This window comes from Rattus norvegicus, chromosome 10 (assembly GCF_021556685.1).
Source record: "Rattus norvegicus strain SHRSP/BbbUtx chromosome 10, alternate assembly SHRSP_T2T, whole genome shotgun sequence".
Classification (NCBI taxonomy): domain Eukaryota; kingdom Metazoa; phylum Chordata; class Mammalia; order Rodentia; family Muridae; genus Rattus; species Rattus norvegicus.
Genome location: NC_141543.1, coordinates 94,082,353 through 94,204,248, shown reverse-complemented (window position 1 = coordinate 94,204,248; position 121,896 = coordinate 94,082,353). Strand labels below are relative to the sequence as shown.

The following is a 121,896-nucleotide window of genomic DNA, read 5'->3' as shown; positions in this document are numbered from 1 at the left end:
TCCTAATCATTCCTGACTCTAGCCCCTTCCCAGTTTCCCAGCCTCAGTCTCCAGCTCCCTCTGTGGTACCCACCAGTCTCATAGGCCCCGCCCCTCTCTGCCCCTCCCGCCTCCAGGCTTCCGCCGCCCAATTAGGCGCCTGTCCCGCCCGCAGCCCCACCCCTCGCCCTCTCGGAGCCCCGCGGAGCGGGTGGGCGGGGACCAACGGAGGAGTGGCCCCAGCCAGGGAAGGCGGGAGGAGCTAGGCGCAAGGCGGGAGGCGGCGGCGGCCGCTGCGTTCAGTCGGGCAGCGCAGCGGGAGGGAAGCACGAGGCCGGAGCCGGCTGCTGGGCTCCGCAGCGCAAGCAGCGCAGCGCGGCGCCCGGGCCCCGGCCCCATGCCCGCAGCCCCGCCGGACCGCCCTTGAGCGCGGGCGTCGCGCCTGCGCCCCTTACCCGCCGGCATCATTGCCCCGACGGCGCGGCCGGGTGGCCCGGCTCTCCCCAGGCTCCGCGCCGGCCGGAAGACGCTGCTAGCAGCCGCCGCAGGCGTGGTGATGCTGCTCGTGCTGGTGGTGCTCATCCCGGTGCTGGTGAGCTCCGGCGGCCCGGATGGCCACTATGAGATGCTGGGCACCTGCCGCATGGTGTGCGACCCTTATCCCGCGCGGGGCCCCGGCGCCGGCGCGCGGTCCGACGGCGGCGACGCTCTGAGCGAGCAGAGCGGTGCGCCCCCGCCCTCCACGCTGGTGCAGGGCCCCCAGGGGAAGCCGGGCCGCACCGGCAAGCCAGGCCCCCCCGGGCCTCCAGGAGACCGGGGACCTCCAGGTCCTGTGGGTCCGCCCGGGGAGAAGGGTGAACCAGGCAAGCCTGGCCCTCCTGGCCTGCCGGGTTCGGGAGGCAGCGGCGCCATCAGCACGGCCACCTATACCACGGTGCCACGCGTGGCCTTCTACGCCGGCCTCAAGAACCCTCATGAGGGTTACGAGGTGCTCAAGTTTGACGACGTGGTCACCAACCTAGGCAACAACTACGATGCGGCCAGCGGCAAGTTTACATGCAACATTCCTGGCACCTACTTTTTCACCTACCACGTCCTCATGCGCGGCGGCGACGGCACCAGTATGTGGGCAGATCTCTGCAAGAACGGCCAGGTGGGCCATGAGGGGGCATGGGGCTGACCTGGGGGCAGGGCACCCAGGGAGCCCCAGGAGAATGCGTATTGGATCAGAGTCGACAGGCACACCGGGCAGGCGTAGGTGGAGACCCTAAAGCGGCCCCCTTAACTATCACGTGAAGAATGGTTGTAATTAGCAGGCACCCCTGAGTCTTCAGCCCTTGGGCTTGAGCTCTAAGGGAAAGGCTACAGGGCACCCGCGGAGTGGAAATGCGTAAAGATAAATCCAACTAGTCAGATCACAGGGCTCTAGGGCGCGCTGACTGGTCCTTAGGGGTTTGGCCCTTGGGAGGCTGATTCAGGCTGATTTCTCTTGAGAGCTAAGATTCAAGCTGACGCCGACTGGCTTTAAGGGAACAGCGAGGATGCTCTAGGGCAGGGATAAGGAGAGTCAGTCTCCGCGCCGGAGGGCGCTAAGACGAGTGGCTGTGCGCGCTGGAGAAGGAGGGCTGCAGGAACTGTTTTGCGCACAAAGGCAGAGGGAGTTCGGCGCCCAATAGCCTTAGCTGCAGTACATCCCTGGCCCTAGAGCAGGGACCTAACACCCTTTGCAAACCCCCTGGAATGCGCTACCTTTCCTCAGAGTATCAGAGCTATCCTGCGCCTCCGGGGAAAAGTTTCCTCCAGAGGCGGGGCGGAGTGATGGAAACTCCCCTCCTTAGAGTCTCCAGGTACAGCTCCTCCAGTATCCCAGAAGATAGGGAGCTGGAATGCAAGTGTCTGGGACACGGATGCACAGCGTTGTCCTTGGAACCACCCACCCCGGGTTCCCAGCTCCCAGCGTTCTCACCTCTGGGTTACGTGGGCCCCACCCCGGGGGCGTGGTCAGATTGAACCCCCTACAATTGAGACTCCAGATCTTCTCGGAGCCCCTCCCACTGCAGCACTACCCAGCAAAGTTTGGGGATAGGAGAATAGACAGAAAATCTATCAGTGTGGAAGTCTGTCCTCTTTTTTTTCTTCTGCCTGCTCCTCCCAGTACCCACTACAGTGTCAGCCTCTTCTTTCTCTGTCTTTTGACCGTTTCTTACCGGAATCTGCCATTCATCTCTGTCTCTCTTCTCCGGGTCCACACCCTGCCCCCCTTCTCTTTTGCTGTGTCTCTCTCCCATTTGTGTCTATCAGGCTTCTGGTGTCTCTCCTCTTTGTCCTTGGTTCCTGACCAAATGGGAAGGCTCCAGCATCTCGCAAAGGCTCATGCAGACAGCCCCACAAGTCCCCTTATTAATCACCAATAAGGCATGCAGCAATGTCACCTTCATTGATGGACTGTCTTCCTTCTGCAAAGAAAGTTTGAGCTAGCCCAAAGTGAAGGCTTGCTGGGGTTGAGAGTAGTCACTAGGCCCTTAGGCTTTGCCCCATGACAGCAGGATCACGGCAGGACCCCAGCAGAAGGGCTGTGAGGTGGCTCCCACAGCAGGCACGTGTAACAGTGCTGCTTGCTTTAATCCCTTGGAGGTGAAACATTCCCCCAATTTCTCCCTCCCCCAACCCCCCACCAGCAGTGCTAGGGTGCTGTCAGACTGGAGAACTCCACAGGCTACCAGAGGCTTACTGGATGGGTATTTCAAAGACTTAGCACATTAACAGGCATTCAAGATGCCCCCCCCCCCTTGCAGGACAAGAACAACAACAAAATAACCAAGAATAACAATGGAGTCTGCAGTCTTTTGTGACTTCTTCCAGATTGTCCAAGAGGCTGGCTGGATCACACCAATGAAGCCACACGCTAGCTTTGCCCTCCACGGGGAACAAGGTTTGAAGCTTGTTTGACACCAAGGAGTTAGCCCATTCACACTCTAGGACTCTATGGCTTCTGTATTGTGCAAGCAGTAGTGGCCGTATATGAACACACTCAATATGGCACTGCATTAAAGGTGGGCTGGGGATGCGCCCGGCAAGTCCTGTCTCCAAATGTCATCTGAGAGTGATACGGTGCCAGGTCCGTCTTACCCTAGCTCAGGACCGTCTTACCCTAGCTCAGGACCACTTGGCAGAAAGGAAGGGCTGTGGACTCTGTTCACCTGCTTAGGAGACACCACTGAGGAGGAAGGAGGAGGTCACGTGTAAGGGAAGACTGGCTCAGAGATATGAGGACACTTAACTAGGCAGAGGAAAAAATGGCTGGGTTGCAGAGTGCGTGGTGGCAGAGGAGAGAAGCTTCTACTTTTTTATGCCCTCAGGATCAGGGGCCACCATGGGTTTTTTGAGTTCCTACTTTCCTGCTTGCGAAGAGGTTTCCAGCCTGTGCTTTGGTCCTTGTCTGGGCAAGATGAGTAGAGAACAGGAAATGTCAACCCCATGCCCAGTGCCTAAAGACCCTTGTGTATAACCCATGCATATCCACAGGGAGAGCTTTGAGTCACCACCCCCAATCTGATGGCTCCTGGTACTAGTACTTAGGAGGAGAAGCCTGGAGAAAGGGTTCTAGGTTCTGGGCAGCTGAGTGGCCCACATGTCTATGGTTGAGACAGGTCAGGGTGGGCACAAATTGATAAACATGGCTGCAGGCAGAGGCTATATGAGGACATGCCAGTCAGTGGTCAGTATGCTTTTTGTCCAAGGAGGGGGGTATGGGGAGGTGAGTACTACATACGGGTTAGGGCTTGTAGGATGAAGGGTGATAGATATATAAATTGAGGACTGTGCTGTTAAAAAAAAGACCTACTGAGGGACAGGCATGGTGGCACTGAGGGACAGGTGTGGTTCGTACATGCCTTTAATCCCAGCACTCAGCAGGCAGAGGCAGGACAACCTCGGTGAGTTCAAGGCCAGCCTGGTCTATAAAATGGGTTCCAGGACAGCCAGGACTGTTACACAGAGAAACCCACCAAGGATTAGCTTCTCATCTAGAGGGTGGAAAGAGACCCACCTGTCCTCACTAGATTCTGGGACCATTCTCAGCACAGAGCCTAGTACCTGACACAGAAGACACCAAGTAAACCTATGAGCCCTGCAGTCCTCTATGAACCAGGCTGGCAACTTCTGGGAGCCATACCTGCATGCCCAAGACCCCAGGCTGGACTGGGGACAGGAGCACTTTCCCAACTAGACCCTGGCAGCTCGGTTCCCCTGGTCAAACCATTGCCTCAGTTTCCCCTCTTGGCAGTCCCTCCTGACACAAGGCACAGGGCTGCTTTCTGGCTTCCATGGCAACCTCGATTCCCCCATCCTCCTTAGGACTCCCAAGAGGATCTAGATGCAACTGCTTCAGATCCTGGATTGGGGATCGGGACCCCCGGGGTTCCATTTCATGATCCCCTACTGTCTAAGGATGGAAGGGCATAAATTCTTGCGGCTTCTATGGGTAATTAGGATAATTACAGCAACAATCATGGTGATGAATAAACAATGAGCATAAACATAATAGTTCTGATGCCTATCACATGACCAGGAGATCCCTGTTGACTGATGACAGTGTCCTGATGGATTTGGCTGTTAAAGTGCACACTGTTTTAATGAGTTAAGGCTAAATTAATCTGGGCAATAAAAATAATTGTTATTAGTGCTAATTTATTAGCAAAGATAATGAAGTGCACGTGTAATAATAAATACTACCAGAATTGGAGCCCAGGGAACAATACAGAAGTTGGCTGCCTGCTTTCAGCTCCTCTCCGCTAGTTTAAAGCCCTATCAAGGCTTTTTTTTTCCCCTTTATCATCTTAAGGCTTTCGGTTAGGTGGGACTTTGTATCCAATTTTCTAGACAAACTGAGGGTTTAGTTAAGCAGAGTCTCTCTTCCTCATTTCCTCCCACCTTGTTTATTTATTTATTTTCGGAGACTGGGGGTTTCTCTGTGTAGCTTTGGCTGACATATGACTATACTCACTCCGTAGACCAGGCTGGCCCAGAACTCACAAGGATCCACCTGCCCCCTCTCCCTCCCAAGCGCCGGGATTAAAGGTGTACGTCTCTACTGCCGGGCCCACCTTTAAAATGTTATTACATATGTTTGGTATTACGTATATTGTGAGGAGGCATCATAACATTTCTTGGTGTAGAGATTGAAAGACAACTTGCAGGAGTCGGTTCTGTCCTACTATGTGGGTGCCTGGAGACTGAACTCAGGTCGCGAGTACGCCTTTTACCCGCAGAGATACCTAGCTCACCAACTTCTCCTCCTGCCTTTTTAAAGACTTTTCCCCCCCCCCCCCCGGTTATAATCTACGTGGTTCCAGCCCAGGGTGGGAAGAGGTTAAGGAGAGGGACCAGGCTGGAAGGACATTGGCTACTGGGAGGGCTGCATTCAAATGTGTTGGGCCCTCTTTGGTGTAGCTGTGCTGCTGAGTCAGCTGTTTAGCGTGGCTGAGCCACGGTTCCTCTCCCTTCTTTCCCTCCTCACCAGCTGTGACTTGGGTTCAGCCTAGACATTAGTCTTCTGTTAGAGGGCTACAGGAGCTGCCTTCAGAGAAACAGTGGGATAGAGGGGAACTGTGCAAAAGCCGGCCTGAGATTCCCTAGCCTTCCCACTGCCAGGCACAATCCAGAGATGTTTTTTTCTCCCCCCTCTACCCCCTTTTAATTTTTAAAAATGTATTTTATGTGTATGGGTGTTCTGCCTGCACCTATGTCTGTGCATAACATGTGTGCCTGGTGCCTTACAGAGGCCAGAAGAGAGCTATGACTCCTTGGAGCTGGAGTTTCAGACAGTTGTGAGCTGTCATGTAGAAGCTGGGAATTGAAACCTGGGTCCTCTGGAAGAATAGCCAGTGGTCTTAACCATTGAGCCAACTCTCCAGTCCCCCTTCTCCTGTTCCTTATCCTTTGACTCAGGGAGACCCTAGGTCCTAAAGCTTAGTTCTCTTGTTGCCTCAGAAATGTCCACAGATAATTCAACTACCAACACCCCCAACTACCCTGATGTCTTAAAACTAGTCAGAGTCTGGGTTGGGGATTTAGCTCAGCGGTAGAGCACTTGCCTAGCGAGCGCAAGGCCCTGGGTTCGGTCCCCAGCTCCGGGAAAAAAAACAAAAAACAAAAAACAAAAACAAAAACAAACAAACCAAAAAAAACTAGTTAGAGTCGCCAAAAGTCAACGAAACCTTCAAATCCCAATGCTAGTACTTCCCTCCATCTGTTTCTTCCTGTCCCCATCTGCCCTTCAAGATAAGGACCACAGAAGACAGAAGGCCCCAGTTCCTTCCCTCCCGTCTTGTTCCTCTCTGCTCTCCTGTGATGAGACATAAAGGGCTAGAAGCCCTTTGACCAGGGCAATAGGCCTGGGAATATAGCTCTGACTCCGAGGCCTGGGGCATGAGGTCAGTCTAAATCTAGGAGGGAAAGCATTACCAGGCCTTAAGTCTCAGTGCTCCAGTGAGAGAGACTCTGGAACGAGTTTTGAAAACCCAAAGACCCTGGTTCTGGGATAGCTTCTTCCTAGCAGTCTGGTATTGCTTCAGTTGCTACCTATGTGGCCAAGCTGTATCCTTTGCCCATCCGTGGATCTGAGAGCAGGTGGGTGTGCCAGACATGGTAACATCATCTCTGTTAAAGCAGGAAAGAGGGAATGGTAAGGAGAGAGGGAAGATCTGGCTCTCTGGTAATACAATGTAGCTCTCTCTGCAAGGAAGGACTTCCAAGCTGGGCCACCAGGAAGGCACCGAGGTAGGCAGATGGTAAAAGCTACAGGAGTTACAGAGTAACTTTCCATCTGGACTTCAAATTCCAGATGTGCCCTGCCCTAGAATCTAGGGCTCCTGTATGTCCGCTCCCAAAAATGCTATTCATGATTAGAAGAGGGTAGGGTGGGATGGCAGGGAAAAGCAAGCCAAGGTCCTGGATGGCTAGAAGGCTGGGTGTTAGGGCCTCCACATCCTCACCATGTGGCTGCCTCACCTCCTTCCCCTCTCACACTGCCCCACTCCCCATCCCTATCCCCACCTCCACCCGAAACCCCGCCCCCACCCGCAACCCTACCCCCTTAGGTGCGGGCCAGTGCCATTGCCCAGGATGCTGACCAGAACTACGACTATGCCAGCAACAGCGTGATCCTGCATCTGGACGCAGGTGATGAGGTCTTCATCAAGCTGGATGGAGGGAAAGCGCACGGGGGCAACAGCAACAAATACAGCACTTTCTCTGGCTTCATCATCTACTCGGATTGAGCCCCTGCACCCCTTTCCATCCGTGGCTCTTCATCCCTGAGCTCCCCTCTCGGGAGAGGCAAACAAGAACCCATTCCCTACTCATTTTCAAATTGCCTGGCCCAGGCTGCCGATCCTCCCAGGCTGAATCGCCCCCCAGCCCGCGTCCAACCACCCTGTCTTTCCTCCGCGGAACACAGAGCTCCCCTCTTCCCGCACGCAGTTCCGGCCCGGGTGACAGGTTGCCTTCCTGGTCCCAGCCTGCACTGTATATGTGTACAATAGGACTGTTTACTGCCCACCCACTCCTGCCAGCCAGCCCCAGACTGGGGGGCGGGGAGTTGGCGCGGTTGCTTCCTGCAGGGTGATCCTGCCTTGGGGAGGGGTGGATTAGGGGTTGGATAGCTTCCGAGCGCCCACAAAACCCTGGAACAGCTGCACCCGGTCTGACCAAAGCTATAATAAAAACATTTCCACCCCGTGGGGATTTCAGTCTGTGCCCTGGGGAAGTCTGTAGGAGGCGCCCTGGTCCTTGTCCTCTAGACTGGCAAAAGTTTCTGGAGGAAACCAGATGCAGGAGTCTTACCTGCTCCAGGAGGGAAAGGGCCAAAAGGTCTAATGTTCACCACCGCCCAAGTGGGAAGCAATTCAGTTGCGTTCTACGTGCTGGTTAAGTGCCATTTTTGAATCGCCAACATCGTGAACAAGGTATGGGTAACTTTAACCGGAAGCCTATGTTCCTGCTACGGAGTGCTAAGCAAGCCACTCTTGGGCTGGTGAAAAGCTACAGAAAAGACCAAGCTTTGCACTAAAAGCTGGTTGACCTTGGTCCAGTCACTACTTCCTTGCCTTTTTTTTTTTCTCCCCATCAGTAAAATGTGGGGAAGCAGACCCATTTCACTGGATGGAAGATTAAGGACGTACAGTGTGCATGCTCGAAGTACATTGCTGTTTCTGTTTGTGCATCACTTTAAAGTTTGCAGGATGCTTGCAGGTACTCTCTCACACAAGCTGGAGTTAGGTGGGTGGGGTTAAGCGACAGGGTAACTAAGTTCTGTGGTTGTACTTGAGTCCAAGCCACACTGCCTCTCTTTGGCCTGCCACTGCCTCTACCAACCTCTTCGGACTGGGAGGCTGTAACACGCAAGTAGGGCATTTCTTTTTTCTTTTCTTTTCTTTTTTCTTTTTTTTCGGAGCTGGGGACCGAACCCAGGACCTTGCACCTGCTAGGCAAGCGCTCTACCACTGAGCTAAATCCCCAACCCCAAGTAGGGCATCTCTAAACAATTACAGCTGATATTTAGAAAACACCCACTGTGTGTCAGACATGGTGTAGGCACCTTATAAAAACGTCCTCATGGATATGTGTGATGTGCAAAATAGGTTCACGGGAAGTGCTCCCATGCCCAGATGCTGTCTTGTCTATTTTAATGATATATTTATTTTGAGATGGAGTCTTGGTCACCATCTTGCCCAGGTTGGTCTTGAACTCTTGAGCTCAAGTGGTCTTGTCTCACCTCCTCAGTTGGGATATATAGGTGTACTGTATTAGACCTGGCTATTTTATTCACTTTTAGATAAAAAGAAACTGAATCCCAGAGAGGCTAGGACCACGGGGCTAGGAACAGACAAATGTCAGTATTTGAGATAAGGACAGTGCTCCTATCCAGCACTCCATATTCATAAGGAACTGACAAGTTTAAAGCAGAGCGGAGGCTGGCACTGGGGCAGCTCCACCTCTCTCCTTCCACCTCAGCCCTACAGAGGCCTGATCCATTAGTAAGCATCTGCTGTGGGCCACAGCCACAGGCTGGGGCTTCTGGAGAACTCAGAGGCTCTACATTGAGGAAAGGTCCCATCTGGCTCCCCAGTCTGGCTCAGCTGGGGAGACAGGAAGGAGGGGGAGCCACTCTCCTGGCCAGGCCCCATGTATGGACCCTTGTCAGTGCTGGCAGATTTGAATGGCCCTTTTTATCTTTCCTTCTCTCCCCTAGTTTCCCCCACTGCCAGCTGTGGCCATTTAATAAAATTAGTTTAATGCTTGTTCCTTCCCTGTGGGAGCTGGAGATTGAAATCTGCGGGTCCCCACAAACCCAATAAAACCCCTGGCAGGTCTGGATGGAACTAGAGTCCCCGTGGGAAGTGTGATTAGATTAGAAGGCACTCCTCCTGTCCCCCAGTGATGTCCACAGCTGCCTCTGATTCTTTAATAAGCACATTGACTCAGAATTACCCAAGAGCCATAGTTGGGGGGTTTCTGCCCTAACCGAGAGGCCATAGAGACTGGCCCTGGACCTCTGTTACAACCAACAGCATGCTAATCATGTCTACAGGGAGCGCCTGGCTATCTGGCTGATTTGCTTTCCTTTCTAGTGACTTGATAATCCTCATGTCATTTTGAGAGATGGGACTGGCATCTCCATTCTTGCAGATGAGGACTCACAGAAGCAAGCTCATGACCTGCCTGTGGTCCTAAAGGCAGGACGTTTGTGGTCGACTGGGCCGAAGCCAGGGAGTTTTCCAGGGAGTTTTTCTACCTTTGCGAAGCTCCAGGGATGCCCCGCAGTGCCAGCTGCTTGACACTTAGGCAACATCCCAGCCACAAAGGAGTCTACTAAGGTGTCTTTCCCAGCAAACAGTGGCTCCCTAAGGACAGAAATCTGCTTTTTCCCCTCTGACAAGAAACAGTCAATGGGACCGAGAGTTATATCTCCACCATTCTGCCTGGGAAGTTTTCTGATGGCAAAGCTTGTGTCTCCTGCATCAGACCAAGGGGATCTCAAAGTCTGTATTTTCTTTTCAAACTGTCCTCTAGCTCCTTGATAGAGAGCTACGTGTGTGCCTCAAACAGTAATCTGGTTCCTCAATGTCGTAGTTCAGTGGGCAAGCACAAGTTTTACTTTTCTGTCCGGGGAGGCCTTTCTGAGATGAGGAGACAGTTTCTGCTGGCGAGCTGGGGTATCGTTGACAAGATTGTCTCCTCTGCAGCCGGGGAGCTCCCTAAGAGCGGAGGGAGGGCGTGTCTCCGCCCTCAGCCTCCTCAGTTGGGGGCTTTTCAGGCTCAGGGCTATCCTAGGGGTGGGGCTGGGTGGGAAGTGGGAGAAGACTGGGCAAGCAGAACATGAGTCCACTCTAGGGAATGGAAGCAAGGTTGCCGCCCCTTTAGAAAGATGTATGGTTACTTAAGGAAGAAGACCCTGTCAGGGCAGGAGTAATGGCGGGGCTATCCCTGGAGTTCACTCACACAGGAGTGGCAGGTCATCTAGAATCCAGGCAACCACCAGCCATAGGTGCTAGTGTCACCCTGATTTCTGAGGTTATTGGGTCCAGAGGGGGCAGTGGGGCCCACTGCTGGGGGCTGCCCTAATTGGATGACTTTGCAGGAAGGCCAGGCAGGTGCACTCAGCTCTCTGCTTCAGCTTCCTACAAACACATCTGCCATGTCGAGGTCTAGGGGTTAATTGGCTCCTGCCTCACTCCTGGTAACCAATATTTCATTTACTGCTCGGAGGGGGAGCTGCCCAGACAATCAATCCTGGACGAGCATCCAGGAGGTGGGGAGCTGGGCAGGCATGGGAGGAGTTTGAGGAGGAGGCAGGAGCTACAGACCTTCCCTGGGTCTCCAGAGACCAACTCCTCAAAGCAACTCTGACCCTGGTTGGAGTTCTATGGACTATGATGACAGCCCCAGGACCCTCAAAGCTGAGGGTGAATTCCAGGGGTCCAGAGGGTCCCCCACCCCCCTGCAGCCAGCCATGCTGTTTCCTCTGCCCTGGTGCCCTCTGCATTTCCTGACCGAGAGGCCCCGCCCCGCCCCCAGATGAAGGTTAGATGCTGTTAATAAGGCTTTTTTTCACACGCGACGATGGTATCTATGAAAAACAGAATTGGAGGTGTGAGTTCCTAGCTCCCAGGTAACAAACCTTAAAATTCTACAAGTGAGGTGATAATAGAGTGGAAGTGAAAAGTCTGTACACATGCGGGACAGGAAGGGACTGTAAGGGTTACTGAGAAATATCACGTAGTGGCCGAAAGAGGAAGGCGACCAGAGGACTCTCCCACCGCAGGCAGTTTCCATAGACCACCCAGTTGTCTTACCTGCTGAAACAGAGAATCAGAACCACAGAATGGGTGACTTCCGTATCACAGCTGGAAAAACAAAAACCCAAATAAAGGTTGCCCCAGGGCAGAGCTAGAACCAGAGGTAGCAGTACCTAGTGGATCAACAGGGAGTGGAGACCAAAGACCTGAGTTCAAGTCCTGCCTGTGTTAGATGTTCTAGGAAAAGACAGTTTATTTCTCGGACCCTTTGTTACCTCATCTACAAGGTGGGGGTGGATAAAACAAAATCTACGTGAAGGGTTGTTATGAGGAAGTAAATGAGACTTGTTTTGCAAATTATGAAAAAATGTTTATGTTGTAATCCAGTTCTCCTGAGCCAGGTGACTATCGGTTTGACAGTGCCTGGGATTGGTATGTTGGCCCCTATAAGATGATACCTGGGTTGTTTTCTGGCCTGGTAATGACCAAGTGGTATGGAACTCTACGGGCAGGATCTGGTATGGGGATCCAGGAGTTAGAGCTAAGTATGTAGAATGCTGTCTCTATTCTGGGCTCTCCCGCCCTTCTGCTCTGTGGCTTACACCTTGGGGTGAGTACAGGGATACCCAGAGGTCTCCATCTGTTCTTGTCTAGATTTCCTCTGCTCACTTCAGTGAATGGTGCCAACAGGCAAGGCTACCTACAGGCAAGGCTCAGTGCCAAGAACCCACTAGAACATTGGTTCTCAACCTGTGGGTCAAGACCCCTTGGGGGATGTCCAAGACCATTGGGAAACACAGATATATGCATTACAATCTGTAACACTGTAACACGGACAAATTACTGTTATAAAGAAGCAATGATGGTTTTATGGTTGGGGAGGTCACCACAGCATGAGGAACTATATTAAAGGCTCAGAGCATAAGGAAGGTTGAGAACCATTGCTCTAGAGATTCAAGATACCTATGGTGACCATATAAATACCTATGGCATGGTGACATCTGAGGGCAACCAAATCCAACTGTGAGCAGGGAGGGGTTCCTCTGAGACAATTATAATATGTAGGGCTTGCTTTGCTCTTGGTTTTTGTAGTTTCTTTTTTTGTCTTGTTTTGTGGTTTTTTTGTTTTGTTTTGTTTTTTGTTTTTTACAAGTATATTGGTCTCTAAAATCTGAGCCTTGTACCCAGAGTTGCTGCTGTAGCTGAAATTTTGGTGCTAAAGTGCTTCTTCCCTCCCGGTCTGAGCAGCAATTCTCCCCCTAAAGTATTCAGCACGCCTCCTGTAATGCCTCCTTCCAGCTGGTGAAGGGCAAATCCAAAGGCATCTCCCCAGGTCCCCAAGGTAGAAGTCCCTTAGGTCCCCTAGCAAGAAGTCCATCCAGACAGGAAAACTGCCAAGGGCATGAGATCTAAAGGCTCTCGGTGACTGACTGACCAGACCTAGAGGTGGGTCTTCTAGGGTCCTTGGCCACAGCAGCTGAGCAACACCTGCTTGCTCTTCAAAGCCCAGATCCATTGCCTGCTCTTCTGTGAAGCCCGCCAGTAGCCACCCATCTCCAGGGTCAGCCTCGGGATCTTCCAAGAGGACAGCGTCTCCTTTACGGCAGGACACTGTGCCTGACACATAAAAACCCTTGTGACACCGGATGGTAGTAGGCCATGCCTTTCAACCCAGCAGAGGAAGGGGGTAGGCGGATCTCTGCAAGTTCAAGGCCAGCTTGGTTTACAGAGTTCCAGGATAGTCAGGGCTACACAGAGAGCCCAGTCTTGAAAGACCCAAAGCAAACCAAACCAAACCAAAAACCATTCTGCCACAATGGTAGCTATTTTAAACATCTCTCACTCTCCTTAAACTCTCGTCTCACCCACCCACCCTGGATGGTCAGATGGGCACTGAGAAGCACTACCTAGGTGTCCTTCAGGCTGAAGGACCTGTTCCCTTGACTGCTGGGCGTGCTGCCAACGGACTGCATTCAGCTGCCTGAAAAATCCTTGTCCTGGGGGATTTACCTCTGCCAGTGCCAGCGAGAGTGCCTCGCTCCTTCACTTGACTCGGAGTTTAAGGACTCGGCTCCCTGCCCAGACTTCCTGTCCCTATAAAGGGTCTCCCTAAAGTATCATCCTAGCTTCAGAGATCTCAGCACACTTTCTCCCGTGGCCCAATCCTTCACGATTTTCTTCTACAGGTGTTAATTCCAAAAGCATATCTAAAATCAATCAATTGATCAATCAATCAATCAATCAAAACTTTTGACACACTGATCTGCTTCCCAGAACCTATTCTGCAGAGTACCCAACCTGTAACTCTTGTCCCTGATCTTTTTTTAAATACTTTTTTTTTTTTTGAGACAGTCTCATCATCAACTTGGAACTCCCTCTATAGACCAGGCTGGCAGAGATCCACCTGCCTCTGCCTCCCAAGTGCCTGGATTAAAGTTACACGCCAGCACACCTGGCTCCTACTTTGTTTTTTGAAACATTGTTGCTCACTGGGTTCTGGGGATTTCTCCTTAGGCTAGGATGACTGGCCAGTGAACTTCAGGGATGCACAGGTCTCTGTTCTCCAGGGATATGAGCGTGGTCCACCTTTTTGTTATTTTGTCTTTTTTTTCCCCCTGGAGCTGAGGACCCAACACAGGGCCTTATGCTTAGCAAGGCAAGTGCTCTACCACTGAGCTAAATCCCCAACCCCACGTTCCACTTTTTTCTCGGGTGATGGGGATAGAACTCAGGGACTTCTGCTTGCATGGCAAGCACTTTACTGACTGAGCCATCTCTGTGGCCCTAATAATTTTGGGTTTTGTCATCAATCTTCAACTGCTCCTCCTTCCTTAGAGCCTTCCCATCAGCATTTAAATCTTCCTTATACATAAAAGGCCTCCTTTGACTCTGCCACCTCCTCTGTTTTCCATGAGAATTAAATGTCCTCAAAGAACGGTTACTACTTTCCTATGTCCTACCCTGATCTAGGGGTGCCACTCCCCTGAAGCTAAGTCAAGGTCTAAGAACACCTCAATGACGAAGCAAATGTACTCTTTAGTCCTCATCCTGCTTGGAAGAGGGAACGTAAGGGTTCTTCGGAAAGTCGATTGCTGGTGTTTTGCTGGGGCAAACACGTGAAGAAACGCTTCATTAAAGTGGACACAGGTGTGAAAGGCTAAGGCCGACTCACGAAGGGATGTTTCACTGAAGCAGACACAGGAGAGAGGGACGTTCTGCTAAAACAAACACATGAAAGGACACGTGATGAAGGACTCTTTGCTAACAGCACGCACATATTGGTCTGCCTTACACTGTGTGGTTGAGCCGTATTTGTGGGGACTCTGTAGACTCTGGTTGATGGGATGCACATGCTGAGGCAAGACACATAGAGGACATGTGATGTTCTGGAGGGTATAAACAGGACTCCACAGGACTCCATGGGGTGATGGGGATAGAGCTTGGCTTGCTGGTACAGCTAGCTGTGCAGCGCTTGTGAGTCTCACATCTTCTATGGTTGTGTCTCTGCTGTTGTTTACCCAACTCTACCGAACTGGACTGTTGGTATATCCATGAAATGTTTGCGAGTAAATCAAGCTGCTGCTGCTGACCTGTGAACTGAACTGCCAGTTTCCAGATAACACAGATGGCAGTTGCTCCAAAGAACCTTTCTAAATAGGTCCACTTCCCCTGTATTTTTTTTTTTTTTATTTTCCCACTACCTCTGGTAGGTGGTGGACTACAAGGGAGGTAAAAGTGTTTAAGAAACATCATTAAAAATAATATTGAAGAGCTGGAGAGATGGCTCAGCGGTTAAGAGCACTGACTGCTCTTCCAGAGGTCCTGAGTTCAAATCCCAGCAACCACTCGGTGGCTCACAACCATCTGTAATGGAATTCATTGCCCTCTTCTGGTGTGTCTGAAGACAGCTACAGTGTACTTGTATATAATAAATAAATACATCTTTGGAAAATAATATTTAAAAAATAGAGTTTCACTGCTTGGCTTCTGTACTAGATTAGACATCAAGATTAGAATGATGTCTTTTTTTTTCTTTAGCATCCTTCCATTTTATTAAAAGCAAAGGCCAATTAGTCCTCAGACTCTGAACCATCTTCATCTTAACTAATCTGGAAATAACGAAGTTTCTACGTCTCCTTGTCAGATGTGACCACACGAAGCCAATCAGGGAGATTATTCTTCTTAAGGTATTTCTTGGGAAGATATTTCAAATACCTTTTTGAGAACTGTTTCTCAGAAACAACTGTGGTTTTATTCTTCAGGCGTTCAGTGTGAACAACATTCCCAAGATTTCCAGTTTTTCCATTGACTTTAACCTTCTCCCATAGAAATTGTTCAAAATTCCCAGAATCAAAAATTCCATCCTCTACTGGATTAGTAAGGTCCAAATGAAACCTCCAGGTTGACTTCTTGGGCTTCTTGTCTTTCTGCGGCGCCATGTTGAGCAGCCAAGAGTGATGTCTTAAAACAAGGCCTGATGGGTCAGGCCTGTAGCCCAGCTACTTGTCAGGCTAAGACAAGAAGATTTTGAGTTAGGGCAACCAAGGGGATAGAGTGAATTTAAGGGCAGCTTGAGCAATTTAGTGAAACAAATTTAAAATGGAGCGCTAGGGCTACAGCTCAATGGTAGAGCTCTTGCCTGGTATGCGTGAGACTCTGGGCTTAATTCTCAGTATCACTGAAATGAATGAGTATCAGAATGATGGCCTTGATTCAACCCTTTTTAAATTAATATATATATTTATATATATTATATATAATATAATGTGAAAGCCAGGAGAGGGTCACAAACCATAGTGAGTGGCCATATGGGTACTGGAAATTGAACCTGGGTCCTCTCAAAGATCGTGCAGTATCTCTACAGCCCTCAAAACTAGCCCCCCAGAATATTTGAAGCACTTACTACCAGACCTTAGTACGAAGATGTTCAAATTAAATGGACAAGGGATGTAGCTCCATTGTACAGCATCTGCCTGACAGCAGCTAGAATTAAAAAAAAAGGGGGGGGGGCTGGAGAGAGATGGCTCAGTGGTTAAGACTGCTCTTCCAGAGGTCATGAGTTCAATTCCCAGCAACCACATGGTGGCTCACAACCACCTGTAATGAGATCTGGTGCCCTCTTCTGGCCTGCAGTCACATATGCAGGCAGAATGCTGTACATAAAATAAATAAATAAATCTAAAAAAAATAAAAAATAAAAAATAAAAGGCCCGATGTGCTTCTCATCTGAATCACCTAATTGGCTATTTCAGCAGTCACAGAGTTAATGCCTGGACACTCCAAAGATGTGGACCACGCCAGCTATGAAGCACTTCTTGCCTGCACAGAAGGAAGACAGAAGCTAAAACTGCACACAACCCTCAGGTTAAGATCTGTCCTGAGGATATTTTGTTCTACATTTATTTACTCCCTATACATTATTCCACACGTTTATTTACGCACACACCACAGAAGTCTTGGCTTTATATTTTTTCAAAACCTACTTTAAGAAAGGGTTCTTAAACGCGTTAACCTCCCTTGTAGCCCACCACCCACCAGAGGTAGTGGAAAGAACAGTTAGGAGGTCATGGGGGAAGTGGGCCTGCTTAGAAATGGTTCTTTGGGGGCTGGGGATTTAGCTCAGTGGTAGAGCGCTTGCCTAGGAAGCGCAAGGCCCTGGGTTCGGTCCCCAGCTCCGGAAAAAAAGAACCAAAAAAAAAAAAAAAAAAAAAAAGAAAAAAGAAATGGTTCTTTGGAGCGACTCCAGTCTTTGTTGTCAGGATATCAGCAGCTCAGTCTACTTGCAAATCACCAAACACCAATCCGCACTTTCAGTTCAGTCTTCTCGGCTGACACCACTGGGCACAGATCAGGAGCTGCGGCTCGATCCAGAATAAACCACAAAGTTCCACCAAATCGGTGTGAGTCCGTGGAGGTGGCAAGAAGCCGCAGGAATGTCACAAGAAGGCCATTAGTGAGTTACTCTCTATGAAGTCATGACATTCCTCTCCCTGGCCCTCATAGACTTGTATAAACACATGGGGCCATAACTAGCCATAGAATAATGCTAAAACATTTAGTCCAACTTCAAAAGTCCCCATAGTCTTGTTCCAATGTCCAGGTTCTACACATGGTCTTCTGGGCTCCTCCAAAGGGCTGGCGTCACTTCTCCAGCTCTGCCCTCTGTAGCACTCTAGGCTCAGGTTGACCCACTCCATTGCTGCTGCTGTTCTTGGTGATCATCCCATGGTTCTGGCATCTCCAATACACTGGTGTCCTCCATTGCAACTAGGCTTCACCAATAGCCTCTCATAGGCTCTCTTCCTGGTGCCAAGGCTCAACTGCTTTACATGACCCCTTCAGTCCTGGGCCATCAACTGCAACTGAGGCTACACCTTTACTAATGTCCTTCCATGGCCTCTCACAGTGCCAAGCCTCAGCTGCTCTCCATGACCCCTTCATACCTTCAAAACCAGTACCACCCGAATGACAAATACAGCTGCAACACAAGGTACAACCTTGGCAATGTCTAGAACACAGCTTCTTTATGTTCCAGAAAACACTTCCCAGAATTCACCTCAGTGATGCTGGTCTCTTCTTAGTCACTACTAATTCCTTAGCTCCAGCTGACCAGCATCAATTGTCCCAGTCGTCTCCTCCTCCTCTTGACTCTAAAGCCAGAGCCAAAAGGCTGAAGCTGCAAAATTCTGCTGCTTGCTGGGGCTGGAAAATTGCCCCCTTGCTCTGTTATATTATCACCAGCTTTCTGTTTTCAATGAGCTTATTCTCTACCTAGGCTTGATTGTTCTGGAACTTGCTCTGTAGACTGACTTTGAACTCAGAGATCTGCATACCTGTCCCCTAAGCACTGGAATTTAAGGTGTGGTCCACCATGCCTGGATTTACATGTTTGGACTGTTTGGAACTTGCTCTGTACCAGGGTGGCCTAGAACTCAGAAATCTGTTTGCCTTTGTCCCTCCTGGACTTGTACTACTGTGCCTGGAACTGAATTTAGCTGGGTAGAATTTTGCCCCAAGTTCACCACTCCCTTAATTCAATTTAATATCCTTGAACATAGGACTCAGCTCCATTTCACTTCCCGGTGCCCCTTTAATACCATTTATTTTATATTTTTCCTTTCTAAGCTGGGTATGCTTGTTCAAAACGTTCTTCATGAGACTTCTCTTCATGAGAAGGCAACAAAGTCTCTACTGGGTTTTTTGAGACTTCCTTTGTCAATGTAATTAATATGTCTCTTTACCTTAGCCTCACATAGACTCTTCAGACAAGGGGGAAAAGTAGCCACATTCTTCACCAAAATACCGCAAAAACAGTCTCTAGGCCACATACTGAAATTCTTCTAAATTGAACCCTCTTGGGCCAGTTCTGCAGGTTCAAATCATTCTCAGTAACAAAGTCTTGTATGTTCCTACTAGGATAGCCCATTAAGCCCAACTTTAAGTGTTCCACTGATGTCCAAATCCAAAGTCCCAAAACCACATTCTTACGAACAAAAGTATGGTCAGATCTATCACAATACTGCACCGCAGTCTCTGGTACCAACTGTACTGCTGTGAACAGACACCATGACCAAGGCAAGTCTTCTAAAAGGACATTTCATTGGGGCTGGCTTACAGGTTCAGAGGTTCAGTCCATTATCATCAAGGTGGGAACATGGCAGCATCCAGGCAGGCATGGTGCAGGAGGAGCTGAGCATTCTACATCTCCATCTGAAGGCTGCTAGGAGAATACTGACTCCCAGGCAGCTAGGATGAAGGTCTTAAAGTCCAGGCCTACAGTGACACACCTACTCCAAGGCCACACCTCCAAATAGTTTCACTCCCTGGGCCAACTATATTCTAACCACTACACCCAGTATGATGTTGCTGTAGCCTGTATCATCTTACATTATTGTTAGTTATTCTCTCCCCGCCCCCTTTTCCAGGGACTCACCCTATAGTTCTAGCTGGCCTAGTATTTACTATGTACATGAAGCTGGCTTTGAACCTGTAACATTCTCCTCTCCTTCTGCATTAGCATGTATCACAATCCCCACCTACGATAAATATCTAATTTTTTTTCTATAGACTGTGAGCTCTGTGTATCACATATCACTGTAACCTCTGAACCTGTCGTAACAATTGTTAAATGAATCTGAGAACACCTAGTGCCATTTCATTGAATGTCTACAGGATGTGTCATTCACATTATATCTTTTTTAAAATGTTTACTTATGGGTATTTAGCTGAGTGGCCTTGGGTTCGGTCCTCAGCCTTGGGTGGGGGGAGTGTTAGGGAGCCAAAAAAAAAAAGGGGGGGGAACCAGACTTGGTACTTGTTCTCTTAATGACCTTGAAGGCCCTAAACCCAAACCATTATCTGGAACCTCTGCTGAAATACAAATCATGTAAGAGAGGAGGGCACGCTTAACCAGGAAGCTATCATTAAACAACTGTTTCCTTTTGGAGACAGAGAAGGCAAGAATATTCAGTGTTCCTGTTGCTTTGTACTAACCCCAACTTCATGTAATTTTGTTGTTTTGTCCTCACTAAACTAAGTGCGGTGAATAAAGAATTTGAGTCAAGTATTAAATGACTCTACTAGCTTGTTCACAGTTGTGGTGGAGGAAATTTTACCACCCTTACATGCCCCAGACCTGTTCACAGTGCCACCGTGAGATCAGTTTACTGAAAATAGAGATCAAGTAAAGGTCTCATGTAGCTCTGGCTGGCCAGGAACTTTCTACGTGGAGGCTGGCGGGCTTCGGACTCACATAGATTCGCCAACCTTTGCCTTCTGCGTGATGTGATTAAAGCATGAGCCACTCTGAAGAAGAGAGTGCCTATTTGGGCCACAAAAGCAGGTTTAAAATTCTGTCGAATGTGTGGTCGCTGTAACCGATGCTGAACTCAGCCCACAAACCATAGAGACTGGGCGGGGCGCTTCGTTTCACCACTATTTACTGGTTTCTGGCGGCAATTCTCAAGTCTAGTTTGATTTCGCCAAAGAAACCCCCAACAAGCAAGAGAACTAGTGCGCAAGCGCACCTCAGGCCAGCTTTGTTACTTAGGAAACAGCCAATCAGCGAGCTCGGCGATGACCAATGGGAAGCGCGGATGGGTGGACCGGCTAGTTTGAACGCGCCGCGCCGGAAGAAGGTTGGTTCGGTGGGATCGAGTGTCGGGACGCACTCTCTTGAGTCTGAGGGCTCCCCTGTCGGAGGCGGAGGGACGCGTAAGCGACCCGCAACACCAGCGGCGGGAACCGACGAAAGGTAAGCTTTGATCCACGGTGGGGCGACCCCGCGGGCTCGGTGCGGAGCCGTCTTATGCGCCGGCCCGCCGCAATCGGCTGGAGCCTGAATCAGCACTTGTTTGGGCAGGTCAGGGACCAGTAGGAGGGCACTTCCTTTACACCGAGCATGTAGCCGATCTTGATCCCTGCGTCCCACGGTCCGGGGCCCACATTGGATCCTCTCATGTATACTAGGCCCTTTGAAAGGTGCACTCCACTCCGCAGCAGCTACCCCTCCTCGCGTGGGAGGTGGAATTGGGTCTTTCTACAGGTCAGACCTGGAGAGCTGGGACGCCCGCCCGGCTTGAGAGAATGGGAAAGCCAGGCTCCTCTCCACTCCTGTCAGAGCTGATTGCGCGGCTGTGTGTGTACGGAGGGAGGCATCTTGATTACTGGGGCTCTCAGAAACACTCGCGTGCTTGAAAGAAAATCAGGCCTCTGTTAGTACCAGGATGATCGATTCTTTAAGCTTTGGACATTTGAGCTTCTGTCGTGACACGTCCTAATTTGTGCCAAAGAACTTAAAATAATGGGTTGTGTTGGTTTCGTTGGTTCTGTGCATCATAGGGAAATGCTGTATCATATAACTTTTCTCGCTATGTCTAATATTTGTTGAGCACTTAAAAAACCCACTCGCACTCAAGCTTAATAAAAACCTGATGAGACAGATAATAAAAATATTACAATTTGCGCAATTGGGAAACGGAGGCAGAGTATAGTCAAGCTTGACCCGGGAGAACATATATAATTTTACTTTTGTGAATGAGCATTTCGTTGTTAATAGCATCCAGGGCAATGTCTCTATCCTATTTCTTCCCTGCCTATTTCATTATGGAACTACACCCCAAGCCAGTCAGGATTTTGAGACGTCTCAGTCTCCATTACTTTGTTTTTATGTTATCTATCTAGCTCCATTTGTACTTTTTTTTTTTTCTTTGCAAGTTCTAAAGCTCAAACCCAAGACCCTGAACACTCTACCAAGGATACATTCCCAGCCCAATCCTTTTTTAAAAAAAGCCTAAAAGTATCATATTATGAGAGACATTTGTAAAGCTTCTATCTAGTGACACATCCACTGTAATTATCATAATATTGTATAAACTATGTTCTCTATCCACAAGCACTTAAGTTGTAAATACAAGCCAGGCATGGTAAGACACTTCTATAATCCCAGCACCTGAGAGGCAGAGAAAGATCTCTGAGTTTAAAGCCAGTCAGAGTGAGACAGTTTCGAAATAACCCACCTCCCCACAAATACAAATGAAAAAATTAAATTCACATTTGGAAATTAAAAAAAATACACTGAATTCAGTTAAATAGAACTTCATAATTATAATTAAGACAGAGCTGGCATGGAGCTGGGCATGTGAGCTAGTGGCTAATGCTTCCCTGATGTGCACTGAGGACTGAGTTTAGTTCTTAGCACCCCCAACACAGCCCCCCCCCCCAAAAAGGGAAGCTCTAGAAATTTTAAGTTGATCTAAGGCCAACAAGGTGATTAAATTAACTTAAAATTTACCTTCACACAAATGAAAACAAACAAACAAAAAAATCCACTGAATTCATTTACAGGTCATTTAGAAAAACAAACCTTTTACTCCATCTTAAGAGTCTAGATTTTGGGGTTGGGGATTTAGCTCAGTGGTAGAGCGCTTGCCTAGGAAGCGCAAGGCCCTGGGTTCGATCCCCAGCTCCGAAAAAAAAAAGAGTCTAGATTTTACTTTGAATATGATTGAAATTACAAGTCTACCCTTTTCACAGGTGTACTTGTAAAAACTTCAAATAAAACCTCAGGAACCAGAATCTAGCGTGTTCAAGGTCCTAAGTTCAATCCTCTGCACTGCCAATGTTCAGTCAGGGTAACCAGGGAATGGAGACAGATACCAGAAACCAACAAAGCATGAAATAACAGAGAGCCTCCCTGTGAACCAGTAAAGAGGCAAGACTGCTCACTGTTGTGCTGTCAGCCAATATTGTATTGGGATCCCTAGCCAGAATGATAAGACAAGAAAAAACAAATCACAGTTTATAAGACAGGGAATAAGCAAAGCAGGCATGGCGGTGGCGTGTGTGTACGGTCCCAGCACTTGGGAGGCAGAGCCACCAGGATCTCAAGGCCAACCTGAGCTGTATATCTAGAAAAGAAAATGGAAAATGGAAAGAAAGGAATGGACAGAACTGTTAGAGCCTAGCATTAGGACATCTGCAACACCCAGCCTGGATAGAAAAAGCATAGCCTGTGGATGATATTCTATTTCAAAAACAAGGAGGGACCAGTTATGGTAACACTCTTCTATGGACACCAAGGTGAGGGACACACAAAACCCAGAAGCTGGGCAAAAACCTACTAAATTGACCTACGGGCAGAACTAGTGTCAGGATGGAGTAGTGTCTCAGTGTGAGCTTAGCTTCTAGCCTTGCTTACCATCAGTTTGATGGGTTACCTTTGTTCCACAACCGTGCAACAATTCTTCCAGAATGGGATTGTTGGGAAAGCTAAAAGAAGCTGTTTGTAAAGCATTCAACATAGAGTGCTGACCATGTGGATGGATACACTCAGTGAAGCACTCTGTAAATGTTAGCTATGATATTTATTTTTAGGCTTTTGGGCTAAGTCTCTGTTCTTCTCTGGCCCATATTCATTCATAGGACAAGTATTAGTCAGCATCTGCTGCATGCTGGAAAAGGCCCCCAAATGCTAGGGGTGAGTGTGTAAGACAAGACACAAGTGTATGAGGGATGATTAAAATCAGTGAAGGGGCTTTAAGCTGCCCCTGTAGCGGTACTGTGGGAGAACTCCTTCCTTCCCCTCTGTCTCAGCTCTCACTGTCTGCAGGGGGATCCCCACAAGTCCTCAGCAATTCTCCCTGCAGGGCCTTCAGAGGTTGATCTACCAGGGTGGGCAAAAGAAACCACCCCTAAAACATCTGGATCTTGGCTTCTTGGCCCTAGCTCACAGCCCAGTAGCCTCTGGGTTTTAACGAGCTGCCCAGGGTTAGAAATAGGACTTGAGTGTGGCTGCCTGCGAACCCTGAAGATCTTATTAAAGAATCATCTCCCTTGTACTTTGGGCTGAAATGCTCTTTCCAAGGGAGGATCAAAGCAAACTTGACAAACGCTCTCTCATTAATCTCCCCATCCCCCTGGGGTGGGAGCAGATTGGTAGCTGCTCTCACTGGCTCTCAAAGTGATATGACATTGATGGGCTTGTGTGGCTCAGGGAGAGACCTCCCCACTAGTCAGATGCAGAACACAGACCAGGATCCAGGCATTACTGGGGCACCCATACCGAGTTACCTTACATTCTGCACCTGATGCCCTCAGCACTGTCTTGGGAAGAAAGAGAACATCTCATTAGGCAAACAGACTGGCCTCTCTGGCCCTCGGGAGGCGGGAGAGGAGAGCTGTAAAGGTTATGCGTACTCCTTGCCAGTGCCCTTTTTAATTTCCTGCTTAGAATGTTAGGCTGCTCTGTGGCTCCTCCACAGCCAGAACTCTCTCCTCAGCCTCAGGGACTGCTGGGGGAGCAGCCAGTGTAGACCTAAGCATGCTCTGCCTTTATGTTCCCACAGAGAAGCAGGTCTCCAGGGAGTGTGAAGAGAAAAGGGAACTCTTGAGTGTTGAAAATGAGGTAGAGTCAAAACATATAATCCAGTCCCATAAAAGGGATTATAATAGTCATTATTTAAACAAAGGGACTATTAAAGTCATGTGACCATCAGAGCATAATATATAATAATATCATTATCAGACAGAACAGAAGGCTCTGCGGTCAGACTGCCTGGGTTGGAACTGGCGCTCCATCACTCACTAGTATTGGAACCTTGGGCAAGTTGCTTAACCCTCTTTGTCTCAATTTTCTCACTGAAAAATGAGTGTGATAATACTAACCATCTTGTGGGGTTGCGGTGGAGATAAGGGGTGATAATGTGTGTGAGCTGCCTTGAACAGACCTTGATAGAATGAGCACCTCGCTAATGTGTTCATTATGACAATCTGATTGCTGGGATGAAAACTGAATTAGACACACATAAAAGGATTAGTGTTGGTTCGTATCTTTCCTTGTTTGGTGCTGGGAAGAAGTTAAGGAGTTCATGAAAGAACAAGAGTTTCAAATGGACTCACTTCTGCCTCGTTCCCTATGAATCCCCAAGAGGTTGGCCAGACTATTCAGCAGAAAGCTCACTTTCCTTTGCTTCATTATACTTCATTATGACTGATCAGCAGATATAACCTTTATTGGGAAAGCATTCATCTGTTTATATCCCTCAGGAACAGCTCCTATTCCTTCCCCCATGTTAATATGGCCCAAGAGCTGGCCTAAACTGACTCCTGCACACATTCCAAAAACTCTGCCCCTACATTTGGTAGCTTGCTCAAAGGAGAAATAGACAGACACAGAGATATGAAGGAATACCAAATGACTACAGGCTGGAAGCCCCTGGAATTATTACTAGATTAACACTGGGAAATCTGTTGTATTACCCTGTGTATCAACAGATTCAGGGAGAGACACAGTGTAACCATTTCACCAAGTACCCATTCCTACATCCCTACCGGGCAGTGGGAACTAGGCAACTAAATACAGACGAGCTGAAAATAGAAAGCAACTGTCGTCGTTTGCAAACTATATTATCATTTAATTGAAAGGCCTAAGAGAATCAATGGCAGTCTATTAGAACTAATAAGAACATTTGGCATTCTGGGCAGATCTGGTTATGCATCCAGATATTCAAAGCTTTCCTGTCTATATTCTGTCAAGATATGGTTTTGAAAATGCAATTTTAAAAGGTGTCTATTCACAGTATAACAGGGACTGTGTAATAACTAGTAATAAACCTAATCAAGAATGTGCGATACTCATGAGAGGGAAATTATGAAATTTTACTGAAGATTATAAAGTTGTAAATGCGTGGAAAGAGACAGCAGGTCCTAGGTGGGAAGCTTCTGTATCATAAAGACACGAAATCTTCTCATATTAACCTATAAATTAAAAATAATCCAAATTAAAATCTTAGTAGGATTTTCTTCATGGAGCATTACCAGAGAATTCTAAACTCATATACAAGGCAAGATGTCCGAGAATAACCAAGAGAAAGCACAAGGAGACACGTTACAGAGGACCGACGACAGGGGTGTGTGCGCCAGGAAAGCAGCAATTGCGGACCGAAGCCCACAAATAAACTCATGACTCTAAAAAATTTTTTTTCCATTTGAAATAGGTGGGAAAGAAGTTGTCTTCAATAAATGGTCTTGAGATAATTGCTTGCTGGTTGGAAAGAACAAATTTAAAAACTTCACTGTTGGGCTGGAGAGATGGCTCAGTGGTTAAGAGCACTGACTGTTCTTCCAGAGGTCCTGAGTTCAAATCCCAGCAACCACATGGTGGCTCACAACCATCTGTAATGAGATCTGATGCCCTCTTCTGGTCTGTCTGAAGACAGCTACAGTGTACTTATATATAATAAATAAATAAATCTTTAAAAACTTCACTGTTCACAATTTGATCTCCATAAAGAACAGATCTAACCTGCCTCTGCCTCCCCAGTCCAGCACCGCCCCCCCCCCAAAAAAAAAACCAATCATCTTAACCATAGAAGTCATAAAAATACTTGGTCATGGTGGTACACACCTGTAATTCCTGCATGTGGGAAGTAAAGGCTGAAGATCAGGGTTCGGGACCATCCTGAGCATACTGAGTTCAGGGCCAGCATGTGTGACAGGATATTCTCAAAAAAACCCAAAAAGCCATAAAAGGAAAGAATAGACATAGAACAGACATATTTGACCATTGAAATGTAAGCCAGAGTGGCAGGTCATTCCTGTAATCAATCCCAGCACTTGGGAAGTAGGCAGGCAGGAAGATCAAGAGTTCAAGGCTAGCCTTAGCTGTATAGTTTAAAAACAAAAAACAAACAAACAAAAAAAACCTATCTCAAAAAATATATCATAGAGCGCTTACCTAGGAAGCGCAAGGCCCTGGGTCCGGTCCCCAGCTCCGAAAAAAAAAAGAACCAAAAAAAAAAAAAATATATATATATCATAAAATAAAAATCACTACATAAAGGGAAAAAAGCCACCTGAAAATTGCAAACTACAATCCTCTGTCCTTACTGTGTCTAGTGGCATGCAGTTGGGAGCTAGAGGCAAGAGGAGCAGTAGTAGTTCAAGATCACTGCTACTTAGTAAGTTTGTAGCTAGCCTGAGCTACTTGAGACCCTGTCTCAAACAAAAGAAAAACAAAAATGTTGCAAGTTTTACTAAATTAAGGCAGGTTTTACCCCCATGGTTACTTTCATACCAGTAATAGCCAGTAATGTGCCCCAGGAAGAGAAGACACATAAGCATTATCAGAAGGTGCTGAAAGCTCTATAGCTTTCTAATAACAACTGTATTTGAAATAATAGATGGGCTGGAGAGATGGCCTAGTAATGAATGGCTTAGTAATATAGTAACAGTAATTCTGGGGCTAAGGGATGGATCAGCAATTGAAAACATTTACTGTTTTCTCAGGGGACCAGAATTTGATACCCAACGCCAACCTAGGGGGACTTGCACCTATCATCTAATGCCCTCTTCTGGCCTCACATACAGTATCCACATGCGTACATACACATAATATTTGAGAGTGTAATTACATAATACCAGGAATATAAAATGAGGACTATAACCACACTTTTGCCTGAAATGCTTGTTTAGGAGATTTTGATTTTTTTGAGACTAGGTCTAGCTAGGTAGCCTTGGCTACACTGGAACTCATACAAATCCTCCTCTGCCTTCCAAGTGCTAGGATTAAAGCTGTCACCATCCCACCCAGCCTAAAAGAGTCAATATGTATGTAAATTTGGTGTAATTTCAGCTGTAGTAATATCAGGATTATTTTTGAGGGGAAAAGGACAGTTTTTTCTTATGTATTTAGATATGTATTTAGCGGCCCAGGGGGAATCAAACCCAAGGCCTCAATTATGCTAGTATAAGTGTTCCATTAAGCTACTCTCCAACTTCCAATTTATTCTCTCTCTTTTTTTAAAAAAAGATTTATTTATTTATTATATATAAGTACACTATAGCTGTCTTCAGACACACCAGAAGAGGGGATCGGATCTCATTACAGATGGTTGTGAGCCACCATGTGGTTGCTGGGAATTGAACTCAGGACCTCTGGAAGAGCAGTCAGGGCTCTTAACCACTGAGCCATCTCTCCAGCCCAATGTTTACCTTTTTTTTTAAAGATTTATTTTTTTATTTTATGGATATGAGATATGAGTACACAGTTGCTGTCCTCAGACACTCCCAAAGAGGGCATCGGGTCCCATTACAGATGGTTGTGAGCCATCGTGTGGTTGCTGGGAATTGAACTCAGGACCTGTAGGAAAAGCAGTCAGTGCTCTTAACCACTGAGCCATCTCTCCAGCCCTTATTTCTCTTTTATTTCCCTCTTGGTACTACCATAGAAGCCCGAGCTTCATACAAACTTGGCTTCAACATTGTTACTTACCTGGGCCAGGACCCAACCCTGTAGCCCAGGCAGGTCCTGAACTCATGGCCTTCCTGCTCATCCTTTTCTGTATCTGGGATTATATTTTTTCATACCCAGGGTGTTGCCAATAGCATTTCTTAAAAAAATCAAACAGCACAGCAATTGCCTGGGAATAACTAACAAAGTTATGAAAAAAATCCAGTGAAGGAGTCTTGCTACTAGATCTAAAGTGTGTTTTAACAATAGGAAAAGTATGGTAGGAGTGTGAGTATAGGCACATTGTTTATTACAGTTTATTCCTCATAAGCGGCCCATGCCACACAGCATGTGTTGGGTCAGACAAAAACTTGCAGGAGTCCTGGGGATTGAACTTATGCCATTAGGCTTGGCAGCAAGCACCTTTACCTGCTGAGCCATCTCACTGGCCCTATAACCAAATGGCTTAGTGGAAAATATAGGAAGTCCAGTAAAAGACCTTTGGAAACAAAGCCATTCGAATTTGACAGAAATGTTATTTCAAGTATGTAGTATGTATTAAGATATGTATTAATAATTGATTCTGCTACTGATGTCTTGTTTTCTGGAGGACAAAGTAGAGTGGACATCGGCTACTAGGAAAGTGGGGGGGAAGGCCCTTCAATACTGAAGCATACTCTTGAGTTGGTGTGGTCTTCTCGTCTCTGCACAGGTGTTGCCATGGTGATGGCTGTGGAAGACAGCGTGGTTCGGGTGGTCGTGCGGGTGAGGCCTCCCACCCCTAAGGAACTAGAGAGTCAGCGTCGGCCTGTGATTCAGGTGGTAGATGAGCGGATGCTGGTGTTTGACCCCGAGGAGTGTGATGGGGGATTTCCTGGCCTAAAATGGAGTGGCTCCCTCAGTGGCCCCAAGAAGAAGGGCAAAGACCTGACATTTGTCTTTGACCGGGTCTTCAGTGAGGTGGCCACTCAACAGGATGTGTTCCAGCACACTACACACAACATCCTTGACAGCTTTCTCCAGGGTTACAACTGCTCAGGTGAGAACTGCCTGCTGGGTAGTTTCTGGCATGCCTCTCAGTTTCTTTCCGAGAAAAGGGTTCCATTTATCTTCTGATCTCTCTACTTTTGGGGGTGGGCTCCATTCATTCACTTGACCACACAAGGCATTCCACTGGGTCCTTAGTCTACAGTAGCCAGTTAGTTAGTGGAACTCTTGATGCTTACAACACTCTAGAGAGAAGAAACACTGATCATAAAATCGCGTGCGTGCGTGCGTGCGTGCGTGCGTGCGTGCGTGCGTGCGTGCGTGTGTGTGTGTATGGGTGTGTGAGTGTGTTGTGCAAGAACTGTGGACCTCCATCAGAAGACAGCCACAGCATAGAGAAGGAAGTGATAGTTCTCAACTCCAGTGTAGATACTGCTGACCACCAATCCATAGGCTAAACTTGAGCGCTGAGGGGTACAAAGGCCGAAACCTTGAGACTGTGGTCATAGGCAGCAGGGGAAAGGGACTTGGGAAGGTCGAGCTTGGTGGAAATGTGCTGGGACAGCGCTAGTCAGGGAAGATTGGGCCCTGCTGCCACCCTGTTCTGCGTTCTGTCCTCTATAGTGTTTGCCTATGGAGCCACTGGGGCTGGGAAGACACACACCATGCTGGGAAGGGAGGGAGACCCTGGCATCATGTACCTGACCACCATGGAACTGTACCGGCGTCTTGAAGCCTGCCAGGAAGAAAAGCAGTTCGAGGTGCTCATCAGTTACCTGGAGGTAAGGCTGCTTCGTTCTCAGAATACCTGACGGGGGTAGGGGGGGTGGGGCAGAGGCTTCTGGGAACACAGGTGTAGCCCAGTGAGAGACCATGTGAAAAAGAAACCTGTCCTTCCTGCTCTTGTCATCTGACGTTGCCTGCACAGTACCACTCCAGGGTTGATGGCTCAACGTCAGTTCTACTGAGTCTGGCCCTCCTCACCCCAGTGTGCCTGCTCTCTGTGTTGCTATCCCAGGGAGGATGATCTTCCTCAGGTCTCTTCCTCTTGTCCTTTTTCCTAAGGTGTATAACGAGCAGATCTATGACCTCCTGGAGCCCAAAGGACCCCTCACCATCCGAGAGGACCCTGATAAGGGCGTTGTGGTATCGGGACTTTCTTTCCACCAGGTATTCACTGGGCCCCAGGTGTAGCCATCCACTCCATTGGTCCTCTGGGGTTCTCTCAAATGTAGCTTGGGAATCTCCTGGATACTGTGGAGGTGATTGGGGGTGGGGGTGGCAGTAATGGTGGTAGAGTGTGACAGGCTCTGAAGAGCAGCCTTCCTGCCAGGAGAAAAGCCCTGGTGGTAAGACATAACCCTCCCTGGGTATCTTTTCTGTAGCCAGCCTCAGCCCAACAGCTACTCGAGATGCTGACCAGAGGCAACTGCAGCCGCACACAGCACCCCACAGATGCCAACGCCACATCTTCCCGGTCTCACGCCATTTTCCAGGTGAGCAGCATCATGTGCTCAGCCTAAAGCTCAGGGCTCGGATGTCTACACCCCTCACTCCCACCCTCTGCTCCCCAGATCTTTGTGAAGCAGCAGGACCGGGTTCCAGGACTGACCCAGGCCCTTCGAGTAGCCAAGATGAGCTTGATTGACCTGGCTGGCTCAGAGCGGGCATCTAGCACCCATGCCAAAGGAGAGCGTCTGCGGGAGGGTGCCAACATCAACCGCTCTCTGTTAGCACTCATTAATGTCCTCAATGCCCTGGCTGATGCGAAGGTACTACAGAGCCTGCCCAGCACCCCGAGTGGTCCTTCCCTCCAGGACAGGGCAGTCTAACCCAGCTATGCACTTACTGCCACCAGGGCCGCAAGTCTCATGTACCCTACCGAGACAGCAAACTGACCCGTCTGCTCAAGGACTCCATCGGGGGCAACTGCCGCACTGTGATGATTGCAGCGGTCAGCCCTTCCAGCCTGACCTATGAGGATACTTACAACACCCTCAAATACGCTGACCGGGCCAAGGAGATCAGACTCACGGTGAGTGCCAGTGGGGAGGCAGCCCCCGACCTCACAGGAGGTGGGGAAAGTGCCCTGTACTCAGAATGTCTTTGTCAGTGTTAGTCTGTCCTGAGGAACACTGCAGCTAGACTGAGGTAGGATGGCCCACACTTGGTACAGGCAACAAGGCCCTATGTTCAAAAAGTGGCATAAGTGCCCATATACACTGACTCCTCCAAAGGCAGAGGGATTCGGGTCTCCCCTGCCTGTCTCTGCAGTGAACTCCACTTACCTGGAGCTGCTCCAGAGCAGCCCTCTGCCTGGCTAGAGTGTTAGGGTCAGAGAGAGGGCTCAGACCGCCCACAGTCCTCTGGTATGTTCCCCGGGTGATCACATCGCTGACTTGGGAGGGGGAGTGGGCTTCCCTATCCCCATCATGGGGATGGCCATTATTTGTTTGAATAAACAAATCTCCTCTGTCCCCATCTCAGCTGAAGAGCAACGTGATCAGCCTGGACCATCACATCAGTCAGTATGCCACCATCTGCCAGCAGCTCCAGGCTGAGGTGAGGCATGCTCTGGGAACCAGACCTGGGGCAGGGAGCAAGACACAGAAGTTTGGAGTCCTACTGGGGTTCTGTACCCACCCCTGGCCTCTGTGGTCACCTGGGGTTCTGTAGACTGGGTACTGTTGTTTTAGGTGGCTGCTCTGAGAGAGAAGCTCCAGACATATGAGGCTGGAGCCCAGGCCCTGCAACAGCGTTCTCCACAGCCCCCCAAGTTGAGCATACCACAAAAGTGAGTTTGGCTGTCCCTTCCTGCCCCACCCTTCAAGTCACCTACAGAAGGAATGAGCCCTATTCTTTTTTTGCCACTTGGTGAGCTAGGAATATTTGCCTATGGTTTCAAGACCTAAAACAAAGGGTTCCTCACCAGGACCCAGCAACTAAAAGTTACCTAGATGGGCAACTACCATCCCAGCCCAAGTAGACGAATGAACGTCTCCTCATCAGGAGAAGGTCGGCAAAGGGGTTGGGTCTCATTATCTTAAACCACTAAGTCCGCCAGCTCCCACTCCCGGTGCCTACACATTTGTCACTCGCGTGTGGCAAATGGGCTCTGCCACCCAGATACCAAAAAAATCTGCCTCTCCTTGTTCACCACCCCCCTTAAACCTCTCAAAATTCATTTCTTCCTTAGCCTTTCTAGCTCCCCGTTACAGCCTGGGCACTCCAGCCAGTCCTGCGCCCCAGAGTTCCATGCAAAGTATGACGCTCCTCAAGAGGAGAGCCTGGGAACAGACTCCCAGGGACAGGGAACTGTGGAAGAAAATGCCCCAGAGCAGGAGCAGCCTCCCCAGGACAAACAGGTAGGACTCACTCGGGGTGGGGAGTGGGCCTTAAAAAGACTTGGGGGTTGGGGATTTAGCTCAGTGGTAGAGCGCTTGCCTAGCAAGCGCAAGGCCCTGGGTTCGGTCCCCAGCTCTGAAAAAAAGAAAAAAAAAAAAAAAGACTTGGGCTGATGGGACATCAAGGAGGCAATTCCTCCATGCATGCCTTGAGTCTGTCAGATTCTTAGGTGCCTGAAAGTGGCTGGGAGAAAGGAGGGAAGGGTTTTTGAACGTTTGTTTGATTGTTTATTTGTGCGTGTCAGTGCTGTAGTGCATATTTATAACTCAGGATAATTTGTGAGAGCTGGGCCTTTCCTTCTGCCATGTGGGTCCCAGGGATTGAAACCAGGTCTTTGGGCTTAGTAGCAAGCTCTTGGTCTTCTGAGTCATGTCAGCATCCTAGGGGAAGGATTTTAGGAGATCATCCTAGCTACTCCATTACTGCCTCTTCCTCCTCCTCCTTTAGTTTCCAACCCAGATGCCAGAGCCGAACCTGCCAGGGTCTCCTTGTCCAACTGTGCAGGCAAAGCAAGGCATGAACCAACACTCACCACAGAGACTGGATGCAGAGCACTCTAAACAGTAAGTGTCTTTGTCCAGGTCAGCCTCCTGGGGTGACAGCTGATGCTTAGACTGTCATGAAAGTTCTGGTGCTTAGCTGACAGTCAAGTCTTCTTTTCTTTTCTCTTCTTTTCTTTTCTCCTCTCCTCTCCTCTCCTCTCCTCTCCTCTCCTCTCCTCTCCTCTCCTCTCCTCTCCTCTCCTCTTCTCTTCTCTTCTTTTCTTTTCTTCTGATTTTTGGAGACAGGGTTTCTCTGTGTAGCCCTGGCTGTCCTGGAACTTGCTCTGTAGACCAGGCTGCTCTCAAACTCAGAGATTCTCCTGCCTCTGTCTCTGGAGTGCTGGGATTAAAAGCGTGCACCACTGCCTGCTTTAACTCCTTTTGTCACCTTTACCCCATGCTGTTTTCTAGCAATCAGACAGCAAGAAAAGCAAACAGTACCACCCCCACCTCCATCCCCACCTTACCCCACAAACCTTACCAACCCCCAGACAGACAGCAAGCACTAAGCTAGAAGGCAGGCTGCTGGGGCTGGCAGCTGGCTTCCCAGTCTCTGCCCTCAGCCAGGAGGAGCCTGGCCCTACATGGAAGAGGGGTAACCGTGAGTCTGCTTTTCCTGTGCATCCGTAACAACAGATTGTAGCTACTTTTTCCCAGGAGTAAATAAAAGCCTCCACCCCAAGCCAAAGAAGGAAAGATTTGGACCATTTCTTCTGGGTCACACAGAAGGTTTTCTCTAGTTTTCCCATGGCCTCAGTGCACAAATCCCTGGCCACTTAGCATTGCTGCTGCCAGCCCCACTCTCCCCTCCCCAACATGGTTCACACTAGGCAGTGTATTTAAAGCTTCTGGACAGAAGGGCCTGCTTAATTTTATTTCTTGTCGGGGAGTGTCTGTTCCCGACTCAGCAAAAATGCTGCGGCCTGAATAATCAAAGGCTCATTATCTGTCTCGTGCTGCCAGCTCCCCGGACCCTGAGGAACCAGGGATACATGGGTGGGATGTCCCGTTGGCCTCCCAACCACTGGCTCCCATGGATGACTCTGTGTCCCCCATTATAAAGAGAGAGGCTACTCAGTCACCATTCTGGCTTTGCCTGTGGCTTTGTGGCCTCTGACAAGTTACTTCCTTCTAGGCTGTGATTTGAAAATCACAACTCTTATGCCCTCTAAGTTCTTAGAGATGGAATACTAATAAAATATGACACAGGGTCTCAAGAATCAATTGTTGCAGGCTGTCTTGGTGCCCTTTGCATCTGGAAAAGCTCTGACCAGATAAAGTAAATTTCTCTTTGACTTGATTAGAACTTGGACCACCAGGGCATTGAATAGATTTGAGAATTTTTTCCAATTCAGTGGTTTTTCAAGACTTATTTTAGTTGTAAAATCTTTCTTTTTTTTTTTTTTTTTTTTGTCTTGTTTGTTTGTTTGGTCTGGTTTTGTTGTTTTGAGACAACAGTATCTCTACACAGCCCTGTCTGTCCTGGAACTCACTATGTAGACTCCGCTGACCTCAACGCACAGGTCCACCTGCCTCTGTCTCCCATGCTGGGATTAAAGGTGTCACAAGAAATCTTATGCTGAGGTCTAATACACAGACAGACAAAACAGTTGTTCTATCTTATGTGTGCTGGAAACCTGATTTGAAAGCTCATGTCCACAAAGGGAGCTGTACCCTTTATCCAGGGCACAGTGAAGACAGTCAGACCCCAGTCATCTGATATCTAGGCTGGTGTATTTCTCCCGATGCCCACTCTTTCTAAAGAGCTCAAATCTTCCTCATAAACAGTGGCTCAAAAAGAGACAGAGTTTTTGCTGTGTCCTCCTTAATTAATGTCCTGCCTGCTTTCACAAAGGCCTTGAGGCTGCTTTTCCAAATGAGTTTGTGTTTCTTGAGCACACACTGACCGAGGGCAGTGCAGGGTCCAGAGAATCCAGACAGGTGGTTACCTGAGGATAAGTCATTTGCCGTGAATAATCCTTACCAAGGTAATTGTGTTTATTCTTTTATCACAGGCATGCCTTAGAGGGAGGAAATTTTCTTTATGAGAATCTAAATTTACAGTATCGATAATCACATACCCGTGGTGCATGTGAAATGTGTGTTGGTTTTCACACTCTTTTTCAGGATCCCTGCCATTTGCTGGAAAACACATCTCCAAGTGCATTTTTAAGGGTCTTCTCAAAGCCACAGTCAACATAGCCTATCTTACTTAACCTCCCCATATTCCAACAAAGTAGAAATAATTTTACAGGAATGATAGTTTAGTGCGATGGGCATTCTTTAAATATCCTGCAGGTATAGTAAGTCACCTCGGCCAGATATGATGGCACACACCTTTAGTCCTAGAACTCAGAAGGCTAGACAGGCAATCTCTGAGTTCTAGACCAACCAGAGTTATGTGGGGAACCCCTGTCTCGACCAACAATAAAGCCAGATGTGGTGCACACCTGTAATCCCAGCACTCAGGAAACAGAAGCAGGTGGATCTCTGAGTTCAAGACCAGCCTGGTCTATGGAGTGTGTTCCAGGACAGCCAGAGCTACACAGAGAAACCCTGTCTTAAAGAACCAATGAATTAATATAAACACTTAGTTACTATTTCCAGCAGCCCTCTGAGGTGACTGTGCTTGTTAGCACCTGTTTTAAAGTTTAGCAGACTGAGTTAGCCAGTGAGTCAAGATCTTGCCGCTCAGACACGTTAAGCTGGGATTTGAGCAGGCCTGACTGGATCTGGGTTCTTAAATGTTATCTTACCTCAGGGTAAATGAACTTCAGTCACAGCACTGAGCTAGGACTGAGGCGCACATCTGTGACTCTAGCATTAGGAGGTAGAGACCAGAGGGTAGATCTGGAGTTCAATGACATCCTGAGCTGTATAGCATGTTCAAGGCCAGTCTAGGTCACGTGAGACCTAAAGACTACAGCATTATAAAGTGGCAGAGCTGAGGAGGAATTCAGACCTCCCAAGACCAAGGTCACTTGGCACCCTTTCCCTATTTCCCAGGTTACTGTCTTTGTTGTGGGGCATGCACAATAGGTGTAGGGGTGTTGGCCTTCATTAAGGCTATGCCAGAGCAGGACCCATGCATAGCCAGGAGGAGGGGGAAGCAAGTGATCTAGTCTGGGGCAAGGCAGGAGGGAGCTAGCGGAAGAACCCCAGTGCCCTCAGTCACATCTAGAGTGATGGGACAGTGTACAACACAGACTGTCTGGTTACCCTTGGTCTAAGTGAGTTAACGTGTAAACTCTCTATCCTCTGTTCCAGGTTGGCCCTCCGGGTGCTACGCCTAGCCCAGCGACAGTACTCCCTGCTGCAGGCAGCCAATCTCCTGACTCCTGACATGATCTCAGAGTTTGAGACCCTGCAGCAGCTGGTGCTTGAGGAGAGCATGGAGCACGGGGCTGAGAGCCCCAGGTCTCCTGGTCTGGCCAGGGGGATCCCGCTAGCTCAGGAGCTGTGTTCAGAGTCTAGTGAGTGTCCCCTGTCACTCAGCCTCAGACCTGCCTGTAGTCAGGGTATGGACTGGGACCTCACATGCTGGCTTATGCTGTGGTGGGAGGCAGGAGCCTAACTAAGGTCATGATTTTCTATGCACAAACAGGCCCAAGAGAACCAAGGTGTTAAGGGCTCTTTGTGCCTCTGCTGTCTGCTCCTGTATTCTCTGCTATATCCCCCTCTTTCTCTCTGGCCAGCCCCAGTTTCATCCCAGCATTTTCCTTTTCTCTGTTCAGAGTCTTCACGGTACTGTGGTCCAGTGACCCGGACCATGGCAAAGCAACTGAGTGGCCTCACACACACTCTGGGGATCCCACTGGCACCTGACTGCACCTCAGATAAGACGTCCCAAAAGCCTACCAAGGAGAAGAAAAGGAAACTGAACCTCGAAGAGCCAGGCAGCCTACCAGCCCCCAGTGTGGAGATGAAGCGCCAACGCCAGTCCTTCCTCCCCTGCCTAAGGAGGGGCTCCCTGCCTAAGATCCAGCCATCCTCTGAGCCCAGAACTCCCAAAGGAGAGAGGGCCTCTTCTCCCTCCCCCTCCTCCCGAGTCTGCCCAGCCACAGTCATTAAAAGCCGGGTACCCCTGGGCCCTTCTGCCTTACAGAACTGTTCCACTCCTCTGACCCTACCCACTCGTGACCTCAATACCACCTTTAATGTCTCTGAGGAATCCCCCTCCAAACCCAGCTTCCCCGAACCTATTGACTGGGAGAAAGTTTCCCCGGAGCTGAACGGCACAGACCAGCCGTTCCTCCCCAGGTGAGTCTCCAGGCAGCTCCCACATCTGCTGGAGGTGGAAGGTAGTCTGATTCTTGGAGCAGAGACATTTGCCATCTGTCTCCTCTTGGGTCACTCGTCAGCCTTGGACCCAGACCCAGGAAGGAGAGTATGCACTTGTAAGGCAGCATGTGCCTGTGCCTTATCCCTCCAACTCTGAGCTGGTTTGTGGTATGCTTGTGAGCGGCTAATGGGGCCTCCACTTAGGAAGGTCATCAGGGAATCCAGAATTGAGAGCCCAGCCTCTATTCTTATGCTCTGTTTTGGTTCCATGACCTATTCTGAGTTTGTATTCCATAGACAAATACCTATTTTGTCTACTTGTACTCCAGATTTTTCTCTATCCCAGCCTCTAGAGTAGGAAATAGCATAGCGGCACACACCTTTGATCCCAGCACTAGGGAGGCAAAAGCAGTCAGATCTCTGTGAGTTCCAGGCCAGCCTGGTCTACATAATGAGTTCCAGGACAGCCAGAGCTACAGAGCAAGACCCTGTCTCAAAAAGCCCAAAGTGGACAGGCAGGACACCAGGGAAGGAAAACTTTATTTAGTATTTTCTAGTGCAAAGACAGCTGTTAGCTCTGCCCTCTTAACTACACGATGGAGAAGGGAACAGCTGTCTGTTCAGGACTAACAAGTGGCAGGGTGACCTGGACGTGTAAGGCAGAGGCCATCGGGTTGTCTCCCCACAGCCCCATACCTTCCATGCCCCTGAGTCGGCTCTCAGTAACAAGCTCAGAGCCGGGCAGGTGGAAGGGTGAAATTGCTTGAACTGCAGCTCCCGGGATGCACAAGGAACTGACATCTGGATGTTCTCCCAGAACAGGGCTGTCACTCACCTGTCAGCCTGGGCTAAGAGAGGCAGGGAGAGAGCCCACCTCTTAGCAGAAAGAAGCCTCAGGTCATTTGGTTCAACCTTCCTGTCTGCAAGCTCAAGGCAGCTGGAGAGAGGAGACTGGTGGGTGGCATTTCTGGTTCCCTCCTGACCTGTCTCTCCCGCCACTACAGTGCACCTGTCTTCATATTCACCACGAAAGGCCGCAAGCCTTCTCTTCCTACAACCACTGCCAGCAAGAAGAGGCGCACTGTGAGGTGAGTTGGCAGTGGGAAGAAAGCTCTAGAGCAGGGGGCACCAACTGAGTACAGGTCCCCACCGGTTTTCACCTTAGAGAAAGCAGCCAAGAAATTGCAAACAGGGCCAGCATTTAGTTCTCCGGCTAGAATTTCTCTGGTCTTTATCACAGGATTTTCCCAGAGATGATGTGGGCCTTAGCCCCCTATCCACGAGAGAGTCATTGTTTGTTGGTTAACCACTGATTGGAAAATTTCCTTTGACTCCGCTTCCTTGAGTGCCCCTCATTCCAAAAATCTCGCCCTCCTTGTGCCTCCCATTATCTCGTGGTCTTGAAACCTGTTTAGCTTCTGCCCTCAAGGTTTAGTGCCTAGCTAACCCCTTCAACACACACCTGAGTCCAGAGCATGCCTGTGACCTTCTCACCTGGCTCCCCACCGTCCCTCCTTCAGGCCCTCAGTCTCCCGAGGCCGCAGCTGCATTGCCCGCCTCCCCAGTAGCACCTTGAAGAAGCCAGACCGACCCTTCACAGTCCCAGGTAACTGGAACTGGGGACGGGCATCGTTGGACAGAGGTGGCAGATGAAAATGGGGTGGAGGGCAGGATACATGGGGACCCGGGTGGAAGTGGGGCCTGGAATACTTTCAAGCATTTCAGGGATCCTCATGAGGGAGAAGGGGGACAGGATGAGAGGCAGAGCTGTGGGACAGAGCCTCACTTTGTCTTTCTGGACCCTCTCTGTCTAACTTGTCCGCAGATCCACCCTTGAGCCTCCACTGCCTTGATGACCATCAAGTCATAAGGGACTGATTGGGGTGACAAGGTGCTGTTAACTGAGCGTCCTGACCACGAGGGACTCTTGGCATCCACTCTTGTTCTCATCTGCCAACAGCCTTTTCTTGTCCTTGGAGCTGCCAATGGCAAGAGTCCCTGGCCTGCCTTCCTCACCTGGGAGCAATCAATTACCACCACCATGCCTTAACTCTGTTACCGCCCTCCCCAGCTACTCATCTACGTGCCTTTTTTATTAGTCTGTCACACTTGACTTCTTGGTATATACGTATCCTCTGTGAGTGTTAAGCCTGTGGCTATACTAAGGATCCTGTCAGGCTTGCTCATCCCCAAAGCCTCCATGCAAGCAGGGAACTCCTGGGCTCTGGTCTTCACCTCTCAGCTTCATGTCTGACAACAGGGCTCTGCATAGTGAAGGTGGGTGAGGGCAAGAGGACTTGTCGGCTTAGCTCTCCTGGTGCTAACACAGCGTACATCCAGAACGTAAGGAGAGAGCCTTGGGTATAAACGCTAGCTGGCTGTGTTGGTATTTAGGTGTCCTTCTTATCTTTGGCTTCTCCATATTCACATGTATTTATGTGTACACATAGGTGTATGCCTATAGATGTATAGAGTTTTTTGTTGTAATAATTAATAAACATCTCCATCTCTGGTGTCTTCTTCCTTCTACACTCTGAAAAGTTAGTGATTTTTCTTTCTTACCTTTAAGACTTCAAGTTGGGTGTGGTAACACATGCCTGGAATCCCAGCACATGGGAAGCTAGAGCAGGAGGATCATGAGTTAGAAGACTTTTGCTACATAATGTGAAAAAAATAACAGGGAACTTCTAGGACTGTAGCTCAATGGTAGGGTGCTTGCTTAGCACGCTTGTAGCCCTGGTCCAAGAAACTTTAGAGTCCAAAAAAAGATGCCTGCCCAGCCTCCTACAGCCTTTGTTTTGGGCCTGTGCAGGGTTCCTCACTCCAGCAAGTCCTCTCCCTGGGCCTGGGAGCTGGCTCGGCGGGTAAAGGCTCTTGTTTGCAGCCTGACAACCCAAGTTCAATCCCAGAACCCACTCCACAGTTGTTCTCTGAACACACACACATACACACACACACACACACACACTCTGTGGCATACATGTTCCCTGCACACAAATATTTTCCTCATTTCAGGGTCTTTGCCCCTGGTGGATTTAAAAGGAATCTCACTTGGATGTCTAGTACATGCCATAATCTTGGGGGGTGGCTCATTCTGCTGTCAGGAGTGGCCTTCTGGGTAGTTAGTCCCCAAGTCTGAGGTAACTCTCTAAGTGAATCTCAGCTGGAGTCCTGTGCGGCCTGCTCCTCTCCCCACCCCTCCGCCTTCCTTTCATTCACTGGGTCGCATAGCAATTCAACATAGTTATCTCTGTTCTCTCCATGAAGACATGGTTGGCTGAGTGAATTAATAGTGTAAACAAAATTATAGGAGCTTGTGTTGAACTTGCTCCTGAAAACAAACATTTTAAGGGTATTTAGCACATTGTGAATAGTGTGTAAATAATGCTGCCAGCCTCTGAGGAGTTCTTGCTGTTTTGGGGAACAGTGATCCTCTGCCTGCCTGAGCCCCCTGCCGCTCAGTTCTACCCTTTATTGGAACAGCGAAGGAAAGCATGTTGGTAAGCATCCCTGTGCTATCACTTCAAGCCTGTATCCCAGAGCTTATGCCAACCCAGCAAAGGACGAGAGAGACAATGGACCACCTCCACCCAAGCCGTCTGCACGGGACAGCAGGTGTTTGGGGCCCAGCGCACATTCTGGTTTTTACATAACACAGGACTGCCTCCTTTTTGAAGTGAACAGACCTCATTTCTCTTTCTCAGGCATAGGGTTCCCGCCTCTCCAATTAGTCTTAATGAGTTTGTTCCCCTGTGTACCATGGCTCCCTCGAAGCCATCACAGATGCACATCAGTGTCCCCTGGCAGCTTGGCACAGTGCTTTCCCTTCAGGAAGCCTTGCTGAGTGACGGCTACATTCAGAGGGGATAACTTCTCCATTTCCTGGACTCTTCACACACATTACCTCTTCTCATCATCACTACTGCCCTTTGAGTGCAGAGGCAGCCGGCCTGGGGCAAGGCAACCAGTAACCAGGGCCAGGAGGGCATGCTCTGCACATACGCCCCTTGTGTGAAGTAAAGTTTGCCCAGTCCAGGGCAGCCTGACAGTGGGAGAGGTCACTCTTGACAAGGATGCTCGGCAGCTAGCCGTGCACTCAACAAACATTTATGGCTCTGTGGTACAAAGTGTGCTCTCGGGTGACCCATAAAATGTACAAAGACTTTGGGCTGATGGAACTAAGCACATGCAGCTCCTGCCCTCAATCACAGGAGGTCAGGCTGAGAGCTTGCTGTGTGGTGCCCTGCATGCCATAGGCAGTTGGGACTGCAGGAGGGCAGCAAACTGACATGCAGCCTCCGTCTGACTTGCATGGGTGATGAGACTCTGAAATTGGATTGTTCTCTCATAGAGTCATCCATAAGACATGATAATCAATGCCTCCCTGTCTACCATAGACTCGCCTCTCCCTGCATCATCCCAGCCCTGCTCCTGCGGATTTAGAAATTCCGTCACCCCACACACCCCTTACAGCTACCCCCTTGCCCCCCAGAAGCTCAGATCTGGCCCTGACATGGGAGTATACATGTCTACCCAGTTCACAAAATCAGGTTTGTGGCCAAGAGTCGAAAACCTTTGTGGTGGAAGGAGTGTTGGCACCTATCCCCGTGATGGGATAAACAGCACAATCTGTGGGATAAACAAACCCTCTATGTTTTCCCTGCAGGCAGCCTTCAGCTTGCTCCCTTCTCAGATTTCCAACCTGGGGAATCTCCCCAACAGCAAATCCATGAGTTCTGCCCTAGAGTCCCACTCACCTGTCTCCAGAGTCTCCTTGCAATGGCCGCATGGCTCTGGGCTCCTGGGGGATCCTGGTTCCAGATAGAATCTAAGAGAGGCTAGAGAGATGGCTCAGCAGTTAAGACACTGACTGCTCTTCCAGAGGTCCTGAGTTCAAATCCCAGCAACCACATAGTGGCTCACAACCATTTGTAATGAGATCTGATGCCCTCTTCTGGTGTGTCTGAAGACAGCTACAGTGTACTCATATAAAATAAATAAATCTTAGGGTTGAGGATTTAGCTCAGTGGTAGAGTGCTTGCCTAGCAAGCGTAAGGCCCTGGGTTCGGTCCTTAGCTCTGAAAATAAATAAATAAATCTTAAAAAAAAAAATCCAAGTCATGAGAACAGGTCTTCCATAGTTCTTTTGTATTTGCTTGCTTGCTTGCTTGAGACAGGGTCTCTCTCTATGTATCACTGTCTGTCCTGGAACTCACTATGTAGACCAGGCTGGCCAAAGACACGTGCTGCTACGCTGGCTTGCCATCGCTCTGTGAAGAGGGATCAGCTGGGGATGAATGCTGTTGAGGGAGGAAGGCACCAGATTCACCCCCAGGATTCTGAGAGCTGTGTTTTCTGATTATCTGTTTTTATTTCATATACACTGGAGTTTTGGCTGCGTGGGGATGTCAGATCCTCTGGAACAGGAGTTACAGACAGTTGTGAGCTGCCATGGCGGGGCTGGGACTTGAACTCAGGTCCTCTGGCAGAGCAGTGTGTTTTCAACTGAGCCTCATGCCTCTCCTCTGCTCAGTACAGCCCCATCCATTGGTCCATCCTATCTACTTGGAGGGCTGCTAGATTGGGAATGGTAGCTATCAGTCCTTTTCTCCCAACAGGGCCACATCTGGTCCCTGCCTCTCACCATCCCTGAGATACCCAAGGGGGCAGGGGTGGGGGAGGCAATGTACGGAGAAGGCGCAAAGCAGACTGGGAAAGCAATTAAAAGCAGATCTCAGGGTAAGAGACTAGGCGGTAAAGGACAAGCTGGAGTGGGTCTGGCTGGGGCCGGGAAAGGTGAGGGAGAAAGGGCCTGAGCTTATTAACCCTGCCACAGCTGCCTGGCCCCAGGACCTGTGGACGTAAATGAGCCAATGTCTCCAACAAGAGGAAGGGGCGGGGCCCAAGGAGGAAGAAAAAGGGATTCCGGAGTCCAGCCTAAGACCGTTCCGCAGCCACGGAAGCTGATTTCTAGTCAGAACCTGTCCGCCACACAGGCTGTAAGTGGGAGGATGAATGGTCCCTGGCCTGCGGCAGGTCCATTCCAAGTGGACGGCCCTTACCTGCAGAAGCTTCAGTTTGGAAGAAGCTAGCCCTGTCCTGTGGCGTCTTGGTCTGGGTGGAGTAGACCCTGCTCTGAAGGGGATGACCGATTCTAGCATTGGGAAATCTCCAGCTATAGGGGAAGACTCAGTTCACCTTCCCAGCAGGACTCAGGCAGAGCTGCACAGGACACCCGGACACCAAAAGTTTCTGGAATTGGATGAAGTTAAGAGCCTCGAGTCTAGGGAAGGCGAGTGAGAACAGAGCCCACTGAGTGTCATGGAGGCAAGAAAGTGGGTTAGTGGGGACAACATCTTACTTCAGTCTCCACTGAAAAAGCCGTGGGGCTGGGCTGTGGTTATAGACACTGCTTTCTCCCATGCATGATGCCTTCCATTTCCGGGCATCGAGTAAACCAGGTATGGTGGTGCATACAAGGAAGCCCAGCACTCAAGAGGTGGAGGCAGGAGGATGAGAAGTTCAAGGTCATCCTTAACTACATACATAGCAAGTCTAAGGCCAACCTGGGGTATATAAGACTGTCTCACAAACCAACAGTAACAACAAAGAAATAACAACTATGTCCCCTGTGGGACCTGGCGCCACCAACAGCCAGAGAAGACAATGGCATGGACTCCTACTCTCTTTTTTTTGTTTGTTTTTTTTTTTTGTTTGTTTGTTTGTTTTCTTTTTTTCTTTTTTTCGGAGTTGGGGACAGAACCCAGGGCCTTGAGCTTGCTAGGCAAGCGCTCTACCACTGAGCTAAATCCCCAACCCCGGACTCCTACTCTCTTTACCCAGCGTTGTACCTTGGTCCTATCCACACTCCTCTGTGATCTTCCTTGGAAGGGTCTCACGTACTCCCAATAGAGGCAGTAAGACTTGGCAGCCTGTATTCAATCCAGTTCCTGCCCCTCCTAGCCAACCCATCATAGAAACACTGATGTTCGGTAAGAAGGGGGCGGTATTGAAATGAGTGCTCTGGTTTTTCAGCCGCGCCTGCTGTGGCTGCCTCTCACTAACAATCCTCACAATGTTCTTGGAAGGTGAGCCTTTACTTCACAGACACGGAGATGGAGAATCAGAGATGGTGTTTTCTAAAACGTCACAGCCCCCCAGTAACCAAAGTGTCGCTTTCTCCTCAAGAGGGCACTGCCACAGCTGAGGCGAGTCTAGAGGGAGAACAAAGTCAAACCAGAATGACCAACCACGGGATACAAAGATGGAACCTTAGAAAAACCACCAACCACTAGGAAAGCTGTTCCTTCAACCAGGTTTCTGTGGCCAGACCTAGGTAGCTGAGCACTGCCATCTAGCGGCCCCGGGCTGCAATTCCCCTCCTTCAGGCAACACCATGGGATGGGGGTCAGCCAGTCTTGATCCCACCACCACGCTGTACTTGCCCGGGGCAGGGCAAGTGTGCAAGCAGAGCCAGCAGGTGACACTCAAACTGCATGGCCACTCGTGAGACTGGTGTCTGTGGGAAACACCAGGTACTGTGTGTATGTGAGATGAGACCAGAAGTGGGATGGTCCCAGGAGACGCCGATGCTTTTCAGGGAGAGGGACACAGGAGGCCATCTTAACCCCACTCTGGCTTGAAGCAGAGTTCAGCTTGGCTGCGGGGCTCTGTGGTGAGGTATCCAAGCATCTGTCACCAGGGTTGACAGCACCCTGCCGTGGAGTCTAAAAGTCTGCTGGACTTCGGCCTGAGGCCGTGTTGTTGGAGAATTCTGCTTGGGAAAGTTGAAAAGTAGGAAGCCAGAGCATGACGCCCTGAGCCAGGCTAGGAGGATGGGAATGGCAGTGGCGACTGGGAGGGCAGAGGGCCTGCCTGTTCTCCTACCAAGTGCCTGTCTGGGGCAGACACGCATGGGTATGGTGAGACGTGGGCTGGGAACTTGGCTAGAGGCTTACAATTGTTGGCTGTGCAAAAATAGGGTTCGTTAAATGAAAGCAGAGACTGGAAAGCCATACAGCTGTTAAAACGATGATAGAGGGAAGTGTTTATTGATTTAGAAAGATGTTCGCAACATATTGTTGAAAGAAAAGCAAATTGCAAAATAATTGGTGCAGTATGGGCTTGTTTTGAAAAAAATGTATTTGTATGTGTAGAAAAATCTGGCGGTGTTTATCTCCATTTGGCAAAATTATGGCTAATTAAATATTTATATTGCTTATATGTGTTTTCTGATTCCTCTACAGTGAGTGTGTAATAAAAATACTAATAACGAAAGTTTGTACACCAACTGCAACCAGGAATGCCTTTTCTTTTGTCTCTACGCACAGAGAACCTTTGGGAGAGCGTAGCAAGGATCTGAAAGCCCAGTGGGGTTAGAATGGGACTTAGGCCTGCATCTGGACTCCAGGGAGGGGGCTGTAGGACCGAGGCTGGAGAACTCCTAAGCTGGCACTGAAGTAAGTTCACACACAGGAGCTGTGGTGGCTATTCCTGGTTTTCAATGACTATATCTGGAATGAACGACAATCCAGAATTGGAGGGCACACCTATGATCCAGATCTTTTTTTTTTTTACTTATTTATTATACATAAGTACACTGTAGCTGTCTTCAGACACACCAGAAGAGGGCATCAGACCTCATTATAGATGGTTGTGAGCCACCATGTGGTTGCTGGGATTTGAACTCAGGACCTCTGGAAGAGCAGTCAGTGCCCTTATTCACTGAGCCATCTCTCCAGCCCTGTGATCCAGATCTTGAGGCTGGGAGATACAGTTTCTGACCTGGATCTTGGCATGGAGATCTTGAGGCACAGTGGCCATGAAACACTTAGGCCCAGGCAAGGTAGTACATGCCTTTAATCCCAGGAGACTGAGGCAAGGAGATCTCTTGAGTTCAAGGTCAGCCTGGGACAAAGCAAGCATGACATGGCATGGTGGTACACACCCTAATCTTGGGCCACACCTTTAGCTGGAGGCCTACATAGGACATTGGAAGAAGGAAGATTCATTCTTGTTTTGACTGCTTGCAGTTACCTGTTAGAACCCACTTCTGCAGAAGACCAGTTTAAACACCGAGCCTCGTGGGACTGAGCAACTATTAGATTCTCGGACTTCCCATTCACAGCTGCCCACTGTTGGGTTAGTTGGTTTACAAACTGTGAGTCATCACAATAAAATCCCTCAGTATAGAGAGACATTCCATACGTTCTGTGACTCTAGAGAACCCTGAGTAATACAGGAGGAATTCTCCAGCGTTGCTGACAAACCTCTCCCGCCCTCAGCACATCTTTTCCCTTCAGACCCATTCTGTTATACCTGGAAAGACAGGCCGCTCCTGTACTGAGATGTGTCCTGAGTTAAAGGCTAATCTCTAGTAAGGCTCTTCCTTTAAAGTGCCCTGCTCTCCACATTCCCAACTCATAGGAGTCTCGAAAGTCACTGGGGCCAGAAAGTGGTCACACAAGCCTTTAATCCCGAAGGGGCAATTGGATTTCTGTGAATTCCATACCTGCTTGATCCACATAGTGAATTCCAGGGGACACGATGAGGTCCAGTCTAAAGGTCACTGGGAACCTCTCTCAAGCTCCCCCCCCCCTACTGTGCCACTGTTCAGGATTGGGGAAGATGTGCCTGGAGCCTAAGGGGCTCTCCCTGTCCCTATAGTAGGACTCACTAAAGGAACCTCAGCAAAGCAGCCCATTGTAAGCTCAATCGAATACCGTGTCCCTGGTATGGAGTAGAGGATGTGGCTATGACAGGAACTCAGGGGTCTTAAATGGCTTGAGTGCTGGGAGAGGCAAGCAGCCAGGCCTGGTCTGTAAGCTGGAAGTCTGGCAGTGCTGAGCTGGCCAACCCCCTCAGGACCTCCTCCTTGTGCCCACTGAATGACTCACCTTGGCATAGACATAATGGTCAGGGGCGGGCACACAGCCTGATTCCCGCTGCACTCCAGGCCCCCTTCAATGCTTTCCGAGAAGTCCATTGAGCTGGGAGCTTGTACTGCACCAAGGGCTGACATCCTGGCAGCCAGGGATGAAAGCAGCCCATGGGGCTACCCTTGCCGTATGCCTCACTGGCGGCAGAGAACAAGGCTCTATTCAGCAAATGCCCTGGAGTAGACACCAGAAGTCCAAGCATGGGCAGAGGAAGGCAGGCGTTGGGGGCTGGAGGGGAGCAGAGCTGTCTGTTTTCCAGAAGCCCAAGGGTACAGATGGCGCCTGGGGGGGAACTGAGTGGAGGGGATAGATGGGCCTGAGATCTCAAACATCAACAGCCTCCTCCCCACCAACGATGAAGGTGGAGGTTGGTTTCCCAGACCTACATATCCCCCAGAGACCTGGTGTATGAAAATTCAAAGGAGGTAAGTCTCCTGAGAGAACGGGGGGCTCACAAATGAAGCCAGCTGTCTTACCCTATCAGGACCTACGTGCATTCCTTCTGTCCTGCCCCCTAAACACACAGCCAGAGGCTCAAATTGATTCTGGAGTCACAAAGGGGGCTTGAAACCCCAGCCCCCCACTCCTGAACTCCAGGAATGAGAAGATAGTATTGGAGGGGTTCAGAGGAGAGGGCTCTGCACATCTGTTGAGAATGGGGGTCCCAGGAGAGTGTAATTTAGGCTGATCCCGGAGGAAGGGAATAGGCTCTTCAAGATCCTAGCATCTCACAGGCCCACAGAGAAGTTCAGAGTTGGGGCAGCCCTGGCTTACAGGCTCTAAGAACTGGAGGCAGTTTACCCAACCCAGCTGTGTGCATGCTGTCCCTCTCTCTGTCTCTGTCTGTCTCTCTCTGTCTCTGTCTCTGTGTGTGTGTGTGTGTGTGCTCACACACGTGTGTGTTTATCACACAAATGTTCATGTGTGTGTACATACATGTGTTGAGGCCAGAGGTCAACCTCAGACACTGTTGACTTGGTTGTCTGAGATAACATTTCCCCCTGGGACCTGGGATTTGCCAATTAGTGTGACCCAGGAAGCCTACTTATTTTCATTCCTCAGCACTGCAGTTACAAGTATGCACTGTCAAACCAGGCCTTTTTTTTTTTTTTTTCCAAACCAGGCCTTTTGTATTCGCTCTGTGGCTAGAACTTGGGTCTCCATGCTTGACAGGCAAGCGATTTATGGACTAAGCTGTTTCCTCGGCCCTCTCTTGACCCATTTACCAGAAATGGGGTTTCCTTGATCAATGGTGAAGCCAGGCTGGTGTTCCCAGGAAACCCTTGACTCTGGGTACAGTGACCTTGGTGGGGTGAGAAGAGTTCTCTCCATAGCTGGGCTGGGGCCCAGCTCCACCCCCTCAGGCTATTCAATGGGGTGCTGCCAGGAAGTCAGGGGCAGATCCAGTCCAGCCCGTCCCTCAATAAAGGCCCTGACATCCCAGGAGCCAGCAGAAGCAGGGCAAGATGGAGCGGAGACGTATCACCTCTGCACGCCGCTCCTATGCCTCCTCCGAGACGATGGTCAGGGGCCATGGTCCTACCAGACACCTGGGTACCATTCCGCGCCTCTCCCTGTCTCGAATGACGCCTCCACTCCCTGCCAGGGTAGACTTCTCCCTGGCCGGGGCGCTCAATGCCGGCTTCAAAGAGACTCGGGCCAGCGAGCGCGCGGAGATGATGGAGCTCAATGACCGCTTTGCTAGCTACATCGAGAAGGTCCGCTTCCTGGAACAGCAAAACAAGGCGCTGGCAGCTGAGCTGAACCAGCTTCGAGCCAAGGAGCCCACCAAACTGGCTGACGTTTACCAGGCAGAACTTCGGGAGCTGCGGCTGCGTCTGGACCAGCTTACTACCAACAGTGCCCGGCTGGAGGTGGAGAGGGACAATCTCACACAGGACCTCGGCACCCTGAGGCAGAAGTGAGAAGGGGAATAGGAAAAATGGCTAGTGAGCAGAGAGACTGAATTGAGAGAGGAGCCTGGAAGGAAGGGTACTGCCTCCCCCTAAGGAGAGCCTCTTAGCTGCTGTGTTTCAAAAGGGAGAGCTGTCTTTGTTCCCTAATATGATCAGAATAGCCAGGAAGAGACTGAAAACTTCAGGGATCAGATTCCCAGAGAGAGCTGAGCATTCTGGGTACTTCCACCATGCTGAGGGAGGCTGTGTGTGGGTAGCCAGGGTACAAGCAGGCAGGTGCTTCAGTCACTGGGCACTATGAATGGCCAGAGAGGTTTGCGTCCACAAGGAGGCTCTTGGTCTCTGAAATATAAGAAATGCAAGAAAGAGCAGGCAGGCCTGGATGCCGGGCCCAGATGGCTGTCTACGACCTGCTTTTGACCCTGCTCAAGTCATTTTGATTGGTTGTAGCTGTAAAGGAGAGGTCATGATACAATCTGTCCTAAAAGATGGTAACCGAGGTCAAACTCTGGGGCGTGGTGCTTTGCTGGGTGGTGGGTATTCACGTGTCCCTCTGGTGCGGGAGGGGCACTGGTGTCAGTGACAGTGGGCGCACGGTGGTGGATGCGTCTCTGGGAACAAGAGCAGGTGCACCAACCCCGATAAGGCACCTCAGTAATGAGTTAAGGAGGAAGCTCTTATCTGTTCACGCTCAGCCAAGGCCTCTGTGTAGGAACCTGCCGTTGCTTACTCTTCCTGCCACTCTACCGATCCTGTGGGATCCGTTTGTGACAGTCCCCTCCCTCTGGAGGTTCGGATAGGGATCCAAGAGTCCTCAGGAAAACCTAAAGCCTGTACTGTGTTCCCTGTCCCAGGCTCCAAGATGAAACCAACCTGAGGCTGGAGGCGGAGAACAACCTGGCTGTGTACAGACAGGTCAGAGAGATGAGAGGGAGGGTGGGGGAGGGGAGGGGGAGGGCCGCCCACCAAACACCGCAGTTGTCTGCTTCCAAGATCCCCACAAGGAGGGGGAAGACAAAGTTGGAAATTTTAGTAGCTAGGACCCTGGGGTCAAAGAGATTCTCTCCCTGCTCCAGGAGGCGGATGAAGCCACCTTGGCTCGTGTGGATCTGGAGAGGAAGGTTGAGTCGCTGGAGGAGGAGATCCAGTTCTTGAGGAAGATCCATGAGGAGGTGAGGCCAGGGAGGGGGAGGGAGGGGCCTTACGAGAAACTGCAGGTGATAGACAGAGACGCTCACAGAGGGAAACGGAGAAACCAAATTTCAGGAAGAAAACAAAAACGAGAGAAAGAGTGAAGACAGAGACTAAGGGAGATGTGTCCAGTATTTACTACCCGTGAAAACACACGCAGGCCTTCCGCCGCCATGTTCTGAGAAGCACAGAACCGAGTCTTGAGTTTCTCCTTCACATCAGCTCTGCGAGCCTTATCACTACCTCCTTCACAACTGTGGGGACCTTGAGGCCCAGAGAGGTTAAAACACACCCCCAAAGTCACACAGCTGAGAACCCCTCTGAGGACCTGTCACAGTGGTATGCATCTCAGCCTGTGAGTGGTAGACGCGGAACGTTTGAACTGTTCAAGGCCAATTTCAGCCACACAGAAAAACTGAGACCAGCCACGCACGCACGCACATCTATTCTCTGACCTCAGAGCCTGGCTGCAAGACATATTCATTCATGCCTGGTTCCTGACTATGCAGTCCTGAGAGGAAGGCACCCTCAAATTCTCATTCCATGCCCATTAGACGCTTTACTTTTACTTTTTGACAGGATATCACTGTGTAGCCTTGGCTGGCCTGGAACATGCACTTCCTCCAGTAACATCTGCCTCATTTCCGTGAGCCATTGCTATAAATGGCAGACAGAGGCGTGAGTCTGGGAGAGTGCAGCCTAGGCCTGAGGCTTGAGCCTCAATACCCCTTCTTTTACCTTATTAGGAAGTTCGAGAACTCCAGGAGCAGCTGGCCCAGCAGCAGGTCCACGTGGAGATGGATGTGGCCAAGCCAGACCTCACAGCGGCTCTGAGAGAGATTCGCACTCAGTACGAGGCAGTGGCCACCAGTAACATGCAAGAAACAGAAGAGTGGTATCGGTCCAAGGTACCTGTGGGGCAGCTTGCCTCTTCCAGGAAGTCTTCCTGCTCCCTCCTGAAGAATAAAGGAAGGAAGGAAGCTAGGGAAGGGTAACCTATCTAGGTGTCCAGTCTTGCCCAGAGAGAGGAGACTTGCCCAGAACCACGCAAGCATTATTACTTCCCAAACTACTCTTGGTTACTGCTATTATAAGTAATATCAGTAATAGTTAATAATAGCTAAAAGGCTCACCAGTTTGCTCAGTGTCACACAGCTCCTAAGTGACAAAGGGATAGCGTTTCCTATCCTAACCCATATCATCAGAGAGCCTGCTTTTTGATGCCTCTGCCAGCCTATGCCCTGCATTACCGAACATCTACTGTGTGTCACGTTCTTTTTTTCTTTTTTTGGAGCTGGGGACCGAACCCAGGGCCTTGCACTTGCTAAGCAAGCGCTCTACCACTGAGCTAAGTCCCAACCCCGTGTGCCACGTTCTTTAGTCCAGATGAGGCCAGCGTTTATACAGACTGTAGGAGGCAGGGACGATGGGGGATGGACTAGGGGTGGGACTTGTGCTAGACAGGCAGCCTAGAGACTCAGGAGAAGAGGGAAGGGCATCTCAGGTGGAGAACAGGGGCTGTGAGGAGGCCTGAGACAGAAAAGCACAGAGACCAGAAATGTCGCTGGCCCAGGGCGCCAAGCCCAGTGTGAGTTAATGAGCCTCACATGCAGGGACAGTCTGGGCAGGATGAAGGCCTAAGAAGTCCTTGGGCTACAGTTGTTCCTCCTAAGGGAGCCCTGAGGTTCCTGGTTTTTCAGTGATCATGTATATCTCCCAGCTCAGGCAGCTCTCTGGGCTGTGCCTTGCGCCATTGGGAGGCTCCAGTCCACTTTCCCTCAATTTTTGGTCCTCTCTGGGTTTAGTTTGCAGACCTCACAGACGTTGCTTCCCGCAACGCAGAGCTGCTCCGCCAGGCCAAGCACGAGGCTAATGACTATCGCCGCCAACTGCAGGCCTTGACCTGCGACCTTGAGTCCTTGCGCGGCACGGTGAGCACGGATCACTGGTTGGATGGGGCAGCAAGAGGTTGCTGGAGGGGGACAGGGATGGAGGGACCGGGGTGGCATAGGCGAACACGGAAGAGATCAGGGGTTGCAGCCTCGAAGTTTCTCAAAATCTCCCGGCCAAGCGATCAGTTCCATCCCGCAGAACGAGTCCTTGGAGAGGCAAATGCGCGAACAGGAGGAGCGCCACGCGCGGGAGTCGGCGAGTTACCAGGAGGCACTCGCTCGGCTGGAGGAGGAGGGCCAAAGCCTCAAGGAGGAGATGGCCCGCCACCTGCAGGAGTACCAGGATCTACTCAACGTTAAGCTAGCCCTGGACATCGAGATCGCCACCTACAGGAAATTGCTGGAGGGCGAAGAAAACCGGTGAGCTCACCTCAGCCCCAGAATTCCTCTTGTTCCTTTCAGTACTCCGGAGTTAGCCTTGTATCCTTCCCACCCAGAGTGTTCAGCCTACGAACAATAGATATTCAAGAAATGTCTGAAGAATAGATGGGTCCAACTACTGGTAATTCTCGGGACTGAGGACTTGAGTTATTCCCCAGATTAAGTGGCTTACCACAAGCATGGCCAACAAAAATGGAATTTCCCATGGTCTGAAGGGCTTGTTCTGCCTCTATGAAGTTATTGTGACTTAAAAAAAAATTCCATCTCCAAAGCCTTCTTCCTGGAAGTATTCTGTGGGGGCAGATAACACAGTCCTGCAGACACTTCCGGCTCCTGGAGAGTGTTGGCTGCTGGGTTGAAAGTTGGTGGTGGAGGCTGGAGAGATAGTTAGGGCTTTGGGTTCCAACATCCATCTTATGGCTTGCAATGGCTTGTAGTAACACTCCAGTTCCAGGGGAACCCACATCTGCCATTGTATGTGTGTATGTGTGTGTGTGTGTGTGTGTGTGTGTGTGTGTATGCATGTATGTATGTATGTATGTATGTATGTATGTATGTATGTATGTATTAGTCATTATGTTGCTGCTTTAGTCCCAGCACTTGAGAGGAAGAGGCCAGCAGATCTCTGTGAGTTTGAGGCTAACCTGGTTTATATATTGAATCAGTGCCGCATAGAGAAACTTTGTCTGAAAAAGTTGGCGAAGAGGAAGAGAGGAGAGGAGCAAGAGAGGAGCGGAAAGGAAAGAGAGAAGGAGGGAGACAGACAGACAGACAGACACACACACGCATGCACACAGGACAGAGAGAAAATGTGTGTGTGTGTGTGAAAGAGAGAGAGAGAGTGTGTGTGTATGTGTTTGTGTGTATGTGAGTGTGTGTGTGTGTGTGTGTGTGTGTGTGTGTGTGTGTGTGTCCTGGTAAAGGGCTTTGAGATTTTCATGCTGGCCCTGGACCAGCCCTGGCCTGGGGATGTCCTAGGGCAGCCTCCTCATCCCTATCCCTCCTTTTCCAGCATCACCATTCCTGTACAGACTTTCTCCAACCTCCAGATCCGAGGTCAGTATAGTGGGGCCTTGTGGGAAAGGGTAATGAATCCCCTCCTCCTCCCCCAGGCCTGTGAACTGCTCTCATGGACTGGGAGGCAAAGAGACCCACGCTCTCCTTGAGAGCCTTCGTGACCCTCCACGGAGACCCTAGATGGAGTGCAGAATCTTAGGGCTTATAGCTGGTCCCTGCCTCCCTCTGCCCTGTGTCCCCATCCCCTGTGAAACCCAACAGGGTCTCAACTGATGCCAGGTCTGCAAGCCATGAACAAGCTCCGCCCTTCTAAGTGTTTTGTGTTCTTGTTTTTTTTTTTTTTTTTTTTTTCTCCTCTCTCTCTTAACTGCTTGTCACTACAGGGGGCAAAAGCACCAAAGAAGGGGAAGGCCACAAAGTCACAAGACATCTCAAAAGGCTCACAATACAAGTTATACCAATACAGGCTCTCGCCAGATTGTAAACGGAGTCCTGCCAGCACTCCGTTAGACACGTGCATTTCAGTTGTGTACTTTTCCCGGCTTGCCTTCTTCCTCCCAGGCCTCTTCTAAGGGACTGTACCGTGTCCTTTGTCCAGAACCTTCAGTACCCACGCTAGGTCCTGGCTCTGTGTAATTAGGTTATACTGATAGAGCTAGCCTACGTTAAAGGTTAGGTCATGCTAACAGAGCTAGCCTATGCTAACAGAGCTAGCCTATGCTCAAGGTGAGGTCATGCTAACAGAGCTAGCCTGTGTTAAAGGCAGCATGTCTCTGGGAGCTCAAAGGAGATGCTCTGACCCCTCTGAGCAAATGCCTCTGCCTCACCACTTTTCTGTCGCTAGGTGGTCCCCTTGGGGATTGCAGTGCCTGTGGGCAGGCTCTGTGTTTGATTCATGTGTCCCCAGAGTTCTATTGCTTCATTCAGTGCTGACTCAGCCCAGAGGGTTCCCCCTGGATGGCTGCTCTTGTAGTGAATAAACTCTAGGTTCCCTGCTCTTCGTTTTACATATTAGTGAGTGGCGACACGGTATATTTTCCTCTCTAAGGGGGTTGGATCAAATTACGTTTTACTGGTATGTGGCCCTTAAATGATTCTTAGATACGGGGGAAGATTCCATTTAGGAACATTGGCCGTGCATATTGCAGGGTGTAATTGAGCTTTAGAAAGTTAACCATGCTGGCCAGGCAAAGGTACTAGTGCCAAATACCAGGCAGTCAAAGGTCACTAGAGCCCAGATAAGTGACAGGGAAATAAGAATGGGGAAAGGTCCCGTGTGTATTAACCACTAATCTGCACCACGTGGTATACGTCAGTGAGTTGACACCTCGCCATGTCCCAGGGAAGTAGTCACTATGAGCCCATTTTGTAAGAGAGGAAACTGAGGCTCCTTCCTTGGTGCAGCCCTTGGCTGTCTCTCAGCCAGGTGCCAGAACAGAAGGCAGAGCGGGCTACAGGACAGCAGCAGGGTGTGCCCAGCGCTGGGGGACAGATGGGAGTCTCCAGTCACTTCGGAAAAGTCATGCTTTTCGCTGCCTAGCTAGCTAGCCCCGTCCGTATTCACGATCCTGGGTGCATGATGGGGAACTTGGGTGCAGGGCAGGATGTCTAGTGTCCCAAGAGCCCACGGAGACCTCCTCTCCTCGTACCTGCAGAAACCAGCCTGGACACCAAATCTGTGTCAGAAGGCCACCTCAAGAGGAACATCGTGGTAAAGACGGTGGAGATGCGGGATGGCGAGGTGAGGAAACGTTCCAGTGGCCCCGGGGAGTTCTTGAGGCTGTACTGGAGAAAGCCTGGTACTAGCTCACTGAAGGTCCTTATTAACTACCAGGAGAGCTCTGGTAGAAGGGATGGGCCTTGAATGTAATTCTCCTTTTCCAGCTCTTTCATGGGTGGCGTGCTAAGGGCAACCTGTATATGGAGGCCACCATCTTTCTGGAACACTTGGTGGAGGGAGGCTTTCAAATTTTACTCAGAAGAACTTTCCATAGGGGAATTGGAAGAGGGGCTAGACATAGAATGGCCGTCTTCATTTGTTGGGATGTTAGCAGCAATGGTTGCCCTTACGTCATAGTCCTCTACAAGTGGCATTTCATATCTCAATGTGTGATGCAATCACAGCGATAGTCCTGGAAGACAGATCCAGGGCAGTCAGGGGCTCGCCTCGGGGATGCTCAGCCTAGCAAACTGGATCTGGGATTCTGGAGCCCCTAACTCTGTGCTGTGCATCTTCCCTCTCCCTGCAGGTCATTAAGGAGTCGAAGCAGGAGCACAAGGATGTGATGTGAGGTGGGCCCAGCTGGCGGCCCTTGCCATACAGTGTGAGGGCCTAAAGCTCCCTCCTCAGATAGTCTTGTTTGCTAGGCCCAATTCCCATCCACACCAGTGCTCCCCTTCCTTCTGTTTTTATGCCCACGGCTCGGTCAGTGCGGAGTCTCATGGACGGCACAGACCACCCTGCATCTCCAACTAACAGGATACTCACCCCAAAGGGGCAATCAGGAGGGGAGGACCCCCCTCCCCCCAGCTGGGTTAGAACTGGAAGAAAGAGGAAAGACAGGGGCAGGGAGACTTAACAAATCCCTTCCTTCATCCTTGTTGTTATGGAAACCGTTGCCAGAGCTGGAGGTCTCTGGGAACTGGACTTTGAGTTTTCATAGGCTGCTGGAGCAAGACAAACATTCAGACAGAAAGGAAAAGTTCCCGAGGCAAAGAATCTCTAGCCAGAGGCCTAGGCATCTGGAAGAACCCTGACGATGTAGGAGTGGGTAGGGCAGACTTGCTACCTGGAATGGCCACTAAGGCAGTCCTGAAGGGCCCCCCTCCGGAGGGATGACCCTCGTGTATCGGCCCCACTGAGCAGCCCTGCAGGTTGATGCCCCACGAGCCTGTGAAAACTTGGTTCTTGGCATGTGGCAGGCTCTATAGCATAAGTGGAGAGGGAAGGTGTACTGGAGGGTATAGAGGAGGGCTCTCTGGCCCCTAAGTGTGGATGCGGAGAGGGGGGAGCCCAGGAAGGCTACCCCGCTCAGGCTGCAGGGGTGCCATGGCGGAGGAACCGGTGGAGATAACTTGGACAATGGAGTTGGAAGTTGTAGGCAACTAGTTACACTTGGCTCTGAATCCTTGGAATCAAGGAAATGACCTGTTCTCTCAAAGACACTGAAACAGGAGAGAGGGACTTCCATCCACTGGGCAGGGTACAGGCGCGTCTCAGTTGTGAAGGTCTATTCCTGGTTGCTCAGTCCCCAACCTCGCGTCACCCTGGGACCGCCGCTTCTCAACCTGAAAGAGTCCACAACCATCCTTCTGAGGCCCTCCATCCCCACAACCACTAGCTGTTGTTCTCCAAGCCAAGGGCCCCATTCCCTTTCTTATGCATGTACGGAGTATCGCCTAGACTTTAAGCGTCCATCCTGTTTGAAAGTTTGGGAAACTGACACACGTTGTGTTCAACCAGCCTGGTGTGGAGTGCCTTCGTATTAGTGTACCCTCTCGGAAGCTGGTTGGTGGGCAGGTGAGGAAGAAATGGAGCTGAAAGTGTCCCCTCAGTTGTCCTTTCCTCCCCCTCTAAGGTCCCTCCCTTTCCCCAGGACATCGTACACTCCCCCCCTTGTCACCTCTGCTAACCTTCAGAGCAGTACTGTCACCTTTACTCACTGGGCAGAAATAAAGACAGTGTCAGAGGCTTCCACAGAGTGGATCTGATTTGTTCAGAAGGTGGGGTGAGGACAGACAAGACCCAACTTGCTCGTTATCACCATCGAATGTCTAGCGAGCCTAAACCCTCCACAACAAACCCTCCACAGCAGCAGCTGGCGGTTAAATCCGCCTCCAACGGAGGCCAGGTGCCCTGGGCTTTGGCTCCCACTCCTCTTCTCATCCCCAATCCCCCAGCCTGGCTGCCATCATTCAAGAAATTCCTGTGCTCGACCTCCGATTTCTTCATCTGTCCCTTACCTTCACCGTCATACCTGCCACTCTGCTAGTCTCAGAACAATTGGAAGCAGGGGACGACACAAGCCAGCTCCCCTCACTTTTCTTTCTTCTCCATCCCACCCCCCATCCAGTTCAACCAGGACCCCTTGACCCAGGACCTGCCTCAGGCTCCTTCCACTTCCCAGGTTAGACCCAGGCTTCTCCCGTGAAACTGGGAGGCAGGCTGTAACTAATAGACTCGTTCGTCACGTGTCCCAGCCCAAGGTGCCCACCAGAAGCCTCTGGTATCATTTAACAAACATATTGTAACACGACTGGTCGTCACAGCTGGAGAAGGGTTTGGGCAGAGAAATTGGGACAACAGCGAGATTGGCAGCAGCACCGACAGAGGTGAATGGTAACGAAGACAACGGCGATGAGCAGATAGCCTATCAGGGTGAGCTCCACGGCTGTGCGAGTCTCGGGGTCTGAGAGTGAGGCTGGGTAGCGCCCTCGAGATGTTACGCCTAGCCGGAAGCCAGCGATTTTCAACCCTTGCCGCCAGCAGTAATAGATGCCCCGGTCACTCAGCTGGGTGAAGCGGATGTGGAGATGGTTGCCGTGGTCGATGAAAACCCTCATGGATCTGTTCACACCTTTTAGGTACTGGGTGCGGTAGAGGGGCTGACTGTCCTTGTCCCAGGCCACGGCATGCTCTGGTCGGGCCCCGGGACAGGAGATGATGAGGCCGTGACCCAGTCTCTGCTGATGGAATTGAATGGGGACCTGAGGCACCCAGGGCCGGCCGCCCAGTTTCGACACATAGTTGTAGATTGCCAGTATACCCTCCCCCATCTTGTTCTTCTTACAGGACACTAGGCAGCTTTGAATCAACAGCTCAGGTGTGTGATACTTGGTCTTGAGGTGCAGTTTCCATGGCACAGCCCGAGAGCCACAGGACACCACATCCGGCAGAGTCTTAATGTATCGAGGTGAAAGGTTAGGGTTCTGCAGGTAGCAGAGTCCAAAGCGCCACTGTTCCCCGCGCACCCCACAGCGGTCACAGGGGGTCCACTCCCAGAAGGTAGTAAAGACGTGGAGGCTCCCATAGTACTCATCCGGCAACGGCTCCTGGCCCTTGTCCCTGAAACTGGCCACCATTCCTTTATGGCTCTGGATGTCCACATCATAGGCATAAAAATAGTCCCCGTTGCGAGTGCCACAAAAATATAGGCCTGAGTCCTCTGGCTGGGCCCGGAAGACCAACAGGCTGAACATTCGGATGCTGAAGCGAGCCAGCATACTGCTGCCTACCCTAACATGAGCAGCCTCTGTAAGCAACCGCCCGTCGAAGTCTGTAAGCACCGTGGTGTGGCTGCTCCCCAGGTACTTTTGGTAATACCAGACCACAGCAGAAACATCCTCAGGTTTGCAGTGACAGGGAAGCTCAAAGCTCATGTCAGCCAGATAGGCAGTGTTATCAAACACCAGAAAAGCGGGGCAAGGGGTCCTTTGAAAAATGTTCTCCTTCTCCACAATTTCAAAGGCCTGGAGACTGCCCCAGGCCCACAGGAGCACGGTGGTGGGGGCCAACCTCATGCTTGTAGGAAGGAGGGTCTTGAGGGAGCCAGGGCAAAAATTGAGGCTCCAAAGACCTATGGTGTTATAGAAATCGTTGCCGAGAGGCCACTAGATAAAGGTTCAAACAGGCAGGAAAAGAAGCAATAAATTGCAGAGGAGCGAGCCAAGGGTAATTTATTCCCAGCTGAAGTACAAGATGCTGTTCTAATGTGCAGGGACAATCATTTTGAGGGAAAATCATTCTAGAACTTAGCACTCTCACCTTTCTAGAATGCTGGCACTTACCCCAAAATGGGCCAAGGGAATCTAGAATGAGCTGAAAGCGCCCTCTGCTCTGCCTGCCTGAGAGAGCATCCTTTCATCAATCGGAGAGATAACGGAAAACTCTCTCTTGATCACCTGGACATCTGGGATGCTAGCCAGACCTGAGTGAGGCAAAGGCTTGGGGAGTTCCCAGGCTCAACCTGTGGAAGAATTAGATCCCTGGCGGGGAGGAACGAGGCGGGTTCTGCATCTCGAATGAAGCAGCATTTGCTTCTTGTTGATTAGCTGTTCATTCACTGGCTCTGGGTTATAAATATTCTGCTTAGGAGTTATGATCAGTGCTTATCTGTCATTTGGGGCGTGGCAGGCTTGGGGTTAGGTAGCAAAACACTCTCGGCCAGTTGAGCCTTTGGCTATTCTGGGGATCCACACAGATCAAATTATGAGTGGAAAAGCCCAGTACTTGAAAAGGGAAGTGCTGTGGGTTTCTTTCTCTTTTTCTTTTTCCTTTTTATTTTTTTTTTTTTGTGGTTCTTTTTTTTTCCGGAGCTGGGGACCGAACCCAGGGCCTTGCGCTTCCTAGGTAAGCGCTCTACCACTGAGCTAAATCCCCAGCCCCGTTTTTTTTTTTCCTTTTTAAAAAGATTTATTTATTATATAGAAGTACACTGTAGCTGTCTTCAGACACACCAGAAGAGGGCATCAGATCCCATTACAGATGGTTTTGAGCCACCATGTGGTTGCTGGGATTTGAATTCAAGACCTCTGGAAGAGCAGTCAGTGCTCTTAACAACTGAGCCATCTCTCCAGCCCCAGTGCTATGGGTTTTTTGTTTTTGTTTTTGTTTTTGTTTTTTTTGTTTGTTTGGTTTTTTTTTTAACAACCATCCTTTCAACAATTCTGCAGAAAATACAAGGTAAACACCACAGAATGACAGCTCACGATCATTTGTAATTACGCTTCTAGAGAGGCTCCAACACCCAGTTCCGGCCTCTTCAGGCACTGCATACCCGCATGGTGGACATACATACATGTAGGAAAAACGCTCAAACGCGTAAAAGGCCTTTTTAAAATGTCTTCTGAGGAATGCTGAGGGCAGCCAGTCCTATCAATGGATTCCATACAGTCCGAGCAGCTCCTGTAGGAGCCCTTCTTCTCCCTGTAGCCCAGCAGATGGCTCCTCCATGCTGAGGCCCTCCTGCATGGGTCTGGTGGTGCCCATGGCCTGCAACTTCTGAAACAAGAGCTGGCAGCTCTCTCGCTCTGCGTGGCTCAGCAGGCTGAGGTTTAAGGTGAACCGCCCAGTGTTAGCCAGGCTGTGCAGAATCCCTAGCACTGCCCTCCGATCACTCGGCTTCACATGCTCAGCCAATGCCACCAGCAACTCCCCGAGAAGTCCAAAGCCCACATCTGTCTGGAAGAGGTGGCCCAGCTTGGACCCCCCAAGCTGGAGCAGGGCTTGGTAGCGCTCTGACCCACTTCGTAAGTGTCGCCGCCAATCGCGGTAAAATTCTGCAGAGGTGGTGGGCTGCACCGGTGATTTCTCCTGCATGGCAAAGGAAAACAGGTTCAGAGCTCTTCTTGCCGTTCCGATGGGGTGGGGTGGGGGTGGCGTATAAGTTTTTATGTTAGTGTTGCAACTGTTCTCTGAGCTCAGGGAGGGCTGGTCTCTGCGGCCTCGTTTTCAGATGAGGGAGCTGGGGAGGGAGGAGAAAAGAGGGCGGGTGGGCCAAAGGAATCCAGGCTGAGATCTGAAGATCTCCTTTGTACTGGGGTTTCCCCCTGAGAAAGGAAACATAGCTCCTGGCTGTTTAGAGTGAGTCAGAGCTTGCTTTGGGAAAAGTAAAATAGTGTACGATAAATCTCAGGAAGAGAAAAAGAAACTCGAGTAAAAGTCAAAGGTCTGGCAGGCTGGGTCCCTCTCCAGTACTGTCCCAGGGTCACTACACTGTCTACCAGAAGGAACATTAGAGGACTGTAGAGCATGTCTCAACTCGGTCCAACATCTGATATCTGATTGCTGTTCTGGGATTGGTGTGTGTGTATGTGTGTGTTTGTTTATTGGGTTTCCTGAGACATAAGGAAGAGGTGTGTGCTATTACAAGACAGGGTCATAGTTTTAACAGGGAAATCCTGCTAGGCTAACGAGGCTGACCCACACCTACCTGGGGCATTTCAGTGACCACATCTTGAGAAGTCTTTTCCCGAGTAGTATGACAGTTCCAGGACACAAATCTCCTTCCTCCTACTTTGTCCTTTTGTTCCAGAGGTTTCAGGTGTGATGCAAGAACAATCCCTCTAGGTCAAAGATAGAGATTGGGGAATGAGCTTAATGAGTCCCTGCATATGGGGCGGCTGCTTGGCTGGAACTGACGACGGGAAACAGGGCAATGAGTACAACAGCAGCAGCACAGCAGAAAGTCCTCACACACTTCGTATGGGCTAGCTACCGTGCTAAGCATCTTACATGCAATAAACCATGTACCCAATAGCAAACGTTCCTCTCTCTTTTGCAGAGCTGAGCCTCAGACAGGTTAAAGAGCTTGAGTAAGATCATCAGGTAGCAGACGGTTGGGGTACATCAGAAGCCCAGAATGGTCTGAATCTAGACTACTTCCTTTGAACTTCCTTAGCTCACCATGACAGGAGGGCCTGAGAAAACTAGCTGCAAGCCAACCTGAACTCCTCATAGGAAGGCACCCTTTGCTCCACAGCCCGTAACTTGGCTGCGTTCTCCCTTTTGTACTTTTCGTCAGCAGCCAGGGCAGCCTGCAGCTCTTTCTCCAGAGCCTTGAAGTTGATTACATCGGTCTTCTCCATGGCTAAGGCCTGGGAAGGCAAGGAGAATGCATGTCAGCAGAGATTCAGCAATCAGAGTAAAGATGAGGCCCTGGGATTCTTTGCCAGAACGTGAAATGACCCAAAGCAATCTGATTCTTATCCTGCCTGGAGTGTTACAAAAATCTAGCTTCCTCCTTTACAGGTAAAATGGAATTAGGTGATGAAAATGTATTCAAGGTTTCTCACTGAAAACAGAACAGGGTTGGGGATTTAGCTCAGTGGTAAGCCTCTGGGTTCAGTCCTCAGCTCAGGGGGTGGGATGGGGTGGTGGTGAAGAAAACAGAACAGAAAGCTTTCCAGTTTGAAGCCTTGACTTCGTTCTCTGCTTCTTCTATTTAAATTTATTCTTTTTTTTAAAGATTTATTCATTTATTATATTTAAGTACATAGATACACCAGAAGAGGGCATCAGATCCCATTACAGATGGTTGTGAGCCACCATGTGGCTGCTGGGAATTGAACTCAGGACCTCTGGAAGAGAGTCGGTGCTCTTAACCGCTGAGCCATCTCTCCAGCCCCAAATTTATTCTTTTATATTACGAATACACTCGCTGTCTTCAGACACATCTGCTTCTAACAATATTTTAAACACTAAGGACTGGCTCAGTGGTAGGACTTTGCCTTGCAAATGCCTTGGGTTTGATCCCTAGCAAACCACAAAACCACAACACACACACAATCTGGTGCTTCAGCTGAGGGGGCAGTTTGGAGTTCAGATTTCTGATTCTTCATTCTTTCACCTAGGACTTCTCTATATCAGGTTATTACCATAAAGGAAGGAACACACAGAGAGAGAACAGAGAGAGGAGGGGGCTTCTTTTATTATCTACTCCTGCTCAGGAACAAAATTTCACACTTCACTAAATGTTTTTAATGGAGAAAAAAAATCACCTAGACCCAAAGCAATGGCAACGCAGGAAGTTGAGAACTATCAGAGGGAGAAAAGCTCAGTGGCCTTCCTTCCCAAATCCCTGACCAGGGGAGGGCTGCAGGCAAATGTGTGGTGGCATTATCTCCAGTCCTACCACTGAAGTTCTGCCCCCTTCTGGTGGTATGTGTCCGATGGGGCTGTTTTCACAGGAATCTATGTGTGCCTGTCTGGGTTCTGACATTTACTTATGATACCTCTTTCCACCTCAGAATCCTGGTGAGCGGGTGCTGCATGCTGTAGTTCACTCAGGATCAGCCAGCCCTAGGGCAGGAAATGAGCTGATCCGCAAGCAAATCCACAGCCATGCCGGATCCCATCGATGGGAAGTGGAAAGCCAAGAAGTGGGCTGTGTTAGCCAGCCAACAATTGTACTCAAGTGTCTCAGATTCTATGCAATATTTTGGGGTGGGGGAGATCTCGCTATGTAGCCTAGTTCTCTCCAAAACTTCTGAGCTCATGATGTTTCCTCTAGGCTCAGCCTCAGGAGCGATAGAGACTATAGACTCTCTCCATCCCGCCCACTTCCCTGGCTAGTTCTAAGCCTTCCCCTAGAGTAATCCCCTTTACTGTCCCCAAACCCTCACCCAGTAGCCCCAGTCTTGGACCTTTTGCTTTCTTTTGAAAAAGCCCCTCGATCTGTTAGAACGAACACCTTAGAGGATCGCCCAGCCAACAGCGGTTGTTGCCTAGCAACGGCGCCACTAGCCCGCCCACGTGACCAGCCCGAAGGCCCTCCCTTCGGGCTGTCCCAAGGCGCCTGATCAGATCCGAGACTCCTCCGACCGTGCGTTTTTCTGAAACAGTTCACGCTTCGTTTTGAGGATCAACAAATTGGCTTTTCCAGTTTCTGTCTCCAAGCCAAAATTCCTCGAAGCTGCTCCTCAGGCAGAGGGCTGTCCTGCGAGGCGAGGCGATCCGGCGACGCGCTCGGGGTCCTTCCTGGCGACGGGCGCCGGCGTTGTCGCGGCGTGCGGCGGAAGCGCGGGCTCAGGCGGCGGACTAGTGGCCCTCGGCTGATCAGGCGGCGGGTGAGCTGGCCGGGAAGGGTATTCTCAGGGGTTGGGGAACCAAAGAAACCCGAGTTTGGGAAGAGGCGATTTATGCCTTTCGCTTAATCAACGCGTAAATTGAATTCTGGCGTGGGGAAGGGAATGAAAGACACCGACCCCCAACACACGCTCACACGGTCGATTCCAGCGTTTCCGTGGTCCCCGGCGTGGTTAAGATCCTGTGCCTTAGTAGAGGTGGCGCTGTAAATACCCAGACCCCTGCCACTCCCCCTTCTATCGGTCCCTGCTTCACAGCCAAACTGTGTCCGTCTTCAAACTATTCTTCATCCAAGCTGGCTGTGATAGCTGGTGCCTAATTCTTCCTCGCTGGAGATAGAGGCAGGAATATTGGTGCAGGTTCAAGGCTAAGCAATGGGTCTGGTTCAAAAAGCCAAAACAGAAAAGATTTCAGCATTCCTTTGAGGATCTGTGTTGTAGCGGGAAGATGCAGTTCTAGTATTAGGGACTAGCTTTACTTAACTAAGCATGTAACTAATTCATCCTCCCACCCCCAACAAACAAAACTAGCAAAACGTATCGAAGGCCTGTTTTGTCCCAGACACTACTGTCATTTTTTGCTCCGATTTTTATTATTAACGTTTGTCAGTAGCAGATATACACCCATGTATTCCTAAGTACTACTCAGGCATAACCTTGATTTATTAGGCTGGGGGTGTAACTCGGTGGAGAAGTGTGAGGCCCAGAATTTGATCTTAATCACCCGACCACACACTAAGATTAGTGTAAGGCTGGGTTGACAGGTGTATGTGGAGGGATTTTTAGCGTGGCAAATAGGTGACATTAAAGGAGAGGGGTGAGTTAAATGAATTAAGATATAAATAGCCAGAGGACAATGGGAATGACAATAGCCCTGAGGCAGAGATGAGCTTGGCTTGTTGAGCAAACAACTTTCTTTGAAAATTTGTGCCATTTTCTGGTGGGAGTCTTGAGCATAATTGTGGTGGCCTCTTAGAACTAAAAACAATAGTTACATCAGAGTCTCCATAATGACTGACATTTAATTACCAGTGATTAGCACTCTAATTCTGCATTTTATTTATAGTCATTCCTCACTGAGGTATTCAGTCTACAGTAAGAAATAACAGAATTTCAAAACTGAACATTCTACTCAGTTAACCTTACTCGGTGTCTGTTTGTGCAAGGTGCTGCCTAGGGTTTTGGCGTGTGAACACATGCTCATGTTTTATGTTAACCAACATTTGTTATTTGTATTTTTTTTTGGGGGGGTTCTTTTTTTCGGAGCTGGGGACCGAACCCAGGGCCTTGCGCTTCCTAGGCAAGCGCTCTACCACTGAGCTAAATCCCCAACCCCTTTATTTGTACTTTTTGAGACAGGGTCTCTCATATCTCAGGATAGGATCGTGGGTATAAGCTCTCATGCCCAGCTAATCTTACGTTGTGTGTTTCTCTGTGAGTATGTTTGCAAATCTCTCTGGTGAATGAGGATCAGGTGTGCTGTGGCTTGCAGGCAGAGGTCAGAGGACAACCTTCAGGGTTTGTCCCTCCACTCCTGACCTGTTTTGAGATAGGATCCCCTCGTTACTGCCAACACCAGACTGACTGGCTCTGAGCCTCAAAGAATCTCTGCCTCTCATTTCCTGTAGGAAATCGCAGACACTCACACTACCAGATGGGGCTTTTTCGTGGGTTTCCAGGATTGAACCCAGGCCGTCAGACTGCATAGCTAGGTACATTCATCGCCTTTCTAAGGTCTTAGGCTGTGATAATTCACTCTAGGGAGGTAAATGCAGTTCCACGAGTTAACATCATCGTTAGAGATGAGGCTGAGATACGATGATGGAGTGAGGTCGATGGAGCGAGGTCTTTAACTCCAGGGGCCTGATGCTTTTCCCCTGCTTCGGTTTTTGTTGCTCACAAACTGTAGAGGAGTTGTTGGTGAGAATAACAGTAGTCACCTAGCATTTGGGACAGAAGATACTGAAGAGAGTGAGAAGTGAGAGGCTGAAGGGCTAGGAAAGCTTGAAGGGTGGGATCTAAACTGTTCCTTTGAGCAGGATATCAGTCACTGAAGTGGGGGAAAAAGCCACTGGAATTGCAGACAATTGTAAGCTAATGTGTGGATGTTGAGACTCGAACCTGGGTCCTTTGAAAGAGCAGTAAGAACAATGAGTTCTTAATCATCACTAAGGGAAAATGAGTACTTTTATAATAAGCATGTCCGCTGTCAGCATAGTTGAGGGCACAGCGAGAATCATCAGTGAGGAATGGTGTACCGCTAAGAGCAGATGCAAATCCACACGAAGGGATTGCTGATACAAAGCATTGCTTTGTGGTCTGAAAATGTCAAGTCGTGAAAGTCAAGACTAGAAAGCCATTCTAGATTAAAAGGATAAAGATACCTCAGGGTGTGTACAGTCCTGGTTTATGTCCTTAGCTGTATAATTCATGACTGGAACAGTTTTTCAACTTGGCATTAGGTAGAATAACCTGCTGGTATTGATGTTTTTGTTTTGATGATTGTATTGTGATATTTTGAGAACTTTTTTTTTAAAGTAAGATGCTGGAAAGATGGTTTAGAATTTAAGAGTAACTTCTAGGCAGCCATGAAGACTTGGAGTCAGATCCTAGCATTCACATGGCAATCTTCATGTTCCCAAAGGATCCAATGCTGTCTTTGGAGACATGTGTATAAAATTATACATAGACAAACAGACACACACACACACACACACACACACACAGATAAGTTTAATTGATTAAGTAAATGTAGAAAGGGGAGGTGAACTAGGCATTAGTTTTACACCCATTATGTCAGCACTAGGGCAGAGACACAGGAAGGCCAAACTGGGTAGCAGTGAGAACCTATCTTTAAGGGTAAAAATAAAGCTAAGTGTGACTGAAAAGATGGCTCAGTGGTTACGACCACTGGCTGCTCTTTCAAAGGACCCAGGTTCAACTCACATCATACTCATTAGCTGACAATTGTCTGCAAATCCAGTTCCAGGGGATCTGGCTTCTGTGTGTGACATGTGCCTATGAGCATGGGACATAGATATACATGCAGGCAAGACACCCATATACAGAAAATAAATAAATAGAGCCGGGCCTGTGCCTATGTTTATAATCCCAGCACTTAGGAGGCTAAGGCAGGAAGATCAGGAATTCAAGACCAACATGAACTTCATAGAGTTTGAGGCCAGTTTGGGCAACAAAGAGGCCTTGTCCCTAAATAAAGGATGTTTGTGGGCTGTAAGTAGATAGAATGGCCAGGGCAGAGAAGTGGAGAAAGGTTGCCCTCTGGGAACACTAGTCAGTAGATTGGTCAGTTACCAGGCGACACCTGCCCATATGGTGGGAAAGGTAAGGGTGTGGGGCAGGCCCTCGTTACCTGCCAGACCCTAACTCTCCTGTCCTTGAACTGTAGCATCATGGATACTGACTTGTATGATGAATTTGGGAATTATATCGGACCAGAGCTTGATTCTGATGAAGATGACGATGAACTGGGAAGAGAGACAAAAGATCTTGATGAGGTAAAACAAACACTGTTTCTTTACCCCTCTCGTTCTACAGACAATGTTCCCACAATGACCTGCATGCATCTCTAATGCTTCCTAGGGGTTGAGGGGTGGATTTCAAGACTGTGTGCCCTGGCTATCCTGGAACTCACAGAGACCAGCCTGATGCTGCCTCTCGAGTGCTGGGACTAACGGCATGCGCCACCAATGCCCAGCTACTGTTGAATAGTTTGTATGACTTGTACTGGGAGAGAGGACAAGGGTTCAAACGTGAGCAAGTGAGAGACAGTTTGCATTCAAATAGCAACAGGCATCCAAAGTGGTTTATCTTTTAGCATTAATCAGAACTCAATGAGTAAAACGTAGATTTAATGAAAGTAGGGTCTCACTGAATGATTTTAGTGAGCACGAGAGGGGGCGGATAAAAATAGACACTTCATGATATAAATGTATAAAACAGTCAAACAGTGAAAAACTGTCTCATCCCATTTCTTAGTGCTGGATGGGTCTGGATTTGCAAGGGGTTTAACTTCATGGGACAGCAGGGATGGGGACAAAGTCTGGCTGCCATCGGGCTCCATAAAGGAAAATGTTGCTCAAGCTAGAAAGAAATAAGCATTAGGAAAAGAAAGTTGAAGCTGCCTGTGGGTTTGGTGAAGGAGACAGCTTGCATCTTCAGTGTGTTCCTGTCTGCAGGTCCTGAGGAATTGCACCCTGGTGGGGCGTTAGGGAAATCTTGAGGTCAGCTGAGAGCCACTGTGGTGATAGAGCTTCGGTGTAGGCTGCTTCCCTGGTGTGCACAAGGTACACTGGATTTAGTCCTCAACACTGCCAAGATGGAGGGTGGAAAGGAGAGGCCGTGGAACAACTACAACAACAAAAAAGGAATTAAGTAATTTCTCTTAAAATGGAATTAGAGCTGAGCTGTGGTACCTCATGCCCTTAATCCCAACAACTCGGAGGCAGAGGCAGGTGGATCTCTGAGTTCAAGGCCAGCCTGGTCTGCAAAGTGAGTTCTAGGATAGCCAGGGCTACACAGAGAAAACTGTTCTGAAAAAAAATTTTTTTTTCCTTTTTTTCGGAGCTGGGGACCGAACCCAGGGCCTTGCGCTTGCTAGGCAAGTGCTCTACTACTGAGCTAAATCCCCAACCCCTTGAAAAAATTTTTTTAATTTAAAAGATTTTCTTGGGGCTGGGGATTTAGCTCAGCGGTAGAGCGCTTGCCTAGGAAGCGCAAGGCCCTGGGTTCGGTCCCCAGCTCCGAAAAAAAGAACCAAAAAAAAAAAATAAAAAAAGATTTTCTTATATGAATTGATGTTTTCTTAAACAGAAAAATCATGTCTTGAAAGAGAAAAAAAAAAGCTATTTGGAGCTCTGATACATAGGAGTTTGTAAGAAGGGTGTTCATTCAGGAGGGAAGGAGCACAGGGAGAAGGTCCACAGGTAACTAACTGGTAAACCATCTTTTCTCCAGATCGCCAAAGTCTAGTACTTAGAGGACAGCTGTGGCTGTGTAGCAGAGGAGGTGGGTCAGAGAGTTGAAGGCCCCGAGTAGAAAACAGATAAGAGCCAGATGAGGCGATGCAGCCTTGAATTCCAGCAGAGACCCAGACTGCACTTCATGGCCAGCCTGGTCCACACAGTGAGGTCCGGGACAGCCAAGGCTGCACAGTCAAAGCAGAGTGCTGGAGTTCTTCTTTCAGTGAAAGGGGGTTAGAGGCCTGACAACCAGCCAGGGCTTGCAGTCCTGCCAGCAACCCTGTGAAGCGGGGGCTTGGGCCTCCACTCGAGTATGAAGGGAGAAGGGGAATGAGGATGCTGAGGAGCTAGAACGAGACAGACAGACGGACAGACAAAGGGAACGCTAAGGGTGCTTGTTAGCTTTATTCCAGGCTCCTTTGAGCTACTGCATGCTCAAGTAGAGATGGTTAGAGGAGGTAGGAGTTATTACATAAAGCCCACGGCTCCCTTCCTAATGCATTCAGCTGTATGGGACAGAAGACTGGCTGGGTAGCTATTTTGGAGCCATTACCAGTAGGATATGTTTGGCTGCTGAAAGCGCTGATGTAATCTTGGGCTGCTTTAATAGAAGCAGAATATACAGATGGCAGGAGGTGGCCAGGCAGCCACCACCGCAGGTATTTGCATTCTTTTCTAAAAAACAGGTTGACATTTTGGAATTTGTGTGAAAGAAAACAAACGCCCACCACTGTATCTACCCACTTCACTGCACACAATGCCTTCCGCTCTGTTCTTGTGGACAAATTGTTTTCTAGTCAGCCAACTCCCATCCCCCTTCCCCTTGCCACTCAGGGCCTTCACCCAGCATTTTTCCTCCCTTTCCTGCTCCAGCAGCTTTTCCTCACTAGTGGGTCATCTCAGGCAGTGTACAGCATGTTGTCTTACCTTAAAACCTTGGCTCTGGGCACGGTGGCAAATACAGAGGCAGGCGGATCTCTGAGTGCACGTCTAGTCTGAGTTCTAGGACAGCGAGGGTTATAGAGAGAAACCCTGTATTAGAAAAACCCTTTGCACATAATTCTAGCTAGGTACGTAGTTCAGTGCCAGCCTGGGCAACTTAGTGGGGCCTTCACAGATGCATGGTGCAGTTACCACATCTTTCCCAAGTTACTACAGTAGGTGCCTAACTAACCTTCCCCTCTGTGTTCTCAAGGTGGAAAGGGTGGGGTATGTCGTCCTCCTGTCCCCTATATGCACAGACAGTGTATAGGTTTACTCCCAAGACACTGAGCTATAACGGCTGCTACAAATTACCCTAGTTGAAAGCCACCCTTCTAGAACAAATAAAGTCAGGACCAAGGACAACAGCTCAGTTGGCGTACAAGCACAAGCACCTAAGTCCCTGAACCCATGAAAGTGCCAGGTGTGGCAGTGTGCTCTTGTAGTCCCACTGTTGGAAGGCAAGAGACAGGTGGATCCTGAGCAGTCACAGTGAGAGACTGTCTCAAAGGAGAGAGAGGGTGTTTTTGAGGCCAATACCTTCCCAGCCTTTACACACGCAAATGCACTAAAAAACAAGGTGGGAGGGGGTGTCTCATCACACTACTTAAATAATCCAGAAGGTTCTCTACCGTTACCTCCTATGTGACTTCAGTTTACTCTCATCCCAGTGTTCCCGCCTCTCCTAAATGTGTTTCGTCACAGCAGTGGGAAGCCTAACTAGGGTAGCGTCTCAGACTAGAATGGCTTGGTTGGATTTCGTGTTACACTGAACGTGAAGAAGTGCGGATCTTTCCAGAGCAGCACCACCATTTCCCCACCCAGCACGTGCAGGCTGCAGCTTTTTACATCCTAATCCTCACCAACGCCTGTTTTTGCCTGCCATCGAGATAACTTTTCAAAATCAGTTTTGTCAACCTAAGTGAAAATTTAAAGATACAAGTTTGTTCCTAATTTCTACCTCTGGCTTCTGATTTTTGTCCTTGGAGAAAGTGGATTTTGGGTTGTTTTTCTCTTAATTGGCAGTGCTGTTTGTTTTCTTTAATCTCAACCCACTGTGGCCAGTCTTAATGGAATCAAGAGTGGAACAAGTTTGATGCAACAGAGCTGGCCATAGCCAAGACTCCCAGAGTCCCTTGAGGGGAGGGTCTTCCAGCGGTAGGGAACCCCTCACCAGCACAGGGCTTGAAGGAAGATTCAGCTGGTTGTCAGGCAGGAAAAGGTACCTCTCTGTCCGCCCTCTCTCTCTTGTCTTTAGATGGATGAGGATGAGGACGAGGATGATGTGGGCGAGCACGATGATGACCACCCTGGGATGGAGGTGGTGCTACATGAGGACAAGAAGTACTACCCTACAGCCGAGGAGGTGTATGGCCCTGAGGTGGAGACCATAGTCCAGGAGGAGGACACCCAGCCCCTCACAGGTATGGCTGGAGGAAACCTTGCCTAGCTGTCAGAGAATCTTCAAAGTTCAGTGAATGAATTGGGCAACTTTTCTTTAATTTTCAGTATTATTTCTAGGTTAAGAGTCAGTTATCTTTGTCTCAGTATTCAGCAAAACTCCTAGCTCGTTAGTGAGCAAAAAGAGTTGGTATTTTGGGGCTAGAGCGATGGTTCAGCAGCTAAGAGCACTGCTGCACTTGTAGAGAACCCAGGCTCAATTCTGAGCACAGCTCACAACCGCCCGCAACTCCAGCTCCAGAGGACCCATACCCAGTGCCCTTCTCTGACCTCTGAGAGCTCTAGACATGCACACGATGTACAAATATACACATGAAATAGATAACTAAATATGTGTATATGTTTAAAGACTGCCACGCTCTCTAAGGTCAGTCTGCTGTTTCCCATGTAAATCCCAGCCTGCCTGAGCTCCTTGTGGAGCTTGTCCACCTCTTGATAGTGATCAGGAAAGTGGTTCCGTTGTAACATGGAGAGAGAGTTGGGTTTTTTGTGTCTGTTGTTTTCTCACATCCCACCAAATAAACAGAAATCCCTTCGCTGTCTCAGGCCGAAATAGCATTCCAGACTTTCTCAACTTGAGGGACGGATCCTTGAGAATAAACTAAATTGCTGTTATAGATCATGGCCTCTGAAGCCTGATCCAGCAGAGCCGAGCTCCTCCCTTTGTTTTACACCTACCTACATGTCACCCCTTTTCTTCTTTCCTCCCAGAGCCTATTATAAAGCCAGTGAAAACCAAGAAATTCACTCTGATGGAGCAGACATTACCTGTCACGGTGTATGAGATGGAGTAAGTTTTAAGGCCCCTCTGTTCTTTTCCTAGAGGCAAGAAAAAGTGCTTTGTGGTTGAAACATGCAGAGAATTATGACAGCAGTTCTTCATGATCTGTCAGAGTATGGCTGCTGGGGAGTTTAGGTTCAGTTTTCTCTCCCAGCCCTCATCTGGATGTCAGTTGTCTCCCCTTCCTCCATCCCAGCACCACCTCTGACTCACAGTAGTCCCTGAAGCCAGTCTCCGAGACCGCGTGGGCTTATAATTACCTGCATGGAGCCCTGTGTTCTGTTGATCAATTTCAGAGCTGTAGCCAGCAGCTGAGAAATAGCTCCTGGAAGCGTCCTCTGACAATCATTTTATTCTCCCTGTCCATCTGACAGTCTTTTTATTCTGTCTGTCTGTTGCTTTCTCTGTAGTGGGAGGGTTGTTGTTTATTTGTTTTTTGTTTGTTTGTTTGTTTGTTTTTGGAGACAGGGTTTTTCTGTGTAGCCTTAATTGTCCTAGAACTCACTCTGTAGACCAGGCTGGCCATGAACTCAAGGAGATGCACCTTCCTCTGCCTCCTGAGTGCTGGGATTAAAAGTGTGTGCTGCCACCTGTTTTTTGTTTGTTTCTTTGTTTGTATTTTTTTTTTTTTTGGTTCTTTTTTTTTTTTTTCGGAGCTGGGGACCGAACCCAGGGCCTTGCGCTTTCTAGGTAAGCGCTCTACCACTGAGCTAAATCCCCAGCCCCTGTATTTTTTTTTAAGACAAAAGATTTATTAGATAGCCAAGGATGATGTTAAATTTCTACTTCCCCTGCCTCAACCTATGAGGTGTTGAGACTGTAAACCTGAACTACATGCCCGGCTGTTCATCGCATCTTCCTGTTTATCCACTACCTCAGGTCTCATGCATTCCATGCTGGTTTTGCTCCTGTTGCCTCCACCACCTAAGCACTAGGATTACTACATGCCCCATCATGCCAGCCTGTCTGAAGCGAACCTTTCTTTGTCAGTCATTTTACTGTTGAAATCCATATCGTGGTGGACGTGAGGCCCAGTGAGAAGGGCAAGTCTGACAAACTAAGTTTGATTCTTGAAACCCAGATGATAGAGAAGCAACTCCCCAAAGTTGCCTCCCAGCCTCCCCATGCACTCTGTGGTGCATGCCTGTACACTTTCATCCAGAGGGCATGGTCTCATGATCTTGGTTTCCAGGCTCTGTTGTCTCTTGGGCACCCTGAGCCAGGGCTCTGAGTATTCTGCAGTTGATCTGAAAGGTGTTCCTGGCTGGAAATAGCTGAACGGCCTCTGTGCCACCCTAGGGGGAGCTTCTGTCATAATTTCTCTCCCCTTTGCCTTTTTCCTTCCAGTTTCTTAGCAGATCTGATGGACAACTCTGAGCTCATCCGAAATGTGACCTTGTGTGGCCATCTCCACCATGGCAAGGTGAGAGACTGTTCTGTTTCTTGGGATGGGATTTCTCTTTGTCCCTGCTCTTCTTCTGAGGCCTTATGAAGTTCTAAGGCTCAGTGGGTGGGTGGGGACACTACTATAACCCTTCCCTGCATGCTCTTGTGGAACCCTTACAACATTCCAGCCACTCAAATGCCTGAGCCGTGTGTTTACATCTAGACAGAGAAAGGGGAATTGAACCTTACTCTGGTTTTATAACCTTTATTTCCTGAGGGAGGACTTTCTAAGAGAGAGTTCATCTTTCATTGAAAACTAATCTTGTGGCTTCTGTGTTAATCCTTCGCTGTCCCATAATTCTCTTTGTTTTTCTCTACCTTCCTTCATGTCTGAACTATGTGGTGCATAGCTTGGGGAGAATGGCACAGATTTTGCTCCCACAATTGCAGGTCTTACCCATCTCTTTTTTTTCAGACCTGTTTTGTAGATTGTTTAATAGAACAGACGCATCCGGAAATCAGAAAGCGCTATGATCAAGATGTAAGTAGAACTTGGGCTGAACTGTCGGGAATGAAGCGGGATGCCTTGCTCCCTCCAGTCCCTCACCTGCACTCATCAATAGAGGTGTCTTTAGACTGCTGCTGTTATTGTAATCTATTAATAGGCGTAAGCAGATAATTTGAGCTTTCTCGAGCATGGAGAATGTTAACCTGCAGTATTTTTAGGTGATCTGTTCTGCATTTGGGATCCCTCCTCAGGCTGTATCCTGACTTTTACAGTCTCTTTTCTATCATTTTATTAACAGCCTGCTCTATAAATATCTCACAGTCGGGCCTTGTTATTTTCATGGTAAATTTAAATGCCTGTGAACAAGGCCAACTGTGGCAGCAACTCTCAGTGCAATAAATGTTCATACTCAGCCAGATTGACTGTTTGACGTGTGAGACTTGGAGGCTCCTAAGATCCAGTGTAGTGTGTACAGCCTAGCTCTCCAGCCACACGTGATTGTAGTGTCCACTTACTCCCACCCCTGCATCTCTATCTGGGAGGGCACTGGTCTCGCTGAGTGGGTTGCTGTGGGGACACTGCTGTCTTCAGTCAGTTTTCCTCCTGAGGGAAGCACCTGGAGTTGGGAGGAGGCGAGGAGGTTGATTGATGGTCTGCGTATGGGAGAGAAGTCTGAGCTCGGGCGCTGACATCATGATTGTTTTTCAGCTATGCTATACTGACATCCTCTTCACAGAACAAGAGGTAAGTGAGTCGTGGGAAATCAGACTCTGCCTACACAGACCCACCAGCCGTAGGTTTGTAGAGGATAGGAGCCTTCACCGGAGCACTGCCATTTAGCCTTGCTCTGCACTTCTCTCTCGCTGCTCTCAGTCATCCCACAGTGAGAACTGGGAAGGCAGGCTGAGTACAGGTGCGAGCCTCCCAGTCCTCGAGTAGATGATGATGAGAGCTGATGCTCATATTTGTAAAACTCCACACGATCTTTTCAGTATCCCACAGTCCCTAAAATGTCTCCGGTGGGACCATCTGCTTCCAGGAGGGGCTTCTCTGTGAAGGGCTGTAGTCCTGTGTGCCACTTGTCTCTCTCAGCCTGGATCTGTCCCCTCCTTTATAATCTGTCCCTTTTTTCCCTAACGAACTATGTGGAAGGCTCTCACATGTGCACAGGGTTAACTAAAGGAATTTAGGGCAGTGTTGCCCAGGATAAGCCATCCTAACAGCAGCGTTAGTGTTTTTGACAGTCACTGTTTGAGTGTGGTGGGATTTTGTCTGGGTTGTTTTTTTCTATTGTCCATGCTGGCCTCAGACTCAACATGATGTGCTGCGGCCTCCCAGTGCCTGTCACAGACCTCACTGTGGAGTTTTGGAAGTTTTTCCCTTTTTCTTATTTTTTTGGGGGGTGTGTGGGGAGTTGTGAGTGAGATGGGGTCTCTCTATGTAGTGCTGTCTTGGAATTTGCTATGTAAACCAGGCTGGCCTTGAACTCACAGACATCCTCCCGCCTCTGCCTCCTGAGTGTTGGGATTAAAGGTGCACAGTGTGAGTGCCTAGCTTTTCTCCCTTTTAAAATACTTACTTCCTTTTAGAACCTTTAAGTATTTCTTTCCTTTAAAAACAAAAACAAACGCCCTCAGCCCAGATTATTTCTTTTTTTTTTTTTTTTTTTTTCTTTTTTTTGGAGCTGGGGACCGAACCCAGGGCCTTGCGCTTGCTAGGCAAGTGCTCTACCACTGAGCTAAATCCCCAATCCCCCTTCTTTTTATTTTTATGATGCTCATGGGCTTTGTTTCCAAGGAAGGACCTGGGGTCTTTGCGCTTACGTCACTGCTTTGCTCTTCTCATTTCCCTTCGTAACTAATCACCCTGCAGTATGGGGAGATGCACCATCTTGCTGACGGACAGGTAGAACAGACCTGTAATCGCAGCTCCTGAAAAGGCCCATTGGAAGTTCAAAGCCATCTTTGTGGAGTGGCTTCTGCCTTTAATCCCAGGACTAGGAGGCAGGGGCAAGTGGGTGGATCGCTGAGTTTGAGGCCAGCCAGGAAGGAAGTTGCTCAAAGTCTACCAGGGGTACAGAATTAGGATGATGTCAGCCTCAACAATTTAGTGAGACTTTGTCTCAAAATAAAACATTAGAGCTGAGGGAGGTTACTGATCACCTAGCATGTGAGAGACCCATGTTCAGTCCTATTGAATTCTTTCCCCTGCCCCCCAAAACATTAGTTTTGGGGCCAGAGATGTAAGTCTGTGGTAGAATACTTGCTTAGTATATACAGGCTAAGCAAAAAAAAAAAAGGGGGGGGGGTGAGTGCACAGGCCTCTAATCAGAGACAGGGGGATCTCTCAGTTTGAGAGCAGCCTGGTCTACACAGAGAAACCCTGTCTTAAAAACAAAAAGCAAGGGGCTGGGGGTTTAACTCAGTGGTAGAGCGCTTACCTAGGAAGCGCAAGGCCCTGGGTTCGGTCCCCAGCTCCGAAAAAAAGAACCAAAAAAAAAAACAAAAAAAACAAAGAGCAAGGGCTGGAGAGATGGCTCAGCGGTTAAGAGCACCCAACTGCTCTTCCAGAGGTCCTGAGTTCAATTCCCAGCAACCACATGGTGGCTCACAACCATCTGTAAAGAGATCCGATGCCCTCTTCTGGTGTATCTGAAGACAGCGACAGTGTACTTAGTATATAATAAATAAATCTTTAAAAAAACAAAACAAAAAACAAGCCAAACAAACAAAATCTGTGTGTCTGTATGTCTGTGTGTGAATGTTTTCTATCAACAAAATCATGGCAGATAGAGTTCTAGATAAAAAGAATTACTCTAAGCAGCTACAAGGAGGGTGTCTGACGTAAGCAGCTGGCAACTGCTAACCCCAGAGCTGAGTGACTCCTCCGGCTCGGGGAGAAGTCCTGAGCATCTGTCTGGATTTCAGAGAGGCGTCGGCATCAAGAGTACTCCTGTGACGGTGGTGCTGCCGGACACCAAAGGGAAGTCTTACCTCTTCAACATCATGGACACACCAGGTGGGTGGGCCCTGCCCTGTCACGGCCTCATCCGGTTCCTCTGCTCCATTTCCCAGGGCACTACAGGGTGTTGCTAATGTTTATTCTCGTTCAAGGGTTCCCTTCCCTGTGACTCAGCAGCAGTTTCCTGCCCTTGGCTTCACTTCTATCTTTATTTTGCCATAGGGTTTAAATTTTAGGGACTTTCTGTATTCACTAACTTCAGTTTATGTCAGGCTCCATGCCTAGCCATGATGAAATAAAAGCGAGGGGGGCTGGAGAGGTGGCTCAGCAGTTAAGAGCACTGACTGCTCTTCCAGAGGTCCTGAGTTCAATTCCCAGCAACCACACGGTGGCTCACAACCATCTATAATGGGATCTGATGCCCTCTTCTGGTGTGTCTGAAGACAGCGACAGCGTACTTATAAATGAATAACTCTTAAAAGAAAAAGAAAGAGGGGGATTTGCTTTAAAAAAAAAAAAGAAAAGAAAAGTGAGTCAGTTGTGACTCCAGGAGAGGTGGACAGAACTTGCAGGATGCCATGGGCTCTGCTGTCAGCTGTTTCTTTTGTGGAAAGGGCTGACTTGGTGTGTAATCGTTTTATTTAATGTCGGAGCAGTTTGGGATCTGGCAGACCTGCCTTCAGTACGCCCTGTGCCTGATACTCTGAGGCCCCCGGCCACCCCTTCCTTCTTCCAGTTGTGCCTGCCTTGCCTGGGGCCTGTTTTCTTGGAGCAGCTCGAATGCTTCCTCTGCCTTTGCCATTTCCCTGCCTCCACATTGTTGGAGCTCCTGGGCTGTTGGTTGCCCATCAGACTAAGTTGGTGTGTCAGCTGCTTTACCTTCTCTATGTGGAGGCCTTCTATATAAACCCTTAGTCCCAGGATGGGACTCAAGTGGGAGAAATCTATACACTCTGAGGTGCTGTGGGCAGGAAGAGGGATATCTGGGGTTCATAGCACTGGAGTTAGAAGCTAACTGCCTCATCCCACCATGTGACGGCTGGCTATTTGCTTCCCAGGTCATGTGAATTTTTCTGATGAGGTCACAGCTGGCTTGCGCATCTCAGATGGAGTGGTCCTTTTCATTGACGCTGCTGAGGGGGTAAGCTAGTCTGGGCTCTTGGAAGCTAGTCCCCTGTTAACATGTCCCTACTAATGCCTTTGAGAGCCAGGGAACATGCAGGTTCATAGACTCAGGTTTGCTCTAAGTTCGGAGAAGTATGTGACATTCAAAGTTAGAGTGTGCTGGAAAGTCTATTTCTGAACTGGAAGATTGGATATGCCAATGACCTCATTCATACCATTACTAATGAGACACCAGCAGAGGGAGCCAGAGGCGCCTTATTAAAAGTCAAACATTGTACAAGGAACTCCCTCTTGTCTACAATTTATCTCTGTATGAGAAATTCGCTCTTATGTCTGTTCCTGTGAGTTGTAGAAAAGTATTGACAAATTGGGGTTTTTTTTGTTTGTTTTTTTGTTTAGAGATGAGATTTTACTCTGGGCCTGGCAACATGGATCAGTTCTTAAGGCACTTGCTGCCAGATCTTGTTACCTGAGTTCAGTCTCCAGAACTTACACATGGTAGAAGCAGAGAGCCAGCTTCCAGAAGTCCTCTGACCTCCATACCACACTATTACATGAGCATAAGCACACACATAAAGATAGATAAGTGTAACTGTAAAAGAGAAAAAGACCCAGGCAGTGGTGGTGCATGCCTTTGACCCAGCACTTGGGATCTCTGCATTTGAGGCCAGCCTAGTCTATACATTGAGTTCCAGGACAGCCATTGCTGCACAGAGAAGCCGCATCGAGAAAAGAAAAAAAAAAGTTAAAAAGAAATCTCACAGTATAGCCCAGGTCAACCTGTAACTTATTGATTAGCCCAGGCTAGCCTTCAACTCAGAGAGACCCACATGCCTCTACCTCCTGAGTGCTGGATTAAAGGTGTGTACCTCCCCACACAGCATCTCCTCATATCGCGGTGCTCTGGTTGACCCATCTGGCCCTCAGGTCCCTGTGGCTGGTCTTTCATTCTTCTGACCTACCTCAGGTTTTAGTACTTAATTTTTTTTTTCCATACTTTTCCTGCCCTGATCCTAATACCAGCCATTTCTTCAATGAGTTCTGGCTTTCTAAATAGGGGAGACCATTATTTAGAAACAAAAGCTACTAGAGAGGTGCTCATTGCTGTGGTCTTCACCTCCCAGCCCATTCACCGAGCACAGTAGCTACCACAGCCACACGCCTGTCACTTCTCTGCACTCAGGTGTGGAAAGCATCAAGTGTTCAAACAGTGTGGCTTTGTGTGCCTGTAGTCACGGCACTTGGGAAGTAAGAAGATTACTGCAAACCTGAGGCAAGCTGAGGCTATAAACCAAGGCCTGTCTAAGTAAATAAATAAATAAGAAGGATGACAACAAGCAATAAATGGCGTGTTCAGCCAGGCATGGGACGGATACCTTTCACCGTAGCTGCCCTGGAGGCCAAGGGAGGAAGACAGCAGATCAAGACTAGCTTATACAGCTTAGTAACACCCTGCCTCAGAATAGACTGAAAAAGGCCTGGGGATGTAGCTCAAAGGTAGCAGGCCTCAAATGAACAAGGCTCTGGGTTTAATCCTTAGGATCACAGCAAGAAGAGAAAAAAAGATTGTACATCATTCATCCTAATCCTTCTAAATCCAATAAGTTCTTCCTAGCCCTCTAAGCCCCCAGTCATCGCTGTATTTACTTGCTTCTCCGTCCTGGTGGGTAGGTACCCTCTTAACAGTTCTGCATCTGCTGTGGGGATGGTCTTCCAGCTGACACTTCATCCCCGGGCCTCTCCCCCTTGTAATGAGTGTGTCGAGCATGTTCTCTTTGGCTCATCTGTAGACTTTGCCCTCTGCTCTTCCTACCACCTCTCGACCCTTGTGTTTCTCAGGTGATGCTGAACACGGAGCGGCTGATCAAACACGCAGTGCAGGAAAGGCTGGCAGTCACCGTGTGTATCAACAAAATCGACCGGCTGATCTTGGAGCTGAAGCTGCCTCCCACAGATGCTTATTACAAGCTACGGCACATTGTGGATGAGGTCAATGGCTTAATAAGGTATAAGGCCCTGTAGAGACCCTGAGGATTGCCTGTCTTTAGGAGAGCCTGGCTTTAGAAATGTTAATTTTACCCCTGAAGACCTCTGAGAGTAATGCTTTGGTGTGTGTTGATGAGCTTGTCAGACAGTTCAGACAATGCATGTCAGGTCTGCAGGATTGATTCCAGGCCTAGCCTCATCAACCCAGTGTGCAGTGTGACACATCTTGTTTGTCAGAATGTGACAACACATTTTGTTGTCAGTCGGATCTAAACAAGTCTCACCTTTACTGCATACCAGCCATGCTGAGTTGGGCAGGTTATTTAAAGCTTTGTTTGTTGATTTTATGTGTGTGAGTGGATTGTTTGTGTGAGTACCATGTACATGCCTGATGCCCACAGAAGCAATAAGAAGGTGTTAGAGTCTCTAAAGCTAAAGGTACAGAGAGTCGAGAGCATCAGTGCTGGGAGCCGAGCCTGGGCCTAGTGCAAGAGAAGTAGCCCCATAGCTCATCGGTGGTTTATTTTCTGTGTTTTGCCTCTGCACCATGTGCCTGCCTGATGCCTACAGAACTCAGACATTAAAGTGGAGCGTAATAGAGGATGGCGCTGAATGCCAGCCTGGGCTACAGGGTGAGCTCCAGGACAGCTGGGGCTACACAGAGACCCTGTCTCAAAAAGCTGGAAGGAAGGAAGGAAGGAAGGAAGGAAGGAAGGAAGGAAGGAAGGAAGGAAGGAAGGGGGGGGGGGAGTGTCAGCATAAAATTGCAAAATGACAGGGGCTGGAGAGATGGCTCAGTGGTTAAGAGCACTGACTGCTCTTCCAGAGGTCCTGAGTTCAATTCCCAGCAACCACATGGAGGTTCACAACCGTCTGTAATGGGTTCTGATTCCCTCTTCTGGTGTGTCTGCAGACAGCAACACTGTACTCACATATATGAAATAAATAAAATTTTTTAGAAAATGTGAAATGAGGCCAAACAGAATCCAGAGAGTGACAGTGGAGAGAGCAGCACTCAGTGTTGCTTTATGTCCTGTTCCAAACACACTCAGCCCTAGACAGGGCCTCTCATAGCCAAGGATGACCTTGAACCGATCTTCCTGCCTCCTTCTGAGTGCTGGGACAACAGGGTAAGCTGTCACATCCAGTACATGGTGCTGGGATCAGACCCAAGGCCTGGTGCATCCTAGGCAAGCACTGCCCCATCTCTTTATGTCCCCTTGTGTTGGGATTGACACATCTCCCAAATGTATCCCTCTGATCAGATTAATTTGTGTCCCCTTGATTGTCTGTGTGGGTAGCTTTTTCAAAACTGCTACATCCCATCTCTGGGAAATGAGCTTGCTACTGGGAGTTGGGGACAATTCTATCATGTCTCTTTCTTGACCAGGATTTTGGCAAATCTAAGAATCTTATGCTAGCACCTCCTGAGGCTGGAGAATGAAGGCTGACAGGGAGTTACTGCCCTTCCTCTTGGCAGTGTGTCAGATGCAGTGCAGCCTGGCATGGGGCTACTGCGCAGCCTGGCACTGGCTCACAGCAGTCTCTGTTTCAGCATGTATTCCACCGACGAGAACCTGATCCTTTCCCCGCTCCTGGGCAACGTCTGCTTCTCCAGTTCCCAGTACAGCATCTGCTTCACACTGGGCTCCTTTGCCAAGATCTATGCTGACACCTTTGGTAAGCTCTGCCTGCTGCTGTCTCGCCTGCTTCCCTAGTCATGTGTCCCCTGTCCTGCTGAATGGCTCAGAAATTGGCTTCCTATCACATTGCCTGTTTGAAGAGAGGGGCACTCCATCATCTCTTACTGTTGTGTCTCAGGCTTCTGAAAAGCCTCAGAACCTTTATTTAGGCTAAGCTCTTTCTAGACAGTTGTTTTATGTTTGGTGTGCATGTTTGCCTGCGTTTGCGCTCATGTGCACCAGCCATATGTATGTAGGTGACCTCATTGGCTAGAACAGGACATGAGATCCCTTGGAATTAGAATACAAATGGGTGTGAGCCATTTTATGTGGGTGCTGGCAACTCTATCCAGGTCCTCTGCAAGAGCAGTGATTTCTATACAACTGAGCCATCTTTCTACCCCCTCGAAATAAGTAAAATTTTGAGTGATTGGGAAGAAGCCTGGTATTAAGGTGCAAGCTTTTAATTCTAGCCCTCAGAAGAAGGGGCAGGCAGAAACCTGTGAGTTTGAGGCCAGTCAGGGCTACATAAGGACACTTTTCTGAAGAAGATCTCGCTTTAGACATAAACAGGCCACCTAGAGAAGCCATCTGTAGATGCGGGGTTACATGTGCCCACAAAGCCTATTCAGTTCTTCTCCAAGATGGATGGAGCTTTGACAAGACAGAACTTCTTGCTGTTTTCCCAAATGTCTCTAGGCACTTATAACTGTGATAGGCGTCATTGAGGACTCAGACTGGATTGCAGTCAGCCTTTACAAGGCTCGCTGGCAGGCACTGGTGAATGAGTTCATGCATTCCCAGAGCCTTGACACGGCAGCTCTGGGAGCACTTTCCTACTCAGCGGCTCTCTGGCGTCCATGTCTGTCTCACTGATTGACTCTCATTCCCATAGGAGCTGTGCACTGAGTCTCCTGGGTGTCAGTATGAATGCGATTCTGTACAGGAGAGCTGTTACCCTGACTTTAGTGCTGAGGAGACAGGCCCCCAGTAGACAGTAGCACACCACCTCAGCCCTGCCTTCTGCCTGTCATGGGTACTGGTTGGTCTTGGTGCTTTTTTATCTTGTACTGTTTAGATTGGCTTGTTTGCTTTTTATTTTTATTTATTATTTTCCCCCCAGTACCTAGAATTAAATTCAAAAGCTAGGCAAACATTCTATAAAATTCTATTATATCCTGAAGATAAACCAGATAGATGGATGGATGGATGGATGGATGGATGGATGGATGGATGATAGGTAGACAGACAAACTCATGGTTACAAGGTGGGAAAACAAGCTTATGACTTTTTTGCCATAACCACTGTTACGATTTTCTTATGGGTCCTACTGTACATACATGAATGAGATATCATATATGAGGCCTGAAAGATGGTTAGGCAGTTAAGAGCACTGGCTGGAACCTGGGTCGGATTCCTGCCACCCACATGACAACTGTAACTCCAGTTCCAGAGGATATAGTGCCCTCTTCTGGCCTCCATGGCACTGTATGCACATGGCGCACATACATATATGCAGACAAACATATAAAAGTACATTTATTTTGTTAAAGAGATACTATATAGAGACATCTTCTACATTTTCACTCCTCATTGGAATAGTGACCATGCCGTTCCACCGAATTCTTGCCATTAAATGTTTGAGTTTAGTTGTTTTTCAATTGTGAACTGGGCCGATGGGACTGAGTACCATGTCTAAACATGCAGGAGGTGCTGGGCTTTATCCTTAGCACCTAAATAAAGAAGTGGGTGGCGGAATGGGCTGATGGACAGTGAGGAAAACAGAAATGAGCAGAGTTCCAGGAGAAGTCTGGTTTCTCAGCATCCTTCGTGTTAGCGAGGCAGAGTCAAAGCTCTCCTGAACGTGAGTCAGAAGTGCTTCGGTTCTGTATGTTTTGGTTTCGTTTTTGAGAGTTTCACTCTCTCCCAGGTTGACCTGTTTTCTAGTCTAGCCTCATATTTCTACCTCACTATAGTGTGATGAAATAGTACAATTCCATCTCTGCAGGAGGCCCTGAATCCGGGAGACATGGGTGCTCATCCTTTGGCCACCATTAGTGACTGGAGAAGCAGCCATGGCTCTAGTGTCCTCTGATCATCACCATAAAAAGCCATGTAGCCCATGAGGAAAGGGCTGCACTGAGGGCAGCATTCAGGACCCCGGGCTCCTAGGCCTTCACTCTTCATATGTGATACAAACTACGTTTTATTACACATAATTGCTTACGAGTGGTCGCAGAACTTTCTGCTAAGTTGGGACCCCAGAACCTGTTTGCACTGTATTGTCAGGTCAGTCTGTCCTCTTTGGGCTGTGGAGTAGTGCAAGGCATGGTGAGTAAGAACCTCCTCGAGAAGAGTCAGCATCCCACCCTGGTGAGCAGTATTGTCAGGTCACCGCTCCCGAGCAACTGTCATTGTCAAGTGTTGGTGAAAGGAGGGAGGGAGGGCCACTTCCTGTGACCTTCCCTACAGGAAAATGACAGGGCTGGGCGGGTGGGCCATAGAGCCGAGCACTTCAAGGCTACAGGATTGGAAGGGGGCAGGTGAAGGCGGCATTGTGGCTCTCAGCAGACCATTCTCGGGTGTGCTGATGCACACCTGCAGTCCCAGCAACCAAGGAAGGCAAGAAACTTGTGAGTTCAAGGTCAGTTAAGCCGCAGAAGCACAGTAGTTGAGTGTTATGTCATTGGTAGAGGTTAGCATAACTAAACAGACAGGTAGTATTGGGGCCTGATGGAAGAGGGTTTGGGGTTCCAGGTGCTTGTTTTCATTGGCATTTAGGATCTATTAAAGATGGTGGTGTTTGCAATGCTCATGAAAGAGGGCATTCAGGAGTGACCGACTGCCTGTTTGGGGATTTTGTCAGGTACTGAGGGTTTATTTCTCTGGGAGACAAGGGTCTTACCAGGTTTCCTAGAAGGACCTTGAGTTTGGGATCTTCCAGCCTCAGTCTCTTCAGTAGGATTATAGACGCACATCAGTCTGTAATTTAGTCTTCCTCACTCGAAGTTCAGTCCAGTGTCTGTACTGCAGCTATAACTCGCGTGGCCAGGCGGAGCGGTTCACAGCGGAAGGGAAGATTCAGTGACTGGTAAAGTAGGACAGAAGCGGCAGGCATGGCACTCAGTTGGAAGAGTATATAGCACACAAGAGGCCTGGACATGGTGGTACACACATAAAATCTTAGCATTATGTAGTGAGTTCCAGCCAGCCTGGGCTAGATGCTACTCTTTAAAACAAACAAACAAAAAAGCAATGCCCGAAGAATAGGAAGGAGAAGTAGGTAGAAGAGGGTTCGGAACTTGTTTGCAGCAGTAGCTGCAATAAGAGAGAAAAATCTGGAGAGGAAATGGGGTTTTGGGGAAAGGGGCTACATTTCCTTATGCTGTCTGAGGTGAGAGGGGATAGCCTGCCATCTGAATAGAATTATCTAGGAGGTAGTTGGTGTTCTCAGTTCTCTAACTGAATGCTTCAGGAGCTCAGTGCTCAGGAGTTTTTGTTGTTTTGTAAGACTGAGGATCAACCCTAACTAGGGGCTTATTCATGCTGGGTTATATCCCATCCCAGACTCAGAGGAGCGTGGACTCTAGAAGCAACGGTTGCTTGCTTCAGTCTGATCAAATTCACATTGCAGTTAAACTGAAACTACTACTTGGTAAAAGACAAGACAGGTAGTTCTGATGTCTCATGCCTGTAGGATGTGCTGAAGAGGTAAAGGCAGACAGATCTGTGAGTTTGGGGATAGCCTGCTCTACTTATGAGTTCCAGGCTAGACAGCTACATAGCGAGACGCTTATTTTTTTTTTCCTCTTTTCTTTTTTTTTCGGAGCTGGGAACCGAACCCAGGGCCTTGCGCTTGCTAGGCAAGCGCTCTACCACTGAGCTAAATCCCCAACCCCTCTAAAAGATGGCTTTCGTGTTTTCTCTTGGGTGACCTGGAAGTTAGGACTCCACCCAGTTAGGACTCCACCCAGTGGCACCTCGGTGATGGCTGCAGCTAGAAAATGGCCTCTGTGTGTTGCAGAGAGGATGGGCGTCACTACAGTGTACAGATGGACAAGTAGCCTGCTCCATCAGCAACACAGGCCATGCTCCTGTTCAGAGCAAGGCCTACGCTCAGGACCCTTGCACTAGGGGAGATGCCTGGGTTCTCCTTCTGTCTCTGCTGTGACTTTGTTTAGGCCAGTCGTGATCTCCTTTGTGCTTAATCAGAAGGGGATGGTCTAGACCTTGAGAAGGAAGGTACTAGAACTGTTCAGCTTTAAATCACTTGCAGCACCCAAAACAGAATTTTGAACTACACTTTCCCAGGCAAATTGTAATTGTGTGACTTCTTTCATAGGTGACATTAATTACCAGGAATTTGCTAAAAGACTCTGGGGTGACATCTACTTCAATCCTAAGACGTAAGTACCATGTGGGGCGTTACTCTTGTGGACTGATGTTTTCCCAGTAACAACACTTGACTTTCTGAGGCTAAACCCTGCTTTTGTCTTATGCATGAACAACCATGCTTCTGCAACTTTGAATGCTTGGCATCTTGGGCTGTAGTGGAGGGAGAGGCTGTTTTCCCCAGGTCTTTCAGGTCAGGTCAGGTCAGGTCAGGTCAGGCATGTGGGACAGCCACACTAAGCCCCAGAGTCCTCCCTCTTCTTGGCTTCTACTTCGACTCAGAATTTAAGCAATGCACCCTTGGGATAAGCCACATACTCCTTCCTTGGTCACTCACAACACTTCTTTTTCTCTTTAGGAGAAAGTTCACAAAAAAGGCTCCAAGCAGCAGCTCCCAGAGGAGCTTCGTGGAGTTCATCTTGGAGCCTCTCTATAAGATCCTGGCACAGGTGAGTGTGGGCCACCTGCTTCAAACCTGCTCAGTCATCGCTTGCTTATTTTTATTTTTTTATTTTTTTATTTTTTATTTTTTTTAGATTTATTTATTTATTATATACAAGTACACTGTAGCTGTCCTCAGATACACCAGAAGAGGGCATCAGATCTCTTTACAGATGGTTGTGAGCCACCATGTGGTTGCTGGGAATTGAACTCATGACCTCTGGAAGAGCAGTCGGGTGCTCTTAACCGCTGAGCCATCTCTCCAGCCCGCTTATTTTTATTTAGTGAGTGCTATGGAAGGCTATTTGTGTGGGGCATGTGCATGTGTGCTTGTGCACACACGTATGTAGGCCAGAGGTTGATGTCTGATGTCCTCCTCTTTAGTACTTGACCTAGTTTTTTGAGACAGGATCATTCACTAAGTCTGGAGCTCACCACTTGACTAGATTCCTTGACCAGTGAGCCTCTATGGTCCCTGTCTCCGCCTCTTGGTGCTGGGATAGAACTTCTACAAGCGTGCCCTAGCTCAGTGCCTCAGGCCTCCACAGTATGCACTAAGCCATCTCCCCAGCCCCATCATCACTTGTTTATTAAAAACCTTTAATCCCAGTACCATGGAGACAGAGGGAGACAGAGCTGAGCTCAAGGCAGCTCAATCCACATAGGAGGTTCCAAGACAGCCAAGGCTTCACAGAGAAACCCTGTCTCAAAAATTGCAAAACCTTTTGGAGGACTGAAGAAACAACTTTAGTGGTTAAGTATACTTGTTGATCTTGTAGGGAACCTGAATTCACTTCCCAGAACCTCACAATTGTGTGTGGCTACAGCCACACAATTATAATCTGCCTGGGACAGTGTAGTTCAGAATTCTGTGAGCACCTGTTGGGCAGCTCTCAGGCACCTGTAATTCCAGTTTCTGGGTATATGGTGCCCTCTTCTGGTCTCCTTGGGCATCTGCATGCATGTGGTACGCATACCCACCACACTCAATGCACTTGTACATACACATAAAATTAAAAACTTTAGTCATAGAGGCTGGACATATGGCTCAATGTGGCAGAGTTCTTGTCTGTCATACGCAAAGCCTTGGGTTCAATTCTTAGCACTAAGACTAGGATGGGAGCCTAAGCCTGCAATCCCAGTACTTAGGGATTAGAGACTTGAGGGTCAGACTTCCATGGATATCCTTAGCTACCTAGTGAGTTAGAGGCTAGCCTTGACTACTTGAGACCTTGCCTTGAAAAACAGAGGAGCAGTTAAGAATACTTGCTGCTCTTACAGGGGACCTGAGTCGAGTTAAACACCCATAGCAGGAGGTTCACAGCTGCTCATCCTTTGCTTCCAGAGGATCTGATGTTCTCTTCTGATCTCTATAGGCACCTGCATGCATGTGGTGTGCACATAAATTCTCAAAGTCACACACAAATGCACATAAATAAAAATATACTCCTATAATGTTTGAGCCAACTGTGGCACATTCTTATAGTTCTAGCACTTAGGAAAAAATGGTGGCAGAAAGATGAAGAGTTCAAGGCCAGCCTAGGCTACATGAAGCTCTGTCCCCAAAAACAATACAGTTTGTTTGTTTGTTTGTTTGTTTGTTTGTTTTGGAGACAGGGTCTCATTATATAGCCGTGGCTGGCCTGAAATTCACGGGACTCCGTTGTCTCTGCTTCCTGAGTGCTAGAATTAAAGTCTGTCATAACACCCAGCTAAGAGAGGTGTTTGTTATACTATTACCTACAGCTGCGTAGAAAGGAAAGTCTAGACATAAGTTCAATATTTATTTTTTTTAAGATTTTATTTATTCTTTTTTTTTTTTCTTTTTTCTTTTTTTTCGGAGCTGGGGACCGAAACCAGGGCCTTGCGCTTGCAAGCGCTCTACCACCGAGCTAAATCCCCAACCCTATTTATTCATTTTTATATATGACGAGTACACTGTCACTGTCTTTAGATACACCAGAAGAGTGCATCGGATCTTGTTACAGATGGTTGTGAGCCAGCATGTGGTTGCTGGGATTTGAACTCAGGACCTCTGGAAGAGCAGTCAGTGCTCTTAACCGCTGAGCCATCTCTCCAGCCCTAAATGTTTATTTTTAGGTTAACATGATGTAGCTCTTAAAATGAAGGATTTTGCAGTCACTGAATGAATGCCTATTGCTGGGTGCTGTGGTGCGCACCTGTAGTCAGCCCTAAACTACTAAGGGGGCTGCAACTGAAGGAAGATCACCAACTTAATACAACAGTGAGAAGACCCCATCAAACAACAGTTGGTCTTGTGTTGTTTGTTTGTTAGAAGGGTTGTAACAGCTTCATAAATGACCATTTCAGTTTTGATGTTTGTGAGGTTGAAAGGATAGTAAGGATGTAGTTGCCTGTAGTCTCTGGTGTCAGGATGCTGGAAAGGCCAGCCTGGGCTACAGCATTAGTTCAAAATAGCCTGGGCAACTTAGTTATTCAATCTTATCTCAAAACAAAAAATAGAACCAGGGCTGGAAATGTTAAATGTTCATATCATTGAAACCAGGTCGAGTGAATCGTGGTGTATTTATGAGGCATTTGCCTCATGCGGGAGGTTCCCTAGGGTCAGTTCTCAGTGCCACACAAGAAAGGAGGGTGAGAGGGAGGGTGGGAGGGAGAGAAGAAAGAGGGGAGAATTAGTAAGGCTGTGGTTAAGCTTTTGTGATGGTCCAAGTAGAGTGTAACATTGTATTTAAATGAATCTGTGCTAAAGTGCCAAGCTGGGAAGGGGAAAGTATCCTACATGAATTTTCATGCAGATCGTTCTTCCAGGACAGTAATAGAATAAATACACAGGCGTTCAGTCAGTGCCGTGTCCAGTGGATACCCACATACAGATGGTCACATGCACACAATGCGTGTCCCACAAAGGAAAAGAACATAGCAGTAGAACAAAATAATGACTAGAATTTATCAGTGATAGAAACACTTAGTATCTCTTGTCAGGCTGGAATGGATTAATAAAGAAATTTACAGAATCTGCCACTGTAGAGAGACCTTAAGTCTGCAGAGGGCAATTTAGCTTAGCCCTATTCTGACAGGTGGCCTTTTTTGGTTCCTTCCAGTATAATGAATGAGCCTCTAAGTCTGGACTCAGACGCCAGGGGGCAGCACTGAGAGTATGTGGACCTGACCAGGTCAGCAGCGCCACTCCTGATTGGCTTGAAGACCGCATAGACTCACTCCTCCAAATCAGGCTGTTGTTACCCAAGAGCCCTCCCTGTAGAAGGCTCCTTGTAAGATTTGTCTTTGGCCCCCCTCACTCCATGTGAAATACTTCTAGGGCTCTCACTGCGTAGCTGACCCAGTGCCTTCTATGTGTACAGGTGGTGGGTGATGTGGACACCAGCCTGCCAAGGACACTGGACGAGCTCGGCATCCACCTGACCAAGGAAGAACTGAAGCTAAACATCCGCCCCCTGCTCAGGCTGGTCTGCAAAAAGTTCTTCGGCGAGTTCACCGGTAATCAAATGGCTCAAGGCCCTTGACACTGCTGGCAGAGAGGCTCACGCCTGCAGTCCTGCAACTTGGCGGGTAGATCAGGAGTTCTTAGGACAGTCTGGGGCTCATGATGCCTCATTTTGAAAAACAACAACTATGGCCTTGAGTGTGTCCTCCCATGAGTTGTCTTGGAAGCTCCCTTCCCTGCAGGGGCAGCAGCAGAGTCATGATAGTGTTTAAACCACAACAGGGTTTTCCCAATTGTTTTCTTTAAGTTTCTTGTGTTGGGAAAAAAGAATTAGATTTCCCCTACAGGTGAAGCAGATGGTGACAGGCCTCAGGCTCTGGTACATTTACTGGGGTCAGGCAGGAAGGTGGTTCCCTGGGGATGTGTATTAGGAAGGTGCAGGTGAGGACTCAGGGGATGTTTGGTTTTCTTCATCACTGTGGCAATACCTGACAAAAACATTTAATTCGGCTTGTGCTTTGAGAGGGTACAGTTCACCGTGGAGAGGAAGATATGGTGGGATTCATGATGGTGACAGTGAGCAGCTGGCTCCTAATCCCTTCACAAACGAGAAAACAGTCGGAGCTATAGATAGAGCCAGGCTGTAACGCAAACCTGTTTCTCAGTCACCGACTTCCTCCTGCTAGGCCCACCCCCTAAAGGTTCTGCTGCATCCTCAAACTGCACTGCCACCTGGGGAGCAAGTGTTCATAAGCCTGTGGGGGCCCGTCATCCTCGGTCAGCCCCCTTCCCATCTCGGTTGTGTAGAAGCCGATAAGACCGGAACTTAATTTTTGTTGATTTGAAGACAGGGTCTCACTGTCCAGCCTTGACTGGCCTGGAACTCACTATATCAGCCAGGCTGTCCTGGAACTCACAGATCTGACCATCTCTGCCTCCTCATGAGTACTGAGATCAAAGATATGCACCACCCACCTGACAAGACCTGAGCTTTTATTCTGGCCTGCAGTTTTCAGGGAGTAACCAGGCCAGCCTCCTATTTCTTTGGTGACTGATTCTCATCTGTAAATAAGAACAGATGGTCAGAAATGGTGGCTCGTGCCTTTGATCTCCGCACTTGATAACTGATGTAGGTTTGTCATGAGTTCGAGACCAGCATGGGCTATGTAGCACTTTCTAGGCAGCCTGAATTATAGAGCAAGGTACTGTCTTAAAAATAGCTATGAAGCTGATGGTGGCACACGCCTTCAATTCCAACACTTAGGTGGCAAAGGCAGGTAGGTGGATCTCTGAGTTCAAGGCTAGCCTAGTCTACAAATTGAGTTCCAGAATAGCCAGGGATATATGTAAGAACCTATCTCAAAAGGTAAGTAGTGGAGGGACAAGGAACGATTCCTCTTAGCAATCATTGATTCTAAATCTGATGGAAATTTGGTATCTGAAGCTTTTAAGTTTATAATAACTCTGGACGAGTCATCAGTCTGAAGATACTGGACACTAGTCAAAACGGATATGCTTGGTATTAGGACTGTGACTCATTTGAACACCTCCAAGTTTGATCTCCACACTGAGGAGAAGAGAAGGTTTACCAGTCCCAGTGTCCTAATGAGCACTCTGTCTTTCAAGGCATGTTAATGGGGTAGGGAAGCAGAGTAGCTTACCGAGTAGAAACATGCAGTGTTTCTCAGGGCAGGCCGGTTAGTTGAGTTCTGTCCTAAGTAAATCTAAGTACAGATAGGAGAGTTATCTGTCACAGTGCAGAACAAAGCAAATACTTGTGTTTGGTAAAAGCATGGATCTCTTTGGCCGTAGAATGATGTAGAGTCTGTCTTAGTTGAGGTTTTACTGCTGTGAACAGACACCATGACCATGGCAAGTCTTATAGAGGACAACATTTAATCGGGGCTGGCTCACAGGTTCAGAGGTTCAGTCCATTATCATCAAGGCAGGAACACGGCAGCATCCAGGCAGGCATGGTTCAGGAGGAGCTGAGAGTTCTACATCTTCATCTGAAGGCTGCTAGCAGAATACTGGCTTCCAGGCAGCTAGGATGAGGGTCTTAAAGCCCACACCCACAGTGGCACACCCACTCTAACAGGGCCACACCTCCTAATAGTGCCATTCCCTGGGCCAAGCATATGCAAACCATCACAGAGTCTTTAATTTTTTTGTGAGCTAGATTATAAGGAATTGTGTCCTACTAAGACCTGCTTCTAAACTTTCTTGACATCAGTCTAACTCCAAAAGTGTGTTTTCTCCTCATAGGAAATAGATTTCCCTAGAAGTGTTAGCTTCTGTGTTGAGTCCACGTGTTCCTTCTACTCACTTACCTACTAAGAATGGGTACCAGTGATAGTGATGGCTTCCTCTTCCTCCTCCACAGGCTTTGTGGACATGTGTGTGCAGCACATTCCATCTCCAAAGGTGGGCGCCAAACCCAAGATCGAGCATACCTACACTGGCGGCGTGGACTCTGACCTTGGCGAGGCCATGAGTGACTGTGACCCAGATGTAAGTGAGCATGGCCCCAGTGCTACTTCTGCATGCCACAGACGAGCCGAGTCCGTGTTGCAAGCATGCGCTTTTCTGCTGTCCTTGCTTCTCCCTCCCCGTAAGCAAAGTCAGCCCTGCAGTCAAAGCTTGGTTGTTGCCAGAAGTAGTGGGGAGACTTTGAGTACATTCCGTGTGCTCTCTGAGTCTGACAGGAGGGTGATAGTGATGGAGTGGCTGTGATGAAAATGAGACAAGGTTAAGGAAGGAGGAGGGCGTGGTACCTGGAAGAAAGCAAAGAAACATGGCAGCTTGTCTTTTCACCCTGGTGTTTAAAAACATCGGTGTGGGTACAAGGTCTGCTAGGCAGTGTATGTCACTGGTAGGATATATACTTAGCATGCTTGACCTTGGGATTCCATTCCCAGGAACCACAAAGGAAAGACACACAGACATCCCGGCTGTAGCTTAGGCAGGCTAACTAGTGCTAGTCCTGAACCTAAGACCTTCTCTCCCCAGAAAAACACAGAGGTGGTGGTTGGTTGGTTTTGGTTGGTTGTATGTGTGTCTATATGTTACATGTATTTATTTGTGTGTCTATCTGTATAGGTGTCTTGGCGTACATGTGGAAGCCAAAGACAACCTTGTTGTTTCTTTCCTTCCACAGTATGAGTCCCGGAGATCAAACTCAGATTGTCAGGCTTGGCTGCAAGCCCCTTGACCTGCTGAGGCCTGGACCCCTTTTTGTGTTTTATGGCATAGGTTTCCAGTCTGCCTTAAGCTGGTGTTATGTTCTTAGGAATCCTCCTGCTTCAGACCCCCTTAAGCTAGCCTGTTCCACCATGTCTGCCTTCGTTGCCTCATTGTTATTTTTGTTGTTTCTGAATCTCCTGTTGTCCCTCCATAGAGGGAGGGCAGTGCCCCTGTTGTCCCTCCATAGAGGGAGGGCAGTGCCCCTGTTGTCCCTCCATAGAGGAGGGCAGTGCCCCTGTTGTCCCTTCATAGAGGGAGGACAGTGCCCCTGTTGTCCCTCCATAGAGGAGGGCAGTGCCCCTGTTGTCCCTTCATAGAGGGGGGGCAGTGCCCCTGTTGTTCCTTTATAGAGGAGGGCAGTGCACCTGTTGTTCCTTTATAGAGGAGGGCAGTGCCCCTGTTGTCCCTCCATAGAGGAGGGCAGTGCCCCTGTTGTCTCTTCATAGAGGGGGGGCAGTGCCCCTGTTGTTCCTTTATAGAGGGAGGGCAGTGCCCCTGTTGTCCCTCCATAGAGGAGGGCAGTGCCCCTGTTGTTCCTTTATAGAGGGAGGGCAGTGTACCTGTTGTCCCTCCATAGAGGAGGGCAGTGCCCCTGTTGTTCCTTTATAGAGGGAGGGCAGTGTACCTGTTGTCCCTTCATAGAGGGAGGGCAGTGCACCTGTTGTCCCTTCATAGAGGGAGGGCAGTGCACCTGTTGTCCCTTCATAGAGGGAGGGCAGTGCACCTGTTGTCCCTCCATAGAGGAGGGCAGTGCCCCTGTTGTCCCTTCATAGAGGGGGGGCAGTGCCCCTGTTGTCCCTCCATAGAGGAGGGCAGTGTACCTGTTGTCCCTTTATAGAGGAGGGCAGTGCACCTGTTGTCCCTCCATAGAGGGGGGGCAGTGCCCCTGTTGTTCCTTTATAGAGGGAGGGCAGTGTACCTGTTGTCCCTCCATAGAGGAGGGCAGTGCCCCTGTTGTTCCTTTATAGAGGGAGGGCAGTGTACCTGTTGTCCCTCCATAGAGGAGGGCAGTGCCCCTGTTGTTCCTTTATAGAGGGAGGGCAGTGTACCTGTTGTCCCTTCATAGAGGGAGGGCAGTGCACCTGTTGTCCCTTCATAGAGGGAGGGCAGTGCACCTGTTGTCCCTTCATAGAGGGAGGGCAGTGCACCTGTTGTCCCTCCATAGAGGAGGGCAGTGCCCCTGTTGTCCCTTCATAGAGGGGGGGCAGTGCCCCTGTTGTCCCTCCATAGAGGAGGGCAGTGTACCTGTTGTCCCTTTATAGAGGAGGGCAGTGCACCTGTTGTCCCTCCATAGAGGGAGGGCAGTGTACCTGTTGTCCCTTCATAGAGGAGGGCAGTGCCCCTGTTGTCCCTTTATAGAGGGAGGGCAGTGTACCTGTTGTCCCTCCATAGAGGAGGGCAGTGCCCCTGTTGTTCCTTTATAGAGGGAGGGCAGTGTACCTGTTGTCCCTCCATAGAGGAGGGCAGTGCCCCTGTTGTTCCTTTATAGAGGGAGGGCAGTGTACCTGTTGTCCCTTCATAGAGGGAGGGCAGTGCACCTGTTGTCCCTTCATAGAGGGAGGGCAGTGCACCTGTTGTCCCTTCATAGAGGGAGGGCAGTGCACCTGTTGTCCCTCCATAGAGGAGGGCAGTGCCCCTGTTGTCCCTTCATAGAGGGGGGGCAGTGCCCCTGTTGTCCCTCCATAGAGGAGGGCAGTGTACCTGTTGTCCCTTTATAGAGGAGGGCAGTGCACCTGTTGTCCCTCCATAGAGGGAGGGCAGTGCCCCTGTTGTCCCTTCATAGAGGAGGGCAGTGCCCCTGTTGTCCCTTTATAGAGGAGGGCAGTGCACCTGTTGTCCCTCCATAGAGGGAGAGCAGTGCCCCTGTTGTCCCTTCATAGAGGAGGGCAGTGCCCCTGTTGTCCCTTCATAGAGGAGGGCAGTGCCCCTGTTGTCCCTTCATAGAGGAGGGCAGTGCCCCTGTTGTCCCTTCATAGAGGAGGGCAGTGCCCCTGTTGTCCCTTCATAGAGGAGGGCAGTGCCCCTGTTGTCCCTTCATAGAGGAGGGCAGTGCCCCTGTTGTCCCTTGGTAGAGGGAGGGAAGGTAGTGCATGATTTGGATTTTTTCCAGGAGTCACATCTTCCTTAGCCTTTTTCTTCACAGCTCATGTTATTGCTGTCATGGGGTTGTTATTACCTTCATGGTATGTGTGGTTAAAGCTGTCTCCTGTCCCCTGCCAGGGTCCCCTGATGTGCCATACTACTAAGATGTACAGCACAGATGATGGAGTTCAGTTTCACGCCTTTGGCCGGGTCCTGAGTGGCACCATCCATGCTGGGCAGCCTGTAAAGGTGCTGGGGGAGAACTACACTCTGGAAGACGAAGAAGATTCCCAGATATGCACTGTGGGCCGCCTTTGGATCTCCGTCGCCAGGTACTGTGCTGCTGACCAGAGCCTACAAGGTCACATGTAGCCTTCTATCTTGGGAGTGTCCCAAGGTATTAGGAGGGGTCCTAGGAAACATAGCTCCCTGGATGGTATAGTGCAGAGTCAAATGACCCCTCCTGGCAGATCTGTTGGCATCTAGTTCTTAAGGTTACCAGGGCGGAAAGACGGCTCAGTTGGAATGTTACTTTGGGGCCTTGGGTACCTGGGTGAAGCCTTTTGCGGAAGACTTTACTTTTGCTTTTCTTTCTTTTTTTTTTTTTTTCTTTTTTTCGGAGCTGGGGACCGAACCCAGGGCCTTGTGCTCGCTAGGCAAGCGCTCTACCGCTGAGCTAAATCCCCAACCCCATACTTTTGCTTTTCTTTTTTCTTCTTTTTAATGTGTTTGAGTATTTTGCATGAATGTTTGTGCCCAAGGAGACTACAAGTGGGTTTTGGATCCCCTGGGAACAGGAGTTACAAACAGTTGTGAGCCTCCATGTAGGTGCTGGGAATCAAACTCGGGTCCTTTGCAAGAGTGGCCATTGCTCTTAACTGCTAGGCCATCGTTTCTCTTCTTGACCGTTTTCATCTCTTCTGTGCCCCTTCACTTGGTGCTTCAGGTTTCTTCCCTAACGCAACTGTTTCCAGACTTCCACTGCCTGTCCCCAGACCTCCACTGCCTGTCCCCAGACCTCCACTGCCTGGTCCTTGACTAAGGTTATGTTGAGCCCCTGGTGCATCCCAGTCTGCTGAATCAATCTTGGGCCTCTGGGCTGTTTTTCGTCTCTGGTAGTGAGCAAAACCAGAGCTGTCCTGTTAGCAGTGTGGCTGCTGTGCTCCGTGACATCCCTCCCTCTTCTCCTTTGCTCTAGAAGGCTGGAGAAGTTGAAGAGCTCAGAAATTAAAGGGTGTGTTTTGGTGTCCCCTTATGTTAGAGAAATCTTATGCAACAGATATTTATGATTTTGACTTATTGTTTTGTGATACAGGGCCTCTCTACATAGCCCTGGATATCCTGGAACTCACTCTGTAGACCAGGTTGGCCCCTATTGCATGGGGGTTCACAGGCTTTTTACCAGGAGTCTCCACATGGAGTTGTGCTTTCCTGTTGCTTCTTCATACTCCACACTTCCATTGTACTCGCCCTGTGTGTGCTTATGTGGTTGTTGATTACTCCTCCCGCCGGCCCCAGTGGTTTTGTAGTTCACTCCGCTTCTGGCTGTGTGCCCAGCCCGTAGCAGATGCTCGTGCACTGTACAGAGTGAATCTCTGACTCCGCTCCATGCTTTGTTGTTGGATGTTACTCTAGGTACCACATTGAGGTGAATCGTGTTCCTGCTGGCAACTGGGTTCTGATAGAAGGTGTTGATCAGCCAATTGTGAAGACAGCAACCATAACTGAACCCCGAGGCAATGAGGAGGTAATTTTTTGAAGGGGGCACACGGATCTAGAAAGGCACAAGGAACCACAGGCGTGTGAGCAAACAAGCTTTGAAATTTAAAAGGTCCTAACCCAGAGCCGCTGCTGCTGCTTGGCTCAGCCCTAGTGTGCACCCTCATCCTGGTAAATTCTCCTCAGATACTAGCAGTTAGGAGGAGTGCCTCTTGTTCTTGCCCAGTGCTCTGCCAAAATGCCTGAAGCAAATGGTCCTTTAAATTGGACTCTGCTGTACCATGGTTCTTGGTTGGGGAAATCAAGATTTCAGTTTTCCCTTAGGCCCTCCCTCACTCCTCTGTGCTTTGGATCTCAGGCTCAGATTTTCCGACCCTTGAAATTCAATACCACATCTGTTATCAAGATTGCTGTGGAGCCAGTCAACCCCTCAGAGCTGCCCAAAATGCTTGATGGCCTGCGCAAGGTCAACAAGAGCTACCCGTCTCTTACCACCAAGGTATGTTCAGGCCTGCAGTCGCTGCTGAGCCTTAGACTCCCCAGCTAACTGTTCTGTACTGCCACTCCATGGCATTCAGGAGACGTCCCTGATCTGTTGTTTCCCTCAGCCTGGTTCATGAACAGTCCCTACCTGTTAGCATTTGAGGGCAGACAAAACTGGAGTGTGCACCTTTGCTTCCTCAGATGACTTTCCGTAGCCATGTTCTTCAATAGGCTTACAGTTTGAATTGGTTTTCCAGAGAAAGGAGAAGCAGGCATGGTGGTAGACACCTGTGAACCCAGCTTTTGGGAGGTCAAGTCAGAAGAATCCAAAGCTCAGGATCAACCTCAGCTACATGGGAAGTCAGAGGCCATTATGGGTTACAAATGGGGCTGGAGAGATGGCTCAGCAGTTCAGAGCACTGACTGCTCTTCCTGAGGTCCTGAGTTCAATTCCCAGCAACCACATGGTGGCTCACAGCCATCTGTAATGGGATCCGATGCCCTCTTCTGGTGTATCTGAAGACAGCTACAGTGTACTCATATACATAAAATAAATAAATCTTTAAAAAAAGAAAGAAAGAAGAAATAGTAGCATTCGAAAGAGGAATATGTAAGAGTTCTGGTTAGAGAGTCTTGGGCCTGGAATTTGGCCTCCACTGTTCTTTAGTGGAAGAAAGAAAACGAAACAAAACAAACAAAAATGACTGAGCATTATAGACTCTTGAGCCTGCCACAAATTATTTCTGAGTAGCCGGAAGGGAGAGTAAAAGGGCTAGCTTATGTGTGTGGACATAAGGATGGGTTTGGCCTAGGTAGGAATCAAGTCAATGATGCTATGCTAATTGGTCCTGTTTTCTTGGGGACCTACTGGTTAGGGCCTCTAAGTTCTTATATTGGGGACAGACTATTATCATGCAGTATTGATTGGTCTAGAATTAGCTCTGTAAATCAAATTGACCTCAAGCTCAGGGTGAATCTCCTGCCTCTGCCATCTGAATTCTGAGTTACAAACTGTCCTAGATAGGCTTTCTTGTGCTATAACAAAATATCATAATCAAAACACAAGTGGGGGTGAATGGCTTTATTCAGCTTACACCTCCACATTGCTGATCATCACCAAAGGAAGACAGGACAGGAACTCAAACGGGACAGGAACTTGGAAGCAGGAGTGGACCAGAGGCCATGGGGGAGTGCTGCTTACTGGCTGCTCCTCGTGGTCAGCCTTCCTTGTAGAACCCAAGACCAGCAGCTCAGGGTTGACACCACCCTCTATGGGCTGGGCCCTCCAGAACTGATCACTAATTGAGGTCCTTACACCTGGGTCTCTTGGAGGCATTTCCTTAAGTAAGACTCCTTTCTTTCTGGTGACTCTAGCTGGTGTCAAGTTGACACAAAACCAGGCATACCACCACACTAAGCTTTTGGGGTGTTAGGGAGTGAGGGGTGGGATACAGAGTGTGCTCCTAAGGTCTCGGTCATGCAGGAAAATGCCTAAGCACTGAACCAGCCCTTACCTCCACTGGCTAAGGTAGTCGCTGCTTCTGATAATGAGTGGTGGAACCTTCCCTGGTGCCTTGAGTTTTGTTTACATCTGCTGTGAGCGCCGAATGTTGGGCTGCTGGGTTTCAGGTGGAAGAGTCTGGTGAGCACGTGATCCTGGGCACTGGGGAGCTCTACCTGGACTGCGTGATGCACGACCTTCGGAAGATGTACTCCGAGATCGACATCAAGGTACCCTTCCCCTTAGCCAGCTCCAGAGGGATGTCCTGCACAGGCAAAACCCTCACCCCTGGATGGCCACTAGAGACCCTTCTGTGGAAAGGGCTTTCGGGGCTTCATCGGGAAGGTTCTAGAGACCGGTTTGCCCGACTCACTGAGTCATTTTCAGTGTCATATTTAAATCCAGGCTCCCAAGCCGTAGTCATTCTTGTCCCTTCATTAGGAAAAGAACTATTCTGTCTGGTGATTGGCTCAGAGCGGATGTGTCACAGAGAGTGGGAGTGGTTCTCAGGCCTATCACCAAGTCTTGACCTAGCACCTGAGCCATGCATGGCAAAGCATCCTCTCCACGGCCTCTGCTGCCGTGCGGCCGCCCTCTCAGATGCCTGCACATCTGAGTGAGGCTGTGACTCAAGGGAGCAGATGCAGTTTCTCCAGCTCTGTCATACCACGAGGGTTAGCAGAGAGGGCCAGGTGTCGGAAGCTTTCTTGGATGACCAAGCTAAAGTCCTAGTTTTAGAGCCTACTTTGTGTCCCCCACTTACTCCTGACTCTGCCCCCGGACTCCGTGGTGGTGGTGTGGACACTTCTTTGGCCCACGGCTGCAGAGCTGCATAGGATGCTCTTGCAGAGGGAAAACACGGACGCTTCAGAATTCCATCAGTAGAACTGTGTCCTTCCAACAGAACTGCTTTTATCTCAATTTTTTCATTGCCTAGGTGGCTGACCCAGTTGTGACATTTTGTGAGACCGTGGTAGAGACATCCTCCCTCAAATGCTTTGCTGAAACACCCAATAAGAAGTAAGCAGGGGTGTTGGGGATTTAGCTCAGTGGTAGAGCACTTGCCTAGCAAGTGCAAGGCCCTGGGTTCGGTCCCCAGCTCCGGAAAAAAAAAAAAAAAAAAAGAAGTAAGCAGGAAGTGGGAGCTACAGGGAGCAGTGGGGAACGAATACAAAAATGTGTGTTGGGGAAATGTCACAAAGAAACCCATTGTTTTGTACACTTTTTGGTCTTTGTAAAAGTTCTGCATTGCAGCTCAGTCTGCCCTCAAACTAATTGTATCTATCTCAAAAAAGGGGTGGTGGGTACAGTGTGTGTGGAAAGGAAGACACTGGTGATTGGCTCAGAGCGGACGGTGTCACAGAGAGTGGGAGTGACACACACATCAGCCTGCACATACATGCACATACATGTGCATGCACTTGAAAACGCATGCACACACTCAAAGGAAGAAGCTGGGTGTGGCAGGTACACACCTGTAATCTCATTACTTGGGAAGTAGAAGCAGGAAGATCAGGAGTTCTAGGCCAGCCTCAGCCACGTAACAAGTTTGAGGGTCTGTGAGATTCTTAAAAAAAAAGTCAGACATGGTGTACACACACCCTCAGTCCCATCACTTAAGAGGCATTCGGGCAGATCGCTATGCTGAGAATTCCAGGGGTTGGGGATTTAGCTCAGTGGTAGAGCGCTTGCCTAGCGAGCGCAAGGCCCTGAGTTCGGTCCCCAGCTCCGAAAAAAAAAAAGAAAAAAAAGAGAATTTCAGGGTCAGGGCTACAAACTGAGCTCCTGTCTGAAAACAAAACAGAACAAAAATTGGGCGTGGCGGCTCAAGCCTATATTCCCAGCTCTTGGGAGGCAAGTCAGGAGGATGGCTGCAAGTTCAGGGCCAGCTCTGTGGACATAGCAAGTTGTAAGCCATCTAGGGCTGCACACATGACCCTTTTTGCCTTGGGGGCAAAAAGAAAGAAGATGATAAGAGTCTGGGAACATGTACCTGATATGATACCTGGAACTGACAGCCTCCCTCTCTCCCACACTCACTCCAAGCCCACCCCAGCCACAGCTCTGCGGCAAGAGAGATGGTTTGGGTTTGTGTGTGTGTGTGTCTGTGTGTGTGTGTGTGTGTGTGTCTGTGTGTGTGTGTGTGTGTTTGGGTTTGTGTGTGTGTGTGTGTGTGTGTGTGTGTGTGTGTGTGTTTGAGACAAGATCTGTCTCTGTAGTCCAAGATGCTTAGAGCTCACTACATAGAAGTATCAGATCTTTCTGCCTGCTAAACACTGGAATTCCAAGTATAAGCCGGGGAGCCAGCTTCAATCTTAGGGGTTTTTTTTGTTTTGTTTTGTTTTAATATGGATGCTGAAAATGGAAACCTAGCTCCTCATACATGTTTACACATGCTGTACTGGCAGACTGTACTCTCCGGCCCCAGTCGTACTTTTCAAGAAAAGCAGACAGACTGGAGAGATGGTTTAGTGGTTAAAGGCACTTGCTGCTCCTGTAGAGGAACCAAAATACTATTTCTAGCCACATGGTGGCTTCACTTCCAGTCTGTAGCATCCGATACTCTCGTCTGGCTTCTTCGGGCACTCCACACATGTGGTGGTACACTTGCACAGATGCAAGCAAAATAACTCATATGTATTTAAAAAAAAACAAAAGACAAGACAAGACGCCCTTTGCTGTCCTGGCTACAAGAGTCCATTTCTCTTGCCGTCCCAGCAGTCTGTGTTGTTGGCCCTGCTCATCCTGTGACCGCCTCATTGCCCCTGTTCTTTCTGACCAGGAACAAGATCACCATGATTGCTGAGCCTCTTGAGAAGGGCCTCGCTGAGGACATAGAGAACGAGGTGGTCCAGATCACCTGGAACAGGTTGGAACAGGGCCCACACTACGGATTTCTTGCCTGGTCTCCTGACACCATCCCTCCTTCGCTGTTGTCTCGGCTGTGGTGTGGGTAGAGTGGGTTACTGTCTTACGGAAAGGCAGGCTCTATGGCCCCAGGAACCTTTCTCTTTCCTCCAGAAAGAAGCTGGGAGAGTTCTTCCAAACAAAGTACGACTGGGATCTGCTGGCCGCCCGTTCTATCTGGGCCTTTGGTCCTGATGCTACAGGCCCCAACATCCTAGTGGACGACACGTTGCCCTCAGAGGTAAGCTGAGAGGACGCCTGTGGCCGACTGTTCTCCCTAGATGGAGAAACTGCAGTGTCCTCTTCCCTGTTATGAGATGGCTTCTTGCAGCCATACTTTCCCCTCCTAACACTGTCTACTGCTGCCAGTAGTCTGCTAAGGAGACCTAATATTTCTGTGCAGGTAGACAAGGCCCTTCTGGGCTCAGTGAAGGACAGCATTGTTCAAGGTTTCCAGTGGGGGACCAGGGAAGGACCCCTCTGCGATGAATGTGAGTCCACCTTTAACCCCCCAACTCTACTCCCGAAGGCCCTGCACCTAGCCACTTGGGGCAAAGACACAGGGGTGGGCTGCCCATCTGTCAGATCCTAGCAGGAAAGAGTACACTGGACTATCCCAAGTCTTGGGTCAGCGCCCCCCTGCTCCTTCCCATCCCAGTGTCATCACTTAGAACAAACTGAAACGAAGTCATCTCTAGAGCGACCATGCTCTTAATTCCTGGGTAGAACCCATCTTTGGGCATGTTGAAGACAGATAATACGAGGGTGATCAGGTTGGAGTGGTTTATGGATGCAGATTTAATCTCTGTGGAACCAAATACAATTTCTAGAACACAGTCTTTATGTCCAGAAAAAAGTTATTGAGAACCAGCACATAAGCATGTAAGAATGTTTCATGTGTCACAGTGTGGCCTGAATCAGATGCTAAGTAATGTTTAACTGCTGACTGTTTTCTGCCGGCTTTGCTGATCTGGAGGTGAGATATTTGTATCTTTAGTGGCTGCAATATGGCCTCAGTGTAACAAATTCCCCTGCTGCTCTACCATATTTACACACACACACACACACACACACACACACACACACACACACACACACACAGTGTCACTAGCCCCAGCTCCTCCATCTCCTTTTCAGTGATTCGGAATGTCAAGTTTAAGATTCTGGATGCTGTGGTTGCCCAGGAACCCCTGCACCGGGGCGGAGGTCAGATCATCCCCACAGCCAGGAGGGTAGTGTACTCTGCCTTCCTCATGGTAAGTGGAGCTGTAGGGACAGTCCTGGTTCTCTGAGCAGAAAACTATATGGAGGACGAGGCAGAGGCCGCAGAAGGATCCAAAGGTCTGGATGCTTTATGTTCTCTCCCCTCAGCCATCGCCAAGCCCTTTCTTGCTCTGTTTCAGGCCACTCCCCGCCTGATGGAGCCCTACTACTTTGTAGAGGTCCAGGCTCCTGCAGATTGTGTGTCTGCTGTTTACACAGTCCTGGCCAGGCGCAGGTGAGCAGCCTGTTTGGGGGGGAGGGGGGGACTGGAAGCAAAAAGCCCCCTGGATGCTAGAGGGTGAGGGAGGGGGTAGCCTGAGCCATTGCTCACCCCACCTTTCCACTCCAGAAGCCCGCTGACCTCATTCCCACAGGAAGTAGAGAGCGGAGGAATACCTAGCTTTACCACAGTCAGTGGCTTCCTTTTCTTGTTGTTGTCCCCGACATCCCCCAGTTAGTTACTAGGAATGAGGCAGTGATGGGTTGTCATTGGGTCCCGTCTCTTCAGTGTCTCCACTCTTGCTTCTGCCCAGAGGTGGTTGCCCCTGTGGCTTCTGCCGAGAGCCCCAAGCCCATCCCTTTACAGAGCATGTTCCTTCCATTAAGTCTTGGTGGCGGCTGAGCCAGGATACACCAGTAAAGGCAGAAGACAGATTGCCTTCCAGCCTACACAACTAGGGCCTTGGCTTTTGTCTTTCTCAGGGGTCATGTGACTCAGGATGCACCCATTCCAGGCTCCCCTCTCTACACCATCAAAGCGTTCATCCCAGCCATTGACTCATTCGGCTTTGAGACTGATCTCCGCACTCATACCCAGGGACAGGCCTTCTCTCTGTCTGTCTTCCACCATTGGCAGGTGAGGAGACCTGGCCACCCTGGCCTCCCACTTTGGTAGCGAGTCCTTACAGCCAGTTCCCTTTCTGCCCAGGATGTTCTACAACCTTGGAGAAAGTTCCTGCTTCTGGCTCTGAATCCTCCAGGAAGCTGCCTCATCTACCTGAAACCTCTTTGCCTTCCAGATTGTCCCTGGTGATCCGCTGGACAAGAGCATTGTTATCCGTCCCTTGGAGCCACAGCCAGCTCCTCACCTGGCTCGGGAGTTCATGATCAAAACTCGCCGTAGGAAGGTATGTGTTCTTTTAACCATTGCCATCTCAATCTCCAAGGTTTCCACAGGAATCGTGTGTCTTCTCCTCTTAGAGGGTAGTTTACTGCTGTTTGGAAAGACCAGTGTCTGCACACCTCAGATAAGCAGACCTAGGGCCCAAAAGGAACAGGAGCTGTAGCAGTACCCTAAAGGCACGAGTCCTTGAAGCAGCCTTTACTAGCTCCTCTGAGCTACCCTGGGCTTACCTGTGGTGTGACTGCTTCACAGGGCCTGAGTGAAGATGTGAGCATCAGCAAGTTCTTCGATGACCCTATGCTGCTGGAGCTCGCCAAGCAGGATGTCGTGCTCAATTATCCCATGTGAGCACGCAGCTCTAGACTCAAGCTGGACCTGTGTGACTGGGCCTTCATGCTCTGAGCATCTGGGAACTGGTATGGGGCCATCTGAACAACCCGGAAACCTCCATCCCAATGAGGAAGGCCTCCTGGTTCCTTATGTGGCCTCTGCCTGGCCCCATTCCCAAGGAACAGAGAGGAGCTTGGGCCCAGAGAAGAACGAGAACAAGATGAAAATGTTTAACCCTAAGGGGCCTTTCTTCAAGATTTTATTTTTTGCAAGTTCAACCTTAGCCACAGTTTGTAAATGAACAGAACATTCTGACCTCTGCCTTGGTTTGCTGCTTTTGTTCACCCCCACCCCACCCCACCCTCTGCCTGTCTAATCCCAGCATTACATTCTGGGTAGTGATTTCCCAGGAGGCATTACTGCCTCTGCTCCCAGCTGCAGCTGCCTTCCTCGCCAGGTCCCTAGGGGAGCAGCCCGTGCTGGAAGGAATGCCTGTGTCTGATTCACTGTTCCCATGAGTCTCAAGGCCCCCACTCTGCCCCGGCCTTCCCCTTCCCATCCCACACGCTTGTGGCTGAAGTGGTATAGGAGTTTTGGGACCCTGGGAACTGAGGTCCTTCCTCCTAAGAGACAGTTGCACCCAGAGTCTCTCTCCCTTGAGCTGGGGCCAGAACCATTTGGCTCCCACCCCACTGTACTGGGCCCTCCCTCCACCCCCCAGTTTCCTGCCCTGCTCCAGAGTAAGGCACCTTACTTTCCTCAACATAGCTTTATTAGGCACATACAGAAACAGCTGGGGGACTGGGCCATCGTGCCGCCCAGGAGTCCTACTTGTCAGGATCCTCTGACACCCTCTTGATGTAATCTCTGTACATTGTATACACGGCACCTGCATGAGGAAGGAAAAGTGCCTCTTGGCATCTGATCCTTAAGGGCTTCCTTGCTTTTCTTTCTGCCCCAGGTCCCAACAGTTGCTCCAAACATCCAGGCTCACAGCTGACTGGGGGAGCAACTCTGACAGTTCATGAGCCCTTTGATGTCTACTTTGCAGAAAGTGGCCTGCTGAGTGGAATAGCCAGAGGTATTAGTCATGCGTGGGAAACTGAGGCCCAGTGAAAGGGACTAGCCCACAGTCACAGCTCGCAAGGAACTGCTGCTTCTTCCGGGTTCTCATCTTGGGAAAATTCATGAAGTAGGCTTCTTCATACTGTCCCATGGCCCAGCATCAGTGACCAATGGGGAACCCTGAAAAAGGTCTCAGCCTAGGAGCTCATCAAGGAAGTGATGTGTGTGGAGCAGGGACTTGAGCCATGGACCAGTTAACTAAGGACACTACTTTGTCCCTCTTCTCCCACTGACCCGCACCATGCTACTCACCAAGCATGATGGCACCCACAGCACATGCCTGCGCTGCCACTCTGGTATGAATCAGATGGATGGACAGCTTGGTGGGACCCCGAGCCTTCAGCCGGTAAATCCTGTACGCTGCTATCACCAGGCAGCCGCCGACACCTGCAGGCAAGGAATGGGATCACTGGGCCTGTGTCCAAATCCAGGGTCTCTTGGCTCCCCTCTGGGCAAGGCAGGTTGGACACCAAGCACTAAGTAAATTCTTCCATGCAGCTGGTATTGGGATACTGAGTTTCCTCTCAATGGCATTTTTAAAGTGCCTGTGACCCTCATGATACCCCTTCCCCAGGTGCTTGTAGTTGTAGTTCGTTGTCATGACTACATTGCCATGTGAGCTTCTCTACCCTCTCCTGGCTCCCACTATTTTGTATAGGTTTTCATATTCTTCCAGAACCTGGAAGGAAAACTGAGGCCATCCTACATTGCAGTAAAGACCCCCCCCCCATCTCGAGGCAGCTGTTAGCACCCTGTTGTCTGATGCCACCACCACCCATCCAGACTCTGATTGCATTGTACGTCTGCTCTGTGTCTAGTGGGTGGACCACTTGAGTTCTCTGACCATTGCCTCATTCTTTAAAAGGACCAAGAGACATGAAGTCCCAGAGAGGAGGCATCCACCCCAACCCTGTTCTTCCCCTTACTCACCTACAGGGACCAGTGGAGACTCCCTGGTCTTCCTTAGGAACTTCTCGGACAGGCTGTCCTCACTGTCGGGTGGCACCCACCAGCCCTTGTTGGCAGACATGGTCCTGGATCCAGATGTTAACAGCTGTGTGCCTAGGTTTTAGCCCAGCTCTAGAAGAAGGTAGCCCACAGTAAGGATTCTGGTTCTTAGTCTTCGGGTCCTGACCATGCCCAGCACAACCCACACTTGGGAAGATGTCCCCCCGGTGTGTTCTCTCTCGGGTTTGGGTTGCTCAGGGCTGCCTTCTTCGTGTCCTTAACATCTGCCTCTTCTCTAGTTCATCTGACTTTACTGTTCCGCTTGCTTCCTGCTCCCTAATTGCATCCCAATGGGTGAGATCCTCTGGCCAAGAAAAACAGCTGGAAAAACCCGGAGTAGACTGGAACAGTCTTCGAATCTTGGGGCCCTGTTGGTTCGGGATCTGTTGATATTTGCTCCTAAGGGAGCTACAGAGCAAGATCTAGTTCTAGGGATCCAGAGCTGCCCCAGACAGACGCAACACTGGTTAACCAGACCACTAGAGCAGATGTAAATGACAAAGCATTGATACATTTTGTACCTAAGACTAAAGGAACAAATTCCGGTCCACAAACCGTTTGCCAGCCTACTTCCTCCTTCCTGATCTTGTCAACCCCTAAAAATGTCTGTTCTGATCATAGCTGGAGTCCCAGTCCTCAAAGGAGGGGTTCAACCAATAGGATGCCCTCCAAGTCCAATCCCAAGACAGGCCGTCTGAGGCAACTCCTGGTAGCCCTTGAGTCTCCAGCATGCCTGGGCTTACCCTACTCGGCAGATGGCTAGAAAGTGGAGAGTGACCAGCCAGACCAAGGCTCAGCGTCTGCTGCTTTGAATCAGTAAAAAGCCAGTGCCAGAGTTGTCACTATGGGGTCGGGGAAGCAGTCTTTGAGGTTATGACAGCAGGAAGGAGAGAGAACAGCATCAGTCTTACACACATACACACACACACACACACACACACACACACACACACACACACACACACAGAGCTCCAGAGGGGAGAGAACAGCATTAGTCTTACACACATAGATAGACACACACATACACACACACACACACACACACACACACACACACACACACACACACACACACACACACTGAGCTCCAGAGGTGGCAAGGTGAGGTTAGACCTGACAGGAGAGACCTAACTGCTGTCAGCCATTTGTGCACGCGTGTGAATGCTGCTGTGGAAAACTAGAGAAGCAAAGATGGACAGGGCTCCTGGTTCCTTCCCCAAGTTAAACTTTCAAACACTCTTATGAGTGATGTGGAGTATAAGATACTTCAGTTGTAGGACTTTCTTTTCTTAGCCTTGGTCCCCTTTGGAACCGTGCCTGGAACGTCAGCTAGTTAGGAGGCAAGTATAAAGGTAGCCTGAGCTAGAGTTCAAAACTAGCCTGGACAACTTATGAGACTCTGTCTCAAAAGAAATAGGTATGCTGGTGCACACCTTAATGCCAGCTCTCAGGAGGCAGAAGCAGGTGAATGGCTGTGAGTTCCAGGCCAGCCAGGAACTCATAGACTCAGAGACTCTTGTCTCAAAACAAAACAAAACAAAACCCAGACGGCGGTGCATGCTTTTAATCCCAACACTCAGAGGCAGAGGTAGAGGCAGGTGGATCTCTGTGAGTTCAAGGTCAGCCTGATCTACAGACAGAGTTCCAGGACAGTGAAGGCTACACAGAGAAACTAACTCCTGTCATTAAAAAAAGTTTGAAAGGGGTTGGGGATTTAGCTCAGTGGTAGAGCGTTTGCCTAGCAAGCGGAAGGCCCTGGGTTCGGTCCCCAGCTCCGAAAAAAAGAAAAAAGAAAAAAAAAAAGTTTGAAAGAGTTGAGGAAGGCTTAGGGAGAGCTCAGCGGTAAAGTACTTAACAAGGGGACAGCTCTAGGTTCAGCCCTATTGGAAGGAGCTCAGGTAATTAAAGGATCATTTTGTTGTTGTCTAAGACAGGGTCTCAATATACATCCTTGGCTGGCTTGGAACTCATTATGTAGACCAGGTTGGCCTCCAACTCACAGTGATCTACTTGCCTCTGCCTCCGGAGTGCTACGCTGCCCCACCCAGCCAGGATCAGGGACTTTTCTCCTCAGGGGGTTTAAGTAACTGGAACGCTGTTCCTCGCTCTAGCTTCCTGACAGTGACCTGACTGACACAATCTGCCTAGACCAGGTATTTCTGTTTCAGGCCTGTCACAGAAGAAGGGATTGTGCTTTTGAGATATCAAATTATTTGCCCAAAGATGCACAGCTAATAAGTAGTGCTGTCATGATCTGTCCCATGTCTGGCTGCCTCCAGGGGACTGGCTGATCAGAAACCCTTTATCGAGGCTGAAGCAGAGAACCGATGGTCTGTCCTGGCATCCCTGACTGGAGGCAGCAGCTGTTGCTGAGCCCGTGGGGACAGGTTAGGATGCACTGTGGAGGTCTCCCTCCCTCCCAGGCCTTAGTCCCCTTTATACATCACTCAGCCTCTGTGCGCACACATATACGCATGTGTCTCCCAGGAGGCTATTTTAGCACTGGAAATATGTCCAGCAGCTGATGTCCCTCTTCTCTCTCCCCAATGCTCACTGCTCTACGAACAGGCTCAAGGTCACACCAAATCCCCAGGGCCTGCTGCATATCCCCAGTGTCCATGAGAACTCTCCTCTCAGATGTTCACACAGACACACACACACACACACACACACACACACACACACTGTGCTGCCACTGCAGATCCCCCAGCCTGGCCTGAGTTCTCACGAGATACAGGGCGTATGCTCCCGTCATGTCGGCCACAGGAAGGGACGTGGAGATGCTGGGTGCATGGAAAAGACAGGGATCAGGACCAAGTGCAAATCCTAAGTAAAATAAAATAAAGCAGGGGCAAAGGGCTGGGGACCTGGCTTGTTCTTGCAGAAAATCCAGGTTGAGGTCCCAGCTCCCACATCGTGGCCCATAACTCCAGTTCCAGAGGACCCTATGCAGCCTTCTGGCCTCCACAGATACAAGGCACATATGTGGTTCACATACATGCTATCCCCTCACATACACCTACCTAGAAATAAATTATTCAGCTGGAGAGTGGCCAAGATTGTATACTGCTCCTACGGAAGACCTGAGTTCGGTTCCTAGCACCCATGTCTGGCAGCTGAAGACTTCCTGAAACTCCAACTCTGAAAGATTCGGTACCACCAGTGTATGCTCACCCGGGAACATGTGTGTACACACACATAACTAAAAAAATTGGTTTTTTTTTTTTTTTAGATAGTCTCACTATGGCACTCTGCTGGCCCAGAACTTGATGTGTAGACTACACCACACCCTACTGAAACCTTAAAACTATTGTGTGAATATATGGTATGCGTGTGTGGGCATGTAAATGCTATGGCGCGTGTTGTGATGGTCAGAGAGTTGGTTCTTTCCAACTCTTACATGGGTTCTGGGATCAAATTCTCAGGTTTGGAGGCAAGCAGTTTTACTCACTGAGTGAAACAGGTTCTTGAGACAGGGCCTTACTACATAGCCCTGGCTGACCAGGCCTTCATCATGTACATCAGGTCGGCCTTGAGCCCAGAGATCTCTCCTTTTCATGCTGGGATTAAAGTGTTCAGCTCCACTAGTACCTGGGAAACCTGATGTCAACCTCTGTCCTCCTCATACATAACACGAAGCTCCTGTGTGCGCACACGTTCTAGTACACACACACACATGCACACTCAGAAGGGCTGCTCCCTTTGCGTATTGAACTGTTGAAACAATCGATTTCAAAGAAGTGAGATTTCTCAAGAATCCCATGGTAGAGGAAAGGGGAAAGTCCCAACTCAGGTCCCAGTCAGAAGAGGAACTCGTCTGCCTGCTAGGAAGAAATTTTATCCAGTTCCAATTCCTTATGTCCACCTTGCAGGACAGAATTGAAACCAGAACCCGTGAATGTCATGCCAGGACTGCTTAAAACTGATGCAGAATTCTTACCTTCGTTTCAGTGCACAAACACGGCTGTAGGGATCACTGAACCCCTTGCTGTTCCCTTTTCTCAGGGTAACCACACTGAATGAGTTTCCTTCCTCGTTTTTTCTTAACTTTTTCTTTGTGGATTTCACATCATGCACCCAATACCACTCTTCTTCCTGTCCCTTCCTATCTGCCTCTACCCTTGAAAACCACCCCCAAGAAAACAAAAAATAAAAACAAACACCTAGCCTCGGAAGCTGCCGTGTGCCCCAGGGTGTCTGCAGTACACCCTTTGGTCCAAACATCTTTACCTGCAAATGCTCATTGCAATGACTCAATGGACTGCTTCCAGGTCTCCGGCTTCTGCTACACTGTAATCCTCCCCGGGTCTCTTCTTGGATAGCGGACATTTGCCCTGTGACATGGAGATGTATTCTACAGCTTCGGATCTGCGGGACCAGCCCCTTTATACACTCCAGCAGTTCACAGATGGGGTAGATGTTGGGGTGAGCCAACAGGGTGGTCAGAGCGGTAGCTAAAAGGCTCAGCCCTACAGCTCTCCTGCACCCATGCCACCGGCACTGCCCTGGCTCACCCAAGCCCCAGAGTCAGCAAAGGGCAGGGATAGCTCCTCCTCATGCCCTCAGGTGGGCTCACCCATGCCCTCATCACCAAGGCCAGCTTTACTGTGCTGCCCAGGCCAGGCGTTTTCTCTTCTCTTCTTCTCTAGCCTGGAACTTGCTGTTAGACCAGGCTGGCTTAAAATTCACAGACCAGCTTGCCCATTGTCTCTCCAGCGCTGGGATTTTTTTTTTTTTTTTTTTTTTTGGTTCTTTTTTTCGGAGCTGGGGACCGAACCCAGGGCCTTGCGCTTCCTAGGTAAGCGCTCTACCACTGAGCTAAATCCCCAGCCCCAGCGCTGGGATTAAAGACACATGCCGCCATGCCTAACCATTATTCATCTGTTTAACAGTCATGTCAGAACAATTGGCCGAGCCCGGCTTGTTAGGACTTCAGGAGACCAGACTGTCACCTTAAAAACTCTGGGACAGAGATTACTATCCCCATTTCACAGATGAAAACTGAGGCCCTGAGCTGAGTATGATGGTACACACCTTTCATCCCGGCATTTTTGGAGATAGGGGCAGGCAGATACTTTGAGTTGAAGGCCGACTTAATCTACAGAGTGAGTTCTGGGACAGCCAGGGCTGCACAGAGAGACCCTGTCTCCAAAAAAAAAAAAAAAAAAAAAAAGAGAAAGAAAGAAAGAAAAACTGAGGCTCCATTAAATGACTTTTGCAAAGTTATAGTACACAACAAAATAAACCAAGCAAACTTCTAACCATCCCTCAGATCCAATTTTAACTGTTTGGGACTAGTTTAAAAGGATATACTGCAGGGGAAGTTTTGTGATAGAACAAATAAAGTTGCTCTTTCTCTTCAGAAACATGTGAGGAGGGCTTTGGGAGTGACCTTTAAACAGTGTTTGTCTAGACTTCAAGGCACTGGGTTTAGTCCCCAGCACTAAAAAGAGGGTGTTGGGTAGAGAAGCCCGGAGAACATACAACAAAACTTGAAGAGACAAGTTTCCATAGCATCCTGTTTTAGTAAACAGATAAGATAAAAGTTATGACAGCATCATTTTTGTTAATATGCCAAGTGTTTAATAATTGTTTCCATGTAAGCACTTCTATGTTAGTAATTTGCTTACTGAACCTTCTCTTTCTTCCAAATCAGGTCACGTTAATAAACTGTGGCTTCGAGGGGCCTAAATTAAATATACACATAGATAAAGTTCGTGTACAGGCCAGTGCTGGATGCAGACTCAATCTGACCATACACCGCATCGATCACTCTAAATATTTTGTTATACCACTTGATCTCTGAGCCTCTGCCCTCCTTCTGTGGAAACAGCCTCCATCTGAAGGTTACACTCCCCAGGACACTGTCTGCTCCTCTTCCTCCCCAATAAACAAGTAGCAGGAAGTGGGTCCCACACTAAAAAGTCCCAGGCAACAGATAGGAAGGATGCCCCCCTGCTGTGAGTTCCCAGTTCAGCACATTCTTCTTCCTCCTATCCCACCCAGATTGCTGGGCTATCTCCCCCTAACTGGAAGCCTCGTGGACGTTGTTCCCATTAAAGTGGAACAGGTTGGGGGAAGGGGACTAGGTCTTGAAGCACTCTGCACATAATCTAAGGCACTGCTGTGCTATATATAGCCCAAGAGAGTGGACCGGCCACAGTGGGCGAGGGAGCAACATGTAGCTTCTTCCTGGAGCTATTGAGAGCTGTGAGTGAGGGGAAGATGAGAGTAAACTAGACGAGGAGCAGGATGGGATGGAAAGAACAGAGTAGGAGGACTGAGGGGGCATCCTGGGAGAAAGAAAAAAACATGTTTAGGTCATAGAGAAGTACCTGGATTTGAGAGGCCAAAGGCAGAGAAAAGACTCAGAGTGTCAGCACATCAGCACCTGGGAGGCAGAGGCAGGAAGATCTCTGTGAGTTCAGGGCCAGCCTGGTCTACAGAGCAAGTTCTAGGTCGACCCAGGGCAACGGAGTGGGCCCCTGCTTTAAGAACAAAAAAAAAAATAAGAAAGGGGGAAGGAAGGAAGGAAAGAAGGAAGGAACGAAGGAAGGAAGGAAGGAAGGGGGGGCTGGATAGCTGGTTCCGTGGTTAAAGGCACTAACTGCTCTTCCAGAGGTCCTGAGTTCAATTCCCAGCAGCCACATGTAATGGGCTCACAATCATCTGTAATGGGATCAAGAGTCTGAAGTGTGTAGCTGCAGGTTATCCCTGGACCTGGGACGACGCCATAAAACCCTATTTTCTGTTAGCAAGAGGATGGGGTTCTAAGGACCTTGCAGCGTTTCTCTAAGGACATCCCCAAGAGCCACAGGCATGGAGCCAGGAAAGTGCCTTTGATATGCTCCAGAGGAAACTGTTCACATATTTCAAACAGATTTTAAGGGGTCATGGGTAGAGCTGGCCGAGAATATATATATATTTATGCCTGTAGTCCCAACTCGGGAATCGAGACAGGTTCATCTGAGCCTTTGAGTTCAAAGCGAGCGTGGGCAACATAGTGAGATGCAAGTGTGGATAACGGCGACTGGGAGACTGAATCTGAACAGAGTAATGCTGCTTGTACAGAAACCCGTTTGCGAAGGAACACTTCCTGTCTCAGGCAGGAAACGATGCACCAGAAATTAAAATCTTTGTGCTGTGTGCCTTTTTGCACTGTTACTTTTTTTTTTTTTTTTTAAGGTTTACATATTTTATATGAATACACTGTTGCTCTCTTCAGACATACCAGAAGAGGGCATCAGATCCCATTATCAGATCCCATTATAGACGGTTGTGAGCCACCATGTGGTTGCTGGGAATTGGACTCAGGACCTCTGGAAGAGCAGTCAGTGCTCTTAACCGCTGAGCTATCTCTCCAGCCCTGTTTCATTTTTCTGAGAAAGGATTTTTCTTTGTAGCCCTGGCTGTCCTAGAATTCAATCTGTAGACCAGGCTGGCCTCAAACTCACAGATGTCTGCCTCCTGAGTGCTGGGATTAAAGTCGTGAACTACCACTGCCCAGTGTGTTGAGTGCTTTTGAGTTCCCTTATAACCCAGCTCCCTTTAAAATACTCTATATGCATGATGATACCTAAAATCTTCAAGAACCTTGAAAATTTAGGCACCTTACATATCTCATTAAATCCTTCATACTCTAGCAGGTATGAATCACAATGCTTTTTTAAGAAAAAAAAAAAGCAATAAATAGAGAGATGGCTTAGTGATAAGGAGCACGGTAACTTTAAATTTTTTTTGATCCTTATTTTTAATGATGATTCTTAAACGCTTTAACCTCCCTTGTAGCCCATCACCCACCAGAGGTAGTGGAAAGGGAAGGATCTGGGAGGTAGAAAGGTTCTTTGGAGCAACTCCCCTGTCTATGTCGTCTGGAAATCAGCAATTCAGTTCATAGGCCAGCAGCGGCAGCTCGATCCACTCACAAACACTTCTCGGATGCACCAGCAGTCCAGTTTGGTAGAGTCGGGATAGCAAATAGGAATCAGCAGCGGTGGCACGACCTAGCAGAGACAGCCAGGCCTCAGCCTCTGCTCAAGTCAGCAGGAGGGAGCAGAAGGAACACCAGAGGTTCTTGACTGTGCCTGCCTCAGGGAAGCAAAGATTAGTGAATCTGGAAGACCCAGAAAAGCGTTGCACAGCCAGCTCTTTAAGCAAGCCAAGCTCAGCCTCCATTACCTCCCATTGTCCTTTTATGGTCTCTCCAAACATGATGGATCCTCCATGGGTCTTGCCTCAGCACGTGCGTATGTCTCAGCTGATATCGCTCTGCCAGTCTCCAGAAGCAGCAAGAAACTGCAGCACACTGCCAGAAGGTTTTTTTGTTTTTTTTTTTTTTTTTTTTTTTTTGGTTTGTTTCTCTCAATGGAGTCCCGACAAACGGACCTCAACTACGCGGACCAATACATGCGTGTTGTTAACAAAGAATCCTTCATTTCACGTGCTTGTTCTAGCAGAACATCCTTTCACCTGTGTCTGCTTCAGCAAAACGTTCCCTCATGTATTTACTCCAGCAAAGCACCAATCAACCGACTTTCCAAAGAACCCTCAAGTTTCCACTTTAGAGCACTGACTGCTCTTCCTGAAGACCTGGCTTCAGTGACTAGCATCCACCTGATGGCTCACAAATATTGCAGCTCCAGTTCTGGGGATCCCAGGCCTTCGTCTGGCCTCCTCAGGCAACACACGCATGTGGTTTGCAGACACACATCGAAGCAAAACACATACATACAAAATACAAATGATTCTTTTTACTATTAAAAGTTAAAACAAAGCATAAAAACAGGAACAGAGGCAGGGAGATGGCTCATCAGCTAAAATTTCTTGCTATTCAAGCCCAATGAACTGTGTCAGGATCCCAAGAATCTCACAGCACCAGTCTGTAACCTTGGCATGTTTGTGGAGCCGTGAGACATAGAGACAGAACAACCTTGGAAACTCAAGATCCAGGTAGCCTGGTGTACACAGCACAGCTGCAAGCAAAAAGGGAGCCTGTGTCAAAGAAGATAGGCAGTGAAGGCAGACACCTGAGGCCCACACAGACACGTGCAAGCACACTCGTGCATACACACATACATACACACACACACTCGCACGCACGCACATACACACACATACACACTCACACACACATACATATATATACACACATGCACACATGCACGAACACACTCAAACTCACACGCACACGCATACACACGCACACACACATACACATGCACACACACACGCACACACACATATACACGTACATGCATGCACACATGTACACATGCACACACACACATGCACACATGAACATAAACAGCTGGGGATGTAGCTCAGGGGTCTAACACGTAGATTCCTGGGTTTTTCAATCCCCAGAAGAAGGAGGAAAAGAAAGGCTCTTGAGATGGCAGATACCTGTAATCCCAGAGCTCAGGAGGTGGAGAATCAGAAATTCAAGGTCATCCTTGCCTACAAGGTGAGAGTAGGCTACATAAGAACTTTTTTTTTTTTCTTTTTTCGGAGCTGGGGACCGAACCCAGGGCCTTGCGCTTCCTAGGCAAGCGCTCTACCACTGAGCTAAATCCCCAACCCCCCCTTTTTTTTTTAAACTTTTTTTTTCTTTTTTTTTTTTTTGGAGCTGAGAACCAAACCCAGGGCCTTGCACTTACTAGGCAGGAGCTCTACCACTGAGCTAAATCCCCAACCCCAGAACTTATTATTTTTTAAGATTTATGTATTTCTTTTATGTATATGAATACACTGTTGATGTCTTCAGACACACCAGAAGAGGGCATCAGATCTCATTACAGATGGTTGTGAGCCACCATGTGGTTGCTGGGAATTGAACTCAGGACTTCTGGAAGAGCAGCCAGTTCTCTTAACCACTGAGCCATCTCTCCAGCCCAAGAACTTATTTTTTAGGTGAAAAAATTTTACAAAAATATTATTAGGTGCTGGAAAGGTGGCTGGATAAAAAGAGTGAATTTTAAAATTATCTTATTATGTGTGCGGTGTTTTGTCTGCATTATGTCTGTGCACTGAGTATCTGCATGTTGCCATGGAGGCCATAAGAGAGCACTGGAGCCCCTGGAACTGGAGTTACCGACTGTTGGGAGCTACCAAGTGGGTACTGGGAGTCAACCTGGGATAACTCTTTTTTTTTTTGTTGTTGTTCTTTTTTTCGGAGCTGGGGATCAAACCCAGGGCCTTGCGCTTCCTAGGCAAGCGCTCTACCACTGAGCTAAATCCCCAACCCCAACCTGGGATAACTCTTAACTGCTGAGCCATCTCTCCATCTCTGAGAACCTACTAGAGAAAGCCGAAGGTGGGGGTGGGGGGAGGGGTGGTGGTGTGTGTGTGGGTGTCTGGTAACGAGAGTGCAAACACCTTAACAGAATGGACTAGTGGACCCAGGCCTTTCAGGCTTTCGGAAACTAGGTACTTTACCCAAAGTCGGGGCAGGCCTGGGCCAGAGCCTTGGGTTCTGGGTCTGTCTGCCCTGTGACAACCAGGACAGGTCACTTTAAGCCCTACCAAACTTGGCCTCTGGATATATTGTAGATAGCTCTCACTCTCCCAAGGAAACTGATCTTTATTTAAAATCCAATGTCAATACACAAGAAACTACAAACAGGGGCCCTGGGACACAGCTGGGGAGAGTCAGCTTACTCTTCCTGCTCTACTGTATGACTCGTGTTACCTGCTCAAAAAGTTTCCCACAGCAGAGATCCGACTCAGCTAACATCCCTGTAGGCAAAGGCAGGAAAGAATGGTACAATATATCCTGTAGATCAACTGAAACTGCCCAGATTAGCAGAGAGGGAGGGAAGAATGTACTGTTAATACCCACCTCCCAGAGAAAGGAGGACTCCTGGACCGTCCACCTTCCCACCCAGGCTGGGCCAGACGGGACTCAGATATTTGCTGGCAATAGTGAGTCCTCTTCCCATGTTACCTCTCCGGGCCCCTGTGCCCTGCCACACCCTCCCTTCCCCCAGGAGACAGGAGTTTACCAGCCAAGTAGGGACCCTGGAAAGTATGTAATGGAAACAGTGACACAATGCAGCCCTCAAGCTGACCCTCCTGTTCCCAAACCGCAGAGCCCCAGGGTGACTCTCTCTCGAGTTTTGATCTTTTCCTGCCCGAGCCCCCTGTGAATAAAACACAATGTGGTTCTCACAGCACAGGGTCCCAGCCCCCTCCGGCCAGAGCCTGGAAACCAGACCCGTTCCCCTGTTTGAAACTGTGGGGTTCATCTGTTGCTGCTGCTTTGTTTTCCTCTCTTGCTTTTCTCCTCTTCTGCAGGCTGTCCTTTTTTTTCTGGGGATGGTAAACTTTTATCCAGCGCATGCTTCTGGGCACCTGCTACGCACTGACCTGGGCTCCACCACTAAAACTCAGTGTTCCTATCTCCTTGGTGTTAATTTTCATTCAATCATGCTTTCTTTTTTGAGGCAGGTCCCTTTATGTAGACCAGTTTGTCCTGGATCTCACTCTGCAGTTCCCGCTGGTCTCCTACTGAGAGATCCACCTGCCTCTGCCTCCCAAGTGCTGAGATTAAAAGCATTTGCCACCACGCCCGGCTTTAGCCCCTTTCTTTTTACAAGTAGTTTAATATTTTTAAAGCCACCGAGTGTCCAGGATTTTTATTTATTTATATGCATTGGCGTTCTGCCTGTATGTCTATTCAAGGGTGGTAGATCCTCTGAAACTAAGCTTACAGACATTTGTGAACCACTATGTGGGTAGTAGGAACTGAACTTCTTCCAGAGCAGTCAGTGCTCTTAACCGCTGAGCCATCTCTCCAGCCACTCCAGGATTTATTTTTAAAATTGATTTATGTGTGTGAGTGTTTTGCCTGCATGTACGACTGTGTACCTCATGCATACCTGATGCCAAGGTGACCAGAGAGGGCATTGGATCCCCTAACACCTTAGTGACAGATAGTCGTGGATGTTAGGATCAGAGCCCAGATCCTCTGGAAGGGCAGGGAATGTTCTTAGCTGCTTAGACACGTCTTCGAACTTTGGGGGATGCCTGACACAAGATCTTCCAGCCTAGTTTCCCCATCTGGAGCGGGACTAAATGTGCTACCAGCCAGCAAGATGGTTGAGGAGTGAAAAAAAAAATCTTAACTAGAAGACAAGAACCATAGGTCATATGTCTGCTTTATAAAGCTATGTACAGTAAAACGCCCAGCTTCCTTGCCTCTCATTTTTTCTGTCTTTAAAGAATTGCTCTGAGCCGGGTATAGCACTCTTGAAATTCTAGTAGGTAGGAGGCTGAAGCAGGAGAATTACAATTTTGAGGCTACCCTGACCTTCACAGTGAGGCTCTTTCTCAGAAACTAACGGGTGGGCTGGGAATATAGATCGGTCAGTAGAATGTGTGTCTAGAACACACAAAGCCTTGAGTTTGATTTCCTGCCATAAACCTGTAATCTCAGAACTCTGGAGACAGAGGCAGGAGGACCAGAATTCAAGGTTATCATCTGTGGCTACATAGTGAGCTAGCTCACTATGGGCACACACACACATAGACACACACATACACACATAGACATACACACACACATACACACACACAGAGACATACACACAGTCACACACATACACACATACACATACACAGACACACACAGTCACACACAGACATACACATACACAGACACACATACACAGAGACATACACACAGTCACACACACATACACATACACACAATCACACACAACATACATACACAGACACACACACATTGACACACGTAGGCACACACATATACACACACACATACACAAGACAAGACACATACACACACAGATGCGCGCGCGCGCACACACACACACACACACACACACTGTATCTTGTCTCAGTGTGCTTTTTATTGCTGTGATAAAGACTATGACCAAAAGCAACTTGGGAGGGACAGGGTTTATTCTATCTTACAACTTATAGTCCATATGAAGGGGAAGTGGACCAGGCTGTCCTGGAACTCAACGATCCACCTGCCTCTGCCTCCTGAGTGCTGGGTTAAAGGTGTGTGTCACCATCACCGGCTTCCCTACAGATCAACCTTATGGAGGCATTTTCTCAGGAAAGGTTCCCTCTTCCCAAGTGAATTGAGAAGAAATTAGCCTGCATGAATCTAAAGAGAGACAATATTGGACAATAAGGTCAGAGTTTAGAAGGAATGGTCCCGGGCTTCATAGGAAACAGACAGAGAAAGGATGGCTTTCCTGGCAGGTTCATTCATCAGCTCATAGGAGGAGGGTCCCAGTGAGTATTCAATTCTGCATGTGCATAATTATACATCTCTAATTATGTAGATGTATAATTAAATGCAATCCACCTTTTAGAATAGGCTGTAAGATTTATTAGTTAGGGTGATGAGGACAGCACAGTGGAGGATCTGTGGGGTGCGGGCCCATAATTGGGAGTGTATTTGACACTACATCCATCCAGGATGACCAGTCAATAAGACACACATTCATCAGTAACTGCAGGTAGTGGCACCTACCTTTAATCCCAGGACTCAGGAGGCAGAGGGAAGCAGAAAGAAAGAAAAGAAAAGAAGGAAAGAAGGAAGGAAGGAAAGAAAGAAAGAAAGAAAGAGAGAGAGAGAGAGAGGAAGAAAGAAAGAAAGAAAGCATCTTCATTAAACCTGCTGAAGCCAAGCTGGCCAAGATGACTTGTGCCTAGAATCCTGGCACATAGGGAGGTAGAGAAAGGATCATGGAAAGTTCAAGGCTAGCCTGGGATCTCTGTCCTCAAACCATGAAAACTTTGGCGAAGAGCCACTTCTATTTTCTCTTTCCTTCTGCACCTGAATGCATGGCATCTAGCACACGTGAAGGGGAGGGCACAGCCTGGAGGAGTCAGCTCTCTTGTAGGTTAAATGCAGATCACCAGCTTTGGTAGCAGCCTGTCTACCCATTTTGTCACATGCAAGTCAAACCCAGGACCTTGCACATTAAGCAAATGCTCTACCACTGAGACATTTTTCCCAATTTTATTTTTATTTACACGTTTCTGTAAATACTTTGACACAGTGTTTTGGTGAACATCTGTAGACATTTCTGTAGAATTCCCATGGAATTTCTTTTCTTTTCTTTATATGAGTACCCTGTATCTGTCTTCAGATACACCAGAAGAGGGCGTTGGATCCCATTACAGATGGTTGTGAGCCACCATGTGGGTGCTGGGAATTGAACTCAGGACCTCTGGAAGAGCAGTCAGGGCTCTTAACCTCTGAGCCATCTCTCCAGCCCCTCCCATGGAGTTTCTAAAGTGTATGTGTGGGCATCAGATCGTCTGGAACAGGAGATCCAGATAGGTGTGAGTCATGTAGGTGCTGAGATTCGAACCCATGTCCTCTGGAACAGCATCCAGTGATTTTAACCACTGAACCATCTCTCTAGTCCACAGTAAAGTAGCATCCTATCAAAATTATACAGAGTTGGAAGAAAGTGGGATGTGGCTGTGTGTGTGTGTGTGTGTGTGTGTGTGTGTGTGTGTGTGTGTCCAGAACCTTCATAAAAAGTTGGATACGACTCTGTGTGTGTCTATGTGTGTGCATTCTTCAGTGTCCTGAAGCTCCCTCTGTAGAGCAGGCTGTCCTCAAACTCATAGAGATCCACCTGTCTCTGCCTCCTGGGTGCTGGGACGAAAGGCTTGTGCCACCACATCTGACTGCCAGTGTGTGCTTATAATCTCAGTGCCTGGGAGGTAGAAAGAAGATCCTTAGCTGCGATGGTTTGCGTATGCTTGGTCCAGGGGGTGGCACTATTAGAAGGTGTGACCTTATTGG

At 48.9% G+C, this 121,896-nt stretch overlaps 7 protein-coding genes and 1 pseudogene across 18 annotated transcripts; 4 read left to right on the top strand and 4 right to left on the bottom strand.

Moving 5' to 3' along the window:
- Positions 1-289: 289 nt before the first annotated feature.
- Positions 290-7,730, top strand: C1ql1 (complement C1q like 1). Its single transcript, NM_001108838.3, is given in 2 exon segments — positions 290-1,132; positions 7,080-7,730. Coding segments are annotated over 2 exon segments (777 nt in total). The 5' UTR covers positions 290-535; the 3' UTR covers positions 7,260-7,730.
- Positions 7,731-15,349: 7,619 nt separating this feature from the next.
- Rpl22l4 (ribosomal protein L22 like 4) lies at positions 15,350-15,730 on the bottom strand (annotated as a pseudogene).
- A 4,659-nt stretch (positions 15,731-20,389) lies between these two features.
- On the top strand, positions 20,390-39,763 carry Kif18b (kinesin family member 18B). 3 transcript variants are annotated; one of them, NM_001440171.1, is given in 16 exon segments: positions 20,390-20,532; positions 28,721-29,047; positions 29,620-29,777; positions 30,061-30,165; positions 30,381-30,491; positions 30,570-30,767; positions 30,854-31,030; positions 31,483-31,557; positions 31,692-31,789; positions 32,192-32,360; positions 32,848-32,963; positions 36,210-36,415; positions 36,677-37,202; positions 38,228-38,311; positions 38,744-38,829; positions 39,049-39,763. In NM_001440171.1, coding segments are annotated over 15 exon segments (2,481 nt in total). In that variant the 5' UTR covers positions 20,390-20,532; positions 28,721-28,728; the 3' UTR covers positions 39,102-39,763.
- Positions 39,764-48,613: 8,850 nt separating this feature from the next.
- On the top strand, positions 48,614-57,315 carry Gfap (glial fibrillary acidic protein). 3 transcript variants are annotated; one of them, XR_015630217.1, is made up of 9 exons: positions 48,614-49,082; positions 49,932-49,992; positions 50,154-50,249; positions 51,015-51,176; positions 52,074-52,199; positions 52,360-52,580; positions 53,614-53,657; positions 54,002-55,359; positions 55,868-57,315. XR_015630217.1 is itself a non-coding variant. In NM_017009.2 (9 exon segments), coding segments are annotated over 9 exon segments (1,293 nt in total). In that variant the 5' UTR covers position 48,627; the 3' UTR covers positions 55,910-57,310.
- A 546-nt stretch (positions 57,316-57,861) lies between these two features.
- Positions 57,862-59,333, bottom strand: Fam187a (family with sequence similarity 187, member A). Its single transcript, NM_001013861.1, has one exon. It carries the CDS (start codon positions 59,136-59,138, stop codon positions 57,882-57,884), a length of 1,257 nt encoding a protein of 418 aa, NP_001013883.1. The 5' UTR covers positions 59,139-59,333; the 3' UTR covers positions 57,862-57,881.
- A 982-nt stretch (positions 59,334-60,315) lies between these two features.
- Positions 60,316-63,859, bottom strand: Dnaaf19 (dynein axonemal assembly factor 19). Of its 4 annotated transcripts, NM_001109049.1 has the most exons (5): positions 63,741-63,836; positions 62,331-62,410; positions 62,062-62,213; positions 61,550-61,682; positions 60,436-60,930 (listed from the first exon to the last, which is right to left on the bottom strand). In NM_001109049.1, exons 3-5 carry the CDS (start codon positions 62,202-62,204, stop codon positions 60,493-60,495), a joined length of 714 nt encoding a protein of 237 aa, NP_001102519.1. In that variant the 5' UTR covers positions 62,205-62,213; positions 62,331-62,410; positions 63,741-63,836; the 3' UTR covers positions 60,436-60,492. The 4 variants fall into 4 exon arrangements, with proteins under 4 accessions (XP_087429881.1, XP_087429880.1, XP_087429882.1 ...); XM_087573755.1 differs by lacking the exon at positions 62,331-62,410 and having other exon boundaries at positions 60,316-60,930; positions 63,741-63,859; XM_087573754.1 differs by lacking the exon at positions 62,331-62,410 and having other exon boundaries at positions 60,316-60,930; positions 63,762-63,859.
- A 272-nt stretch (positions 63,860-64,131) lies between these two features.
- Eftud2 (elongation factor Tu GTP binding domain containing 2) lies at positions 64,132-105,290 on the top strand. Of its 2 annotated transcripts, none has more exon segments than NM_001398599.1 (28): positions 64,132-64,184; positions 67,612-67,720; positions 71,427-71,589; positions 72,338-72,416; positions 73,755-73,830; positions 74,269-74,334; positions 75,010-75,045; positions 77,229-77,319; positions 78,321-78,403; positions 80,227-80,393; positions 81,929-82,053; positions 86,398-86,461; positions 86,806-86,896; positions 90,236-90,371; positions 92,702-92,829; positions 95,782-95,975; positions 97,279-97,390; positions 97,721-97,861; positions 99,475-99,576; positions 100,284-100,366; positions 102,129-102,215; positions 102,368-102,494; positions 102,657-102,744; positions 103,391-103,509; positions 103,657-103,751; positions 104,219-104,372; positions 104,536-104,643; positions 104,892-105,290. In NM_001398599.1, coding segments are annotated over 27 exon segments (2,916 nt in total). In that variant the 5' UTR covers positions 64,132-64,184; positions 67,612-67,615; the 3' UTR covers positions 104,988-105,290.
- Positions 105,291-105,723: 433 nt separating this feature from the next.
- On the bottom strand, positions 105,724-107,895 carry Higd1b (HIG1 hypoxia inducible domain family, member 1B). 4 transcript variants are annotated; one of them, NM_001439973.1, is made up of 4 exons: positions 107,846-107,895; positions 107,025-107,174; positions 106,347-106,481; positions 105,724-105,858 (listed from the first exon to the last, which is right to left on the bottom strand). In NM_001439973.1, the coding sequence occupies exons 2-4, from the start codon at positions 107,122-107,124 to the stop codon at positions 105,797-105,799; spliced, it is 297 nt and encodes a 98-aa protein (NP_001426902.1). In that variant the 5' UTR covers positions 107,125-107,174; positions 107,846-107,895; the 3' UTR covers positions 105,724-105,796. The 4 variants fall into 4 exon arrangements, with proteins under 4 accessions (NP_001426902.1, NP_001426903.1, NP_001426904.1 ...); NM_001439974.1 differs by lacking the exon at positions 107,846-107,895 and adding an exon at positions 107,624-107,733; NM_001439975.1 differs by lacking the exon at positions 107,846-107,895 and adding an exon at positions 107,658-107,733.
- Positions 107,896-121,896: the final 14,001 nt, after the last annotated feature.

Excerpts from the sequence above, each read along its gene's own strand:
- Fam187a (NM_001013861.1), bottom strand. The coding sequence starts at position 59,138 with ATGAGGTTGGCCCCCACCACCGTGCTCCTGTGGGCCTGGGGCAGTCTC.
- Higd1b (NM_001439973.1), bottom strand. The coding sequence starts at position 107,124 with ATGTCTGCCAACAAGGGCTGGTGGGTGCCACCCGACAGTGAGGACAGC. Across the intron at positions 106,482-107,024 it reads GTCTCCACTGGTCCCTGTAG|GTGTCGGCGGCTGCCTGGTG; the intron begins GTGAGTAAGGGG and ends CCTTGCCTGCAG. Across the intron at positions 105,859-106,346 it reads TGTGGGTGCCATCATGCTTG|GTGCCGTGTATACAATGTAC; the intron begins GTGAGTAGCATG and ends TTCCTCATGCAG.
- Dnaaf19 (XM_087573756.1), bottom strand. The coding sequence starts at position 62,204 with ATGGAGAAGACCGATGTAATCAACTTCAAGGCTCTGGAGAAAGAGCTG. Across the intron at positions 61,683-62,061 it reads CCTTCCTATGAGGAGTTCAG|AGGGATTGTTCTTGCATCAC; the intron begins GTTGGCTTGCAG and ends TCTTTGACCTAG. Across the intron at positions 60,931-61,549 it reads TGGTCACTGAAATGCCCCAG|GAGAAATCACCGGTGCAGCC; the intron begins GTAGGTGTGGGT and ends TTTGCCATGCAG.